The sequence below is a fragment of the Notechis scutatus genome, chromosome 1, assembly GCF_049901735.1.
Source record: "Notechis scutatus isolate UNSWTSFEM ecotype Mainland chromosome 1, rNotScu1.2, whole genome shotgun sequence".
Lineage (NCBI taxonomy): Eukaryota > Metazoa > Chordata > Lepidosauria > Squamata > Elapidae > Notechis > Notechis scutatus.
Window position 1 is genome coordinate 227687728 of NC_142009.1, and position 121896 is coordinate 227809623.

Consider the following 121896-nt stretch of genomic DNA (forward strand, 5'->3'; position numbering starts at 1 on the left):
GGGGCTTTTCTTTATTGGTTGTTAGGAGATCGTAAAAGGAAGTGTTTTTCTGGCATTCTTTTGTCTTTAAACAAATAAACTCTTTTTTTCAATAGATTTCTGTTCTTTCAAAACTAAAACATACATTTGAGGAATATGCAAATAAATTCCTTACATGAGTAATTTTTTCTCTGCCTTTCAAGAAACAGAATTTTAAACTTAAACATGTCCATTTTACTGTGTAAACTGTAAACTCTTTAGGCAATCATATTAATGGTCCACATGAGTTTTTCCATGTAGAGGCCTCTTCTATTCTTGCCACTATAATCAAATTAGGCACAATTTCCTGTTTTGCCTGTACATCCAAGAAGTAATCTTAATGGTACATTAGGGACAAAGTAGCATGCTGTGTCTGTATATATATTACAGTGTCAAGCACCTCCTTCCAATATGCTGGATTTTTTGTCATCCACCCATTACATCTGACAATCATCTATTCTTATCCCTATACATTACAAATGGAATTATTTTTTTCTCCTCATGGAGGTAATCAAAGATCCCTTTGCTCTCTTATATTCAGTTTGATATCGAACCCATTGGCCTGACTTAGGAGGTAAATCTGGGACCATCTAGGCTTGAAAGGGATGTAAAAACAGATTGTGGTTATATGTCTTTGTCTCCATCAGTATTACAAATGCTTTAAAAACTCATATTTATTGATGTGGTGCAATAACTTCATGAACTGTTAGTTACCCAATCAATTGGAGTAAGTCTTATATACTTCACATAAGCCAGTGTTTTCAAACTTGGTGACTTTAAGATATGCTAATTTCAACTCCATGAATTCCTCAGCCAGCATCGTGGCTGGGGAATTCTGGGAGTTGAAGTCTACATATCTTAAAGTCGCCAAGTATGAACAACAAGGACATAAGTTAATATATATTTGGTGTTTGAATTCTTGCAAGCATCTTGGAATATTAAACCAAGAAAAAAATTAGTCATAGCTGTAAATATTTCAAATTGTTTATTCCAAGTGTGTGTGTGAATGTGTGCCTTCAAGGCAGTCTTTACGCCTTGTGACTACATTAACAAGTCCTTGTAGTTTTCTTGGCAAGATTTCAGAAGTGGTTTGCTATTGCTTGCTTCTTAGACTGAGACAGAGTGTCTGGTACAAGGTCACGCAATTGGCTTCATGCCTAAAACTGGACTAGAACTCATGCTTTTCAGGAGAAAGATAAATGTTATAAAAGTAAACACTACATCAAAGGGCATATGTGTATAAGCATACAAACTAACATAAATACATATATTTTGGACAGATGTAAATATCTTTAAAGTATATATATATGTATCAGTTCTGCCATTCTTGGCTTGGTGCCTTGCTGGCATCCTACCATCAAAGGCTGGGGGGAGGGGGGCACAGAGTGGCAAATGGGCAATAAACATGTACGGGGATGTGAGGGGAAACAGGGAGGGGGGATGACAGCTTGATGAAGATCAGGGAAGCATGGAACTATTTTGCGCCAATACGCAAGGCCAATACCCACCCTGAGAATGGAATGTGGTTTGCCCCAAACACCTCAGCGATTCTCAAAACACCTATGCAGCTCTTCATTGGCTGAAGACGAACTGGTCATTGGGGAAGGGCTGGAATGAGGGGGAAATTTTGTAACGTTTCATGTGGGAAACTTAATTCAAGCCTGACTTTACAGGAACCTTGAGTAAAAGAACCTATTATTTCACACAAATGGAATTGAGGGTCTTTCTTTCCTAAGGGACCTGACTGGAGCAGATCTGACAATGTGTATGCATGCACGTATTTATTTATTTAACAATTTATATCTCATCTTTGAGAGGCGTGGTGGCCTAGAGGTGGAGCTCTCACCTCAGAAACAGGAGGCTGTGAGTTCAATCCTAGATAGATATTTCTCTTTCTGAGCACAAAGAGAAAATATCTGCTGCAAACTCCATGTAGGTGTCAGGATGGGTATCTGGCCAGTAAATGCTGAGGTCCATTCAGTCGCCTTGACTCCACCCTGATGCAAGGGATATAGGTTGATAAAAGAAGAAAAAAATCCCATCTTCCTTCATGAGCTCAAGGTACCATAAAAAGTGTTCCCTCCTCCTATTTTCCCCATAAGACTAACCTTGTGAGGTTGATTCAGCTGAGAGAGTGATTAGCTCTGACTTCCATTAGCTCTGAATAGAGTTGAACTGGATCTCTTCGCAGTATATGGATTGATAAAATTAAGAAATATTTCAGGACAAGAACCAACTACTAATTGTCTTGATTTAAATTACAGTTATCATATGATAATTAGAATTTTAACTTTCCTGAATTTTGGTTTTATCACTTGGCATTGATTTGATTTCTATTTCTCTGCAGAATTCAAATGATCAAATCCAAACCCATTAGGGATACAATATAAAAGATATTATGTGATTCCCTCTGACATTGTGGCAGAAGCTTGGTTCTTTTTTTAGTTATTACATTATTTCTAGCTTTATGTGCTGTGAAATAATTGCAACATACTCTGAAATAAGTATAATTCTGATTGTTGTTATTATTTGCAATATGAATAAGCCTCCAGTAGGCAAGTAGCCAGTAAATCATGTTTTTAATTCATTGTCTCATAAGTATATTTAATTCATTGTCTCATAAGTAATATTTTAGTATATTTTAGCTTATTTCCTATTAAACATTTAAACTACAGTATTTGAATTCTTGCTAAAACCATTTGAATTGTCTAAAACTGTAGAAAGGCAATATATTTAGTTATTTTGATTTCACAATTTCTTGTAGATATATTAGCAACATCTACAATTCCAGAATGACTACTGACATTGATATTTATTTTAGACAATCCTTAATCAACACTATTTTTCAATAGATGATTAAACAATATCATTTATTTGCAAAAATTTTGGAACAAATAATTGGAATATCCCACAGTAACATATCAATGCTTGAACATCTTAAAGCATATTACTGCGTTTCTTATGATTTTAAGATGAACATAACTGAACAGCAAAAATATGTTCATTGGACACTTCTCTGAGCAGTTAAAATGGCTGACAGTGAACTTCATGATGCTGGAAGCATGAAATAATGGGGATGGGACTGTGGGACGATAACTATGTACATTATATGAGAGATGCTTGCACCATAGCCATCTGAATTTTGTTTAAGTTTCCTAGTATTGTTTTGGGAAGAGATACAGTTTAGAGATGTGAATGGTTTTGAATCACTTACCAATTACATAGATGAAGAACTATGACTTTACTGAGAATGGGTGAACCAGAAGAGATGAAAAGACATTAAAGACCAGGATATACAGTCTCAGGTTGATATTTTTGCACTTGTGTCAGAAGCACCAAGACACTTCCAGGTTGAAAGGATAGCCAGTGACATCACCCTTGCTCAGTTGGAGGCTCCTTTCATGTCCCTGGCAAGAGCTGGAGGGAAGGATGAGAGCTCAACTCTGCCCCATAGCAGATCTTGGGTCTCAAACGCCGACTTACTAACCTCCTGTCCAGTGGTCCTAACCACTCAAGTTATCACACTCCTCTTGGCTTGATGACATATATTTACTCTCTACTTACAAATTGGCCCTTATTATCAAGGTAGAAAAAAGATGGATCAATGATCACTACTTTGTTTAATGTTTAATGCTTAGCTTTAAAACTTTTAATGTTTATATGTACTTTGTCTCTTTTTTTTCTTTTCCTTTATTCTGCGTAGCAGGAATCATGATAATAACAACAACAGCAACAAGTACTACTACTACCATACTACAACCACCAGGTCTGGATTGCAAAATAAAGACAGTCACTAAGTGACAGCAAAGTGTTAGGTCCTTATGTATCTGGGTACCATTTAATGGTCACCCTGATTTGTGCAGCTTATCTTTGGTAATTGTAAAGAATTTTTTTTGTAATGATGGGAGAGAGTGGGAGAGTTAAGGCTTTATTTATAAAACTATAGGTGAAAAAATAAACGGAACAAGAAAGAAAAGGGAAAAAAAGAAGGTCGTACAACACTACATATATACAAGTGTGTTTCTCATATACATACATACACACTCTATAATGAATTGAGTATAATTAGCTAGAAAAGTCCTTCATCCGGAGCTAGCCGCATCAAAGCAAAACCAATAAAATCATAAGACAATATCACAAAGCTGAGATGTATTTTCACTGCCATTGACAACATTTTCACTAATATTATTGATGAGTGGGCAACCACAGATTTTATTTGGGTTTTTTTCCCCTGCAAATGCTTCAGGGTGTTCTGAAATTGGTTGTTTCCTTAATGAATGCAGCCTGGGTTGAACAGAGAGAAACAGGCTGTACACTCCAGTCAAGGACCCATTATGACCAGTGGGATTTCTAGAGTTCATGTGAATTACTACCCCATGGACTGATCAAGTATTTGGTGGAAACTTATGTATGTTTGCTTTCTGTATATGTATCTGTTTGCTTGAGGAATAGAGTAGTTTATTATTGGCAAACAATTTCAAAACAATTTCCACAATGATGGTGTTCAGTGATATTTAGCAGTTGTGTTCCCAAAGTCAGGCATGTGTCTTTAATTCACAAAAGCAGAATCAGATACAGAAGAATTTAACAAAGTGTTATATATGCTATAGATTACATTTCTAGATCCTGAAATCCTGGATCATAACAGCTCTTTTAACCAGAATAATGTTTTAGAGATTACTAAAAAACATTTGCCTATATGACATAATGCCTAACATAGACATAGAGACATTTTAAATTAGTTTTTCATTGTTCACATTATGGCAGCGTACAAATTGGTTGACATGCAGTTCAGATGAGATTATTTCAAGGAGAAGTATACTGCAGCAAATAAATAAATTTTAGAAGTTGGGGGAGGGCGGTCATTGGAAGCAGAGAATATAGCTCTCAACCATATTTCTGGCCAGCAACTTCCATGACTTTAACAGCAAAATAATGCCCTAATTAACAGATAAGAGCAGAGGCAACTCTCAGCAAGGCAGGAGGCAAGAAAAGGTGTATCTTGTATTTCTTACAGCAGGCATCTATCCATCCCACTGGCACTCCAGTCATAAAGACAACCACTTCTCCAGACAATGCCCATGAGACAAATCCACTGGAGATTATACAGCAGATTCTTAGGAATCCAGGTTTGAGAGGACGATGAGGATGGGATACACAGGGAAGGGCCAGTTATCTGTGCCTATTATTATATAATCTGGTTTTTCACATTCAGTGAGCTTGGGCATCTTCCTCAAAGTACTCTAAGAAACATTGATCTTTTTCTATTTGTCTGGTGCAAATTATGTAGGACTGCACTAGCTGGGCTGTTAAATCTGGGTGACAAATAGACAGTAGCCCAGAGATACAGAAAACTCCAATTCTTTGCCATCTCATAAATTTTGCAGCTCAGGTGTGGCTACATTATAAACATAGCTGCCCAGCCCATACCTAACAAATACAGCATTCAAATGTTCTAAGTAGAGAGTACTGGACAGCCACAGCAATGACAGCCTTAGAGGATGTAGGTATTACAATTAACCTATTAAAGTGAATGCCTGCCCTGTTTAAAGTGAATGCCTGCCCTGTTATGTTAATGCCTGCAAAATGTCATAAGCTGTTTTCAAATTCTGGACTTTTAACTTTGTCCATCCTGCTCAGCCCCTTCTTTATGCATTTGTGCAGATACAGCACATTGGGTACTTATGTGTTTGCTCTACTATGATCTATCTCCTTTAATTCTGCATTGTTTTAATTCCAACTCTGTCATAAGACTTGAAGATCCCAGACCAGCCAGCCCAACCTTTAAGGAAATAAAAGACTTTAAAAGTTCAAATAGAAATGTAAATAAATTCAACAATGGCTAGTCCCTGGCATTGTCTCACAGTACACACACATACAAACTCCCTACTGTGTTTATTTCCCTCCTCATCTCCTCCTTCCCTATGGCCAGGAACTCACTGGCTTGAAAGCTGAGAGCCGTGGGACAGTCTGGCTCCAGATGGATCATTTGCTTAAGTTGACCATAAAATTGTCTCTGTTTCAAAGGACGCCATTGTGTCGCTGGAGGCAGCCGAGCCCATTCCAGCTGTTTGGCAAGGGGATGGAAAGGCCATGTGAGATGCCAAGGCAGACCTCCCCAGAGAGTAACCATGCTTCAAATTCCTCCTTGAAGCCTGTGGCATGGATATGCCCTCTGAAAAGAACAATTGGTATTACCGCAGGCTGAGAAAGAGCTCTTACTGCTTTGATAGGATAATCATTTGAATAATTCCTTCATTCCTGTAGCCGGCTTTGCTCTGCAAGGAAGGCTCTGGAAAGATGCTGAGGCCTCCCAGCTTCCTCGGTTGGTGGTTTGGGGCTCAGTCTGTCTGCAGCCAGCCCGGGCTCTGACCAGAAATGGCTTCCGCCATTTGAAGAGAAGGATAAAGGGTTATTATAGTCAGCACTGAGGTGGTCTAGGCTAAATAAGGTAGTGGATGATTCTGCCAGTTTGCTCTACTAAGAGAAAAGCAAACAAACCAAGACAGAGTTCCTACATAAAAGTTGCTGTGGTCTTGCATACTTCTTTTTATTTTCATCTATTATGTTCTTAAAGAACTTGGTTTTGCTTTCATAATAGGTTTGGAAATGGTAGGCTTATCCCATCTTTAGAGGCATTGTGGTTTTCTGCTACTCTGGTCCTGTCCTGCCTCCCAAGTAGATCCTGTCCTAGTGAAGTAAGCATAGCTCACACAGCTACTCTTTTTCTTGGCTACCTAGCCTTTCACAACTTTTTTTTAGGAGCAGTACTGAATTCTTCCTTGGTAGGATGCTGCCATCTGTTTACATTAGTAAGGTGAAGCAGGAAAACGTTTTTAAAAAATTGTATTCTTTTAAGTTTGTAGCTTATGGGAGCAAACCTTTCATGGAAATGGGGTGTACTGTGAATCACCTTTTTTATAAATAAAATGAGCTGAACAAAAACCATCATATAGATTTTTGATTTGGTTTATATAGATAAGACTATCTCTCTAGGGCAGTCTTTCCAAACTCTAGCAACAAGACTCTAGCAACTCTCATCTGGTATCCAGGGATTAAGCCTAAACAGCAGATTAATCCATACTTTAATTTCAACTATAATTTAACACTGCTCATAAACCTAAAATTTTTTTCTAGATGACTAGGAATTCTGCTACAATGGGTGGTACTCTTAAAATCTCTCGCAGTTCAGAGCTTTATTAACCTTCACACATACCTGCTACCAAATAAAAAATAGGTTATTTCAATGTCTATAGAGATGCTGAGTCATCCAGGTCATGGCTGTCCCAAAGGTACTTTTTCAGGAGGCAACTGGACTTTCTTGTTTTTTTCTTTTGAAGACATTTCGCTTCTCATCCAAGAAGCTCCTTCAGCTCTGGCAGGATAGTGGGTAATGGAAGGATTTATATTCCTTGCAGACAGCTAGACTTTTGCATCCTTTTAGAGAGTCATTGAAGCACTTGGAGGTTTATCTATGTCCTCCAAATAAATAAATAAAAAACCGGACAGAACTGGTAGAATCCCCCCTTGCCCCCCCACCCCAATTCCTTGAAGCAGGGCACCAGTTCTTAGTTCAGCTCTTCAGTCAAATCTGTGAAGGTACCTGCAGGAGCAAGATACTGATCTGGAAATCTTGCTTCATCTAAAGCTGTGTTCAGCAGAGCTATTGGGCATGTTAGGTTTAAATGTACAATTCTAAGAGAGGTCTTTCTTCAGTCTTTCCTCAAACACAACAGGAAAATTAAGCCTTACAATAAAAGTTAATAGATTGATATAGAATACAATATAAAATATATAACCATCGGATGAATGTATAAGATTAAATCATAATGAAATTTAGAATATTTTGTATAAAATGATGGAAAAATAGTTTAGTCAAATGAATGTTTAATAATTGATATTATATAAGCACAAGCTAGATTGATAAGGTGAGAATTTACATAACTTGTGAGTAATGGTTAAAAAAAGGATAGCACAAAAGATTGTAACCAACTGACACACTGTATGTATATAATTGAAAGAGGGTTTTATGTGTTTATGTTTTGTTTGTATGTTTGTTGTAAAAAATAAAAATTTTGTTAAAAAAAAAAACACAACAGGAAAATTGATTATTCAGCAACAAGGCTGATTACAGATGTGTTTGTTGACCAGTCCTGTCCCTTGGATAAGAAGCTTATGTTGGTGGTTATATATTAATAAAGCAGCAGGCACTTAAACTGAATACTATTCCTAGTATTGTGGGCACCCCCTTTACCTGGCAGAAAAGGCAAGCTAATGTTCATTCAATGACAATTTGCAGTGGTTTTGCTGCCTTTACTCCAATAGTAAGTCATTCCTTCTAGTGTCCATATTTAAGGCTAACAGCTAGGTTACAACAATTCTGACACAAAGTTATTTTCTATATGTCTTTGCTCTCATCAAGGGGCCTCTCTAGATTCTAAAACCCCAGATTTGTTAGACCTACCTAAAAGAATAGAAGAGGCATCTGACCAATAAAAACAGATGTTGAAATTGTGTGAGATTCTTGTATGGTTTGAATGAAATTATGCGAAATTTTTATATGGTTTTTATGATCATGTGCTAGTTAGTAATGGCATGTAGGATTTACCAACTTGGTCATCTCCAGAAAAAAAAAAATCCAAGGAAGGTTCTTGACTTAAACTCAAATCAGAGTACATAAATGGGCAGAAGCGATAAAAAAAACCAATCTGATTATCTTTTATGCTCCATCACTAGATGGCAGCAAGAGTACCATTTTCTGAAATAAAAACCAATATTTCTCATTCTGAGATACTAAAGTGGATTTGCCTGGTTTTCATAGTGTATGATGTGATTGTGATTGAAGATGGCGAATGTAGCAAACAGATGCCTTTGACTGCCTCTTCCAAAAGTTGTTTGCTTTATCATGTATTGAAGGAATTTTATTAATTTGGTACATTGACAGTTAAGTGTAGAGGAAAAATGACTGATGAACAATTAACTGCCTGCATTCTCAAATAATGGAAACCAAAATGTGTCTTGCTACCTTCCTCCCATCTGTTCAAATGTAATTTATTAGTGTTATTGTGAGTATTTATTGCTGCAACGTTTTATGGCTTTTAATGTTTGTAAGCTTCCAGAGATGCCTCGAGATGAGATGGGTGGCAAATAAGTCTAATGAATCAATAAATTGAAAATTTTACAGATAAAAGTTTGTCTATAGATCCACCTACCACCTTAATTACTTTCCCTATTTCTGGAGTCAACCATTCCGTCTTTCATGAACTCCATAGTCCTTGACTTTCTCTACATAATGATGGCCTGCTGGAACTGGCCTTCCAAGTAATACACTCAAGCTGAGGATTATTTTTCAATTGCATGACTTTTGAATAAAGCTGAGAGGCATCAGCTCCTGGAGTTCAAATGTAGCTAGGCGTAGTGTTTCTGTTTTTTCTTTTATCAATAAATGTTCAACTTCTATTGCCATTTGTCTGGAGAAAGTAAATTTTGCAAGAGGGGAGCTCAACATCACTAGCTATTTTATTCTTCCTGGCTCTCTTTCATGGTATAGGAGACCTCTTCTTATGATATCTAGCATGCTTATGCTAATTTGTTGCTGCTTCAGGTTGACAAGTTAACATGGACTATGTGTTGTGGTTTGCCGGCAGGCAGTGCGGACAGCAGAGGTATCGGACAGTGAGGATGAAAGGGAACCAGTCAGGGAGTCTGGCGAGGACGTGGACGAGGATCCTGCATCCGATGCAGGGATAGGGCCAGGACCATCTGGGAGTGGGGTGCTGCCTTTGGAGCCTTTGGAGTCTGCCAGCAGCGAAGCAGAGGACCCAGGGGAGCCTGTTCCCAGTATGTGTCTGCACAGAGCTGCTAGAAGGCGAGAGCAGCTGAAGCAGAAGGGGCGATTCGGGACTAAGGCTGGGAGGTGATTGCCCCTCCCATAAGGGATAAAAGTCAGACCTCAATGACGAACAGTTCAGTAATCTCTGAGTCCTTCGTGAAGCTCTGGTTAGTTTTTTTCTAGGTTTCTGGGTTGGTTTATGTTAGCCTTAATTGGACTTCTGTTTCTTGGCAGCATTTGACAGTACTGAAAAGCATGCTCTTATCTGGAAGAACTGTGTATAATGAGTTTTGGTTAGGAATGCAAGCAATTCCCAGCATCGCATTAAAAAGTTTTACTTTAAATTCAGTTTGTGTTTTATTAGGTTTGATGAACCCTGGGTCAGAACACTATAGCAGGTATTGTAGATACTTGTGGTAAATTGCTCTTGTTTTGTTTGGCTTTGTTCAGTCTCCAGAAGTACATGCAAGTCATCAACCTGGCTAACTTCTAAAATGAGAAGCAAATTCTTGGTTGGTACAATATTTCCTGTTTGTGTAAGAATGAAGCTTATCATTAACCAGTTTGAAGAGACGACATCCAACAACCTCTACACACAAAATAGACAGAAATTCTGATATTCTATACTGAAAACCAAATTCCCTTTAAGAATGAGAGTGCCTATATTAGCACACTTGTAGATTACTGTCAAACATTCCTTGTTGCATTTTCAGGTGTTGTGCAAGACATGGTTCCAACAGAAGCACTGAAATAAAAATTCAGAGAGGCACACTACTTCCCAGATGTTTCCCTATGACAAGTAACAAAAACCAAGTATTATGTCCCCACTTATGTTGAATTAGTCTAGTTTCACAAAGCTTTCGGAGATATTTCCCCATTGACAAAACTCGGGCCTGGATTTGTTTTTAATAAGCTAGTCATAATGTAGGAAGAAACCCAAATATATAGACATTTGATGATTCTTAGACATTGGGAATGACAGCACAATATTTGTTTATTTGTATCCTGCCTCCTTTGTTATTGTACAAATAACTCAAAGTGGTGAACATATCCAACACACCTTCCTCTTCCTATTTCCCCCACAATAATAACCCTGCGAGGTGGATTGGCTCGAGAGACAGTGACTGGCACAAAGTCGCCAGGCTGACTTTCGCGGCTAAGATGGAACTTGAACTCACACTCTCCCACTTTTTTTCTAGCCTGGTACCTTAACCAACAGACCAAACTGGCTCTCATAATAATTCTCACTAGGCAATCTTATTTCTTCCTCTAAGAGTGGCAGAATCCTAAAAGATGACTATGCTTGGCATGTGGAACTAATTAAAGGACATACTTTACACTATCCTACTAGTTAATTGTTGGAGCAGTAATTGCCGCAAGGAATCATTGGTCTAATTCTCAGCCTTTTGAATTTGGCAGAAGTGAAGATGATCACAGGACCACAAGCAGTGGTGGGGTGGAAGAGCTCTCTTTAAAATAAAAAAGTGGTTTAGGGCCAAAGTGCTGGATCCAAATATGGTGTAAAATTAATGCCGAGGGATATCGATGGGCTATGCACCATTTCAAGGCTGCAAGAATTTTATTTTAGAATGTAGTTATTCATTCATAGCTATTCCTGATTTTTGTGACCCTTTTCCAACTTAAACTTCAATATATCCTAACACAGTCCCTTAGATCTCTGTAAATGTAACTTCCAACCTCCCCATCTAATGAATCCTGAATGCTGCCCCTTGCTATTTCATGTGATTTGGAATTAAAAAAAGAATATACTTTGTCCAAGGCAAGAGATGAAATCCCTGGCCGCTTAAAAATTGCTTGGAGATTTTGTTGTCTGCCAGAACTCTAGCATACAAGGCAAAATCTTTAGCATGCAACTTTCTGGCTAGTGCCTGCATCACTGTTTTCATATGACCCTTTCCCCGGTATTCAGGAAGAGCGTAGCCATGGGTCAGACAACCAAGGGCATCACTTAGGCTCCAGGCAACCAGCTTCCCTTTATGACCTAGGAGGCAAGCATTTGGGAAGTCCTCAATCAGGCTCCTAAGGTAGTGCAAGCTCCGATCATTGCCTCCAAATTCATAGGTATCATTGAGTAGGGCTGCATGAGATGGGTTGAGCGTCCCCAAGTGGAAGGGGTCACTTCTGAGCCTGAAAGGAAAGAGCAGATGGTAGTGATGGTGGAACAAAAGGAGAGTATCCCACCATGTTTGAAAAATAAGCTTTGCTCACACCTAGCAAAGCTAAAAGCCTGGTAGGGAAAACCATCAAGGGAAACCATGATCTCAGAGTTACCCAGTCGTGGAAAAACACAAATCCCGGATAGTCTGAAATATCTCCTTAACACCCCTTTGAAACTGCTGAAATCAACTTTAGGATCTTTTTTGTGTGTTTTATTTTAAATCTCCTTAATATTCCCAAAGCCACTTTTTGCGGGGTGGGGGAAGCCAATGAAGCAGTTACGTTCAGGGAATTCTTTCAACTCCCTGTTAATGTTGTTCATCCCACACATCTTACAAGTTAGCAACAAAACAGGGACCTTATCTGTAAACCTGTCTCATTTTTACAACTAGGAGAAACAACATATTCCTAGTTTTCTACAGAGGATAGAGTTAGTTGTAGAAGAACTAGAGGCTCATTACTGAATTCCAGATAATTACATGGAATCAAATTAATAGATCGCCAAAACAGTTCTCTTAGAAAGAGAGTACCATCACTCACTCGTTCTGACATAGTGTGGCTGCATCTGGGTGCAGCACTGCCTGGTAGAAATGGGGTTCCATGTGGACACTTCTAGCCTCTGCCATGACTTTCACAGCCTGATAGAGCCCATCTTGGAGACCTACATAGAATGGAAGTGACACAAGAAAGAAGCCTGTGGTTTGAAGTGAAACCTTATCTTCTCTCTACTCCTAATACGCTGCAACTGAGTGGCACAGAGACATTCCCCAGCCACAGGGAAATGGTGGTGATGGCTGGAATGGAGTGTTGCATAAGCTTATAGATTTATCTTCCTTTGCTAGAGGCATATAGAATAGAATGGACACTGCTCTAGCACACCAGGATGAATGTCACCCATCATAACAAACACTGGGATTGAATTATCTGGCATAAAATAGCAGAGCACAAGGATTTTTCATGATACCAACTTCTCCTGAGTTTAAAGACCAAAATGGCAGTCATACTATATGTGGCAGCCAAAAGGTATCCAGGGTTACTAATTCTATGCATCATTTGATTTTCTCCTATATTATGTAGTTAGAAAAATATGACATTGGTGTAAAGAACACCAAGAATAGGTGTTATATTTCTCATGAGGCAATATGACTGCTGTTTTGATTGGTAGAATGCCTTTATATTGATTTTTGCAAAAATTAAGAAATTAGACAATTTCTAATCTGTTCAATTTCTCAACTGTTACTTGAGAAGATTGTCTAAAAATTCTGCTTGCACTGACACCATTATTCCCTAATTCCAGTAGGCAGTTTCAAGGTTTGATAGGATATAAACCAAAATGTAAAGAAGTCTGAATTTTTTTCTTGCGTGCCATGTTTACAGATTTATTGCAAAGTTAATCTCAATTTAGGATTGTTTTAAATAATAACAGGGTATTTCCTAAGCCATATATTTAATTGTTCATATTGTGTGTGTGTTACTCTATGTGTGCGTGCATGTATATGATTTTGTATAAAGAGAGAGAGAGAGAGAGCACAGAACACACCCCCAGCCAATCAGAACACAGCCAACCCCCCAACCAATCAGAACACAGCCAAACCCCCACCCATTGAGAACACACCCCCACCCAATCAGAACACAGCCAAGCCCCCACCCAATCAAGTCACACCCCCACTAGCAGTTAAAAGGAAGAAGCAGTTGCAAGCTCACATTACTCCGAGAAGCACAAAGCCGATGACACAAGCCTGAAGATGACGAATGAGATTTTGTCGAAACGTTGCCAAGATACTTCCAATTTTACGTGGGAGAAAACCCAAATAACCAAAGATCCACATACAAATACCCGTGAAAACCTCAGAAAACAAATATATATATTTCACAGGTATAGGTATGTAGGTCTTGGCATGTTTGGGTCTTTTCCCATGTAAGATTGCGAGCATCTTGGCAATGTTTCGATGAGGTCCCACTCGCCATCTTCAGGCTGGTGCTTTCGGCTTCATGCTTGTGTGAGCAAAATGTGATCGGAGCTGCCGTCTCACTATATATACTGGTGGGGAGGTTGGCTGTGTTGTCATTTCTTGATTGGTTTATGTCACAACAATAGAACTCAGAAGGTCATCACACAACCCATGACCCAGGTCATTACGACCCAGGAGATTACAGCACAAGACCCAGGATGTCAAAACATTAGAACTCAGAAGGTCATCACACAGCCCATTACCCAGGTCGTTACAACACAGGACACTGATAGACACCCGGCCAATACCTCAGCCACACATGTTCTTACGAAAAAGCCAGCCAATCTGCAAACATCAACTCCATCAACCAATCAAGAAATGACAACACAGCCCACCTCCCCACCAGTATTTTTGGGAGACGGCAGCTCTGATCATGCTTTGCTCACACAAGCACAAAGCCGAAAGCACCAGCCTGAAGATGGCGAGTGGGACCTCATCGAAACGTTGCCAAGATGCTCGCAATCTTACACGGGAAAAGACCCGAACACGCCAAGACCTACATATACATACACAATACAGAAACCTGATGGTGGCAGATGAGATTCTGCTGAAACGTTGCTACAACTTTAAAAGCACAACTATAATGACATGGGAAAATACCCGAACAAAGCATTCAGCTTTGTTCGGGTATTTTCAAATGTCATTATAGTTTACCCGAACAAAGCTGAATACCAGACATGTAAGTACCCGCGAAAACGTAAGAAAACATATATATATATATATATGTATGTATGTATATGTATATGTATATTTATATGTATTTGGAGACATTTATTTATTTATTTAAGCCAATGTTGAGACTGCCCAATTTCTTCACAAATCTGGATGGTTTACAAATAAATAAAGAAAAGAACACCTGAAAAACACTCCATCTTACACTCAACAAAACTAAGCTAACTTAAACCAGGGTCCACAACTACACTTTTCCTAACAGTTGGGGGAACAACCAGGTTTTTGGCACTTTCCAAAATCTCCTAAGGGTGGAAAAGAAATTGCTAGAGCCCAGGCCTTGCCTTGCAGCTGGAAGGCTTTGTCCCAGTCTATGGCATCTTTGTTTTCCAGGAGGGTTCTGCAGGCATCTTCCTCCCGATAGAAAGCAGCATGCAGGTTGGCATAATAATCCCTCTTGTCCTTCACCACCTGCAGGAAGTGGCAGCGGGAATAGAACAGATGGCTGAGACCATGCGGAAGAGCTGATGAGGCCAGGCTCACTTGGAAGAGGGATATAGAAACAGGAGGCAAGGAGAACTGCTATAGCATCTCCGAGGGCCTCCTGAATGGCTTTTGTGCCCCAGATACAGGTAGGTTTTTCCTTCCCATTTTTTGCCAGGGGGCTGTGGGGGAAACCCATCAATCTTCTGCTGTAATTTCCTACCTCCTTCCGTGGTCGGGTAAGAACAGCTTTAAATTCTGGCCAAGAGTCCACCACGACTTCATGTTGAGCTGGGTTTCCACGATTGATGTGCATCACTGCCCCACAGACCTTAAATTAAAAAGAGGGTCAGGCAGTCCTAGTGCAGGAGAGATTCTGCTTTTCCTCTCATGTCATTCATCAAAAGGTTGGGGGAGGGTGGGTCTGGGGCAGAAGTGAGCAATCTCTGATTGGCTGAATCAGAAGCCACCCAAAGTCTTCTGAGGGCAAACACTATGATGGGTGAGATGAAGGAATTTGCTCTGTCAGTGAAAGCCATCTCTGATTGGCTGATTCAGTCTGTTGAGAGCCAAATAGGTCAGTTGTAAGAATTCACTGTCTCATTGAAAGGCCAGGTGATTTTTGGATTTTCTCTGGCAGAAGAAATTCTCTTGCAAAGAAAGATTCTCTTGTTTGCTCTGTTTCAGGTTGGACATTATTGGCTTTTTGTTTGCATATGTAATGAAAGGAAAAGTAGACTTGAATGTGAAATGACTTCATGGCGGGCATCAAACATTATTATGGATTTAGAAATTTAACGGGTGCAGTTTTCTCCAAATTCTCAGTAAATGGGGAAGCACAAGCTTTACACAGAGAGAAGAGGAGCATTAATAAGTGATTACCAGCAGTGTTTCGGGGAGGCCCTTTCGCAACACACCCTCCAGCAGCTGCAGCTTGGAAGAGCAGGTCAGGATCAGCATGGCTGGCCAGGTCGAGGGTGCCCCGCAGGTCCCACCCAGGCGTCTTTTGGCGAGCAAACTGGAAGGGAGAAAAGAAGCAAAATTGCATCAATTTCTGATGAACCACCTTGCCTGCCTGCTGGAGAATCAAGTTGATGTCCTCAAATGGTCTCCGTCGGTGATACAGATTCTGAACTCTTTAAAAAAGCCTTCCTGATCAGCTATGGATTGAATGGATCCACAGTCATAGAATCATAGAGTGTGTGAGCTGGAAAGGACCCTGCCCAATCTTCAATCAAGTATGTGAGAGCCTTGGAGATATTTATAGCTTAGCTCCCTTAATCATTCCTCATAGGAAATGGTTTCCAGATCCCTCCCCAGCCTAGGAGTTCTCCTCTGAATCTGGTTCTTCCTCCTCCTCTTCAAAAAGATGCACAGAATCTGTCACGGAACTTCAGGGTAGGATATAATGGGACAATTCCCCTCCTCATTTGGCTTTTCTGGGTGCTGCATCTTAATCTTTGCTCAGATCCAGTCAGTTTTCTGTTTGAACTCCTAGATCCTTCTCATGAGCTCTGCTGTCATGCCAAGCTTCCCCAATCCTCTGCCAATTTATTTCAATTTTTCCCACCAGAAATGAGACTTTATATTTGTTTCTGATGGTAACCATCTTGTTAGATTTGGTTAGAATTAGATCAAGAAAAGAGACTAAGAGAGGGGGCAGAGGGAGGGAGAATAGATAGATACCATAGATAGATATAGACAGACAGGATATTTAAAAAATACCAACTAATACAAATTAATATAAAGTAAGAAATAGTAAAAAGATATCAAAGAGAAAGTTAAAAATGCAAGAAAGGGGAAAATACAGTAAAAGGAAATAGGAAAGGAAAAGAAAGGTAAGGAAAGGAAATACAAAAAATAGCTTCCAATTATTGTAATTTCTCTACTTGATGCAGTCAATTTGGTCATCTCAACAAATTCCATCAACTTCACCATCCATTCCTCCATTGTGGGTAAAGTTGAATCTTTTCAGCTTTGTGCATATAATAGTTTTAATGCATTTGAATATAAGTACAAAGTTCCATATTTTTTTCTAGCTGCATATCCATCAATTTCAAAATAAATGTCTCTGATTTCAATTGTAAATGAGTTTTTAACATCTTCTATATTATTGTATATAATTGAGTCCAAAATATTTTGGCTTTTTTAAAACTCAAAAAAAAAAATAGAGTGAAAAATAAGTAAAAAATCAGAAAGCAACAGAAGAGGGAAATGCAGAAGAGAGAATTAGAACTAGAGAGACAAGGGGTAAAAAGGGGAGGGAGAAGATGAGAGGAAAGAAAGAAAGGAAAAGAAGTTATAAAGGACAGAAGCAAAATATAGAGAAACAGGGCCTATTTAGAGATAATGGGTGAAAACTTAATGGAAAAAGGGATTCTGCAAAGGTACATAAGATAGTATGGTTATATTAGAAGCAGAAATAATTTTAGAAAATATGAAACAATGTATGATTAAAATGTCTGATAAAATAGCTATTGTAATTCAGTGGAATGCTTGTCAATAAATAAATGTAACAAAAGGTATATTTAATAATTTATAAAACATATGTGAAGAGAAATAAGGGAAAAATTAATTATGGAGATTATATATGTTTTTAAGGAAGTATGATACTTAATTGAAAAGAAGTGTTAAAGATGTTAAGATTTTAATGATTATTAATGATAGAACTGAACTGGAATGGAATGAGGGTTTATAATTACATATATTTACAATCTTTCTTTTTTTAAAAAAGAATATAGTGTGTATTACAAGAATGTACCAAGCAGAATTCGATTGAAAGTTATGTATTATGTATTATATTGAAGGTCATAAACTTAAGGTATATATTGAAGTTTAAATAAGAGTTGAATGGATGTAATTAAAAGATATAAAGGTGTCATACTCCAATTAGCAACTACAGGAGAAAATTTGTTTAATGAGAAAAGATAATATGAAATTGAAACAGAACAGACAAAAGTATAAATATAATGATTTGAATTGAGATGAGATAATCAAAATAAAATTGAGAAAATTAAAAGAGGGGAAAAACTATATAGAAAATGTAAAATAGTATAAGATATGGAATAGAATACAAAAAGGAGCATGAAATTGAGTTTTGTGTCTGTATAAAGAAGTTCAACCCGGGACCATGCTATTTTCAAAAAAGATGTTTTACTTGTACTTTGTATGTGTGAAAACCCAAATAAAACTTTATTTAAAAAAAACCAATATCTTGACTGTCACTTGTACATTTTTTCCCCTCACCATACAAATTTAGATAAGACTTTCTGCCATTTTGTAAAAGGTACATCATATGCAGAGGTGGTATTCAGCAGGTTCTGACCAGTTCTGGAAAATTGGTAGCAGAAATTTTGAGTAGTTTGGAGAAGTAGCAAATACCACCTCTGACTGGCCCCGCCCCATCTATTCTGTCTCCCAAGTCTCAGCTGATCGGCTGGGTCTTCTTTTGTTGCCCTGCACAGAAGAACGGAGCTGGGAAGCAGGTTAGTGGGGTGGGTGGGAATGGAGATTTTGCTGAAACCTTCCCCAAATAGGGTGGGAACGGAGATTTTACAGTATCTTTCCCCTGCCATGCCCATCAAGCCACACCCACAGAACCGATAGTAAAAAAAATTGAATTCCACCACTGATCATGTCAGAAGTGATATTATCTGAAATTAAAATAACATTCCAAGCAAGACGTGTTACAATCTGAACCAATGATCTCTCCATTAGTGGTTTGCACCCTTTTTGCAAAACCTGCGAGAAAGCCCCTATCAGCTTTGGATGTATATAGGGGAACAAAGTAAAATCCCCTTTAGTGAACAAACGATGGGGAGGAAGAAGTTGGAATCAGAGCTTCTGAAAAAACTTATGCTTGTGTTTCACTCATCCTCATCTGTACTCCTGCCTTGGCCTGGTGTGTCCATTTTTCCCCCAGGTTGATAGAGAATAAGATAGATGACAGAGATTGGGTGTTCGATAGACTGGAATTTTTATGCACAAACTGAATGTCTCATTTTTTTGTCATTATGTATGCACTATATTTCCCACTTTTCCCTTCCAAATTAATTGGGGATAAAATCTAACAGCTTTGTTGGACTATTGGCTGCATCTAAGTATCTGATCTAGTTATCTTCAGAAGTTGCTAGCTTCATCTAAGAGCAGAGGTGGTATTCAGCAGGTTCTGACCAGTTCTGGAGAACCAGAAATGGAAATTTTGAGTAGTTTGGAGAACCGGCAAATACCACCTCTGACTGGCCCCGCCCCCATCTATTCTCTGCCTCCCGAGTCCCAGCTGATCAGCTGGGTCTTCTTTTGTTGCCCTGCACAGGAGAATGGAGCTGGAAATCAGGTTAGTGAGGTGGGGTGGAAATGGAGATTTTACAGTATCCTTCCACGCCCACCAAGCCACAGCATGCCCACCAAGCTACGCACATAGCACTGGTAGTAAAAAAATTTGAATCCCACCACTGAGACAAATTGTTGTGGGGGGAAATTATGCCAACACATACATTTTTCCTACCAGCCATTTTTAGAAGCATTTGGAGAATGAATAGATATTAGAATGAATTCTGTGCAAGTGAAATAAATAAATTAGAATGCAGTGTTATTTCCCTACAATTAAATTACCATTTACTCTCTGCTACTCAACTTTTTTTTTAAGCACTCAAAAGGCAGATGAAACATTTCAGTTTAAATGTCTGTGAGGCAGGGGATCTTTTCAATTGTTTTTATTTTCAGGAGTTTCACAAAAGGAGGTCATAGTGATTCTAAGAGCAGTATGGTTTTTAAAAATATTTTAATGATAATTTTTTAATATAGCAACACAGTTAATACTGTTTTTGTCCCGTCCCGTCCCCCCCCCCCCACAATATTTTGTACCTGATCTCCCAGAATTGAAGAATTCCTGCATGCTCATTCAACCCGAGTAACGTTTAAAGTGATGGGCAAATGTATGCAAAATTCCAAACTGTTTAACTTCACTCAACGGGAATAAAACTTGCCATTAATCAGTTTATAGACATAGTAATTGCATCCTGCAGTATCCACACCACCCAAGATGAGACAGGATAATCAAAAATTTATTTAACATGAGATTACATGCTAGTACAGTTGTAGATTTTGATCAAACGTTGATAGTGCATTTTCAGATGGTGCAAGATGGTGGGAGCAGTAATTGCTTTAGAGTGTCACTGGCCAATTTCTCTGTCTTTGAAGCAAGCAGAAGTGAAGTTGGTTGTAGGGTAGGAGACTCAAAGCAGTGGTGGGGTGGAGGAGCTCTCTCACATATAAAAGAGAGCCTGATATGATGTAAAATGTATGCTAAGGTAAAGCAATGGGAAATGTATCATTTAAAGAAGTCATGGCAAATCTATGACACACTATTATGGGTGGCATGCATTCACCAACCTCTGACAACTATTCTTGAAAGTACGACCCATTCTTGTGCAATTTTGGGAAGCTGTGGACGCCGCATGAGAATGCGGTATGCTCTTGTGAGGCCTCCAAAAATTGAGTGAGAATGGTGTATACACTTTTACATGCTTTTCAAAGGCAGCAGGAGCCATGGAAGTGTATTCTCTGAAGCTTCTTCAAGAACTAAGGCCTCATATGACCCACAGCAGCCTCAGGGCCTGTTAAGAGAGCATCGCCTGAAGGTAAATGGCTGTCAGATGGTGCTCCATTCAAAATCCAAGAAAGACACTCTTAGACTCCATTGTTATAGAGAAAAGGAACTTTTACTGGAAATAAAGTGATAGCGTCAAAGGAATTCTAGATCTGAGGATTTACACACGAAAAACACATATACAAAGTGATGGCAACGTTTCCACACACCATAGTTCAAACGCCTCATCCAATCAAAGATGTGTATAATGTCATGTGGGACATCTTCAGGTGGTGATGCAGACATCTGGCCTAGTTTGATAAAGAGCTGCAGTTGCGCAGTAAGCCAGTAGGCATAAACAATAACGTTTATACAAGTTATACAGTTCATTCTCTAAAATCTTCAGCACATTTCCCACCCCCACAAAGCCCAATTATTTCACCCTCCCATTACTATGGCAGCCGAAAGAAGCGAGAGAAAGGAGTCTTGAAGGCTGACATTGGCATGTGGCAGATCCAGAAAAGTCCTGAGCCATTGGGGCCATTGCACTGTTCCCTAAGGCTTGTGAACTTTGGGGAATGATGTGAGGTGACGATTTTCGCTGGCAGGAGTGGTGCTAGGGTTGAGGTTGAGCTCAGGTCTCTACTTCTGGCCAGCGGCACTGCCAGTGAGTGCCGCTGTTCAGGGTCATGTAGATAGAGAAGAGAATAGAGAATTCTTCCTGTTTCTTTGTGGGGAGGTGACTCATCACCAGACTCAAGTGAGGCACTTTCTAAATGTTTGACGTACTCAGCTCAAAAGGTTTGCCATCACTGTTTCCAAGAGTTCTATTTTCATTCATTGAGAGCTATTCTTGGTTCTTGTGATTCTTTTCAGACTTAATCTTGAATATATCCAAAGAGGCAGTCCCTTAAATCCAGGGGTGGGCTGCTAGGGGTTCGCAGGGGTTCGGGAGAGCCCCTAGCTAAGGTTCTGTGCAGTTTGGAGAACCCCCAAATCCCACTCCTCGCTGGACCTGCCCCTCCCCTCCCAGGAGTCCCCATAGGGCCCGTTTTGGATGCAGGTAAGTGCAGGGCGTGCACAGAGGCTCGGGGAGGGTGAAAAATAGGCCCGTTTCTGGCTTCCAGAGAGCTTCCAGAGCCCAGGCAGGCCATTTTGGCCTCCGGAGCCAGGGAGGGCAAAAATGCCCCCCTCCCTGTGGTGCAGGAGGCCGACTAGGCCACACCCATATAGCAAACAGGCAGAGAACCCTTTGCTAAAACGTTTGAAGCCCACCACTGCTTAAATCCAAGGTTCAAATATAGTCCCAACCTCTCAGTCTAATGAAGACAGTACAGGTGCCACTGATTCTAGGAGGGAAAATACAGGAAGGCTATTTCAGGTGATTTGGAGTGAACAAAAACACATAATTTCTCAAAGACAAGAGATGGAAGCCCAGACTAATTAAAAGTTTCTTGGAGTTCTGGTTCTCTGGCAGAACTCCCCCATATGAGACAAAACCCTTAGTGTGCAACTTCCTGCCTAGAGCCTGCAACACTGTTTTCATATGACCCTTTCCCTGGTATTTAGGAAGAGCGTAGCCATGGATCATACGCCCAAGGGCATCACTTAGGGACCAGGCAACCAGCTGCCCTTTCTGATCTAGGAGGCAAGCATTTGGGAAGACCTCAATCAGGCTCCTGAGGTAGCGCAGGCTCCTATCATTGCTTGCAAAAGCCCAGGTGTCATTGACCAGAGGTGCATCAGATGGGCGGAGTGTCCCCAGGTGGAGGGGCTCACTTCTGAGCCTGAAAGAGAAAGCAAAAACCATACTGGAAAAATCTTAGCTCACACCCAGCAAAACAAACAGTCTAACTACAATAGATATTTCAAGAGAATCCATAATCTCAGAGTTATCCAGTATTTGAAATACACATATCTCATTTGTTCTGAAATTATCAATAGACTAATAGTCTCTTGAAAGTGCAGCAATCTATTTGGGATCCTGCTTTTTGTTTAAATCATCACATCCGTTACGTAATTGCTTTTGGAGAAACCAATGGAGCAGAAAGTTAACAAATAAATGAAATAAAACATATTCCTAGATTTCTACAGAGGATATGATTAGTTATAAAACTTTCAGAAGTCCTTAATTTCATTACTGAATTCCAGATAATTGCATGGAATTGAATCCACTTAATAGACCCCCCAAAACAGTTCCTTTAGAAAGAGAGTACGATCACTCACTGGTTCCGACAAAACATGGCTGCATCAGGGTGCAGCACTGCCTGGTAGAAATAGGGCTCCATGTGGACACGTCGAGCCTCTGCCATGTCTTTCACAGCCTGATAGAGCCCATCCTGGAGACCTGCATGGAATGGTAGTATCACAGGATACCAACCTGAGGTTCAGATTGAAACCTTATTTTGTCTCTGTGCCTAATACCCTGCAGTTGATGCCACGGAGAAATTCTCAGTCATGGGCAAATGGCGTTGATGACTGGAATTTCTCCTCTTTGCCTAGATTTATAGGGAATGAATGGCCACTACTCTAGGATACCAGGACAAATGTCATCCATCATGACAAAGCCTGGAATGAATTATCTGGCACAAATATAAAATAACAGAATGTAAGGATTTTTCAAGATACAGAACTTCTCCTGAGTTTAAAGGCCAAATGGCAGTTTTGCAGGTTCCTCTGAGGACTTCATGTATCAATTTTTTTGTGCTCCAATGAGGAAAAAAAAGACCAATAGAAAAGAACATGTGTAGCTTAGCATTCAGTTGTGTAGTCCTTGGTGCTCTCTGAGCTTGGTAGTTTTCTTGCAAAGGTTTCATTATGCACTGATGATATTTCTTAGCTTGGTAATGAAATGTCTGCAAGAAAACCATCAAACTCAGAGAACATCAAAGATGCCCCCCCCCAATTGATTAAAATGATTGGATCTTTCATAAAGCAATGTGACTGATTCTTCGATTAATACTTGAATGATTGTTCCATAGAAGTGGAGTTTATATTTATTTTTGCAAAAATAGTGATAAACTAATTAGAGAATTTGATTACTTTCTTAGTGATTTAATCTGTCCATGAACTATTAGTTGACAAGAATTATATACTGCAATGATACTGCTTGCATAGATAACATTAAGCTAATTGGATCTTACAATTCACAAGATTCCATGGCATGTTAATCAAACTATAAAGAATGTAGAACTTCTTCCTTTTGTGATTCTCCTATTTTAAACATTAATTGCAAAGTTAATCTCACTTTGTGTTTATTGTAAATTCCGGGCTATTTCCTAACACATATTTATTTTACTTTATATTTATTTTATTTTTGTGTGTTGAGTGTTGTGGAGTTTTGTGTGTCTGTGTGTCTGTGTTTACTTATTAATCAAATATATATAACCAACCCCAAAAATCACTCTGTGCACCCTACAAATACAAAAAAGGAAGAACAAACACCCCATCTTACCCTCAACAAAACTAAGCTAACTTAAACCAGGGTCCACAACTACACTTTTCCTAACAGTTGGGGGAACAACCAGGTTTTTGGCACTTTCCAAATTCTCCTCAGGGTGGAAAAGAAATTGCCAGAGCCCGGCCTTGCCTTGCAGCTGGAAGGCTTTGTCCCAGTCTATGGCATCTTTGTTTTCCAGGAGGGTTCTGCAGGCATCTTCCTCCCGATAGAAAGCAGCATGCAGGTTGGCATAATAATCCCTGTTGTCCTTCACCACCTGCAGGAAGTGGCAGCGGGAATAGAACAGATGGCTGAGACCATGCGGAAGAGCTGATGAGGCCAGGCTCACTTGGAAGAGGGATATAGAAACAGGAGGCAAGGAGAACTGCTATAGCATCTCCGAGGGCCTCCTGAATGGCTTCTGTGCCCCAGATACAGGTGGGTTTTTCCCTCCCATTTTTTGCCAGGGGGCTGTGGGGGAAACCCATCAATCTTCTGCTGTAATTTCCTACCTCATTCCGTGGTCGGGTAAGAACAGCTTTAAATTCTGGCCAAGAGTCCACCACGACTTCATGTTGAGCTGGGTTTCCACGATTGATGTGCATCACTGCCCCACAGACCTTAAATTAAAAAGAGGGTCAGGCAGTCCTAGTGCAGGAGAGATTCTGCTTTTCCTCTCATGTCATTCATCAAAAGGTTGGGGGAGGGTGGGTCTGGGGCAGAAGTGAGCAATCTCTGATTGGCTGAATCAGAAGCCACCCAAAGTCTTCTGAGGGCAAACACTACGATGGGTGAGATGAAGGAATTTGCTCCGTCAGTGAAAGCCATCTCTGATTGGCTGATTCAGTCTGTTGAGAGCCAAATAGGTCAGTTGTAAGAATTCACTGTCTCATTGAAAGGCCAGGTGATTTTTGGATTTTCTCTGGCAGAAGAAATTCTCTTGCAAAGAAAGATTCTCTTGTTTGCTCTGTTTCAGGTTGGACATTATTGGCTTTTTGTTTGCATATGTAATGAAAGGAAAAGTAGACTTGAATGTGAAATGACTTCATGGCGGGCATCAAACATTATTATGGATTTAGAAATTTAACGGGTGCAGTTTTCTCCAAATTCTCAGTAAATGGGGAAGCACAAGCTTTACACAGAGAGAAGAGGAGCATTAATAAGTGATTACCAGCAGTGTTTCGGGGAGGCCCTTTCGCAACACACCCTCCAGCAGCTGCAGCTTGGAAGAGCAGGTCAGGATCAGCATGGCTGGCCAGGTCGAGGGTGCCCCGCAGGTCCCACCCAGGCGTCTTTTGGCGAGCAAACTGGAAGGGAGAAAAGAAGCAAAATTGCATCAATTTCTGATGAACCACCTTCCCTGCCTGCTGGAGAATCAAGTTGATGTCCTCAAATGGTCTCCGTCGGTGATACAGATTCTGAACTCTTTAAAAAAGCTTTCCTGATCAGCTATGGATTGAATGGATGCACAGTCATAGAATCATACAGTGTGTGAGCTGGAAAGGACCCTGGCCAATCTTCAATCAAGTATGTGAGCACCTTGGAGATATTTATAGCTTAGCTCCCTTAATCATTCCTCATAGGAAATGGTTTCCAGATCCCTCCCCAGCCTAGGAGTTCTCCTCTGAACCTGGTTCTTCCTCCTCCTCTTCAAAACAATGCCCAGAATCTGTCATGGAACTTCAGGGTAGGATATAATGGGACAATTTCCCTCCTCTGGGCTGAATTGAGCTGCCCTGATCTGCCTGGGAGAGCCTGCAATGAGCAAGGCCTGAATGCTGGCTTAGCTACCTCCCACGTCACCCAGCCAGCTTGCCTGCCTTCCCCTCTGCCTCCCCGAGGCCCAGCCCCCTTGCCTGCCTTCCTTGCGGTCCCCGAGGCCCAGCCCCCTTGCCTGCTTTCCACGGTGGGTCCCCCCGAGACCCGGTCTCCTTGCCTGCCTGCCTTCTCCGCCGTCCCGAGGCCCAGTGCCCTTGGCCTGCCACCGCTGCCTCATTGCCTGCCCGATGGCAAGCAATGGATGCTTGCAGAGACAGATTTCCTACATACCCTTCCGAGCCTCCATCCCCGGGCTGACAAAATAGAAGCCCATCTAAACATCGCGACTGCCTTGGAAAAGCCTGCCCTCACAATTGCTGGGCTCGGAGCAGAAGCAGAAGCAGCAGCAGCGGTTTGGAGCTGGTTGAGAAGAACCGCTCCTCCACCCCAGCCAGGCGGATTTGTTGCAGTCTGGGCTTCTTGGAGCGAAAGGCATGCACCGTACTGCCCCGCTCCCGGCATTCCCTGAAGGAGCGCGAGAAATTTGGCCGATGATTGGCTGCAGCCAGATCCGGCCTTAGAAGAGCAGCAGACAGACTTCAGGGCAAACAATCTACTCCTCAAGCTCCCAATGCCTGAACCGTTGAGTAGGCTTTTTGCTTTCCCCCCCACTCCCGATCCCAATCCAGCGTGGTGCAGACAGCCCAATGGAGGCGGAAAACGGGGTGTTTCCATCAGCCCTTCTCTTCCCCCCCGCCCAGCCTCCTTTTGCATCCTTCGGCAAGCAGGCTCAGCAGGCAGCCGCGATCTTTAGATGGCTTTTTATTTGTTAGGAAATCGCCCTGTCTCTGCAGCGCCAGTCATGTGACTGAGTGGGCGTGGCCAACTCAACGTCACTCACAGCAAGGTGCCGCCCCACCTTGCCGTGAGGAACGTCAAGTTGGCCGCGCCCACTTAGTCACAGGACCACCCCTAGCCACGCCCACCCAACCAATCACGAAGACAGCCGGTTGTTCACACCGAGAGAAGAGGAGCACTAAACAAGGGATTACCAGCAGTGTTTATTTATTTTATTTATTTATTTATTTGATTTGCCAATTGTTTACAAGATAATAAGTATAAGTGTATACATAGTTGTGAATACATGAAATGGGTACATATAAGAAAAATAAAAGAATAAGAGAAACAATAGGACAGGGACGGTAGGCACGTTGATGCGCTTATGCACGCCCCTACAGACCTCTTAGGAAAGGGGTGAGGTCAATAGTAGACAGTCTAAGGTTAAAGTTTTTGGGGTTTGGGGAAGAAACTACAGAGTCGGGTAGAGTATTCCAAACATTGACCACTCTATTGCTGAAGTCGTATTTCCTGCAATCAAGTTTGGTGCGGTTTACTTTGAGTTTGTATCTATTATGTGCTCTTGTGTTGTTATGGTTGAAGCTGAAGTATTCATTGACAGGTAGGACATTGCAATGTATGATTTTAGATACCATGCTTAAATCAGACCGAAGACGGCGTAATTCAAGGTTTTCTAGTTCTAGAATTTCAAGTCTGGTGGCATAAGGTATTCTACAACGAGTAGAGGAGTGGAGAACTCTTCTTGTGAAATATTTCTGGACTTTCTCAATTGTGCTAATATCAGATACGTAATGTGGGTTCCAGACTGATGAACTGTATTTGAGTATTGGTCTAGCAAATGTTTTGTATGCTCTGGTTAGTAGTGTGATATTACCAGAGAAAAAGCTACGTAGGATTAGGTTAACAACTCTTAATGCCTTTTTGGCTATGTAGTTGCAGTGGGCTCTAGCACTTAGATCATTAGAGGTGAGTATTCCAAGGTCCTTTACAGAGCTTGGATCATCAACAAGTTCTTGACTATTCAGCTTGTATTTTATTTTCTGATTTTTTTTGCCAATATGTAAGACAGAGCATTTATTTGTTGAGATTTGAAGTTGCCATTTGTTTGACCATTCTGATACATAGTCAAGATCTTTTTTGTAGGGTAGCAGTATTGTCTGTGGTATTGAACAGCTTTACATCATCAGCGAAGAGAACGCAATTGCTCTTAATATGATCACAGAGGTCGTTTATGTAGAGTATGAAGAGAGTTGGTCCTAGAACACTGCCTTGGGGGACACCACTATTGACAGGTACTGGATTTGATAGGACGCTCCCGATTTTGACCATTTGTTGTCTGTTTGACAGGAATGCTTCTATACAGTTATTCTGTTGTCCAGAGATACCATAGGATTTTATTTTTAGGAGTAGTTTGTCGTGTACCACTGAATCAAAGGCTTTACAGAAGTCTATGTAGATTGCGTCTATTGCTTTGCCCTGGTCGAGTTGTGTCGTCCATATGTTTTTGCAGTGTAAGAGTTGTAGATTACAGGATAGTTTTTTCTGAAACCAAATTGTTTATTGGAGAGTAGGTTATTTGTCTCTAAGTGGAGGATGATGGATTGGTTAATAATTGATTCCATGACTTTACAGGTGACGCAGCATAAGGAGATTGGCCTGTAATTTTCAACTAGGCTTGGGTCTCCCTTTTTGAAGATGGGGATGACTGTGGCTTGTGACCATAGGTTAGGCAAGGAGCTGGTCCTGAAAGATTTTTCAAAGATTATGCTTAGAGGTTTGGCTATGGCAGTGGATAGCTTTCTTAAGAAGTAGGCACATATTCCATCCGGTCCAATAGATAGAGATGGTTTTAGATTGCGTAGTGATTTTTCAACATTGTCTTCTGTGAAATCGATATGTATTAGATCATTATTGTTATCTGTGGTACGGCTAGGAAATACTGGGCATGATCCATTGCTGTTTACAAATACTGAGCCGAAGAATGTGTTAAAGATGTTGGCTTTAATGGTGTCGTCGTTGCAGTCTTTACCATCAGGTCCTATCAAGGGAGGGATGGACCTTGAGTCTTTTAGTTTGTTTACAAAATTGTAAAAAGCACGGGTGGAATTGGTGCTTAGAAGGTTTTCCTCTTGTTTAATGTGATAATTGGTGCATTCGGTCTTTATCTGGTGGCATAAATTTTTGTATCGGTTTTTTAAATTGGCAACGTGACCAGATTTGTTTTTCCTCCAGAGTGATCTCTTTTTGGATTGAAGTTTCCTTATTGATATGGGTAATCTGCTTTTTTGTTTTGTTTTGGGAGTTGTTGTTGGTACATATAGTTTGATGACTCTTTTGACTTCAAGTAAAAATATGTTGTAATGATCTTCAACAGTATTGCATCCAGTGAATAGAGATTGCCAATCCAGGGATGAGAGATCGTTGTCTATAAGATCATAGTTGCCTTTTTTGAAGTTACAATTGGGGATTACATCATGTTTCAGGGAGGCCCTTCCGCAACACACTCTCCAGCAGCTGCAGTTTGGAAGAGCAGGTCAGGATCAGCATGGCTGGCCAGGTCGAGGGTGCCCCGCAGGTCCCACGAAGGCGTCTTTTGGCGAGCAAACTGGAAGGGAGAAAAGAAGCAAAATTGCATCAACTCTTGATGAACCACCTTCCCTGCCTGCTGGAGACCAAGTGGATGAAATGGTCTCTGTCAGTGACGCAAATTCTCACAAAAAGTCTTCGTGATCAACTATGAGTTGAATGCACTTAATCACGGAATTATGTACTGTGTGAACTGGAAAGGATTCTCACTTTGATTTTTTTTAAAAAGATCATACTGCATGTGAAAGCCTTCCAATATTTATTGCTTAATTCCTTAATCATTCCTCATAGGTAATGTTTTCCAGACTCCTTGCCAGCCTAAAAGTTGTCCTTTGAACTGTCTCCCATTTCTCTCTCCTCCTTTTAAAAAAACATCGAACAGAATCTCAAGTGCAGCCTTGTCCCTGCAGAATATACGGGACAATTTCCATCCTCTGGGTTGGGCACATTGGTTCCGTTCTTAGGCAGCCCCATCCTCCATTGGCTTTTCTGGGTGTTGCATCCCAGTGTTTGCTTGTGTCCAGCCAGTTGTCTGTTTGGTACCCTAGATCAGTGGCCCCCAACCTTTTTCGAACCAGGGACCGGTTTCACATTTATTCTTCCACGGACCGGTACCTGAGTAACGTGAGACTCCACCGCCATCAGGACAGCTCTTCATTAGACGACGCCCCCCCCTTCGACGAAACTAAGCCGCGAGCACCCAAACGCCGCTTTCCAACTGAAAAACCGGAAGCACTTTCCAACCAAAAACCCGGAAGCAACCGAAAACCCGGAAGCGCTGTCGAAACAAGATGGCAGCGCCCAAGCTTTGAGGCCCGGTAAAAAATGATCCATGGACCAGTACGGTCCGGGGACCGGTGGTTGGGGACCCCTGCCCTAGATCCTTCTCACGAGCTCTGCTTTCATGCCAGGCTTCCCCAATCCTCTGCCTATGCATTTCATTTTTCCCATCAGAGATAGGACCTTGCATTTGTCATTGATGAATAACAATCCGCTTAGATTTGACAGGGTTTCAGCTTTTTACCATGTAATATTGAATCATGGTGTTTGCCCTGTGATTAGCTATTAAACCACCTCCTTGTTCATGTCCTTAAAAAAATCTGACCAACATCTCCCTCCTTCCCTCCTCTTGCGCCTTCTCCGTGGTTGATCCATTTGTTAACTAGGGCTCTGTGAACCCATCTGAAATTTCCTTCAAAATGAATGCAGATCCTGGGATGTGGTTGCTGTTGCAGTTGCAGATCAAAAATAAAGGAGTTACTCTGGCACTCCTTGCTTTTGACAAATCTTTAGTGGTCTGTAAATTTCCTGACTCCTTTGTCTTTTGCTCCTTCAACACTAATTTAGCTATTCTAGCATCTTCCAAGTTTTCTGGTTTGCAGTTATGGGATTTCTTTGGTCAGCTCCTTTCAACCCTGGGATTTTAAGTCATAGTATGCTGTCCATTTTTAAAAGGCTCCATTCGCATTTACTTTCCTGAAGTCTAACATCAGTTTCTAGTCACTTATAAGGTAATTTGATTACATTATATGTTTTCATGTATTTTGTACTAAATAATTGGTGCAACAGTAGCTAAGAAGGTTTTCAGTATAAGATTTTTCTGAAGAAAAGGCTGCAACGAAACTTCAATGAAACTGTAATGCTTACTTGCAAAAGGACACACCTGGCTGAGAGGAGGAAGAAGAGGAAGGCAGAGGAGAAGGCAGACTTCAATTATGGAGGGATTCGGAGGGCACATGACTTGGTTATCCAGTCAATTAATCTTTTTATTCCTGAAAAATGAACCATTAACAGGATGGTACCTTTGTCCTCTGTGCTGGAGGCCCAGAAAAAAGAATAGGCACAATTGAGCTAGCAGATAGTTTTGCTTTGATTCAATCTGGTTAGAAACCAAAGAAAAATAGAGCTCAAACACGATAGCTTGTTTTTCTATGGCTGACATTCACCAGCCATCTTTTCACTTAGCTTGTACAGTAGTCCTCAACTTATGACCACAACTGAGTCCAAAATTTATGTTGCTATGTAAGACATTTGTTAAGTGAGTTTTGTCCTATTTTACAACATTTTTTGCCACAGTTGTTAAGCAAACCACTGCAGCTACTAAGTTAGTAAGATGGTTGTTAAGTGAATCTGGCTTCCCCATTGGCCTTGCTTAGGAGAAGGTCGCAAAAGGTGATCCCATAACCTGGCACACTGCAACTGTCATAAGTGGCAGTCAGTTGCCAAGTGTCTTAATTTTGATCCATGATTCTGGGATGCTGCAATGGTCGTAAGAGTGAAAAACAGTCATAAGCCAGTTTTTTTCTGTGCCATTGTAACTTTGAACGGTCACTAAATGAACTGTGGTAAGTCGAGGACTAATTATATTCCATTTTTTTTTAACTATAATGTTTTTCTCAAGTGAGGGTGGCTGAGACTGAATCGTAATTCAGAAAGACAGAAAGGCATTTTGAATAGCAATGTTTCATAATGAGTAATCATATCTGCTAATGAATTTGGCCCCAATCACTTCTTAGAATATGTGGCATCCAAGATGCACTCCTTGGTTCTCAGATATTCTTTTCATACAGAATACATTACGTTTAGGTTAGAGGTGATTCCTTTCACCATATTTTGGGGATCAGGAAAACCTCTTGGACCAGTTTTCTTTTTTCTTTTTCTTTTATTTTTAACAACAAACGTAAACAAACAAAAACACAAAACAACAAAATCTTCTTTCAGTTGTACAGTCTGTTGGTACATATTTCTTGTGTACAATATCAATAGTCTTTCCCTTTTAGATTTATATTCATATTAATCAGCTTTCTATGTCATGTTATATTCTTATTACATCATCATTAGACTTTAATTGCAAATTCACATTATCCTTTTTGAGCAAATCTCAATTTTTACAAGTTCTAATTCATATTATAATTCCTTCCATAATAGTCAATTATAACATATCATTACCATTGTATTATATTTACTATTGTATTATATTTCTATTATAATATATTTCATTTTCCTATTTTTCTATCTAACCATTGATAAAATCAATCCCATATTTTATAATATTCTTTTTCTTCTTGCTCTCTAATTGCCAATGTCAATCTACTCATCTCTGCACATTCCATTATTTTCTTTATCACCTCCTCTTCTATCGGAATTTTTTTCATTTTTCCAGTTTTGGGCAAATACAATTCTAGCTGCTGTTAAAACATTAATAATCAAATATATCAATTCTCTACTGTATCCTTCAGGTAAGATACCCAATAAAAATATCTCTAGTTTCAAGTCTTGTATGCCGTTTTGTCATTTTTTCAAGCCATGTATGAATTTTAGTTCAGTATCTTTTCTTCCACACATATTGGACCAGTTTTCAAGGTAAAAAAAAAAAACAGCACACCTTTAGAACAAATGTGATTGAGTGGATCATTTCTTGTGATAATGTTAATTTTTCGACTAGAGAAGGGTGACTTAAGCATATTCCCTCAATGCATGTACATTGCCTGGTATGGTAGGGGATTTTGGTCTATGGCAGTGATGGCTAACCTTTTCAGCACAGAGTGCCAAAAGTGCACATGCGTGCACGTCCCCAAAGTTCAATGCACATGCACACATGGACCTCATCCCCAGTGCATCTGCTCTGGCCCTGTGCATACACGTGTGTCCCCGCACATGCACCCTGCGCATGTGCCCCTCTGACGCATGCACAGCAGACCTGAAGAATAGCTGGTGGCAAAGCTGAGCTGGGGTGACGGCTTGCATGCCCACAGAGAGAATTCTGCATGCCACCTGTGGCACACGTGCCATAAGTTTGCCATCATGGATCTAGGGTCATAAAATGTAGTATTTTCTCCATTCATAGTATTACAAAGAAATATTGTATTAGTTAAATTTGTAACCTGCAGAGGAAGCAATTTGAAAGCAATAACTCTTGTCATCATTCTAGCCATCGGTCCACCTGCCATCAGTTCTTGCTATGTGACCAGCTCTCATGTATGTATGTATGTATGTATGTATGTATGTATGGTATTCAGCTTTGTTTGGGTATTTTCCCACGTCATTATAGTTGTGCTTTTAAAGATTATATATATATATATGTATATGTATAGGTATAGGTATAGGTATAGGTATAGGTATATTTGTTTTCTTACGTTTTCATGGGTATTTATATGTATGGTATTCAGCCTTGTTCGGGTATTTTCCCACGTCATTGTAGTTGTGCTTTTAAAGTTGTAGTGACGTTTCGGCAGAATCTCATCTGCCATCATCAGGCTTCTGTATTGTGTTCGTCTGTGAGTCAGGCTTTCACAGCCGTTTCTGAAAGTCTGACTCACAGATGAACACAATACAGAAGCCTGATGATGGCAGATGAGATTCTGCCAAACGTCACTACAACTTTAAAAGCACAACTATAATGACGTGGGAAAATACTTCCTAACAAAGCTGAATACCATCCATACATACATACATACATACATACATACATACATACATATTTATATATATATATCTTGTCTTGTGATGCCAAGCATGTATCATTCTATGGCTCTCTGTGCCAGTCATAGCTTTTGTATTGATTGTGAGGTTAGTGTCCATATTTTCCTGGCATATATCAGAACAAGTAGCACACACTAATCAAAAACTTTTCAAAAAGTTTGCCACTCCTGCTCTGGGCATTACTTCAAGGTAGTGCCTATGGGAGTCAATAAGAGAGGAAGCCACTGTAGCCAGACTGGATCGTATCTTCTTTGTTGCTGAAGTGTTATTATGCAACAAGAACCCTGTGGCAGGCTGACCTGACCTGATGAGCATGGAACAATGTCATTAATCCCAAAGTTAAAGGGTTTTGTCTATTTTCCAGAACTATGCAAGGTGCCTTGGTCTCGTATATCCATCTTTTCTCACGTTGATAGAGAATAAGGTATATGATCTTGATAGAGATCAGGTGTTTTGTAGACTGGAATTTCTATGTCTAAACTAGCCATGTTTGGTAGGGTTTTTTTTTTTTTTTGTCAATTTATCTGTGCTGTATTTTCCTCTGTCCTTTTTTCTAAGTTACTTGGGCATAAAATGTGCAGTTTTTGTTAGGCTATTGAATGCATCTGGTCTAAGTGTCTTCAGGAATTGCTATCTTCATCTAAGAATCTAATGTTATTTTTATCGGAGAGGTGTAATTTTGCCCATGCTAAGCTTAATTTTCAAGCATATTTATTTACTTTGTATTCATGTATTATTTTTATAATGCTTTTCTAAAACAAATAATTAAATTTATTATATGTAAATATCACACATTTCCATTACAGAGGGGCCCTGAGTGATGATAATGAACTAACTATCAACCTTATGCAAAAGAAATCAAAGCAAAAAGTATATGTAGGTGCACAAGCAACCTACACACTTATATAATAAAAGTAATACTTCTAATTCTGTTTTCGAAAAGAAGAGCCTGCTCTGTATATCTTAATAACAAAGTCCAAAGTCATCTTCCCTACCAAAAGGCAGACAGATAAAGACCAGGGTTTGGAACTGAGTTCTGAAGCATTGCATTTTTAAAATATGAAGCCCCGACTTTATATTGCTCCAAAACAGCTCTTGCACTCTCTCTCTCTCTCTCTCTTTTTTTTGCCAGAATTTTATTTTGATTCACTTTCTTTATGCAGTGTTATAACCAAATATAACGCATCAAATTATTGCCTGCCTGCTCAAAGAGGAAGAGAGCTGAATCTGGCCAGCAGCTGATACTTCCGAAAGACCTCCAGCAGATATAGAAAGCCTGTGGAGAACTTGGGGATGAGGTAGAATTCAAATCCTAAATATTATCTTGTCAACGAATGAGACATTGAAGAATAAGCCTAGCCATCAAACAAACGAACATTGGTGGAAGACAATCAAAGAAATTTCAGAGAAATATTCTTCATAAGCCTGATCCAACCTGGCATCTGGGAGGTGTCCTATAGCTATCAAATAGGTAGTGCATAAGTACTGTATCTCAGCGTTCACAGAGCAGGTGACAAAAATCTGGTTAAATCAAGGAAAACACGGAACCTCTATCCTCGCTCTGTACTGCTAAGCACAAGTAGCTCAGCTCAGGTACTTTCTGATACCCTCCCTTTTCCAACGCTCTCTGCATATGGATATTTTTTAGTGCAACAAAGCCATATACAGAATATCCAGCATTATAGGCTTGCATACAAAGTGCCTTAGCGGTTATAGCTAAATATCCCTTCCCACGGAATGATGGGAGGGTATACCCATGTGCTTGGGTGCCAAAAAGATCCATCAACGTCCAGCTGATAAGGTGTCCCTCCTGGTTCAGAATCCCACTGCTAGGGAAATGCTGTATCATTTTGGCCAGATACCTGCGGCTTTGTTGATTGCGCCCGTAGGCCCAGTTTTCATTCAGTAGATCAACGCTGGAACTATTCAAGGAGGAAAGTCTGAAGCCGGGCTCAAGCCTGGAAAAGGTGAAAGGCAAAAAGAACAAAATCAAAGAGATGAGAACAGAAAATTAAATGGCTAGTTTATCTAGTTAGTCCAATAGGAATCCTATTGATTTTGGGCCCCGACTGACCCATAAACAATGTGAGTACGGATTTCAAAGACAGCTGCCATTACTGTGGGAGCCTGATTGTGACAAAACCTTCAGAATGCCTTAACAATTTTGCCTCAGGCCTCAACGTTATAACAGTGGTGATGGCCAACAGGATGGTCACTCACCTACCAGTCTGAAATTTATTTGGATCTGAAAGCACATACAGGAAGTAAGGAATTACAGATAACTTTGTTTGTTTAGCAGCTGCTGCATCCTGGGTAGCTTCGGGTATCCCTTCTTGAGTCCCTGGAAAAAAACAATAAAAAACTCATTGACCAAGAAAAGGCTGTGTGCACAAGCTGAAAGTACAAACAGGCAAGATATCGGAGATCTACATGACCCCCGGACACTGCAACTGTCATAAATATGAGTCAGTTGCCAAGCAGTTGAATTTTGATCACATGACCATGGGGATTCTGCAATGGTTGTAAGGGTTAAACTTTCACACAAGGCTTCTGTATTTGGCTTTCTTTTTGTAAAATAAATGATGACATGGTATAACATCTTACGTGTTGTTGTTCATCTGAGCTTGTACTTTTAAGAACTTCTAAGGACCTGATTAGTTTTACTATGTTCTGATACGTAAAACCATAGGACTCTAAAAGGGTGTACTTTCTTTTTCTCATGATTTTAGTCTGGATCAGTCCAAATCACCATTCCTGCAGTTTTATCTAAATGTGGGTCATGTTTAATTTGATAGTCATACAACCTTTATGGCTTAATAAGAAGCTGACGGAACATAAAAAGATTCAGGTCTATAGAGTCTGTGTCTTGAGCACACTCTTATACTGCAGTGAGTTTTGGGCCCTTTATGCATGGCAGGATGGAAAGTTGAACACCCTTCACATACACTGTCTTCGGTGTATTCTTGGCATCAGCTGGCATGACAAAGTTCCAAATAGTGCAGTCTTGGAATGTGTTGGGATTTCTAGCATGTATATACTATTGAAAAAGCGAAGTCTACGCTGGCTTCGGCATGTCATGAGGATGTCTGATGGTCGTATTCCAAAAGACTTCCTGTATGGAGAATTAGTGCAGGGAAAGCACCCTAGGGGGAAATCACAGCTGCGATATAAGAATATCTGCAAGAGGGATCAAAAGGCCTTGGAAATGGACATCAACAGCTGGGAAACCTTGACCTCTGGTCATTCAGCTTGGAGGCTAAAGACACAGCATGGGTGCCTTCAATTTGAAGAGACACTTGTTCGGCAGGCTGAGGCAAAGAGGCAGTCCCAGAACCAGCGAAATCCTGGGGGGCTGGACAGGAGACAGACTGTCCTTGATGTGGAAGGGATTGCCACTCTCAAATTGGCCTTTTTAGCCACACTAGATGCTGTTTTAGGACCTCTTTTCAGAGCACGATACCATAGTCTCTTGAGACTGAAGGATGCCAATTCATACAACCTGCTGAGATGGACTCAATTCACATTGGGAGCGGAATAGGCAAATAATTAAAACAACATAACAAAAATATTGTCGGAAGGTGACAACATCATTGTATAGTTAGTGGTTGGCATCACGTGAAAAGGGAGGATGCAATTACTATCTTCTTTGGGACAGGGCTTTAGTGGTTATTACTCAAGAATGTTTGAGCCATTTTCATTCTGATGTCACAGCCTATATATTGTAATAGAAAAAATCCTATGTGAGAATACAATGCCTTTTCTTCAGTCCTTCAAAAAGGATCATTACCAAAGAGACGGAAGGTGTGGGCCCAGTTCACAGCATCTGTATCCTTTACAAGCCTCCGATACGCATCAAGATCCTGATAAAATGCTGCATACACATTGGCATACCCATCTGAGGGATCTGTGACAATCTAGAAGAAAGGCATGGAACTCATATACTACAGTATAATCTCCTGATTCACCACCTCTTCATATCTCTCACCTAATGTGGAGATAAAATGATAGAAATAGCCATCAGTGCGATGCCTTCTTTTTTTGGAAAGGCCAAAGGTGGCCTCTTCTAAAAAACCAGCAGTAGCTTAGATTGTCCCTCGGGTTGGCTAAATATCCCTTCCTCCCTTCTTCTCTCCCTCCCTCTCTCAGAATCACCAAGGCTGTTTATTACCTCTTTGCATGGTCTGGTGAGGACAACTTTGAACTCTGGCCATGAATCCACAATCACCTCATGATGAATTGGATTCCCCCGATTTATGTTCATGACTGCTCCGTGCACCTGTCAAGAGTCAAGTGTCAGTGCAGTTATGGGAATCAGTCTGAGATCAATGTTTAGAGAAAAGGAGAGTGGCCTTAATTTAGATTTGCTGCAAGAACTTCCACCTAGTGTTCTATCACTCCCCCTTCCCCATGTGTTGAATGTTGATGATATTCCAGAATTATGTCTTTGTTTTTTTAAAATTTGATTTGGCAATGGCTTACAAGATAATAAAGATAAGAATAAACATAAGTATAAATACAGGAAATAAGTACGAATAATTGGGGACAATAGGACAAGGACGGTAGGCATGATTGTGCGCTTATGCACATCCCTTACATACCTTTTAGGAATGGGGTGAGGTCAATAGTGGTTTGAGAGAAAAGGAGTCGGGGTTAAAGGATGTATAAGATAAATTGTTGATGAATAAGATGAAGGCATTTCATCAGTTATGCAGAAAATTAGCAATTTGCCCTTCAACTCTCCAGTCACCAGGGATCTATGCCCATTAGGCATAGTATACTTACATAGTATACATAATATACTTTATTAATCCTGAGTGCCAAATGTTAAGTTCTAGAAAATGAAGTTATTGTCAAGACCCTACCTCAGTGTTCTAGTAAATGTTTCAAACCTACCACAATTGCCTGAGGGAGACTCTTCCTCAGCATTCCCTCCAACAAGTGGAGTTTGTAAGGACAGGAGAGGACCAGCATGGTTTTGGGGCTTGAAGCTGATGGGTAGAACAAAGACATAGAAATACCCTGAATGGGAGACCACTTCTCCATTCTTTCCTGTCACTCCCAAATGGGGACGCCCTCTATCTCACCAAAACAACAAATTTATCCAAAATCCTTGCCAAGGGAAAGCACAAACCAATGCAGCTTCTCTGCTTCCCACTGTAACTTTCCTTCCCTTTCAGGTCACATTTGAACATAACCCAGGATTTTCCCTTAGGCAGCACCAGTATTCTGTCGCAAGTGTCTCCTGCTCACCTTCAGCGAGCCAGGTCTTTGTCAGGATAGCTCCACAATTTCTCCTCCCTTCTTATGTCTGTCTTCTGTCCAGTCCAGTCTCTTTAATACTTGCTTTGATATGGAGATCAGATTTATACTACAGCAGATTAACTATTAACAGATCCCGTGTGGATGTAGAGGTTCCTTGATGAAGAGGGTGTTAAAGAGTTTTGGTAATAATTGGCCAAGTCCCTGAACCCCAGGACAGGTTTCTTCAAGTTCAAGTTTCCAGAAATATGCATGTCTCAACGTTCATATGAGAAACAGTTACAATGATTCTTCAATAAAAATAAGAAAAAGGACACGTAATTTTAAACCCAGGATAATCCATTGAAGGTCAACAGAGGGACATGCAGTTTCGGTAAAAAGAAGGTTGTTTTTACTGGTTGTCACAGAGGATGTTCCAATAGCTATTGTTTAAAGTGATTAGTTAATTGTGTTTAAGTGATTTTTATCGTCTATATATGCATTTATTTGGATACATTTTAGGGTTGTGCAAGTCCTTAGAAAGAGGTGCTTTTGAACAACCAGGAGGCCCAAAGCATTCCTTTTTTTTATTATAGAAGCTTATTTCTTTCAAGCTTGCCTGTCGATGCTACTCCTTGCCAACTTTGGTAGTGTATCTGATCACTGTATGCTTATGCAAAGAAAACAGGGAGCAGCTTCTAAAGCAGCCAAATGAAGCACACCATGACAGTTCCATGCATTACTTCCCTCTATGAATGATCTCCTGGGCACCAGATTTTATTTCATCTCTTCTGTACCACTGGAATAAGCACAATCTTGAATGTTATAATGCCTTTCTAGAGAGGGACCTGCTTTGAGATGAAGTTTAATGAGGAACAGGGATGTGAAAAATGGATTCTGGTAGAGATCTAGTTCATTTGGAAAGCTCTAATAAGAAGGATCTTGCCATAGAAAACCTGTGATCCCTTTCAGAGATGTTTCCTTAATTAACTAAAGAAGCAGAATGACCACAGGAGAACAAAAAAGCAGTGGGTGCGGGAGCAACTTCTGACTTCCTGCCAGCTTCCCCATTGACTTTGTGGGAAACTGTCAGGGAGTGTCAGAAATCATGATCATAATTCAGGTCAGGACATGTTGCAAAGCTGCTGATAACTCCCAGAAAAAGAAGCTACATCATCAGGAGATATCAAATCTTATCCATGAGGAATGCCAAAATACTGGCCAACTGAACTCCCTTTGCATTTTAGAAGGAACAAAGACCACGACTGAAAAGCAGTTCAGTGCTGGGGATAAGGCAGAAAAGTCAGAAAGTCATTCAAAAGAAGGAAGTGGGATATGGATGGATAATTGTCAGTAATTTTCACATAGTCTGTATGCCAAACAAGGACATCATGTTATATTACCCAGTATATTTGGAGATGGTCTAGCGCATGGTCTAGTACTGGGAGTTGAAGTCCACAAGTCTTGAAGTTGCCAAGGTTAGAGACCTCTGGTCTAGTGGCAAAACCTCTAAAACTAAGCATGACCGGGTCTGTTCAGAAAACTCCAGGAAATGTTAATGGTGCTAGAAAGACATGTGACATGACATTACCAGGCTCAAATTTGTATTTCTCAGCCTGGACTATAAAACCTGCAGGGGTGTAGGCTTGGTCCAGCTAGTTTTAGGCAGAGAAACCCCATTTTGTTGAAAAACCTTCATATTGCTCCTACATGTTTTTCTTCTGGGGGCCTCTCATTCTTGGGCCTCATATCATTGCCTAAAATTCATGGAAAGCTAGTGATATCCTTTATCAAGGAACTGGAAGCAGGCCAACAGAGGCCTGCCTTCCCCTTCCCTCCAAGGCAAAGCGAAAGCAGCTCCGCCATTGGCTGAGCCACAGGGACAACAACTACACTCCACACGGGCTATTCCGGGTTGTGGGGCGACGAACTTCGCAGCTGGGCCGCCGTCTCCGCTTCTGCGTTCGCACGAGACGTTCCGGGCGCTGCTTGGAGGCCTCGGCGACTCGTGAGGACGCCGCCCGCCGCATTTTTCCTGGGTTTGGCTTCTCTTTCTCTTCCTTCATAGGAGGAAGCACCCCGGGGCTCAAAGCGGGGAGGGGGAATCTTCTTTCTTCTCGAGATTCTCAGCCATCCAGGTCCGGGGTTGTCCCAAAGTGGCTTTTTTCCCCTTTTTCCAGAGGCAGCTGGACTTTCTGGGTTGTTTTTTTCTTTGAAGACGTTTCGCTCCCCATCCAAGAAGCTTCTTCTGTTCTGACTGGATAGTGGGAGAGTGGAAGCCCCTCAGAGCCGAAGCAGCTTCTTGGATGAGGAGCAAGTCCAGTTCCCTCTTGGACAAAAAAAGCCCCTTTGGGTTCGCGACGTTGCTTTTCTCTCCCTCGAGGAAGGGAGCGAGCGAGAGGTTGGCTGGATCGGGTCCCCTGGGAATAAAACCTGGGCGCGGCTGTTGGCGAAGGAAAGCCTTCCTCGGGGCTGGGGGGGCAGAGCAGCTGACGGGGACCAGAGATGAAGGTCGGGAGGATCGGTCCCTCTGCTTTTCCCATCCTTCGCGGGTGATGAGGATGCTTGGGGACTGAGGGGCGTCCCGCTCGCAGGTGGGAACGGGACGCGGGAATCCTCTGCTCGAAAGCGGGCAGCTGGGGGTGAAGCGCAGCGGCTTCCGGAGGGAGGTTCAGGAACTGGAGCCGGGGCCGCCGGTCTAAGCCTCTCTGCTTCTCCTTCCCCTTCACTGGGAGCAGCCGGGGGAGACGCTATGAGCAGGAAACGACTCATCACCGATTCTTTCCAAGTGGTGAAAAAGGAAGGAGGCAGGGAAGAAAGAAAAGCGGCTCAGGCTCCGAGCCCACCGCAGGGTAAGCACTTCTGTGGGCTCCTTCCCCTGCTTTGGCCATTGGAATGGCTTGGTGGGGTGGATGGATTCCTCCGCTTCTTTACTCTTTCCACCCATGGCAGAAAACAAGCACTAGTCTCCGCCTCAGCGGGTTCAATGGGTGGATTTGCAAGCAGGCTAGAGCTCACAGAGCTGGAAAGAACCATAGAGGTCATCTAAGATCATTTTAGAGATCATTGTTTTGTGCCTGACATCCTGGCAGATGCTTCACCTGGGTAGATTTATTCAATTTCTATAGCTGCCCTTCCCAAACAATGGACTCTGCACAGTGAACGATAATAATTAGGTCCTTGGCCACCTCTTGGATAGCACCCCCAAATGCTACAGATACATAGTGGGGCAAGAAGAGTTCATGCAGTTTTTGAGACCATATTTATCTGATTCTCTGTTTTTGGTGGCCTGAAAAATGTCTTGGATGCTGCTTTGAGGTAAGTTTTTGTAAACTAGCTTGTAAATAGAAACAGATACATAAATAAATAAAATCTGGAAAGTTATGAAGTTCCATCTCCCACCTGCTTTAGGAATGCCTAATAGGGATCCCCCATGATTACCAATAGTTTAATGATACTAATGCAATTGAGATCTTATTTGGGAATTCCCCCCTTGCCCTAAATGAAAGTTGGAAAATTCTGGGAATTGACAACCATACATCTTAAAGTTGCCAAATTTGAGAAACACCGGTATAGATGGAAAGCTGCAAATATCATGGCTGTTACCATTTAGATTTTGGAATTGGCTACAGAGGAGATGGTAACACAATTGGTTAAGTGCCACCCTAAGCCCTCTATGCAAGGAAAAATACCAGCACTCCACCTATTTACACTAATGGGTTGGTTGCTTCTTAGATTCTGCTTAGTTCCTGCAGAATCTCATCTACAAGATATTGCACAACCTGATCAGCTGGAAATACTGAAGCAGTTTGATCTCAACTGGCAATATGGTCTGTGCAGTGGTAAGCATGTCTAGTTATCTATTGAAACCAAGTCCAAATACATATTGTGAAAGAAGTAAATGTTTGCCTTTTCTTTGCTGTTGTTTCCTTCCTGCCAAATTTTGAAGTATAATCTCATTTTAACAGATACTTACATAAATGGTGTATATCATATTGTGTTGCAGATGCATTGGATATTTGCAATAGATCAGCAATTATTTTTCCCAGTTATTTCTTGATCCAGTACAACATTGATTTAATAGTTATTGGGGAGTGAAGTAAGTCAACTAAAACTAAATAGCGATTCATTCCAAATATACATATTTTATTAACTCCCCAAACCAAATAGTTTTGTTAATAAAGTGTTATTATACAAATGCACTTGAATTGATGCAAATGATGTCTTTATGTTAGTTGTCCGGACTGCTATAGAAACAACAGACTAATATTTGGGGGTGAACAGCAACTAGAATTCTGTTGCATGCAAAATTTGCTGAATGGCGTTTTGTAAAATTGAGGCTTTAATGTAGCAGCAACAAAAATAACTACCCACTAAATTTACACTGTATAAATTAAGTGTTGTTGGGAGAGAAAGATTGGATATTTATCAGAAAGAATTGTATATACTCCAGAAAACAATGTCTTCTGTACTTAGCTTTGAATGATGGATTCAAGTACTAAATAGAGCTGAAGTATATACACTTCTACTGTAAAATAACATGCATGATGATAATGCCAGACAAACAATAGTAACATAGAAAAAAGGAACTCATAAACCATCCTCAGGCTCTCATAACCACAGTTGTCTCAGATAAACTGATTAGGAAGCTTCCTGCAGATACTACATTCTTGGATCACTTTCTTCTGCTGACAGGAATTACCCGTATGCAGCGCTGGGAACGAGCCAAATTCTTAGGACTCAATCCCCCTACAACTGTGCAGGATTTCTCCTGAAGTATAATAAGGACCCTTTTGTTATATATAGGTCAGTATATTTTATGTTTATACACTTTTCAGTCCATTGGTTTTTTGTTTTTTTTAAACAATCCATCAGGAAGAACAAAATTTTGAAAAATAGCATGGATTATTGAGTTAAATTCTGGTGTTACATTTTTTGTGAATAGGCCATAACTACCTCTCTAAAGAAAAGACTCAGATTCTAGAAAAGTGAGAGATATAAGGTAAACCAGAAGAAAATTTCCAGCCATTCACTTTGAGAATATAGAATTTATGCAGGAACAAGGCTATGATTCTTTCCTTGAAGCTCAAGTATCCGTGGCTTGTATTATACTAGAGTTGTTAGTAACAAAGACATATGCTGACTTCATGAGAAAAACATCAGTTAGGATCAGCAAGGATAGGAGTCAGAACAAAGACTGCAATTCGGGTATGTCTTTTCTTCAAGACAACATCTACCACAAGCAATGTGAAATGTATTCAAGCAAGGAAGCTTAATTCCTTCCGTATTTATAGCCTTCACATTTATAGTCATGTATTTAGAGCAGTGAAGTAACCTATGACACCCATATCAGAGGTGACATGCCAACAACAAACCAGCATCGCCAACAACTGTTCTTGAAAGCATGCTCCATTCTGACACAATTTTTGGAGCTTGAGGAGGCTGCATGAGAATCAATGTATTCTCACACAGCTGCCAAACCATCCGAAAATGAGTTTTTTTCATTTTTTTGTAATTATTTAATGTTTCTTTGTATAATATATAGTCCCACATGAATGGGCTGTATTTTTAATAAACAAACAAATAAATAATATAAAGAAGTGTTTCTCTTTTGTTTGAGGGGCAATGACCTACCAGCAGAGTCAAAGTTATTTTCCAAATTTTTGATACACTGAGCCCAAAACGATCACCACCGCTGCTTTAGAGCTATATGTAACCTTTACAAAGCTAAAAAGAGATTAAAAATGGACCCTTCCATCCAAGTACTGATTGCCTCCTAACTTTCTTGGCTGCTTCAGTGCTATAGGATTAAATGCACTATCAGGACCCAACACTAAGATGGTGATGAGAATTTCAAGAGGTCCCAGATATGGTCTCCCTCCTCCTCTGCTTTGGCCAAGAACATGCTAGCTTTGAAAGTTGAGAGCTGTGGGACAAGAGCTGACTCCACATGGAAAATTGGCTTTAAGTTGACCATAAAATTGTGTCTGCCACAAAGGATGCTGTTGTGTCACAGAAGACAGCCAAGCCCATTCCAGCTGCTTGGCAAGGGGATGGAGTGGCCATGTGAAAAGTCAACCCTGACAGTAACCATGCTCCAAATTTCTTTCTTGTAGCTTGTGGCATGAATATACCCTCTGAAAAGAACAACTGTTGCTACCTGAAACATCCATACCATTTGGATGTTTCCATCATTCCTGTAGAGAATGCTGCTTTGCAGTGGTGGTAAGGGTCTTATAGGCATGAGAATGCCTAAAAAGAACTTGATTAAAGTAATAAATAAGCCAATGGTAGACATACCTGGTAAGATAAATGAAGACAGGAGTTGAAAATTACAGAAACTATGATAAAATCATGACAAGACATTAATTAAAAACTTTAATAAAATCATAAGACATCTGCAGTTGTTCATGAAAGCTTTGTAAAATTGAAGAAATCTTCAACTTATAGATAGCTTCCCCAGTCTTTTATCTGTGTGTTTCATTTTTTCTCACAAGAGATGGGACCTTACATTTTTCACAGATGAATAACCATCCTCTTAGTTTTCGCAAGGTTAGATTTAGAGAGAGAGAGCATTTGAGAGAGAGAGACAGAGGTGATAGAGATAGAATGGAAGATAGATGATAGATAGATAAGATAGACAGACAGACAGACAGACAGACAGATAGATAGATATTGATATAGACAAATAGGATGTTAAGAAAATACAAATTAATGTGACATAAGAAAAAGAGAAATTAAAAATGTAAGAAAGGGAAAAATAAAAGAACGTAGTAAAGAAAAAAGACACAAATATGTAGCTTCCAATTAATACCATTTCTCTAGTTAACATAGTCAATTTGGCCATTTCAGCAGATTCCATCAGCTTCACCATCCATTCCTCCATTGTGGGTAAAGTTGAAATTTTTCACCTTTGTGCATATGATAGTCTTAATGCAGTCATATGTAAAAACGAAGCTCCATATTTTTTTCCTAGCTTCATATCCATCAATTTCAAAAGAAAAGTCTCTGGTTTCAATTGTAGATGCATTTTTAAAATCTTGTTTTATTATATGCATTGAGTGCAAAATTTTCTGGCTTTTTTACATGACCATCAAGCATGAAAAAATGTCTCTTGTTGTTTACATTTCCAGTGTATGTTTAAAGAACTAGCCAATTTTTCTGGTGATATGTACCAAAAAATATAACATGATACTTTGTTCTTATAAAAAAATATTTTTAAGACTATAGAAATAATAAATTTCAATACTTTCAATCCATATTGTTGGGGGAAAATAGTGCTAAGACATACATTTTTCTTACCAGCCACTTTTGGAACGATTTGGGGGAATGGTTAGATATTAGAATTATGTGCAAGTAAAATGAATAATTAAATTGGAATGTGATGTTGCTTCCCTGCAATAAAATCACTAATAATCAATGTTTACTCACCACTAACTCAATTTTTTAAGCACTCAAAAAGGCAGACGAAACCTTTCAGTTTAAATGCCCAAGTTCAAATTATGATATTAAAAAAAAAAAATCAGAAGGAGATTCACAAAATGAGATCATGGTGATTCTAGGAACAGTATTATTATTTTTTTACCAAGGTGACTTTAAAAAATATTTTAATGATCATTTTTCAATCAAGCAAAATTGTTATACCATTTTTGTTTTGTTTTGCCTTCATGATATTTTGTACCTGTTCTCCCAGAATTCAAGAATTCCTATTCAACCTGAGTAACATTTAAAACAAAGGTCTTCAAACTCAACAGCTTTAAGACTTGTGGACTTCAACTCCCAGAATTCCTGAGCTAACATGATTGGAGGAAGAATTCTGGGAGTTGAAGTCCACAAGTCTTAAAGCTGTTGAGTTTGAAGAGCCCTGATTTAAAATGATGGGCAAATTTATGGAAAATTCCAAACAATTGGTTGAATTTCATTCAGTGGAAATAAAACTTGCTTTAACCAGTTTATAGATACTATAGTTACATCCTGCACCATGAGATGAGACACGATAACAAAATCTTTACTTAATATGAGACAATGTCCTAGTAGAATTGTCAATTTCAGTCAACACCGATAGTTGCATTTTCAGAAGCCGGTGGGAGCAGTAATTGCTTTAGACAAATTTTCCCAATCTTTCCGCCTTTGCAGACCAGCCCCTGGGGGGGGAGGGGATGATTCTGGGCTAGTGGCGAGCAAACATGGATGGGTGTGTGCAGCTCCATTTGAGTGAGCAGCGTTGAAGGTGTGCCCATCGCTCGGGCAAATGGAGGGTGCACACATGCATTTGCCTGCTGCCCGCGCAAGTGGAACATACACAAATGCACTTGTTCGCTACACGTGCTGAAACCATTATACAAAGATCCCAATCTGGATGTCGACCGTGGAAGCTATGGTATACCCGAATGTCTTAGATCTGGATAAGATAGTGAGCTATAAAGAGCTATTGATGAACAAGGGAAATTAAAATCTAAGCAGGAGCTGGTGTCACAAGGAATACAAGTAGATTGGTGGCCGTATCTACAGATACAAACTAGATATAAGAAAGACATAGAACAGTGTGGGATATATTTGGACCAACAAGAATTGGATAAAATTCTACAGGGGCCAGAGAGAAAAATGATCACCAAAATGTATAAGTATTTGTTAAGATACAAATTTGAAGAAGAAACTGTGAAGGAAACAACGATAACCTGCGCCAAAAACTTTGGATATAGTATTAACTTGGAAGATTGGGAAAACCTATGAAAAATAAACTATAAATTAACTCTATCAGCAACCTATAAGGAGAACTTATATAAAGTGTTTTATCGCTCGCCAGCAAGACTTGCAAAAATGTTTCCCAATAATTCAGCAAGCTGTTGGAAATGCGGCTATGAGCAGGGAACCTACTGTCATATGTGGTGAACCTGCCCAATAGCAAAAGTATATTGGTGGAAAATTACAAATTCGCTAAAAGAAATTACAAAAGTTAAAACTGAACTGAAACCAGAGATATTTTTATTAGGAATTCTAAAACAAAAAATTAGTAAAAAAATCATTATATATTATACTTCATAGTATATTAACAGCAGGAAAGCTTGCCTTTGCCCAAAATTGGAAATGTGAAAATACTCCCCCTGACTTTATGATTATAAAGAAAACTTCGGAATGGACAGGTTGTCATTGGAACTTAAAAACAAAGAGGAGTCAAGAGTACTATGAAATCTGGAATTTATGGTACAGTTGGTTGGAAGGTAGACATGAAATGAACAAAACAAAGTCAAATAAAAAGGTATGATGGAAATTAGTAACATTATATGCAATTATGTTTGTGGTATACAATTAGATGAAACCCTGTGATATATATTAATGTAATAAGTGTGAATGATTATTCTACATAAGTTGAGAGATGTCAGATGGAGTGAACACTGTCTTGCTCATGTTGCAATGAGTGGAATGTTTGGTTTTATTGTATTTGTATAAATTTGTTTAATAAAGCATTTTTCTAAAAATAAAAAATAAAGGCAAATGGCATTGGCATTGCCACTGAAAATGGTTGCCTTGAACCATTCCCCAAAGCGTGCGAAGCCTTAAGGAATAGATAGGATTGCCCCAGTGGCCCAGGACTTCCCTGGGCCACTGGGGCAATCGTATCCATTCCCTAAGGCTTCGCACGCTTTGGGGAATGGCGTGAGGTGACCATTTTTAATGGCAGCAGCTGTGCTAGGGTTGAGGTTAAGGCTCAGGCCTCTAATCTCTGGCTAGGTTTGACATTGCCATTCTTTGTGGGGAGGTGACTCATCACCAGACTCAAGTGAGGCATTTTCTAAATGTTTGACATATTCAGCTCAAAAGGTTTGCCATCACTGTTTCCAAGAGTTCTATTTTCATTCATTGAGAGCTATTCTTGGTTCTTGTGATTCTTTTCAGACTTAATTTTGAATATATCCAAAGCAGTCCCTTAAATCCAAGGTTCAAATTTACTCCTAACCTCTCAGTCTAATGAAGCCAATATTGGTGCCACTGATTTTAGAAGGGAAAATGCAGTAGGCTATTTCAGGTGATCTGGAGTGAACAAAAACACATAGTTTGTCAAAGACAAGAGATGGAAGCCCTGACTAATTAAAAGTTTCTTCTGGTTCTGGTTCTCTGGCAGAACTGACCCATATAAGGCAAAATCTTTAGCCTGCAACTTCCTGCCTAGAGCCTGCACCACTCTTTTCATATGACCTTTTCCCTGGTATTCAGGAAGAGTGTAGGCATGGGTCATACACCCAATGGCATCACTTAGGCACCAGGCAACCGGCTGCCCTTTCTGATCTAGGAGGCAAGCATTTGGGAAGACCTCAATCAGGCTCCTGAGGTAGCGCAGGCTCCGATCATTGCTTGCAAAAGCCCAGGTGTCATTGACCAGAGGTGCATCAGATGGGCTGAGTGTCCCCAGGTGGAGGGGCTCACTTCTGAGCCTGAAAGGAAAGAAAAAGCAATTGTCATGCCCCAATTAGCATCTGATTCCGAGGGAGAGGTGGAACAGCTGACGGGGAGTGGGAGTGTGGCTCCGGTGGTTGTGGAGGAAACTGGGGAAGGGCACAGGCCAGCTGGGCATTCAGGGGAAGACCCAGGCCCACCCCCTCTTCATCCTAGGGCACACAGGGAAGAATGGATAAGGGAGCAATGTGGTTTACGGGGGGGGAGGAAAGGGCCCTGATCCCCTTCATGGGCTGCAGCTGGGAAGACTGTTTAAAAGGCAAAGTTGCTGGAAGCAAAGCGTGCATTATCTTTGTCGAGACTTATGTGGGTTTTGGCATCCTCCCAACTGTGTATCCCTCATTATCTTTTGGTAGTCTGCAAGTTATCCTGGTTTGTTGTGTTAATTACTTCAGCTTAGTGTGTGTTGTTGTTTTTATTTCTACTTTATCTGTATTTTGGGTTTGGGCTGCTTTTCTTTCCTTTGTAGAATGTTTTTGGAAGAGTTTGATCTCCCGCCAAGGATAATTGAACCTTGGGGGCCAAGTTGGAGGCATTAAAGGGAATTTATCTACTTTGGTGACTTTGTTATTTTTGTGCCACGCCCCGGGTCATCACAGCAGTAGTGAAGGTGGAACAGAAAGAGAGCATCCCACCCATTGGGAAAAAATATTTGCTCACACCCAGCAAAACAAAAGAGAAATTATAGTCTCAGAATTTTCCAGTATTTGAAATACACATATCTCAGTTATTCTGAAATATCCCCCTAACAGTCTCTTGAAAGTGCAAGGATACTTTTTCTGTTTAAAACATCATATCTTTTACATAATTGCTTTCGGAGAAACCAGTGGAGCAGTAATCAGTGGTGGGATTCCAAAATTTTTACTACCAGTTCTGTGGGCATGGCTTGGTGGGTGTGGCAGGGAAAGGATACTGTAAAATCTCCAGTCAGAGGTGGTATTTGCTGGTTCTCTGAACTACTCAAAATTTCTGCTACCGGTTTTCCAGAACTGGTCAGAACCTGCTGAATATCACCTGTGGAGCAGTTGTATTCAGTGAATTTTTCCAAGTCTAATCCTGGCTCTCTATTACATATTGTTCATTCCACACCTTCCAAGTTGGCAGAGAATGAGAAATTCTCCACTATCACCACTGGGGCTCTCTCTCTATATAGCCTCAGTGGTTTTGTATATATATATGTATTCCAGTGGTGATAGTGGAGAAATATATATATACACTGCTCAAAAAAAATAAAGGGAACACTTAAACAACACAATCCAAGTCAATCACACTTCTGTGAAATCAAACTGTCCACTTAGGTAGAAACACTGATTGACAATCAATTTCACATGCTGTTGTGCAAATGGAATAGACAACAGGTGGAAAGCAGAGGCAGTTAGCAAGACATCCCCAATAAAGGAGTGGTTCTGCAGGTGGTGACCACAGACCACTTCTCAGTTCCTATGCTTTCTGGCCGATGGTTTGGTCACTTTTGAATGCTGGCGGTGCTTTCACTCTAGTGGTAGCATGAGACGGAGTCTACAACCCACACAAGTGGCTCAGGTAGTGCAGCTCATCCAGGATGGCACATCAATGCGAGCTGTGGCAAGAAGGTTTGCTGTATCTGTCAGTGTAGTGTCCAGAGCATGGAGGCGCTACCAGGAGACAGGCCAGTACATCAGGAGATGTGGAGGAGACCGTAAGAGGGCAACAACCCAGCATCAGGACCGCTACCTCCGCCTTTGTGCAAGGAGGGACAGGAGGAGCACTGCCAGAGCCCTGCAAAATGACCTCCAGCAGGCCACAAATGTGCATGTGGCTGCTCAAACGGTCAGAAACAGACTACATGAGGGTGGTATGAGGGCCCAACGTCCACAGGTGGGGGTTGTGCTTACAGCCCAACATCATGCAGGATGTTTGGCATTTGCCAGAGAACACCAAGATTGGCAAATTCGACACTGGCGCCCTGTGCTCTTCACAGATGAAAGCAGGTTCATACTGAGCACATGTAACAGACGTGACAGAGTCTGGAGACGCTGTGGAGAACGTTCTGCTGCCTGCAACATCCTCCAGCATGACCAGTTTGGCAGTGGGTCAGTAATGGTGTGGGGTGGCATTTCTTTAGGGGGCCGCACAGTCCTCCATGTGCTCGCCAGAGGTAGCCTGACTGCCATTAGGTACTGAGATGAGATCCTCAGACCCCTTGTGAGACCATATGCTGGTGCGGTTGGCCCTGGGTTCCTCCTAATGCACAACAATGCTAGACCTCATGTGGCTGGAGTGAAGGCAAGATGAAGGCATTGATGCTATGGACTGGCCCGCCCGTTCCCCAGAGCTGAATCCAATTGAGCACATCTGGGACATCATGTCTCGCTCCATCCACCAACGCCACGTTGCACCACGGACTGTCCAGGAGTTGGGGGATGCTTTAGTCCAGGTGTGGGAGGAGATCCCTCAGGAGACCATCTGCCACCTCATCAGGAGCATGCCCAGACGTTGTAGGGAGGTCATACAGGCACATGGAGGCCACACACACTACTGAGCCTCATTTTGACTTGTTTTAAGGACATTACATCAAAGTTGGATCAGCCTGTAGTGTTTTTTATCACTTTAATTTTGAGTGTAACTCCAAATCCAGACCTCCATGGGTTGCTAAATTTGATTTCCATTGATAATTTTTGTGTGATTTTGTTGTCAACACATTCAACTATGTAATGAACAAAGTATTTAATAAGAATATTTCATTCATTCAGATCTAGGATGTCTTATTTTTGTGTTTCCTTTATTTATTTATATTTATATTATTTATATTTATATTTATATTAATATTATTTATATTATTTATATTTATATTTATATTATTTATATTTATATTATTTATATTTATATTATTTATATTTATATTTATATTTATATTTATATTTATATTTATATTTATATATATATATATATATATATATATATATATATATATATATATATATATATATATTCACTCTGAGAAGCACAGACCTGAAGACACAAGCCTGAAGATGATGAATGAGACTTCATCGAAACGTTGCCTAGATACCTCCAATCTTACGCGGGAGAAAACCCGAATAACCAAAGATCCAGCTTTGTTCGGGTATTTTCCCACGTCATAGTAGTGGTGCTGAAACATAATAGAGACCCAGAAGATGAACAGACCTATGGAACAGCTGTCCTGCCCTACATAAGAGGTACTACAGACAAAATTAGTAAGGTACTACACAGACATCACATCAAGACTGCCTTCAAAACAGACAGAAAAATAGCAGCCATCCTTAGCAACCCAAAAGATAAAATTGACCTGGAAAACCAAGGCATATACTGAAGTCCCCTGTGCGTCATGCCCAGCCACATACATTGGACAGACCAATAGAAGAATAAGTACCCGCCTGGATGAACACAAAAATGCAGTCAAAAAGCTGGAACACACTTCCTCACTAGTCCAACACATGGAAGCCACAGGTCATAGCATCAACTTCAATGGCACCAAAACCCTAGCCACTATAGAAAACCCTAGCCACAGAATCATCAGAGAAGCCATAGAGATTGAAAAAAAGACCAGAAAGCATGAATAGAAGAGATGATTCCACCAGGCTGTCAATCATTTGGAAGCCTGCACTCACAAACAAAAAAATCTCCACACCACAAGCCAGGCAAACACCTGGGCACAAACAGATCCCCCCCTGATACCTCCAGCTCAAACACATCCCAACCAGGCACCCAGATGAAACCCAGCTTCCTAACTAATGATAGCCGTCCATTTACCCGAAGCCAAGCTGCACTAAAGGCCTCCAATAAAGTAACACAATGCTGCCAGCTAATCAAGATACAAAAAGAGCCAAAAAACAGACAGAAGATATTAGAGACACTAATCAAGCAGAACACAGCAAACTCCGAGACCAATAAACACAGACCAAGACTCCCAACCAATCAGGATGAAGAAAAAACCATTCTGGCACAGCAATAGGCTGCCCCAAATTTAAATCTGAAACCACTGTAAAAGTCTGACTCACAGACGGACACAATACAGAAGCCTGATGATGGCAGATGAGATTCTGCTGAAACGTTGCTACAACTTTAAAAGCACCACTACTATGATGTGGGAAAATACCCGAACAAAGCTGAATGCCATACATGTAAGTACCCGCAAAAACTATTCAGCTTTATTCGGGTATTTTCCCACGTCATTATAGTTGTGCTTTTAAAGTTGTGCTTTTAAAGAACAAAGCTGAATACCATACATGTAAGTACCGGAGAAAACTTAACATTTATATATATATACTCTTAAGATTAAGAGATACTCTTAATCTTACACGGGAAAAGACCCGAACACACCTAGACCTGCGTGTGTGTGTGTGTATCTATCTATATCTCTATATCTCTCTCTATATATATCTATATATTAAACAAATAAATGAAATACCCCTAGTTTTCTACAGAGGATATGATTAGTAATGAAACTGCCAGAAATCCTTAGTTTCATTACAGAATTCCATATAATCGCATGGAATCAAATCCCCTTAGACCCCGGACCAAACGGTTCCCTTAGAAAGAGAGTACGATCACTCACTGGTTCTGACATAACATGGCTGCATCTGGGTGCAGCGCTGCTTGGTAGAAGTAGGGCTCTGTGTGGACACGTCTAACCTCTGCTATGTCTTTCACAGCCTGATAGAGCCCATCCTGGAGACCTGCGTAGAATGGAAACATCACAGGATACCAAACTGAGGTTCAGATTGAAACTTTATCTTCTCTCTGTTCCTGATTCTCTGCAACTGGGTGGCACAGAAACATTTCCCAGCCAGTGGTGGGATTCAGCCTGTTCGGACCAGTTCGGGCAAACCGCTATTTACGATTTTGTACCACCAGACTTGAAATTCTAGAACTAGAAAACCTTGAATTACGCCGTCTTCGGTCTGACTTAAGCATGGTATATAAAATCATACATTGCAATGTCCTACCTGTCAGTGAATACTTCAGCTTCAACCATAACAACACAAGAGCACACAATAGATACAAACTCAAAGTAAACCGCACCAAACTTGATTGCAGGAAATACGACTTCAGCAATAGAGTGGTCAATGTCTGGAATACTCTACCCGACTCTATAGTCTCTTCCCCAAACCCCAAAAACTTTAACCTTAGACTGTCTACTATTGACCTCACCCCTTTCCTAAGAGGTCTGTAGGGGCGTGCATAAGCGCACCAACGTGCCTACCGTCCCTGTCCTATTGTTTCTCCTATTCTTTTATTTTTCATATATGTACCCATTTCATGTATTCACAACTATGTATACTCTTATACTTATTATCTTGTAAACAATTGGCAAATCAAATAAATAAATAAATAAATAAATAAACCGGCAAATCTCACCATTCGCTTCACCCCACCCAATCACTCCTCATCCCATCCCATCTGCTCGCCTGGCATAGCTGCTGCTGCTCTTGGTCTGACTCCCTCTCTTGTCTAGACTACACAGTCTCTGAGGGACAAACAGCTTGCCTGCCTTCGGCTGCATCCCTCAGTGCTCTCCACACAGCCCAGCTGAGCTGCTCTGATCTGCCTGGGTGAGTGACTGCAAGCAGCGAGGCCCAAATCCCGGCCAAACTGCCTCCCACATGGCCCAGCCAGCTTGACTGGTTTCCACGCTCACACAGCACTCTCTGCACAACCCAGCTGAGCGCCCAGATCACCCTGGGAGAGCCTGCAAGCAGCAAGGCCTGAATCCTGGCTTAGCTGCCTCCCACAACACCCAGCCGGCTTGCTTGCCTTCCCCTCCGTCCCCGAGGCCCAGTCCACTTGCCTGCTTTCCCTGCTGCCTTCCCCACAGTCTCCGAGGCCCAGTGCCCTTGCCTGGCAAGCAATGGATGCTGCAGAGACAGATATCCTACATACCATTCCAAGCCCCTCCCCCCCTTGGGCTGACAAAATAAAAGGGTGGGGCTATGTAAGAAATAGCCCTGTCCCTGCAGCATCAGTCATGTGACTGAGTGGGCGTGGCCAACTCAACGTCATTCAATGTCACTCAGCAAGGTGCCGCCCCGCCTTGCCATGAGAGACATCGAGTTGGCCATGCCCATTCAGTTACATGACCCCCCCCGCAATGACCATGCCCATTCAGTTGATGCTCACCCAACCAATCACTAGGAGAACCAGTTGTTAAATTACTTGAATCCCATCACTGATTCCCAGCCACAAGGAAATGGTGGTGATGACAGAAATGGGGAGTGACATAAGCTTATAGATTTTTCCTCTTTGGCTACCATGTGGTAGATTCGAGGGAACAACCAGGTTTTTGGCACTTTCCAAAATCTCCTAAGGTTGGAAAAGAAATTGCTAGAGCCCAGGCCTTGCCTTGCAGCTGGAAGGCTTTGTCCCAGTCTACGGCATCTTTGTTTTCCAGGAGGGTTCTGCAGGCATCTTCCTCCCGATAGAAAGCAGCATGCAGGTTGGCATAATAATCCCTGTTGTCCTTCACCACCTGCAAGAAGTGGGACAAAGACCAGGATTAGAGCACGTGGCAGACACCATGTGGAGGAATTGGTGAGTTGGTGAGGTCAGGCCAACTTGGAAGAGGGATATAAAAAAAACAAGGCAAAGGAAAAGTGCTACAGCACCCCCTGAATGTATTTTGTGCCCTAGATGCCTATGTTTCTTGTGGGGTTCCCCCCCCCCCTGTCCCCATTTTGCTGTAATTTCCTACCTCCTTCCGTGGTCGGGTAAGAACAGCTTTAAATTCTGGCCAAGAGTCCACCACGACTTCATGTTGAGCTGGGTTTCCACGATTGATGTGCATCACTGCCCCACAGACCTTAAATTAAAAAGAGGGTCAGGCAGTCCTAGTGCAGGAGAGATTGTGCTTTTCCTCTCATGTCATTCATCAAAAGGTTGGGGGAGGGTGGGTCTGGGGCAGAAGTGAGCAATCTCTGATTGGCTGAATCAGAAGCCACCCAAAGTCTGTTAAGGGCCAAATACTAAGATGGGTGAGTTGTAGGAATTCACTGTCTCATTGAAAGGTCAGTTGGTTTTTCGATTTTCTGTAGCAGGGGAAGTCAGCAAAAAGAGATTCTTTTGTTTATGCTGCTGCAAGTACACTTATTTTTGAACTTTATGGGTTTTGCACAGCAGTGGGATCCTACCTGTTCCACTACCGGGTCGGTGATTGCGTGTGCGTGCACACACACACCTAACACGTGCACAGCTTTCCACACACCAGCTGAGCGGCAATCAGCTGAGAGGATGAAGTGCAGGGGTAGGTGAGAGGGCCTTTCCCCCCTCTCAGCTTATCATGGGAGGCTTTTTTTTAAAAAAACTATTGGTTCGGCTGAACTGGGCTGAACCAGTAACATACCACCACTGATTTTGCATTTGCAGATGTGGTTAAAGGAAAAGTAGACTTGAATGTGAAATGACTTCATGGCTGGCACCAGATTTAATTATTCATTTAGAAATATAATAGGTGCAGTTTTCTCCAAATTCCCAGTAAATAGGGAAACACCAGCTCTTATATTCACACGGAGACAGGAGAAGCATTAAACAAGGGATTACCAGCAGTGTTTCGGGGAGGCCCTTCCGCAACACACCCTCCAGCAGCTGCAGCTTGGAAGAGCAGGTCAGGATCAGCATGGCTGGCCAGGTCGAGGGTGCCCCGCAGGTCCCACCCAGGCGTCTTTTGGCGAGCAAACTGGAAGGGAGAAAAGAAGCAAAATGGCATCAACTCTTGATGAACCACCTTCCCTGCCTGCTGGAGACCAAGTGGATGAAATGGTCTCTGTCAGTGACGCAAATTCTCACAAAAAGTTTTCCTGATCAACTATAGGTTGAATGCACTTAATCACAGAATTATGTACTGTGTGAACTGGAAAGGATTCTCACTTTGATTTTTTTTAAAAAGATCATACTGCATGTGAAAGTCTTCCAATATTTATAGCTTAATTCCTTTAATCATTCCTCATAGGTAATGTTTTCCAGACTCCTTGCCAGCCTAAAAGTTGTCCTTTGAACTATCTCCCATTTCTCTCTCCTCCTTTTAAAAAAACATCGAACAGAATCTCAAGTGCAGCCTTGTCCCTGCAGAATATACGGGACAATTTCCTTCCTGTGGGTTGGGCACATTGGTTCCTTTCTTAGGCAGCCGCATCCTCTGTTGGCTTTCCTGGGTGTTGCATCCCAGTGTTTGCTTGTGTCCAGCCAGTTGTCTGTCTGGTACCCTAGATCCTTCTCACGAGCTCTGCTGTCATGCCAGGGTTCCCAAATCCTCTGCCTATGCATTTCATTTTTCCCATCAGAGATAGGACCTTGCATTTGTCATTGATGAATAACAATCCGCTTAGATTTGACAGGGTTTCAGCTTTTTACCATGTAATATTGAATTATGGTGTTTGCCCTGTGATTAGCTATTAAACCCCCTCCTTGTTCATGTCCTTAAAAAAATCCGACGAACATCTCCCTCCTTCCCTCCTCTTGCACCTTCTCCGTGGTTGATCCATTTGTTAACTAGGGCTCTGTGAACCCATCTGAAATTTCCTTCAAAATGAATGCAGATCCTGGGATGTGATTGCTGTTGCTGTTGCAGATCAAAAATAAAGGAGTTACTCTGGCACTCCTTGCTTTTGACAAATCTTTAGTGGTCTGTAAATTTCCTGACTCCTCTGTCTTTTGCTCCTTCAACACTAATTTAGCTATTCTAGCATCTTCCAAGTTTTTTGGTTTGCAGTTGTGGGATTTCTTTGGTCAGCTCCTTTCAACCCTGGGATAATTCACCTGCCCCTAAAGATTTAATTTCAGGTAGCATTTGGGGATCATATTATATCTTTATCAGCCCTTAACTGTATTCCCTATGTTTCTTCAATCAGGTTAGGAAGAGCATTATTTTTCTAGCTGTTACTATTCTTCCATTTTCTATAGACAACACCCCCAAACTTGCCTTGACTCTGCATTTTTAATATCAGTGCACTAAATTACACTCTTTCAGTTTCAATAACACCATTGCAGTTGGCGTTTCTGTCCACCACTTTCTACTCTTTGTTTCTTTTTTTCTGGCTATCTCCTTTTCACTTCTCATTCTATGGGTACACAGTTCAGCCATTGTTTACAATTTCATATGTTCTCTTCCAACATTCTTAAAAAGCAAAATTCCCCCTATGATTGACAATCGGAGTGCAACATCTTTAAGTCTTATTGTTATTATCATATGAAATCTCATTAAACATTAAATTTGTGCATTCTAAAATTATAACATTCAAATTTCTAGTATCTATTTTATATCATGTAAATCTCATCATTCAGACTCTGCTTGGTACTTCCCCTTGAAAATGTAAAAAGAAGAATTCTAAAAACATAGCAAAAACAATATATATATAAAAACATTAGTAAACAAAATAGTTATTCAAATTCATTCTAGTACTGGTATGAGCCTTGTAAATCTTTATTTTCAATATTTATCAATTTTTGAGTACAATTGAAATGTTTCCCTCCCTTCTTCATTATTACATTAATTGTTAATAAGCATACCATTGGATAGTCATACAGTTTTATCTTATAAATTATTTACTATTAATAAGCAAAATAATTATTCAAATTCATTCTAGTAACTGGTATAAATTTCCTTATAAATCTTTCACATTCCTTTTCAATATTTTATCAATCTTTAGAAACAATTACAATGTTTCCCTCTCTTCTTTATTATTGCATTAATTATTAATAAACATACCATTACACAACAATACCATTTTATCTCATAGATTATTTACTTATTTCATTTCTAACTCATTACAGTATTCTACTGTCACAACACTATCTTTTGTACCTTTGCAGAATCCTCACTTTTTACTTAATTTAGCCATTGTCTGTGTTTTCTAGCTGAGCAAATACCTTTAATTCTAGTACGTTTCCCCTTTTTCTTTATTTCCTGCTTTTGTCCCTCATAAGTTCTTCCCCTTCAGGTGGCACTCCATTTTTTCATTATTCCAAGTCTCACCCTTTTGCCTCCACTCTTCTCCTTTTTAGGGCTTTAAAATGACCAAAAAAATATATATCTTTATTCTCCTTTTAACACTTAGATTTCAGCTTAAAGTTGCCTATTAGTGTCAAAATAGATTAACATAGATTTCTTTCCATACCATTTGTAATTGTCAATATGAAGGTAAAAAAAGGGTTTTTAACCTCCTTTTCTCTCTCCTTCATCACTTACAAATCTTCTTTCAGAAGTATCCCTCTAAGTACTTTTAGATTCAGGGTACCTTGCTTAGGTGTTCTCTGTTGTTTAGCCAGGTCTGTCCTGCTTTCCTCTTTGTCTTCCTCCTGCACAATCTTATCCAGTCGGGTTCTTCTTTGAGGTGGCCATTTCTGACCACTGCTGCAACCGCCTTCGGGAAAGGGAGTTTAGACCAGCCAAGGAGGAGAGATGTGGCTCCCCTCCATTCGGCTAGCAATCTCCCCACTCTTCACCACCTTTACAAGGGGTGGCTTCATCCCCAAATCAAAAGGATCGGGGCGCTCCAGTGGCGAGCACAGATCGAAACCATGCATGGTTGCAGATTTCGGTCTATCGCTGAAGAAACCCAAACTGGAAGTCCTAGATTTTGTTTTTTATCCCCAAAGGCAATCTCTCTGAAGCGTTTTTTCATCCTTTAGGGTTTTAAGTGATAGTATGCTGTCCATTTTTAAAAGGCTCCATTCACATTTACTTTCCTGAAGTCTAACATCGGTTTCCAGTCACTTATAAGGTAATTTGATTACATTATCTATACGTTTTCATGTATTTTGTACTAAATAATTGGTGCAACAGTAGCTAAGAAGGTTTTCAGTATAAGATTTTTCTGAAGAAAAGGCTGCAATGAAACTTCTATGAAACTGTAATGCTTACTTGCAAAAGGACACACCTGGCTGAGAGGAGGAAGAAGAAGGAGGCAGAAGAGAAGGCAGAATTCAATTATGGAGGGATTCGAAGGGCACATGACACCATCCTTGCTTGGTTATCCAGTCAATCTTTTTATTCCTGAAAAATGAACCATTAACAGGATGGTACTTTGTCCTTTGAGGTCAAACACGATAGCTTGTTTTTCTATGACTGACATTCACCAGCCATCTTTTCACTTAGCTTGTACAGTAGTCCTCAACTTATGACCACAACTGAGCCCATAATTTATGTTGCTATGTAAGACATATGTTAAGTGAGTTTTGCCCTATTTTACAACCTTTTTTGCCACAGTTGTTAAGCAAATCACTGCAGCTACTAAGTTAGTAAGATGGTTGTTAAGTGAATCTGGCTTCCCCATTGGCTTTGCTTAGGAGAAGGTCGCAAAAGGTGATCCCATAACCCGGCACACTGCAACTGTCATAAGTAGCAGTCAGTTGCCAAGCATCTTAATTTTGATCCATGACTCTGGGATGCTGCAATGGTCGTAAGTGTGAAAAACACTCATAAGCCAGTTTTTTTCTGTCCTGTTGTAACTTTGAATGGTCACTAAATGAACTGTGGTAAGTCGAGGACTAATTATATTCCATTTTTATTTTACTATAATGTTTTTCTCAAGTGAGGGTGGCTGAGACTGAATCGTAATTCAGAAAGACAGAAAGGCATTTTGAATAGCAAAGTTTCATAATGAGTAATCATATCTGCTAATGAATTTGGCCCCAATCACTTCTTAGAATATGTGGCATCCTAGATGCACTCCTTGGTTCTCAGATGTTCTTTTCATACAGAATACATTACGTTTAGTTTAGAGGTGATTCCTTTCACCATATTTTGGGGATCAGGAAAACCTCTTGGACCAGTTTTCAAGGTAAAAACAACAACACACCTTTATTTAGAACAAATGTGATTGAGTGGAACATTTATTGTGATAATGTTAATTTTTCGACTAGAGAAGGGTGACTTAAGCATATTCCCTCAATGCATGTACATTGCCTGGTATGGTAGGGGATTTTGGTCCATGGCAGTGATGGCTAACCTTTTCGGCACAGAGTGCCAAAAGCGCACATGCGCGCACATCCCCAAAGTTCAATGCACATGCACCCCCACACACATGGACCCCATCCCCAGTGCATTTGCTCTGGCCCTGTGCATACACGTGTGTCCCCGCACATGCACCCTGCGCATGTGCCCCTCTGACGCATGCACAGCAGACCTGAAGAATAGCTGGTGGCAAAGCTGAGCTGGGGTGACGGCTTGCATGCCCACAGAGAGAATTCTGCATGCCACCTGTGGCACATGTGCCATAGGTTTGCCATCATGGGTCTAGGGCAGTGGTTCCCAAAGTGGGCGGTACCTCCCCTGGGGGGGCGGTGAGGTGCCTTAGGGGGGCGCTAAGAGGCGGCAGGGGGGCGCTGGAGGTGGCCCCCTCGCAGGGCGTAATTCAGGGGTGGGATTTTGCAGGTAGCTTGGCCGAACTCCCCCTGGGAGTCAAAGCGCTGAAGCGTGAGCGGCGTGGGAAACTTTGGCCGGGGTCTCAAGATGAGAGCAACTCTGGCCGTTTCTTTCCGCTAACAGGCGGCCAAGTTATCTGCAAACTGTCAAGCGCTCCTCAAGAGAGACGATTTTGCAGATAGCTGGCCGAACTCCTGTGCAAAGGGGAGCACAACGTTGTTGCACCTCACTAACACGGGGGTGGAGAAGGGGGAGGTGGCTCATCCCCGAAGCGCCAGCATTGCTCCAGCAACGCAGCCCCGAGGACGCTACCTTTCCCTGCACCCGTCACTAAAGTGCGGCAGCCAGAGAAGCGCTCCATTCAGAAGCGCTGAACTTCCAATCGGTGCTGGAGGCAGCGCTGGAAGGGAAGAGGCGGCTCCAGAAGGGGCTTCCACAGAGGGGGAAGAAAACCCTCCCTCTGCCGCCGCCCCTGCTTTCGCCCCTCTCATAAACCCTGCCAGCTCCCGGGTGTCCTGTTTGCAGTCCCGCCCGAGGACGTGCCCCCTGCCCGCCCCGTGTCTATTAGGAGCACCCGAGCCTGGCTTCTGGAGTCCTTCGGGGCACCGGGTGTAAAACCGCATCCAGCCGGCCACTCCTTTGTTTGAAGGGGAGATTTCTGTTTCCTTGTGTTGCCGTGTTTTGTTTTTTTCTCCCGTGGACGGTGGAGGAATCGAGTTTCACGTATTTGTGGCATATTTGTCCCTGTCACAAAATCGGAGCCTTTTGGCAAGGCTTCTTGTATTTTATGTTACTGGCCCATTGCAGAGAGTTTGTTGAGAGAAAGAGAAATTGTAATATTATGGCAAAATAGTCCCATTTTATTATACTGGTTGGAGATAATCTGATAATCATGAAATGCAAAACAGTAAATGTTTCCCCCTCCCAATCAAGGGGACAGTATTTAATACCTGAGACAATAAGCAGTAGAAATTCAACAATACAGAATGAACCATTTTATGTGACACCTCACTGTTGATACTTAGAGACAGTTTTGCCTGTTAGCAGAGAGAAGCAGCCGGAGTCGCTCTCATCTCCTGAGAGCCCGGCCAAAGTTTCCTGTGCCACCATCAGTCAAAATTCAAATTAGTGGTCCACAGGATTTAAAATTATGAGTTTGGTGGTCCCTGAGGTCCAAAAGGTTGGTGACCCCTGGATTAGGCCACACCTGGCTGGGCAGAAAATAGGTAGATAGGTTAAGGAAGGGATAGAGAGAGAGGGAAAGAGAGAGAGGGAACAAGAGAAAGAGAGGGAATGAGAGAGAAAAGGAAAGAGAGAGGGAGGGAAGAGAAGGTGAATGGATAGGGAGGGAGGGAGGGAGAGAGAAAGAGAGGGAAAGAGAGAAAGAGAAGGAAGAGACAAGAAAGAACAGAAAGAGAAAAGGGAAAGAAAAAGGGAGAAAGGAAGAAAAAGGATAGACAAAGAAAGAGGGGAGAATGGAAGGAAGGGACAGAAAGAAAGAGAAAGAAAAAAAGAAGAAAGAAAGAAAGGGAGGGAGGAGAAAGTGAATGAGATATCTAGTCCCCACCACCTGCTCCAGCAGGGTTAGAAGTGTGTGTGTGTGTGTGTGTGTGTGTGTGCATGGCTGTCAAAACTCCAAAAACAGGTCAAGTAGCTCTGGGGAGGTCAGTCATAAATTACAACACTTACTAAGCAACCAGCCATTAAACGAGGACCACTTGTATTTGGTTTGCCAGTCACATGGCCACCTGGCCACGCCCACCCAGTCACATGACCACCAAACCATGCCCAGCCAGCAAGCCACGCCTAGCCAGTCTCACGCCCACAAATTAAGCCACGCCCACAGAACCAGTTGTTAAGAAATTTGGGTGGGGGGCACTGAGGATGAGTTTGTAGCACCAAGGGGGCAGTGGACTGAAAAAGTTTGGGAACCACTGGTCTAGGGTCATAAAATGTAGTAGTTTCTCCATTCATAGTGTTACAAAGAAATATTAGTTAAATTTGTAACCTGCAGAGGAAGCAATTTGAAAGCAACAACTCTTGTCATCATTCTAGCCATCGGTCCACCTGCCATCAGTTCTACTTGCTATGTGACTAGCTCATTTCCATTTCAATTCTTTCACTCTTTTTATGATATTATATATATATATTTATTTTCTAATCCATGTGTTTTTTTATCTTGTCTTCTATCTTGTACACTGAGAGCATTTGCACCAAGACAAGTTCCTTGTGTGTCCAATCACACTTGGCCAATAAATAATTCTATTCTATTCTGATGCCAAACATATATCATTCCATGGCTCTCTGTGCCAGTCATAGCTTTTGTATTGATTGTGAGATTAGTATCCATGTTTTGCTGGCATATATCAGAACAAGTAGCACACACTAATAGAAAACTTTTCAAAAAGTTTGCCACTTCTGCTCTGGGCACTACTTCAAGGTAGTGCCTATGGAAGTCAATAAGAGAGGAAGCCACTGTAGCCAGACTGGATCGTATCTTCTTTGTTGCTGAAGTATTATTATGCAACAAGAACCCTGTGGCAGGCTGACCTGACCTGATGAGCATGGAACAATGTCATTAATCCCAAATTGGCAATGTCACTAATCCCAAAGTTAAAGGGTTTTGTCTATTTTCCAGAACTATGCAAGGTGCCTTGGTCTCATATATCCATCTTTTCTCACGTTGATAGAGCATAAGGTATATGATCTTGATAGAGATCAGGTGTTTTGTAGACTGGAATTTCTATGCCCAAACTAGCCATGTTTGGTAGGGTTTTTTTTGTCAATTTATCTGTGCTGTATTTTCCTCTTTCCTTTTTTCTAAGTTACTTGGGCATAAAATGTGCAGTTTTTGTTAGGCTATTGAATGCATCTGGTCTAAGTGTCTTCAGGAATTGCAATCTTCATCTAAGAATCTAATGTTATAATTTTGTCCATGCTAAGCTTAATTTTTAAGCATATTTATTTACTTTGTATTCATGTATTCTTTTTATAATGCTTTTCTAAAACAAGTAATTTAATTTATTATATTTAAATATCATCACATCTCCATCACAGAGGGATCCTGAGTGGTGATAATGAGCAAACCATCAAGCTTATGAAAAAGAAATCAAAGCAAAAAGTAGATGCAGGTGCACACACAACCTACACACTTATATAATAAAAGTAATACTTCTAATTCTGTTTGGGGAAAAGAAATGTTTGGCCATTGGTGAAGAGGGATGAGCCAGTCAGAAAGGCAACCCACTCCTGAGGAATGGCAGTGGCAGTGCACATTCTGGGGGTTGGAGCTGAGGGAGCCAACAGATAACCACAACAGTTGGGTATCAGATCTGGGTACAAACTCTGGATGACTCCTGGGAACAGCAAAGGACTCTTTGGTATTGGTTTGCACCATGCTCCATGCTCCAAATACTGTCTGGTATGTTCATCCACCACCTAATTTGGCTGCCACTCTAGGCAAATGTTTAGGTTCCTCAATCGTATGCCCTTTATCAGGCCTTTATCAGGGATGGCCTTTTGAAAAAAATATCGGTCTGATTTTGTTCCTCATACTCATAGGTACCAAGTGGTAGCAACCCCTACTTTATGGTATTTAGCTACCAAAAGATAGTTAAAATATCTCTGATTGGCTGAGAAGATAGTTCTCTTTTAAATGAAAGCACTTTTTAGGAGCTGTGGTGGTGCAGTGATTAAAATGCAGTATTGCAGGCTAACTATTCATTGCCAGGAGTTGGATTCTGACCGGCTCAAGGTTGATTCAGCCTTCCATCCTTCTGAGGTTGGTTAAATGAGGACCCAGATTGTTGGGGGCAATATGTTGACACTGTAAACCTTTTAGAGAGGGCTGTAAAGTACCATGGAGCAGTATGAAAATCTAAATGCTGTTGCTATTTGTCAGATCTGAATATATTTAGGCAGAGCCTGCTCTGTAGATCTTAATAACAAAGTCCAGTGTCTTCTTCCCTACCAAAAGACAAGCAGATGAAGACAGGGTTTGGAACCCGAGTCCTTGAAGCATTGCATTTTTAAAATATGACAGTGGGAATATCATTGGCCATGTCAAGGGAGTTTCTTAACGAACAGCCCCATTAGAGCCTCTTGCAGGAGTTAACATCTTATGAAAGGCCCTACATAGCTAAGGACAAATAGAGTTCATTCGGAAAAGGTAGAAGCTGTTGCACCGAATGAATTTGTATAAGTCATAACATGAAATCCCAGAGAGCAAATAAAGTCAGAGAATATTCCTAGGTCATGATCCTACTCTTTGCATGGAATGCAATCTCTTATGAAACATAGGGATAAATATGAAACCCAAAGCCCCAACTTTATATTTTATTTATTTATTTGATTTGTCAATTGCTTACAAGATAATAGGTATAAGTATATACATAGTTATGAATACATGAAATGGGTACATATAAGAAAAATAAAAGAAACAATAGGACAGGGACGGTAGGCACGTTGGTGCGCTTATGCACAGACCTCTTAGGAAAGGTGTGAGGTCAATAGTAGACAGTCTAAGGTTAAAGTTTTTGGGGTTTGGGGAAGAAACTACAGAGTCAGGTAAAGTATTCCAGACATTGACCAGTCTGTTGCTGAAGTCGTATTTCCTGCAATCAAGTTTGGTGCGGTTAACCTTGAGTTTGTATCTATTGTGTGCTCTTGTGTTGTTATGGTTGAAGCTGAAGTATTCATTGATAGGTAGGACATTGCAATGTATGATTTTATATACCATACTTAGATCAGACTGAAGATGGCGTAATTCAAGGTTTTCTAGGTCTAGAATTTCAAGTCTGGTGGCATAAGGTATTCTACAACGAGTAGAGGAGTGGAGAACTCTTCTTGTGAAATATTTCTGGACTTTCTCAACTGTGCTAATATCAGATACGTAATGTGGGTTCCAGACTGATAAGCTGTATTCGAGTATTGGTCTAGCAAATGTTTTGTATTTGTAGTTAGTAGTGTGATATTACCAGAGAAAAAGCTATGTAGGATTAGGTTAACAACTCTTAATGCCTTTTTGGCTATGTAGTTACAGTGGGCTCTAGCACTTAGATCATTAGAGATGAGTATTCCAAGGTCCTTTACAGAGCTTGGATCATCAACAAGATCTTGACTACTCAGCTTGTATTTTATTTTCTGATTTTTTTTTGCCAATATGTAAGACAGAGCATTTATTTGTTGAGATTTGAAGTTGCCATTTGTTTAACCATTCTGATACATAGTCAAGATCTTTTTGAAGGGTAGCAGTATTGTCTGTGGTATTGAACAGCTTTACATCATCAGCGAAAAGAACGCAGTTTCTCTTAATATGATCACAGAGGTCATTTATGTAGAGTATGAAGAGAGTTGGTCCTAGAACACTGCCTTGGGGGACACCACTATTGACAGGTACAGAATTTGATAGGACACTCCCAATTTTGACCATTTGTTGTCTGTTTGACAGGAATGCCTCTATCCAGTTATGCAGGTGTCCAGAGATACCATAAGATTTTAGTTTTAGGAGTAGTTTGTCATGTACCACTGAATAAAAGGCTTTACAGAAGTCTATGTAGATTGCATCTATTGCTTTGCCCTGATTGAGTTGTGTAGTCCATATGTTTTTGCAGTGTAAGAGTTGCAGATTACAGGATAGTTTTTTCCTGAAACCAAATTGTTTATTGGAGTGTAGGTTGTTTGTCTCTAAGTGGAGGATAATGGATTGGTTAATAATTGATTCCATGACTTTACAGGTGACGCAGCATAAGGAGATTGGTCTGTAATTTTCAACTAAGCTGGGGTCTCCCTTTTTGAAGATGGGGATGACCGTGGCTTGTGACCATAGGTTAGGCAAGGAGCTGGTCCTGAAAGATTTTTCAAAGATTATGCTTAGAGGTTTGGCTATGGCAGTGGATAGCTTTTTTAAGAAGTAGGCACATATTCTGTCCGGTCCAATAGATAGAGATGGTTTTAGAGTGCGTAGTGCTTTTTCAATATTGTCTTCTGTAAAATCGATATGTATTAGACCATTGTAGTTTTCTGTGGTTTGGCTAGGAAATACTGGGCATGATCCATTGCTGTTTACAAATACTGAGCTGAAGAATGTGTTAAAGATGTTGGCTTTAATGGTGTTGTCGTTGCAGTCTTATTCCTTCAAAACAGCACTTTTTTTTGCCAGAAATTTATTTTGGTTCGCTTTCTTTATGTAGAGTGTTATAACCAATATAGCACATCAAGCCAAAGAGGAAGAGAACTGAATCTGGCCAGCAGTTGACACCTTCCAAAAGGGCCTCCAGCGGATATAGGAAGCCTGTGGAGAACTTGGGGATGAGGTAGAATTCAAATCCTAAATATTATTTTAAGTCAACGAATGAGACATTTAAGAATAGGCCCAGCCATCAAACTAACATTGGTGGAAGACAATCAAAGAAATTTCAGAGAAATATTCTTCATAAGCCTGATCCAACTTGGCACCTGGGAGGTGTCCTATAGCTATCAGATAGGTAGTGCATAAGTATCTCTCAGTGTTCACGGAACAGGTGAAAAAAATCTGGTTAAATCAAGGAAAATATGGTAGCTTCTATCCTCACTCTGTACTGCTAAGTGGTGTCATGAAAGCACAAGTAGCTCAGCTCAGATACTTTCTGATACCCTCCCTTTTCCAACAATCTCTGCATATGGTTATTTTTTAGTGCAACAAAGCCATATACAGAATATCCAGCATTATAGGCCTGCATACAAAGTGCCTTAGCGGTTATAGCTAAATATCCCTTCCCACAGAATGATGGGAGGGTATACCCATGTGCTTGGGTGCCAAAAAGATCCATCAACATCCAGCTGATAAGGTGTCCCTCCTGGTTCAGAATCCCACTGCTAGGGAAATGCTGTATCATTTTGGCCAGATACCTGCGGCTTTGTTGATTGCGCCCGTAGGCCCAGTTTTCATTCAGTAGATCAACGCTGGAACTATTCAAGGAGGAAAGTCTGAAGCCGGGCTCTAGCCTGGAAAAGGTGAAAGGCAAAAAGAACAAAATCAAAGAGATGAGAACAGAAAATTAAACGGTTAGTTCATCTATTTAGTCCAAGGGTTCTGGGAATTGAAGTCCACAGGTCATAAAGAAGACATCATTCCCCACCTCTGATTTAGTCCAATACTGGCCAGCCAGACAGGGTAAGCTGTTCCTGGAAAGGGCAGCTGATTATCCAGGGCATGATTTATGATCCTTCTATTTCTGTAAAAGTGCAGAATCATGAATTGATTCCATTTTCCTCCATCAAAAGTACAGAATTCTGTTTTCGGTTTCCATGCCACCCATGATTATCGGAAGGAATGCATTTCCAGTGTCTCATATATTATAAAGCAATAAAGAATAAGATGCAAATATTCCATTTTTATGAGATGGGAGTTTCAGGTAGTCTTCCCCACCCCCCAGGCCAGACCAACTGAGCTTTGGACAAGCCAAAAAAAGAAAAAAGAAATGAAATGAGGAGATGTGATCCTGTATCACAGTCTTTGCTAATGGATGATCTTTCAGTTTGTGAATTTGCAATCAAACCTACTGATGTTGTACTACAGTGCTTGAAACTGCCAATCAGATTTGTTTTAGCATTACTGTACTCCACATCCCATTTGCTCTAATATCCTGCCTTCAGAAAGCCAAGCATTCAGGAAAGCCTCAAAGCTTACCACTTTTAACAATTAATCACTTTTCCAAGGACCATCATCATGCCTGTTATAGTTTTTTTCCTAACTTTTTTAGGCATGCTTTCTGTTATACCTTTCCTCCTGTGTGACTCTGCCTCTCTGTCCCTGGAGGAATCAATGTATCCTATAGGAATCCTGTTGATTTTGGCACTCGACTGACCCATAAACAATGTGAGTGCAAATTTCAAAGACAGCCGCCATTACTGTGGGAGCCTGATTGTAACAAAACCTTCAGAATGCCTTAACAATTTTGCCTCAGGCCTCAACGTTATAACAGTGGTGATGGCCAACAGGATGGTCACTCACCTACCAGTCTGAAATTTATTTGGATCTGAAAGCACATACAGGAAGTAAGGAATTACAGATAACTTTGTTTGTTTAGCAGCTGCTGCATCCTGGGTAGCTTCGGGTATCCCTTCTTGAGTCCCTGGAAAAAAATAATAAAAAACTCATTGACCAAGAAAAGGCTGTGTGCACAAGCTGAAAGTACAAACAGGCAAGATATCGGAGATCTACATGACCCCCGGACACTGCAACTGTCATAAATATGAGTGAGTTGCCAAGCAGTTGAATTTTGATCACATGACCATGGGGATTCTGCAATGGTTATAAGGGTGAAAAGTGTACTTAGATTTTCACACAAGGCTTCTGTATTTGGCTTTCTTTTTGTAAAATAAATGATGACATGGTGTAACATCTTATGTGTTGTTGTTCATCTGAGCTTGTACTTTTAAGGACTTCTAAGGACCTGATTAGTTTTACTATGTTCCGATACGTAAAACCATAGGACTCTAAGAGGTGTACTTTCTTTTTCTCATGACTTTGGTCTGGATCAATCCAAATCACCATTCCTGCAGTTTGATCTAGATGTGGGTCATGTTTAATTTGATAGTCATACAACCTTAATGGCTTAATAAGAAGCTGACAGGACATTAAAAGATTCAGGTCTATAGAGCCTGTGTCTTGAGCACACTCTTATACTGCAGCGAGTTTTGCACCATTTATGCATGGCAGGAGAGAAAGTTGAACACCCTTCATATGTGTTGTCTTCGGTGTATTCTTGGCATCAGCTGGCATGACAAAGTTCCAAATAGTGCAGTCTTGGAACGTGTTGTAATTTCTAGCATGTATATACTATTGAAACAGCGAAGTCTACGCTGGCTTCAGCATGTCATGAGGATGTCTGATGGTCGGATTCCAAAAGACTTCCTGTATGGAGAATTAGTGCAGGGAAAGCACCCTAGGGGGAAATCACAGCTGCAATATAAGAATATCTGCAAGAGGGATCAAAAGGCCTTGGAAATGGACATCAACAGCTGGGAAACCTTGACCTCTGGTCATTCAGCTTGGAGGCTAAAGACACAGCATGGGTGCCTTCAATTAGAAGAGACACTCGTTCGGCAGGCTGAGGCAAAGAGGCAGTCCCAGAACCAGCGAAATCCGGGGGGGGCTGGACAGGAGACAGACTGTCCTTGATGTGGAAGGGATTGCCACTCTCAAATTGGCCTTTTTAGCCACACTAGATGCTGTTTTAGAACCTCTTTTCAGAGCACGATACCATAGTCTCTTGAGACTGAAGGATGCCAATTCATACAACCTGCTGAGATGGACTCAGTTCACATTGGGAAAGACATGTGACATGACATTACCAGGCTCGAATTTGTATTTCTCAGCCTGGACTATAAAACCTGCAGGAGTGTAGGCTTGGTCCAGCTAGTTTTAGGCAGAGAAACCCCATTTTGTTGAAAAACCTTCATATTGCTCCTACATGTTTTTCTTCTGGGGGCCTCTCATTCTTGGGCCTCATATCCTTGCCTAAAATTCATGGAAAGCTAGTGATATCCTTTATCAAGGAACTGGAAGCAGGCCAACAGAGCCTTCCCCTTCGCTCCAAGGCAAAGCGAAAGCAGCTCCGCCATTGGCTGAGCCACAGCGACAACAACTAGACGCCACACGGGCTATTCCGGGCTGTGGGGCGACGAACTTCGCAGCTGGGCCGCTGTCTCCGCTCCTGCGTTCGCACGAGACCTTCCGGGCGCTGCTTGGAGGCCTCGGCGACTGGTGAGGACGCCGCCCGCCGCATTTTTCCTGGGTTTGCCTTCTCTTTCTCTTCCTTCATAGGAGGAAGCACCCCGGGGCCCAAAGCGGGGAGGGGGAATCTTCTTTCTTCTCGATGTTGCTAAATGCCTGTGGAGATTCTCAGCCATCCAGGTCCGGGGTTGTCCCAAAGGGGCTTTTTTCCCCTTTCATAACAACTTTCTGGGTTGTTGTTTTTTCCTTTGAAGACGTTTCGCTCCCCATCCAAGAAGCTTCTTCTGTTCTGACTGGATGGTGGGAGAGTGGAAGCCCCTCAGAGCCGAAGCAGCTTCTTGGATGAGGAGCGAAAATGTCTTCAAAGAAAAAAAACCGGCAAGTCCAGTTCCCTCTTGGACAAAAAAAGCCCCTTTGGGTTCGCGACGTTGCTTTTCTCTCCCTCGAGGAAGGGAGCGAGCGAGAGGTTGGCTGGATCGGGTCCCCTGGGAATAAAACCTGGGCGCGGCTGTTGGCGAAGGAAAGCCTTCCTCGGGGCTGGGGGGGCAGAGCAACTGACGGGGAGCAGAGATGAAGGTCGGGAGGATCGGTCCCTCTGCTTTTCCCATCCTTCGCGAGGGATGGGGATGCTTGGGGACTGAGGGGCGTCCCGCTCGCAGGTGGGAACGGGACGCGGGAATCCTCTGCTCGAAAGCGGGCAGCTGGGGGTGAAGCGCAGCGGCTTCCGGAGGTTCAGGAACTGGAGCCGGGGCCGCCGGTCTAAGCCTCTCTGCTTCTGCTTCTCCTTCCCCTTCACTGGGAGCAGCCGGGGGAGACGCTATGAGCAGGAAACGACTCATCACCGATTCTTTCCAAGTGGTGAAAAAGGAAGGAGGCAGGGAAGAAAGAAAAGCGGCTCAGGCTCCGAGCCCACCGCAGGGTAAGCACTTCTGTGGGCTCCTTCCCCTGCTTTGGCCATTGGAATGGCTTGGTGGGGTGGATGGATTCCTCCACTTCTTTACTCTTTCCACCCATGGCAGAAAACAAGCACTAGTCTCCTCCTCAGCGGGTTCAATGGGTGGATTTGCAAGCAGGGCTAGAGCTCATAGAGCTGGAAAGTGCCTTAGAGGTCATCAAGACAACCCTTGCTCATTGTGAGCAAATCAATGGTTAGTAGGACTCCTCCATCCAACTCCCCAGTTCTTTCTACTTTCTTGATGTCACTGTAGGCAGAAGGGGAAACTGGCAATGCTTCTAACCCCAGCCTTTGCCAAGAGCCCAAAGAGATGTCTTCTAGCATTTGGCTTTCCCAACCCCATTTGGAGAGCTTCAACAAATCAGCCATGTTGCGGAATTCCAGTCCCAAAGTGGGAAGCCTGTCTGTCCTAGTTCATTTTTCTGTTCTTTTGTGCTGGACTCTGCTGGACAATGGACTCTGCATAGTGAACAATAATAATTAAAAGCACTTATATAATACAAAATTAAATATATATGGCAGCTGAGAAAATATATCATAGATGTCCATACAATCAGAAAACGGGCCACTTCGCACACTGGCCCAAGTATACATCCAGGTCTTTGGAGCCTTACTACAGGCCAACGGTGTCAGGCTCATCCTCAACTCTTAAGGAGAGACTATTCTGGAGGACAGGGACTTTGGCAGAGGAGGGAACATCTCCTAGTCCCCACCAACTGACATTCCTTGGCTGAAAGGGCCTGTAGCAAATTACAACTCCAAGCTAGTTCCGTTATTAAAAATAGAACTGGAGAACAATGAGAAAGGGAGGAGATGATGAGAGACAGAAAGGAACATTCTTTTCATTAGAAAAAGAGAGCAAGGATCTTCTCCTGCAGTTACTCCAACATTCCCAGCAGCTTCTGTGGAAACCTAAATTCTTCTAGAATGTAGAGAGGATTAGGTCCTTGGCCACCTCTTGGATAGCTCCCCCCTCCCGAAAAAAATTGCCACGGGTACATAGTGGGGCAAGAAGAGTTCATGCCATTTTTGAAAACATATTTACCTGATTCTCTATTTTTGGTGGCCAAAAAAATGTCCTGGATGCTGCTTTGAGGGAAGTAAACCAGCTTAGATACGGATACATAAATAAAATCTGGAAAGTTATGAAGTTCCATCTCCCACCTGCTTTAGGAATGCCTAATAGGGACCCCCCATGATTACTAATAGTTTAATGTTACTAATGCAATTGAGATCTTATTTGGGAATTCTCCCCTTGCCCTATATGAAAGTTGGAAAATTCTGGGAATTGACAACCACACATCTTAAAGTTGCCAAATTTGAGAAACACCGATATAGATGGAAAGCTGCAAATAGCATGGCTGTTGCCATTTAGATTTTGGAATTAGCTACAGAGGAGATGGTAACACAATTGGTTAAGTGCCACCCTAAGCCCTCTATGCAAGGAAAAATACCAGCACTCCACCTATTTACACTAATGGGTTGGTTGCTTCTCAGACTTAGTTCAAGCAGAATCTCACTTACAAGATACTGCACAACCTGATCAGCTGGAAATACTGAAGCAGTTTGATCTCAACTGGCAATATGGTCCCTGCAGTGGTAAGCATGTCTATTGAAACCAAGTCCAAGTACATATCGTGAAAGAAGTAAATTTTCTTTTCTTTGCTGTTGTTTCCTTCCTGCCATATTTTGAAATATAACCTCATTTTAACAGAAACTTACATAAATGGTGTATATCATATTATGTTGCAGATGCATTGGATATTTTCAATAGATCAGCAATTATAATTCCCAGTTATTTATTGACACAGTACAATGTTGATTTAATAGTTATTTGGGGGGGGGGGGGTAAGTCAACTAAAACTAAATAGTGATTCACTCCAAATTTATATATTTTATTATCTCCCCAAACCAAATAATTTTGTTAATAAAGTGTTATTATACAAATGCACTTGAATTGATGCAAATAATGTCTTTATGTTAGTTGTCCGGACTGCTATAGAAACAACAGACTAATATTTGGGGGTGAACAGCAACTAGAATTCTGTTGCATGCAAAATTTGCTGAATGGCGTTTTGTAAAATTGAGGCTTTAATGTAGCAGCAACAAAAATAACTACCCACTAAATTTACACTGTATAAATTAAGTGTGGTTGGGAGAAAAAGATTGGATATTTATCAGAAAAAATTGTATATATATTCCATTGTAGCTCAGAAAACAATGTCTTCTGTACTTAGCTTCTACACTTCTACTGTAAAATAACATGCATGATGATAATGCCAGAGAAACAATAGCAACATAGAAAAAAGGAACACATAAATCATCCTCAGGCTCTCATAATCACAGTTGTCTCAGATAAACTGATTAGGAAGCTTCCTGCAGATACTACATTCTTGGATCACTTTCTTCTGCTGACAGGAATTACCCGTATGCAGCGCTGGGAACGAGCCAAATTTTTAGGACTCAATCCCCCTACAACTGTGCAGGATTTGCTCCTGAAGTATAATAAGGACCCTTTTGTTATATATAGGTCAGTATATTTTATGTTTATACACTTTTCAGTCCATTGGTGTTTTTTTTTTAAACAATCCATCAGGAAGAACAAGATTTTGAAAAATAGCATGGATTATTGAGTTAAATTCTGGTGTTACATTTTTTGTGAATAGGCCGTAACTACCTCTCTAAAGAAAAGACTCAGATTCTAGAAAAGTGAGAGGTATAAGGTAAACCAGAAGAAAATTTCCAGCCATTCACTTTGAGAATATAGAATTTATGCAGGAATAAGGCCACGATTCTTTCCTTGAAGCTCAAGTATCCGTGGCTTGTATTATACTAGAGTTGTTAGTAACAAAGACATATGCTGACTTCATGAGAAAAACATCAGTTAGGATCAGCAAGGATAGAAGTCAGAACAAAAGCATTCAGAATGTTCAGGTGTGTCTTTTCTTCAAGACAACATCTACCACAAGCAATGTGAAATGTATTCAAGCACGGAAGCTTAATTTCTTCCGTATTTATAGCCTTAACATTAATATTTAGAGTATTTAGAGCAGTGAAACAAACCCATGACACACGTGTCAAAGGTGACATGATGCATTTTGGCTGACAAACCAGCATCACCAACAACTGTTCTTGAAAGCATGCTCCATTCTGACACAATTTTAGGAGCTTGTGGAGGCTGCATGAGAATCAATGTGCTCTCACACAGCTGCCGAACGCTTAAAAAATGACTGTTGTATTTCAGTTTTTGTAATTATTTAATGTTTCTTTGTATAATATATAGTCCCACATGAATGGACTATATTTTAATAAATAAATAAATAATATAAAGAAGTGTTTCTCTTTTGTTTGAGGAGCAATGACCTACCAGCAGAGTCAAAGTTATTTTCCAAATTTTTGATACAGAGAGCCCAAAAAGATCACCAGTGCTGCTTTAGAGCTATAAGTAACCTTTACAAAGCTAGAGATTAAAAATGGAGCCTTCCATCCAGGTACTGTTTGGCTCCTAAATTTTCTTAGCTGCTTCAGTGCTAAAGGAGTAAGTGTAATATCACTACCCAACACTAAGGTGGTGATGAGAATTTCAAGAGGTCCCAGATATGGTCTCCCTCCTCCTCTGCTTTGGCCAAGAACATGCTAGCTTTGAAAGTTGAGAGCTGTGGGACAAGAGCTGAGTCCACATGGAAAATCTGCTTTAAGTTGACCATAAAATTGTGTCTGCCACAAAGGATGCTGTTGTGTCACAGAAGACAGCCAAGCCCATTCCAGCTGCTTGGCAAGGGGATGGAGTGGCCATGTGAAAAGTCAACCCTGACAGTAACCATGCTCCAAATTTCTTTCTTGTAGCTTGTGGCATGAATATACCCTCTGAAAAGAACAACTGTTGCTACCTGAGGCTGAGAAATAGCTCCTGCCATTATATCACCATAATCATTTGGATGTTTCTGTAGAGAATACTGCTTTGCAGTGGTGGTAAGGGTCTTATAGGGGTGAGAATGCCTTCTAGTTGATCTTCACTTGTGACTTTGGCCTGAGCTTTTAGAAATCATTAAGAAGAACTAGATCAAAGCTGATACATACCAATAAACACAGCAAGCCAAATTCAATATGGAATTGCAATCTGCTTTGTATATTGTTCATTCAACTTTGAGCCTGGTTTCATTTGGATAAGTGCTTGTATACTTTAAGAGGTGCTGAAAGGCATAATTATGTCATCAGCATTTTCGTCTATGCATTATGAGCCACTTTTCTAAAAGAATTTCATGCTGTCTTTAGTAAAATTGCATCCTAAGCAAGAGCTTTGTATTGGTTCCATAGTTTTAGGTTGTTGAGGACATATTCAGTCAACATGTGCTGTAGTTAGAGCTATTGAACTAAAGCTACAGTGAACTGAAGATTCAGCTGGGTCAGCATTGCCAAAATAAAGCTAAGATTTGATTATTTGTTCAGATTTTTTTCTTAATTTTTAATAATTCTGCTTTTGGTTTAATGTTGCCTTTTATCATATTGATTGGATTTATTGATTGTATATATCATGATATTTATATATGTATAGCAAATATTCCAAAAGTAATAAAATGCTCTGTCTTGTACAATTTTTCACTCTTCTTCCTGGGAGTGAGGAATGGAAAAATTTCAGCACCACAGCTTTGAGGGAATATTAAATACTGAATAGACAAGACCATGCCGCCTGTAGCATGAACTGTCAAACAATGGCATTTAATCTGAATCTGCAAAAGCACCAATGGACTGATGTTAAAATCAATTTCCTAAAATACTCTATTCTACCTAAATGTATAAAAATAACTTGATTAAAGTAATGAATAGGCCAATGGAAGACATACCTGGTAAGATAAATGAAGACAGGAGCTGAAAATAATAGAAACTATGTTTGATAAAATCATGACAAGACATTAATTAAAAACCTGTGATACAAGTGATAATTTAAAAATGCCTTTAATAATATATAACAATTTGATGCTGCTTGTGTAGGTGTGTGTATGTATTTATATGGAAATAACAGTAGCAAAATATCAGGAAAATCACAAAAGGGAAAACTAAAAATATAAATTCAGCATCAAAGAAAAATAAGTTGCATCTGAGATGTAACTGAGAAAAACAAAGATAGCCTCTATAATTACAAAATAAAATGCAATCGTAAGACTTCTGCAGTTGTTCATGAAAGTTTTGTAAAATTGAAATCTTCAACTAGGGAAATCCCAGGGGACTGGAAAAAATTAAAAACTTGTTTGTAAGGCAAGTAGGCAACAATCCGCCTGCCTGCCTATTTATCATTTGGCAAGAGTTCAGAAGTGGTTTCCCACTTCCTAGGGCTGAGAGAGAGTGGACTGGCCCAAGGTCATCCGATTGGCTTCAGATTTAATGTAGAACTAGAACTTGGCTCTCCCAGTTTCTAGGCTGACGCCTCAACCACTACACCAAACTGGCTCTCTGCTAATATACATTAGCATTTTATTAATATAATTTGTTGGTGGTAACTTTAGGTAAAAGTTCTTCCTCCATACATGAATGAAGAAGGACACTAAAGGGCTACAGATTAAATGATAACACATATTAAAAAAGAAAGGATATTCCAATTTGTAATGAATTTTGTATATTCTTATCTTCCAAGAAAATGTTCGACAGTGGAATGTTATATTTTGTCACAAAATCTCTAAAGCAATGGCTATCTTTTTAAAACCAGTTTTCATTTATTTTAGACCTGCCATGATCATTGCTTTGAGTTGGTGATAGATGTCCTAATACCTGTAAGCACCACATTGCCAATGCCTGCCCCATGCAATAGACAGGGTCTATTGTTCAGAGTTTTCACTCTATCAGTATCGGAATGCTTGCTTAAAGGCAAGAACAATTATAAGGACATAAGACTAATTTTTTTGCTATCAGATAGATTAAATGCCAACAGAATCTGAATACTTTGCTATGCAATGTCCCAATATTTGCTCTCTACAATATCTTTATACTAAGATATAACTCCTGAGTGAGAAATACTTTAATTAAATGAGTACGTCCCTTAAAGAAAGTTGTCTCCCATTTGATAATTTCACATAGAGGCAGCAGTGTTGTGAAAAGTGGTTACTGGTAATGGATTCGGTATACCACTATGAATTTGATAGCCAATGTTTGAGAACATTTATTATAGAAACATTTATAAAAAGAAGCTGTGCTACAAGACAGTATTTTAGAAAAATTCCCTACACTTCCAGTGCATTTGAACTGCTATATGGAAAGCATTAGTTGTAGTATGCAAAAATAATTAGGCAGAAATTATATTCTCAGAACTAAACAAAACTTTCCTTTGAACAGAGGGCATAGGATTGCACTGAAAATAACTCCATCAAGTCATTGCTTTATAAGAACCTGCTCATGTTCTTCAGTTTAAATATTTAGTTTTTCTCTAAATATCAACATATGATCTTTGGAAGTACAAAACCCCAAAGTAAACATCTGTGCTGGAAACCAGGTTCCGCCCTCATGTAGAAATTTAGGGCATGTCCAGAAAATGGGCAGCTCTGCATAAGATTTCTGATCAGGAATGAAAGAGAGATATAAGGCAAATTGTGTGTCTGCAACCATCCATGTGTGAAGCCTGTAACACACAGTTGGGACACACAGTTTTTCAAGCATGAGCAGACCAATATGCAGTACATGTAGTCCTCGACTTACGACCACAATTGAGCCCAAAATTTCCATTGCTAAGTGAGACAATTGTTAAGTGAGTTTTGCCCCTTTTTATGGCCTTTCTTGGCAGTTAAATGGATCACTGTAATTGTTACATTGGCAGTGCGGTTCTTAAGTGAAGCTGACTTCCCCATTGAATTTGGTTGTCAGAAGGTTGCAAAAGGCGACCGCATGATCCTGGGACACTGTAACCGTTATAAATATGAGCCAGTTGCCAAGTGGCTGAATTCTGTTCACGTGACCATGGGGATGCTGCAATGGCCATGTGAAAAATGATCATAAATTTCACTATTGTTGCAACTTCGTGGGGGTCACTAAATGAATGATTGTAAATTAAGGACTACCTATAATTATGCACTCGCACTAGGGACTGCTAGCCATAAGTTTTCACATTCTGTGAGAAACTGAATCATGCTAAGTATCTTTACTGACCTCTGGTGGGAAAACTGTGGAAATGAAGACCCACACTCTTCCCAGTTCTATAAAAAAAATCTAAAGCACGGGTGTCAAACTCATGGCGTCACACTGCTGTCACATGACATTTCCCGATGTTTTTTCCCTTTGTGGAGCTGGGGTGGGCGTGGCCTGCATGTGACACATCCAGCCCGCAGGCTGCCAGTTTGACACCCCTGATGACTTCTTTCTACAATCTAAGAGGTACTCCAATTCCATACCTTGTCCTGTTCTCTCTACTCTTCCACTGTTCTGCCGTGATGACCAGCACCAAAGGTAGCCCCCAGAAAGTCCCTGCTGTGGAATACCTAGCACCAATATTGTTACAATGTCCTTATTTGCATGATAAAGGGATTTCCTGAGTTAGAAGTTCTTATGGATTCCTAGCAACATCTGGGGGAAGGAAGACAGATTTTCATCCTAGTTGTTGCTCTTGCACTGTGGAGAAGATACTGCTCGTAGAGCTTGTCCAGGCAGATGGCTTGGCTGAGTCAATATTGACGTGATTTTGCTCAGCTGCAGAAGAGAGCCAGAGATAGCTACAAAAAAACAACAACAAAAAAAAAAACCCACACACAAAACCCCTATTAATAATAAATTAAATATATGATCCCTAGAAATGCAATCCTTGTGAACAACAGCCATAACTACATATACTTTTCTTGCATAGCCAATATCTTGTGATAATTCCTGCCTTTCCTCTGCTCCAAATCAAGACATGGTTGTGCAGTTTTCATTCTATTTCACACTTACATTTTGAGTTACATATTATGGTAGCAAAATCACAATAGGCAGGCAAATTATAGAATTAAGATAAATCTTCCAATTCCTCCTTTCATTTTTCTCATATAGAACTTATGACTGCCTATCTCACATAATGACCTTAGCTGATTCATAACCACCAATAAAAACAATTGGCTGAAATAAAAGCAGAACAAACTTCCCACTAGGAGCCAGAACAAACAAATATTTGACTGCCTGACTCAACCCCATCCCAGCCCAATGTTTGGGAAAAGAACCATATCTTCATAGCCTTCTGAAGGCTAAAAGGGCAGGAGTAGTTTCCCAGTACTTCAGATGCTATGTTTATTTCATGCTCTGAAGCAAAGGTACTCTGTTTTAGATCAAGTCCCAGATAGGATCTTGGAATGCTTTCAAGGTATTCATTTGAAAAAAATCTGTCTAGAGTTTTCAGATTTCTTTGCTATTCTAATTTGTCCTACCAAAGTGCAAAACCATACCAGGCCGCAAGATGGGTAATGTGCAGTGTTGCTCCAACCAGTTCATCACCGATTGGCAGAAATCCTTGATGTTGCCTGTGTTCACCGTTGTAGTATAGCTCTCAAACAGTGGTTTAATTATAACACTGAACTGCAAGTTGAAAGGAGTTAAGGATTCATTACAATCAACTTTTCCCATTTAAAATTTTGCTGTGGCAAAATTTATCAGACTTTATGCCCCCAATTTGTTCCTCTGCAGTAACCAAATAAATCCCGCTTTGTTAGTTCTTGATGGATACAATCCAAAAACGCCAGTCCTCTAATGTGCGCTGACGTACATATTCTTCATAGAATTCAGAAGCCTGATTTGATTGTGGAGGTAATACAGGAGCTCCATTAGGTGGAAGTTGGCGCTGGAATTTACTGCAGAAAAACAAACAACCCTCAACCATATAAACGTCCTTTACTCAGATCAAGTGACAGCTCAACCATTCAAATCTACTATTCAACTTACTCAATGGCAGTGCTCAACTCTTCAATTTCTCCACGCAGTCTTTCTGCCATTTCCTGATTTTGTCGGCGTTCTTGCTGAAGTCTTCCTACATATGCTACACTCTTCTGCAAGAGTAGCGCTTTGCTGAGCTGAGAGCATACAAGATGGAACAGAAGAAGGGAAGGCAAACAGTTCCAAGAGGATCAGAGGAGCAATGGGAAAGACGAGATAAATACTAACCTTCTTTCTTACAGGGAAAAGATATGTACCTTAGTGCTGATTTGGTCAGATCCTGATAGTACTAGACTGGCAAGAGTGTTAAAGCCCGAGCTGATGATCATACGACGGGCACAGTCAGCAGAAGTAAAATTTGATCGGCAGCTTCCCTGCAAGGGACAATTGTATTCTGACAATTCTCAGCTTTGCAGTTCATTCAATTGGGCTACACAAGATAAGGCATTGTTTTTGATCTGCAGAAGACATATGGCATGAGAGGGTGGGGTACGTGGGTGTAGTCAGGTGAGATTAATATATTTATTTAATCAAAAAGAAGATCACTCTGAATTTAAGAAAACTAACTTCACCCCAGGTGTTATAAACATAAATAATATTGCCACCTCTACTACCATATTCTGATTCTGATACTCTTCAGATTTAAAAACAACAGGAGAAACATGATCTCCCTTTCAAATAGTGATCTTCTCACCTGAATAGGATTATGTTTGTACTTTTCCTGGTGACTACACAGATTCTTCTCCTTGGCTAACGTCTGGGCTGAGGAACCTGGAACAATTTCCAAAATATAGGGGTTAAATGGGCTTGTATCCTGTTTTCACCTAAATGTGATATATATATAGACTAAATAAAGTAAAGGAATAGATGAAACAGGACATGTGAAACGATTCCAAACCATGCCTAGCATGTTTACCAGTATCAAGCAAGGCAGCAGCTGAGACAGGAACTGGTGAAAGCTCCTTTGTAATGGAGACTGACCTCAATAGGACATCAGCAGGGAACTTGGAGGTGCCACAAATCTGCTGGATAATTAAAAAAAAAGTTATCAGCTAGGGATCAAAATGAATTATGAAGGATAAACTGTGCCTATCAATCCAAGAAGACCTAAATATTTATTGAAAGGCCTTCCGCACAGAAGGTGGCAAAATCGGAGCTGCTCATCTTTACCCTTTTCAGAAGATAGCAAAAGAGAACATCTTTACCTGAGCAGATTTCGTAGCTGAAGTGAAGGGCAGTGGGACAAGACCTAGAAATGAAAGAAAGAGGATTTTTTTTTTCTGTTTCCAGCCTCTATGGGCCCCCAGTCATTAGAAATCTTGGCTGGTTAATGATCCCTACCAGGAAAAGAACACAAAATTTGGCAATTCTCCAGTAAACTACATTAGTTAGTTAGAGAGCCAGCCTTCTGAAATAAATCCCACTTACTTTATCTAGAAATTAAAGCCACCAGTTGTTACTTAAAATGATGGGCATCTCACTCAGCATGTCAACTAATATAAAAAAAATCCAAGTAAACCTGGCCACCTCACAATCATTGTTTTCATCTAAAATTTTGGCATGTAGTACTCAGCTTGAAAACTACTCAGAATTTATTAATAGTTGCCTATACAAAGAGTAGAAAAGGAATTCTGGAGTTTAATTTTGCCCTTGTTATTTTTAAATTAAGAATATGCACTCTGAATATGAGTATGAGCTTTGCATTTCAATTAGTGCATTTCAATATTATTTCAATTTGGGAATTAAGGAAATCTTTCAATAAAGTGGTTATGTAGATCTTAAAATTTGTACATGGACTTTAAATGGTCCAAGGAAAAATACATTGGAAAAATATAACCAAGAAAAGCAAGTGTTGGACAGCATGCAGCTGTCATGCTTTTACATAAGTAACTCCTAAAACTGTAATTGAAAACAATAATCTGCTATTTCCTTTATACATTTAAATTTACCGTATTTGCCGGCGTATAAGACGACTGGGCGTATAAGACGAGCCCCCAACATTTCCACTCAAAATATAGTTTTTGTTATATACTCGCAGTATAAGACGACCCCCCACTTGGAGGCATGCTTTTCAAGGCAAAAAGTCGTCTCATACACCGGCAAATACGGTAAGTTGTAACACTTGGGGTATTCTGGATATAATTCTTGATTGACACCCCCAACCCCTTTCCCCCAAACTTACAAAGCCACCAAAATGCTTTAGACAGGCAGCTTCGCCTTTCTCAGGCTGGCACTCAATTCCTCTCCCTTTCTTTGTGACAGCCCCGCGTGCGTGCCATCGGGACTCCAAGGGTGGGGGATGGACAGCTGCCAACTCTCTCTCTCTCTCTCTCTCTCTGTGTGTGTGTGTGTGTGTGTGTGTGTGTGGTGGGAGGGTAATTCCGGCTATCTCTGGCCTCCGCTCGGTTTTAAAGTCGCTTGGCCGGTTCCCAAGTCGCAGCGCGCGCTGGCCGGGAGACGCGGCGCCGGGTGAAAGCTCGGTGCAGGGAGGCAGATCTTTCTCTCTTAAGCGAGGAGGGAGGAGGGGACAAGAGGAGGGACGGGATGGGACAGGGGGCGGGAGGAGGGCGCCGCCTTCTTCACCGCCCACCGGACCCTTTTCTTCCCAAGGGGACCCTGGAAAGCAGCTCGGGAGCCGGGTGGCCCTGCCCAGCGGGGTCCCATCAGGAACTTCCTGAGGACACCCCCCCGCCCCAAGCACAGCCCTCCCGGTCTTTCAAAGAGGGAGGGAGAAGCGGGAGGAGCAAATTGCCGCCCCCGCCCGCTGCCCAGAAGGAGGGGCGCCACAGTCCACCCCCACCACCTTCTCCCCCACTCCCGGGCCATTACGCGGCTCGGGGCTGGCTGGGCGAAGCGGCCCGCCAGAGACCCTCCCGCTCCACCCCCACCCCACCTCCAGATTGGCCTCGCAGCGCCCGAGCCGGGCGGAGGGTGGGTGGGTGGGAGGGAGGAGGAGGAAGAGACTTCGGCTGGGCTTGAAGGGGCTTCGCAAGTTGCGGAGCTCCGCCCCGTCGCTCTTGCACCGGTGACAATGTATTTACCGCGTATAAGACGACCCCCCACTTGGAGGCATGTTTTTAGGGCAAAAAAGTCGTCTTATACGCCGGCAAATACGGTATATGTATACTGTGTTCTTAAATTTACAGACTAACATCCTAAATCTACTGGTCACTGTTACATAATTTTCAACTGATGACAGTCTGAAAATCAAATGTCTACCCAGGTGTAGACACATTTTGACATGTATATCAAAAAAGGCAAGATGGTAACCATGTCCTTGTGATTGAAGCTCTATTATTTTACATGCGTACATGCGTTGACCTGTTTAAAAAGGGGGCAGGGCACCAACTGAATGGTTGTAGCCAGATTATTTATTTATTATTATTATTATTATTAAGTATTATTATTATTAATTATTATTATTATTAATTATTATTATTATTAATTATTAATTATTATTAATTATTATTATTATTATTATTATTATTATTATTATTATTATTATTATTATTATTATTATTATTATTATTATTATTATTATTTTGCTGTTTCCCCCCCACCTCAATACCTGGTGACTGTTGTAAAACTAGCTCGGATAAGTGCACAAATCCCCAGTATTACTTAAAAACCAAAAAGCAAAAGTCCAAAGAAAGCTGAACTAGTGCTAAGCCCCATTTCTCCTCTCTACGGAGCCCTGCTTAGCAGTACGTACCAGCTGTAGGTAGTGGTGTGAAGGAGGCCTGGGGTGTTACTGGCTGATGATGAGTAGGAGAAGGTGCTGGAGCAATCCGCTGAAACTGCCTGACCCCGCGACCCTTGGATGTGGAACCACAGTTTGGCATAACAAAAGATCCCGCAGGAGGGGATGGCAGGGTCTTTTCCAATCCAGTGTTACTGACGACAGAAAAGACAAATGCGGTTTGTGGCTGAAGGTGCAAGATGGGAGGGGCAGGTGGAGGGCTGATCCTTGGAGGAGAGGTAGGGAAGAATGGCAAGAAGATCTGCTGTCCAGTCAGAGGTGTAGGCAGCTCCACATCCAGAAGTGGGTCTCCCAATGGTGAGAGCTCCTTAGCGTGAGGGGCAACTGGAGGCAAATCTGAGGTGTCTTGGTGTAAGGCCGTAGCATCTGGCAGAGGTGCAGGAACCTAGGAAAGGCTAAGGAAATGTCAGCTCTTATACAGAATTTGTTTTAATTCTGTCAGCACTTTCTTACTGTTGCATAAGGAAGGGTGGGAGGAAAAGATTAATTACAGATGGACCTTGCTTAATGACCATTCAAATTAACAACAGTCACCAGGAAAAAATGCTTTACAACCTGAAAAGCACTTCTGGAACCCCCCACACACACTCCCCACTCCCCACGGTCATGTGATGCCGTTCTGGGTGCTTGGCCAACCTATTCATACTTATCACTAGTTACCCAGTGTCTGCAATCAGAAAATCAATGGGAAAGCCAGCAGGGAAAGTTGCAAGCTGCTGTTGCTACCTGTTGAGAGGACTTAAGTGAGATGTCACATGATTGCTTTGCTCAATGAACATGATCCCAATATTCCCAGTTGCAATGGTTACGTGATCGCCAAAGGGAGAGGCAAGGATTTTAGTACGTAAAGCCTCTCGGTGCATGGATTTTAACATGCTAAAATCCTTGTTTCCCTAACCTCTCTCTTCGGAGATCATTTATGATTGCAACTGGGAGTGTTGGGATCATGGTCATTGAGCGAAGCAGCCATGTGACATCTCACTTAATGATCTCTTCGCTCCTTGTCTGAGTTTCCATTCCCAACTGTGCTCCTTAAGCAATGACTGCCTTTAATTTCTGGTTTAAATTCATAACCAGGTACAACACACAATTTGTAGTAAAAGTAGTAGCTATAAAAGTAGTAATAAATTATATAGTTCTTTATGTATGGTTTAGTTCACCTTATATAGGAATATACCAGGAAAATATAATCCAGAAAATAAAATAATGGATTGAAATAATTATCTGGGTTGGTTGGGCTACACTTTTCAAACTGTAGTTTTCATTCCCTGTAGGAAAACTTCTAATAGAAAATAATAATCCTCACTTTATACATATGAAACTAAGTGCTAACCTTATTGTGGCTATTGTAATAGATGACTGGATATACTGCTTCTCCTTACCTGGAATATAGGCTGAGAACGACAAGAAGTAATAAATTCTGTGAAAAGAAAAAGGTAGGGTAGATGATTAGGATGAGTCAATGAGTAATAAAAGTGAGGATTGTCTGATAAGCTCAATCAATTAAGCAGATAAGGATTTTTCTCTGTTAGTGGTATTTAAAAAAATTCATAAACAAGAACATGGACAATATGGGGCTGGAACCTGAGGAAAGAAAAAGCAACTTATATATTTTGCCTGACTATATCATATAATAGTTGTCATGGATAGAGAGAAATTAAGTCTCTCTCTCTGTGTGTGTGTGTGTCCCCGCACACATATGCAGGGACTACAATGCAAGTTGTATTAATCTTCTTCCAAGTATATTTGATAGTAACCATATTAATATTAGTCACAATCTTTAAATTTTTAGTAAGAAGAATGGCCCAATTTTCATAATTAAATTTTTATATCTTAATCTGATTCCTTGCAAATCTCCATAAAGGAGACAATAGTAATGTGCATTAGATTTTAAATTATTGGCAAAAGGTTCTGAATTGTAGATGGAAACAACTCTATTCAGATTTATGTTTAGGAGATAGGATCTCCTTTTTGAGCAGGGTCTAGAATACCTCCAAGGTCAATTCCAGCTCTCTTCTGTTCTGTTTTGTTCTATTCTATTTCAATCCTTGTGTGTTAAATCAGAAATCAGATTACCTTTTCTGATACTGTTCGATGAGATAGATAAAATGTAAAGTCATCCTCATATTGAGCTTGATTCTGGATGCCTACACAGAGAGGTCTACCTTGTTTATTTGGTTGCAATATGGAAATGGTTTCCAGGATGTTTTTAAACCTTCCAGTCTACTCTACAGCTCCAATATTCCTTAGTGGTCTCCCATCAAAATACCAATCAAAAACCAGAATAGAAATGGAAGAACGCATGATTGAATTGACTATAGATCATGAACGATGAAAGGAGATGATGGCCAGGCAGCCTTTTAAACAGTCTTGACAAAGGTAAGGAAACAAATGAAAGATAAATGTGATGACCCAGGGTGGGATACAAAAGCAACAAAGTCACAAAAACAGGTGAAGTCCCTTTAATTCCTTCACCTTGGCTGCAAAGATCCAATTATCATTGACTGGAGAAAAAACTCCCCCACAAACAGTCGCGAAAAGGAAGAACTTCCATTCAAACTCAAAATACATATAAATTATAAATAGAAAAAAAACAACGCAAACTACACTGAAGCAATTAATGAGACAAGGCAGGATAAGGGCTTGAAGATGTCCACAGATATCGAAATAGACACACTGGGAAGGATGCCAGAACTCAGATAAGAACTGACAGACTAGAAATATTTTCACGCTTTGCTTCCAGGACTGGCCCATGTGCAGTTTGTCCTTTTAAACAGTCCTCACAGCTGCAGCCCATGAAGGGGATCAAGGCCCTTTCCTCCCCGTAGACCACGCCATTCACGTTTCTCCCTTATCTGCTCCTCCCTGCGTGCCCTAGGATGAAGAGGGGATGGGCCTGGATCTTTCTCTGAATGCCCAGCCAGCCTGTGCCCTTCCCCAGTTTCCTCCACAACCTCCGGAGCCACACTCCCACTCCCCTGTGGCTGTTCCTCCTCTCCCTCTGAGTCAGATTCTAACAGGGGCATGACAATAAAGAAAGACAGAATGAAAGACCAATTTAGGTTCCAGGACCATAGTATGGGAATACCGTGCAGCATGTTCACCAGAGAAATAGTGTTGATCAATGGTTAGAGCAAGATGGAGCATGTATATTAACTAAATCAAAAGCTATTATCCGGGATTCAACTAGTGAATATCCAGTGCCTCTTTCTTTTGTGCTTTTTTAACTTTTCAGTTTGAGTTGGCAATTGAATGATTTTGGTGAATTACAGAAATTACTAATTAATTCCTCTATTGATTTATTAAGCCTGCTATGAAATAGATGGATCAAGTGGGATTAGATTCAAGTGCTACAATATAAAATATACTCATCTGGGATTCAAACTAGACAATGGTGCTGTTTTGTTGCACAACCTTTTCAATTTCTATTCTGCCTCTTTCTGCCTACTCACTCAATCAAGAAACCTTTTATTTTTTTATTCTGCAAAATATAGTGTTTTTGTCAAGTCTGTTGATCCTTTAGCCTTGAGCATAAATGTTACATTAAAAAATAACATCAGCACTATGAGAATTACATTACTATTATTACCGGTATATAAATGCTAAAAAATATTATTTTCATTTATTCACTTTTACAATCACTGATTTGCACACTTGTAGACTTGTAGAATCTTAGAAGACAGGATTTTGCCAGAGCAAAACTCTGCTCTTATTTCCTGTGACTTAGGCTGTCTTTGTTCCCTAGCTATACCTCTGAGCCAATGTAAGTAATCAAGGACTCTAATACTATTTATTGTTGAGGTCAGAAACCAACCTTTCATAATCTGGGGATTAATTTGAGGCTTTTGAAAATAAGTCAGTAATCTCATTTTCTCCCAAAGCATGAGATTTAGATACTTTGCATTTTGAGATTGTGAAAACATTTTCCCACTAAACATACACTAAATAATGGAAACAGATATAGGGAGTCCAGCAATACATTCCCATGCTGTACACTTTTCACATATGTGAAATTTTTTAAAACAATAGCCTTGATTTGACCCTAAGAAACTATGCAAAGGTCATTTAAAAATATAAATCTTTTGTCTACATGGAATGTTCCACCAGATCACATAATTCAACAGTTATATAAAATTGGGGATTTTTTGTTACCGTGAATAGGGTCCAAAGTATTCACAAATTCTTCTCCAAAATTGGGGTGAAGTTGGGTCAGAGTAGGCTGGATCATGTCAGCATTACCCTGGTGAGCTGAAGACATAAAATAAGGGGACACTGGGTAGCTTATAGCATTAAAAATCCACAATGTAAAACTCTTAAAATGCCACCTTCTCTGCTGCTGCAATTACTCTACCCTCTTGACAATCAATACAATTAGTCTAGTCCAGGGGTATCAAACTCGATTTCATTGACGGCTGTATCAGGGTTGTGTTTGACCTCGGGGTGTGTGTGTGGCCAGGGTGGCCATGGCCAGTTTGACATCACTCGTGTTGAGGGCGCCTGTGGTGGCCCAAGTGCTCTGCCAGTGAAAATGGGCTCCTGAGCTTCGTTTTCAGCCGCACTGGCCTCCTGCAACCCTCTGCCAGTGAAAACGGAGCTCAGGAGGGTCTCTGTTATCGCTGGCAGAGGAACCACAGGCCAGTCCTTCTCAATTTTTAGAGCAGCCGCACAGGCCAGATCTAAGCGCTCCGCAGGCCAGATCCAGCCCATGGGCCTTGAGTTTGACACCCCTGGTCTAGTCACTAGCCACTCCATAGTTTGGGTCCCCCACGTTCTTGTCTTCAGGGTCTTCTAGAAAAGTACCGAGGGGGGGGGGCGTATTTTATATCTGAGGGAATGCTCTTCCATAGGGAGGGGGGCACAATTGAGTCAACCCTTTTTCTTGGTTCTACCTAATGTACTTTCCTAATAAATGGGGCCCATAACATATCCTGCTTCCTGTTCTGGTAGACCAGGAAGATGTAATTGGAGAGATGCAGTCTTTCAAATAAATTGGCCCCAAGCCCTGCATGGTTTTAAAGGTTATAAGCAGTACCTTGAATTGAACCCAGAAGCAAATTGGCAACCAATGCAGAACCTACAAAGGACATGATACATGCATGAACCTAGGCTTTTGTAACACTGTATGAGTTGCTACATTTTGAACCAACTGAAGCTTCTGGATACTCTTCAAGAGCAACTCCATGTAGACTGCATTACAATAGTCCAAATAGGACTTGGGTGACTTTGAGAAGGGCATGTTGGTCCTGGAATGGGCGTAACTGGTGCACAACAAGGAGCAAGTCCTCCTGGCCACGATTGCCACCCTCTCCTCAAGCAGGGGTCACAAGTCCAGGAGAACTCCAGACTATGCACCAGGTCTGTTTGGGGCAGTGCCAACTTCATCCCTGACCACAGATAATTCTCCAAAACCCAAGGAGACCCAAACCCATGACATCTTGCCAAAGTTCAATTTTGGCCTGTTGCCTCAGTAGCTTCCAGGGACCAGGAAAGGGCACTTGAACATTGCTTAACTCAACAAAGGCAGAGATGTACAACTGAGTATTATCATATTGATAATATCTTTCCCCATGGTGATGATCTCGCTCAATATTTTCATGTGGATGTTAAACAGGAGCAGAGAGTACCATCCCATCCTGTTCCTGCCAGATAATCAATGGCATTTGTGTCCCATATCTGGGCCTGAATCCTTATTGAAGGGGATCCAGATACTGTTTCATTCTGGCTCTTCTGGAGATGCCACTTGATCACCTTCTCAACAACTTTCCCCCAAAAGGGAAGATTGGAGACAGGACAAAAATTTATAGCTAAATTTACAGCTTTCATAGTTAAATAGCATGCGTCATACACGGTCTTTACAAGTCGGCAACTAACTCCTATATGGAAGCCCTTGGAAAGCTTTCTGCACTTGGGCATAAAGGAAAAAGTTTCACTATAAAACCATTGTATAAAGGGCATAAAGTGACTTCTCACCAAGACCACGTAAGTTGGGACCACCATAAGGGTTGCGGCTGGAGACCATGGTGTCCAGAAGTACATCCAGATCATGTAAGGGATCAAGCTCCATTGGACCCCCAGTTGCTGTTTCAGTGTTGAGTTCTACCTCTGAAATTGCATCAGACGCCTCCTGCACAAAATAGAGAGGGGGAGCAGAACACATAAGTTCCAGCAAAGGATTGGGGAAGTAAAAGCCTGGAATGCTCAATGATTGTTATTCAAAGTATTCCAGCTTTAGACTCTGCCACAGGGGGGAAGGAAATAGGGAAAGGGAACTTTTGAATATTAAAATAGCACCTGACTAGGATCGCAGATTGGTTTGTCAAACTTCTTCTGCTCCTAAAACAAAAAGACAGGGTGGTTTGGATTAGAATACATTTCTGAGAGAATAATTAGCAAAGGAAATTTTAATTTATTCAATTAAAGATACCACAAAGCAGTAGAGAACTCTTATAAGCAACTGTAAATATTAATAAATGATTAGTGTATATCTTATACAAATGGCAAAAAATCAAAATTATGAATTAACTATAGATGGAGAAAAGGTCTGAAGTACTGATACATAAAAGAGCCCCACTCTGAGGAAGATGGATAGCTTAGAAATATGAAATATAAACAAACATAAAAATAAAAAGGATAAACACCTGGTAAATCTAATACTAGGTCCCATGATTGGGAACTGCTATAATAAAAATTTTCAGTTATAAAAGGCTACTAAAATGCTAGTCAAACACATTTTACAAAATGCCTACAAATGTTGGTGAAAATGTGCAGAAATTCTGTAGAGGTACTTTCATAGTGCCCTTTTTATCCTCATCATGTTTTAAATCTTGTAAATGCAGGCTGAATATGTAGAGTTAAATTATTTTAGGATAGAATTAGATTCTTGGCTGCCACTGCAACAACACAGACAACAAAGAATATCATCTGGGGATGGAAAATTTCAATATAGTGCTACATTCCAGCTATTTTATCACATTGGTATCATGTGTTATCCAAAAAGCTTTACTTGCTTGAGAAGAAACTTACCTGAATATGGAAAAATGTCCTCCATTTGTGATATTCTCTAATAACAACCCCAACCTGGCGTTTCCAATATTTTCCTTCCATGATGACAGCCTAACAAATAAATAAAGGTACAGAAGTTAAATAAAGGTAAAGAAATAGAATCTGGTATTTATAGAAGAGATTTTGAAATGGAGGGTCTTTGGTGCTCTCTGAGCTTGGTGGTTTCCTTGCAGATATCTCATTACCAAACTAGGTAACATCATCATTGTACTCAGAGAGCATTACACTCTGGTAACTCTTTGTGCTATAAAATCCTTGCTCACCTCAGGCTTGCGATGCTGCTCTATGTCACTGCATTCTAGGGGAGTCACAAAACTGCACACAGGATTCTGCCTCTTCTCCACATCTGTGTCCAAAATGAAACAGAAACAGAACTCTAAATGCCATTGCCACTTTTAGAGACAGACAAATGTACTTTTTGACTGACTGAAAGCTCCCCCAAATTGTACATTCACAAACAGGAAGACAATGTTCATGGGTTTTACAAGCAAAGAAAACAATGATAATGTGATGTTCAGAAGTACATGTTATTGCTTGCACCTCATAATAGTGAATAGAAAATAGTCCTTGATTATAGAATTCATCAAGAACATGGTGTAAGCACCGGACTTTCCCCCTTCAACCGAAAAGAATGAACTTCTGAAAGCTAGGTACTTCAAAAGGAATTCTTTATTGAAAGGAAGTGATCCTGGTACTAGTCAAAGCAGATTCTAAGATGCTTCCAGGCATACAGTAATGGATAAAGGGAGTTAGAACCCCTCCCCTTATTCTGATGTGGATTTAGTCAAACAAAGAACCAACATGTTAATTCCCCCCCCCCTGTTTTTTTCCTGCATCTTAGAAGAGTATCTTAGAAGAGTTTCCCAGGAAGTATCTTTCAGAGCTGGAATTCTTATGGTCCTTTCTCCTCTTGCTATCTCTCCAAGAGGTGACAAGTTTCTAGACATCTGGCTCCAGTCCTCCAGTTGTATATCATGTGCAAGTTATACAGATTCAATATAAGGTTTAAGATATTCAGGTTACATCAAAAAGGATTACTTGTATCAACTCCCCCCCCCCCCCTTCTTCCACTGAAGAATGGCAGATACACGGATCTGACATATGGACTCCTTATGAAAAGAAGGTACCTTGAGAATAAACTTCTGAATTTACCCTGTTCCCATTACTCACACTGTAAGAACCATGCCCTCCAAATAGCATTATTGAGTCGAATCTTGTCACGCTGCAGCAATTTCAGCCCTTTGAAAGTTTTCCATTTGGGAGATACAATTTTCCCACTAAAAATAAAAAAGAACCCAAAGAAACTTCTGTAATATCTGGTATATCTGGATTAAGGAATCAATAAGTCAAGCCAAAAATGATTAAGAAAGCAAAATGAATAGCAATACTACCTCAAAGACTTGACACTATAGATACAAATATCCCTACACTGTTCCAATAAAAGAAGAAAATAAGAAAATTCAAATAGAGTAATAAAACACATGCAATTATTTATCTTTTTGAAAGACTGAGTAATGTGCAAGGTTTCTTTGAAAGTTAGTATCTCATCTCTGGTTTCCCTTCCCCATTGGATTTTATGGCAAAAGGAGATGGATGAACAGGTACACAACAGCAGATCATGCAGAAAACATCTGGAGACTATTAACTATAAATAATATGCTGGTCTCAAGATCAACTGTAACTACTAAATTAGAATGTATTTTTGTTTTTCAACATTTTTTGGTAACAAGTATGAAATGTCAGGGAGACGGGAGATTTAAAAGTGGAAGAGGCTACTGCTTCTCCTTTCCCTATAAAACATTACGAAAAGAGACAAAAATGAATGCACAATAGAGGCCTTGTGCCGAAGCATTCAGAATTCCCTTTTCTCCTTTGTTCCCCAACAACTCTTTGAACCAAGTCTCCTCTAAGAATGTAGAACTCTGGTCTAAGGCTCATATGGCAGATTAATCATGAATAGCTTTCCAGTAAACAATACTCTGTTATAAAGGGCAACTATAAAAGATACAGGCAGCCCTCGACTTAACCACAGTTCATTTAGTGACATTTCAAATTACAACGGCACTGAAAAAAGTGACTTATGACCATTTTTCACACTTATGACCATTGCAACATCCCCATGCTCACGTGATTTACATTTGGATGTTTGACAATTGGTTCATATTTATGACGGTTGCAGTGTCCCAGAGTTATGTGATTACCTTTTGCAACCTTCTGGCAAGCAAAGTCAATGTGGGAAGCCAGATTCACTTAACAACATGTTAGTAACTTAACTGCAGTGGTTGATTTACCAAATGTGGTAAGAAATGTTGTAAAATGGGGCAAAACTCAATAAATTTCTAATTTAGCAAGAGATTTTGGGCTCAATTGTGGTTGTAAGTTGAGGACATTATCAAATGGGTATATATAGGCTCATACTACCAGTTTTACCCAGCAAGTGCAGGCACATAACAAATCAAGCTTTCAACAAAGCTAGTGACATATAAATAAGTTTCTTCTTTTGAACATTTACATACTTTTTGCCCTCAAGTTTAATTCAAATGGCACATTAGAAAATCACTTTTCTACTTCTCGTAATTTTTGAGGCAATCCATAATAGGTTACACCCTTTACTCTTAAAATTGCTTCCAAGAGCCTTTATTTCTACTTGTGAAATGTCTGCTTGGTTCTGAAGTACTCTACACTCACAGGATATTAACAGAGACTTTGAGCCTCTCTGTTTGTGCTCAGGTTCTAGTATGAGGAAGAAACAACAAAAAAGTCTCATTTGAGTAGAGGGTTTTAACTTAATAACATTGCCCAGAAGAGGATAGCACATTTAGAACATTGTTTAGAACTCATGTTTGGGCAAGGCCCATTGTTAACTAGGGTGCAGAATCTAAGGCACAGGTGTCAAACATGCGGTGTCACGTTGCCTCACTTGACATTTTGCGATGCTTTTCCTATTTGTGGAGCTGGGATGGATGTGGCTTGCTCGTGACACATCTGGCCCACGGGCCACCAGTTTGACACTCCTGATCTAAGACAACCTGGAAGGAAGGTATGTTGTCAAATACAGGTAGCTCTTGACTTACGACGATAACTGAGCCCAAAATTTCTGTTGCTAAGTGAAACATTTGTTAAGTGAATTTTGTCCCATTTTATGACCTTTCCAGCCAAAGATGTTAAGTGAATCACTGCAGTTAACTTAGTCTCCCAGTTGTTAAGTGAAACTGGCTTCTCCATTGACTTTGCTTGTCAGAGGATCGCAAAAGGTGATCTCATGATCCTGGGACATCGCAATCGATGGAATAGGAATAGAATAGAATAACGTTATTGTCACTTCAAACGTACACTAATAGGCATACATTAAAAATGAAATTTTGTTGTATAAAAGCTCTCAAAGTTGAACCGGTTGCCAAACATCTAAATTTTTGTCACATGACCATAGAGATGCTGCAAAGGTTTGTAACTCTGAAAATTGGTCCCAAGTCACTTTTTTTCACTGCTGTTGTAACTTTGAACAGTGACTAAATGAGCTGTTATAAGTCGAGGACTACCTGCACAGCTTCAAAGGAAGATTCAAGATTTTGATTTCTGGAAGCTTTGGATCCAATCTACATTGCCTGGGCCGGTCTTCCTGGCCCTTCTCCCTCTTGCGGGTCTTTTATGCGTCAGGAAGTACCAAGCGGGGCCCGCCTCCCTTCGCCACCCCAGCGACCAGGGCCCCCGGCCCTCCTCACCTGTAGGCCAGGGTCATGCATTCGAACAGCTTCGTGAGGGAGGCGTCGATATTGAGCGCGCCGCTGCTGCGCGGCCCGTAGCGGTAGGTCTGACAGGTGCCTTGGTTCACCGTGTCGATGTCGTAGGGAGCCCCGAAACCCTGCTGGGTCGCACTTTCAGCCTTCCCAGCCGCAGTCTCCCCTAACGCTCCGGCCCCTCTGACTCGCTCGGCCGCGCAGCTTTTTTGTAGACCTAAACGAACCGCTGGATCGGCCGAGCTTATGGCCTCTTCGGAACCGAGGTCTGGATCGGGGTCCGACTCGGCGTGGGGTTCCGAGACCATGAAGTGGCCACTGTGGATGATTTGGGAACGGGACATCGCTGCTGCTCCGGCTGCCCTCCTCCGTGTCCGGCTCCACTGAGAACATCGCTAGCATGCCCGGAGCAACGATACTATCGTCACCATGACAACAAAGGATTTCTCCCCCACCCCCGAACTGGAACTTGTAACTTCGGCTGCCAAGGACGCGGGGGAACGAAAGGAGAGGGGGACCCTACCGGACAATCGCCCGAAGTCCGGCCCTACCGCAAGCTCCCATAGCAACAAGGAAAAGGCATTCTGCGCATGTATCCCTCCTCAGTCGCAGAGCATGACGGTTATTGTAGTTGTTTCGACTTTTCTCCGGAGGGCATACATACCACGCGGAACGGTAACTTTAAACTTTTCAAGTTTATTAAACTTGTTATGCCTCAACTATCAAAATCTCTTCGGATTTGGATAATTTGATAAAAAATATACCTGCATTTTTAAGAGGAACTGGATTTATTGATACACCGCTTGTACCCGAAATTAATAAAACACAGAAAACCGGCTGGATAACTTTGGGCCAGTCAATTTCAGCCCAATCCACCTCACAGGGCTGTTGTAGGGGAAATAGGTGTATTAGATATGTTTGCTGCCTAAATTCATACACACAATAACACTACTGCATCATTCTAGGCAAACAGTGGAGAAATGGAAATAGCCTTAATGATATTTTATCAGGCCAATCATTGGAATTGAAAATTGCCTCTACTTCACTGTAATATGAATGGCAAATTACACAATAAACCACAGGCTGTTAAATGCAAACCATTTTCATAAGGTTTTCCAATTATGTGACTATGGAATAACATTTTGAAGCATTTGAAAATTATTAAATGTGAGATACACACATACTAGTGTGTTTATGTTTGTTCTCTCTCTCTCTCTCTCTCTCTTTTCTTAAGTTTTCGTGGGTACTTACATGTATTCAGCTTTGTTCAGGTATTTTCCCACGTCATTATAGTTGTGCTTTTAAAGTTGTAGAAATGTTTCGGCAGAATCTCATCTGCCATCATCAGACGAACACAGTACAGAAGCCTGATGATGGCAGATGAGATTCTGCCGAAACTTTAAAAGCACAACTATAATGACGTGGGAAAATACCCGAACAAAGCCGAATACCATATATATAGATATAGATATATAGATATAGATATAGATTATAGATAGATAGATAGATAGATAGAGATATAGATAGATAGATAGATAGATAGATATAGATATAGATAGATAGATAGATAGATAGATAGATAGATAGATAGATAGATAGATAGATAGATAGATAGACAGACAGACAGACAGACAGACAGACAGACAGACAGACAGACACCATACACTTCATTGCTGGAGTGGGAACTTCCTGGCAGAAGTCAGAAGCAAAACACCCAAGTAGAAGCATTAGTTGCCCACAGAAAGCAGGGGAGGCATGGTGGTAGGGCAATATTGGGAGAGTTTTGCTTCTGACTTCTACCAGGCCATTCCCACTCCAGCAATGCAGTTGATTATTGTATGTCTGTACTTATCAGTAGGCATAAGGGCACAACCCAACAGGACTACAAATTCCAAAGAAAGTTGCAACAATGGAAAACAGGTATCAAAATATTTACTTTTTTTCTTCCACAGATGTTTTACTTCATGTTCATTATAGATACAATGAATCCAGTTCTTTCTTGAACTTCTCACAACTAATAATGAGTGAGGTATTAATGTATTAACAGGTCCAGTTATTATTAACTTTGATCAGAACCAGGCTTGAACAGCTTTGCTTCACTAATAAGCCTGGACAAGTGTAATCTCATAAACGGCCGTGAAGAACCCAATATTTGCTTCACATTCTGTTAATTGTGGGTTGCTTTTGTTGCTGTTTGTCCCATGGGTTGTGTTTTCACTTACAGACTAAATTCACTTACAGGCTGCTCACCAATGGTTTGTTTTAACCATGTTTTCTTGAACAAACCATAGTTGTAGGATTGGAGGTCACATAGCACGTGAAGCCTAGCCAGACAAAGTGTGGTCCAGCATGAAGTATCCAGCCCCATCAGGAAAATAATGAAAGCAACCCAGCATTATCTTAAGGAAGAAAAACTATTCTCTTTCCCTGTTACTTTGGTTAGGGTTTGGTTAGGATTAGGAACAGAGATATGCTTCAAAAGAAGAAACAAAACCTGAGATGTCCAAGTGGAAAACGAATGAACTTTATTTTCAGGCTGTGTGAAGCTGGCAATGGCACAGTAACTGTAGTTACACAAAAATAAAGAGTAGTTCATTCCCCACTTGGATCACAGTGAGAGGATTCAGTCTTAAACCTTTTCTGTAAAACAACCTTTGGCCCATTTGGAGGCCTCATGTCTGACTACAATTTCCACTATTGTGCTGGGTGAAGATGACCAGAATTCTAGTCCATAAAACCGGAAAATACCAGATTGGGGAAGAACAGAATATGAAGGCAGTCAAAGCAAATTAAAAGACAAACAGCCCTGCCATATGAAACTTAAAACTGTGACATCATCAGGGCCCTTAGAAGGTCAGTAACACATAAATGGATTAACCCAAAAGCAACACTGGTCTTTTCCACACCCCATGCTGCCATTTCCCATAGAAAGGAGAAAAAATGCACTTGGAAAGCAGCTGTGGTTTCCTTTAGGAGTAAAGAAGTTCTCTCCTCCTAGGCAGTGTACAGAAAATGTATTCCCTCAGGCTAAGTATCACAAATGTGCCTTCAGTCTTGGGATTCCATGAAAACTTTTTGTTTACTGGCAGTAGAAAGGGGGAAAGGCAGAGAAAAGGTCTTCAGACCGAACTAGGGTCCATGTCAACACTGGCCTGGCGCACAACCTGTCGAGACCTGGAACAAGGCAAGGAAGATGGCAATTGGAGCTTCTTGGGAATTTCAGGATTTATCTGTCCCTCAAATTCCTTGGTCCGACTCACCACCAGGGCAGCATCAGCCAGTTGAGCCACTGAGAGGCGGTGCTGCAAGGGGGCCTTGCGCCCACATGAGCCAGACCCTTCCATGTGCCGAACAGCTTTATGCACCTTGCCTGGTGCCGGGTGGTACGAGAGCTGTTTGCAAGGCTGAGCATGGACTCTGGAACCTCTGCTACGTCCCCTTCGCCCTGGCCTGCGTCCATATGCCTGCTGCTCTCCTGGAAGAGACGATTTTGCTGTAACTGGCTTTTCATTTTCTTCACTTTGGGATGATAGTTCACAGGTCTTCCTTTCAGCATGAAGAAATACCTGCTGAGAGAGGAAGAGCTCATTGAATTGCACATCACCAACTACATTGGATGCTCTTTGATTTATCTTGTCTTTACTTTGGCCATGTCATGCACATTCATTGGAGAGGTCAGTGCTAGGAATGGTTAGTGGATCAAGAAGAAGGGGCAAGTGAAGAACACCCTGGCTTGATACCATCAAAGCTGATACAAAGATGAACATCCAACAACTAAAAGAAGCTGTGCTTGACAGGGTAGCATGAAGAGCACTTGCCTATAGTCACCAAGAGTTGACATGATTAAATGGTTAAAACCAGCGGTCCCCAATCTTTGTGGCTTGGTGGTCTGGCTGGGGGGGAACTGGCCATGTGAAAGGCAGGCTGGTGGGCATGCTCGCATGCAGCCTTTGCACAAGTGGCACAAGTAATGTGCAAAGCTCAACTTGCACGAGTGGCAGGCTGGGGTGCACATCAAGTGCCTGCCAGTCCATTGCTTGCGCAAGTTCAGCTGCATGTGCATGTGTGCAACAACTCACACAGCCCAATTCTGAATAGGCCATAGCCCGGTAGTGGGGGTTGGGGATCCCTGGTTAAAACTACTACTTCCTCTGTCACTTTAGCTTCCACATTCCATTGCTCTTGGTTAACATTTCTATGCAACTGGCTTGGAACAGTTTCATTTTAGAAACAAAACACTGGGCAGCGACTGCTAGGGCTTGCATGCTTTTATTCTCTCGTAGAAGCATCTAGTTCAGCGGTGGCAAACTCACAGCATCACGGCGCTGTCACGTGACATATCAGAACTTTTTCCCCCTTCGTTAAACTGGCCGTGGGCATGGCCAGCACGTGACGCATCTGGCCCGTGGGCTAGGAGTTTGACAGCCCTGATCTATTTGAATGATTTTACACTTAAGCTGTTTTAAGTCTGACTCCATCTCCATTCATTTTACTCTAATCCTTTCCCTGACCTGACATATTAGAGTAATGCAACTCTCTGCTCCAGAAATGCCACCTATCTTCATTTATGCATTGATTTGGGACTTTTGGGAATCTGGCGCAGCAAATCATCATACACAATCTTAATAGGAGAGGGTCTTAGAGCCTTCTAGAGTATAATCAATCAGATTCATTACTTAGATTCTAGTTCTGACAGTCCAATCTGTAGCAGGACCTAGGTCCTTTATTTCGGATTTTGGAAGATTAGTTTAATTTTAACTCTTGATAAGGTGCTTGCTCAGGTGAGGTCATGTTCATGTTTGCTTTGAATTGTGTCTCACGTTTTACTATTTTTAATACAAAAAGAAAGCACATATTCTTCTTTTAGGAGGAGTGGTTGTTAGGCACAATTCATGGAATTGCCTTTTGAAATCTCCAGCCAGCTTCCCTATTGACTTTTGCTTGTTGGAAGCCAGCAGTGAAGGGCACAAATGGCAATCACAGGCTTGTAGGGATGCTGTGATGGCCACAGTTTTGAGGATCAGCTGTCAGTCTCCTCAGTCAGCTTTGTAACTTAGAATGATTGTTGAACAAATGGTCATTAACTAAAGAATATCATCTTCTTAACGGTATGCTTTTATTTATTGGTTTGCCCTATTTTTTATATAATTGTATTTTTAATTGTAAACCACTTCAAGATTTATTTTACTGGAAGCCATTATGTTTTAAATAAATAAATATCCGATGTCAGTTTTACTCCCTTCTTGTATTCTAGGTTGTAAACAGTGTCGGGCTCTGAGTTCACCCAGAGCCCGTCAGCTCCGAATATACTTCGCAGCAAGTCTGGCCATGTCACCTTATCTCTGCTGCTGCCGGATCTGTATTTCTGCTTGTGTGCTGGCCGATGGCTTTGGAATGAGGATGGATTCTGCAACAACTGCAGGGCTGCAGGATGGATTCTGCAACAACTGTGGGGCTGCTGGAACTGGCTCTTTATTGATGTTGTGCATATTGTTAAAGTGGGTTGGGGCACATATAGGTGGTAATTAGGACTTAGGTTAAAACATGGTGAAGGTGGCACCAGGTGGGGATCAGTTAGTGAGGGTCAGAATAGGGTAGGGATGTAGATGTTATAGGGTTAATAGCATTTAGGGATAATGGGTTAGGCGTGGCCAGAATTAGAACTGCGTATAGGCCTGGGTGTGGTGGGGTGTGTCTCGTGATAATGGTGATAAAAGGGATCAAACTCAAACCCAACTCTAATCTTACCTGTTTTTTAGCCATTCTTGCCTGATTAGAGTATTTGTTGTTTGATGCTATATTGAATAAAAACCATAATTGTCCTAAAGAGGAGCTGGAGTTTAGATTCATTTAAAGGCAAAACTTCAATACTCAAGGACTGGCTGAAATTGGGTTTGCGTTTGGTCCCTTTCCTTTTATCACCATTATCATGAGACACACCCCATCTCTTTTCTGCTCCCCATTCACTCCTGCGCAGGTACCTTTGCATGATTCCATACCTCTTCCTCAGGTGTGCCCTCTGTCACGGAGGTGTGTTCTGGGCTATCCATCTCACTGATGCTGCGCATAATTGCATAAAGATTAATGCGTTCCCGTCGGAGTATGGGTGGCTTCTCAGGTACTTTCATGGTAGCCAGGTGTCTCCGCACCTCCTCAGCTCCTGAATCATCTGATGCCCCAGGTTCTTCTATTGCCTGAAGACTGAGCATGGGGCTGCCTGCGAGAGGCGAGGGATAACCGGGATTCTCAGAAGGCTCATGTAAAGGACGAAAACAATACTGGGGAGTCGTTACTGGCACTTCTGGTTCTTCATCTGAGCTGCTCAGAGTCTCGTACTCCAGGCTTCCAGAATGATCACTGCTGGCATCACTTATATCAGAAGATCCTCCTGAGGGGGCATCTCCCGCCTTTTGTTCCCACAGGCTGCTGTGACGGCTGCATAGAAACATGAGAAGGGTCTGACATTCTGGGATGTAAAGAGGAACAGGATTTCTTCCTGCATGTAGCAGATTGACAATGGCAGGTGAGTAAGGAATCCTTTACTATTTTTCATAAAGAGCTAAATAATATATGGACCTATAATGAAGTCACAGGAGATAACTGTAAAATAAATTTGCCACTGCTTGATCGTTCCTTCCAAAAGTGCCTTTTTGAGCTGCTTCCCACTGATATTTCCACAAAATCCACACAAATGGAAGGGAACATAATAATTAGAACCCTATTTATATAGCCCTATTCAGGCAAATTTTCCATTTCCAAAGGCTACCATTGTGCAGATTTGCCTGTAAAATGGTATAGGACAGGAGAACTGATTTTAGTAGAAAGGTTGGATCAAGCAACTGGATATCGTTCCACATCCTTTGTCCTTTACATATGTATCAGCCCAACAATAATGTCCTCTTCCCTTCCAATTACCTGGCATCCAGCATGCCCTGGTAAAGTTCCAGCTGTCTCATGAAGCCTGGATTGGGGTGAACAATTGGTCGCCGTTCTCGCACATGACCAAGAGCCCGTTCCAGCGACCAACCATACTCCTTCATAGCATAGGCAATCACCGTGGAGCCCGAACGGCTCACTCCCATTTTGCAGTGCACCAATACCCGAGAGCCTTGGGTCCTGTGAGGGAGAATCATGGTCATAAACAAGACTACCACAATAGCCAGAACAGAAAGGACTTCCAGGTTCTTGGTTGACTTTCTTAAGCACAGATTGTTATGTTATGATAAGAAGTGAGCAATGCTGAGTACGGCTTTGGAAAGAAATCTGGTTATTCCAGAGATTGTTCCTACCAAGGATGGAGTCAGGGATAGATAGCTTTCTTGTTTTTTTAAACAAGTGGCTGTGACAAATTAGGCAAGGATTATCTATCCCTTGTTCCCATACATAATTCCTTGTGGTTTGTGTCAAAAACTGTTTCTGCAAAACTGAACTCAGAGATCCACAAGTAGCTCTTTGCCTGCATCAGTTCTGAATAAAATATGGAGATATGCTCAGCCTATGCTGAAAAGAAGAGTGAATAAAGAGGCAAAAGGAAAAACTTTTTCCAGTTTTGCAGATCCTCTTAAATAGCTATTGAAATGTGATATATGCATACATAACATTTCACAGGCAATTATGTTTCTTATAAAACTCTTTCTTAATTGAATTATTCCACACAAACACTAAAGCTTGCTCCAGTGCACAGAGTACTATTAACTGCATTAGGGAAAAATTAAACTAAACTCTTTACAATACATGGCAGTTCAATCATGTTTGTGTATGGCAATCATCTTGCTGCCCAATTCTCACCGAACATCTGAAATGAAGTTGTGGGTCTCCTTCCAGTATGGCAGTAGTTGTGAGGCTTCTTCATCATAGATACGGACATTCATGTAAGTGAAATGCTCTGGGAAGAAGTTGTCAATCTCACGAGTCACATTGAGGATATGGCTGACTCTAAAGATAGGCAAGAAATCAAGTGAGCTTTCCCAATCCACTCTCATAAGGAGACTGTCTATCACTGCTATCCACCTAATTTTAGCAGTTTCTTCTATCCCAATTTACCTAGCCTTACCCTGTCTCCTAAATTTTCCTCCAAAATTACTTGGCGTCTCAGGATGGAACTTAAACCAAGGGTTGAAAGTACTTCCAACAAGTCTGACTTGAACGGCATGGTAAATAGCTATCTCAAAGTCCAAGGATGAACTTCTAGCATTCTGAGCAACATCTTAAAAAGATTACAAACCTGTTCTTTTGGAGCTCCTCAAGGTTGGCTGCATTCCATTCAGAGCCCTGGAAGAACAATATGAGGCACACATTCATCCTCATGTTGTGTAAGCTATTAACAAATTCATGTGCATTATGAACTTCTTATAGCGGTACATTCAGAACCTAACTATACTTTAAGCAAAGTCAGTGGTACAAGCCCTCCTGCTCTGTACATTTCAGAGCAGAAGAAAGTAGAAAGTACTTTTTCATACTATCCCATATGAGAAAATATAGGTAAAAAAAAACGTCACAAAGCCCCCTTAAGTTCTATTTAAAGAAAATGTGCAGGGAATAATTTGCTAACAAGTATAAACACTGCATCTTGATCACTTATTCACCAATCATCCACCTAAAATATGTGGATGCCGTTTGTAATTGCCATTTTGTTGAGAGACAAAGAGTGTGTGTTCGTGCACATTTGAAAATGGTTCTGAAAGCACGTTTTAAAAGCAGAGATAACTTTTTTCAGATTCCGTACAAGCCTGAAAACTTGTTATTTGTTTAAAAAAATATACTAAAGGCGCAGTTGATACACCATTTTTATGTGTATTTTGCATTTCTTTCGGGTTAATGTAGAAATCTGAAAGATACAACTCCTTTAAAATGATTCTGCACAGTACTCCCACATGTTCCAAAGTAACTACTGGTCATTTCTGAAGCATGCACAGGCTTCATCCATATGTTGTATAATGAAATAATTATAGCATCTACCAATGCAATCCTAAGTATATATTCTCAAAAGTGAGCCCCATTGAGTTAATTGGGATGTATACCCAGGGTATGCAGAGTAAAATAATCATACCCAGCTTTTTCCTAAATGAAGCAGTTTCCAATTTCCCCAGAGGCAATTCCATTGTAGATCAAACAAATCCCAATTTTTCCCTTTCACTGTCAAATCTTTGGCAGCCTACTCAATAGAATACAGTATTATATCTGAGCTTCATTTAATGACATTTATTAGAAAATAGGACAAAGTTAAACAAGTCTCAGAAACGAGATAGCTTTATTTTTTCATTTTTAGAACCCAGTTGACCCCTCAGCTAATTAAAGTAGAGATTTGTTCAGTCCTTCAAGGCTGTTCCCTATTCCCTCTACATCACCAATCAAGAGGCACCAATTGTAATCCTTAACCATTGGAAGGTTGACATCAGGGTTCTCCCTCTTGTATTTTCTTACCAAATAGAGGTAGTCAAAGATCTTAGAAGGCCGATCCATCTGTGCCATGATAAGCAACATTTCGTTGTCAATAAACTCCTTGTAATCTTTCAGACTACAGCCAACCCGCTGCTCCAGTTCTGTACGAATCTGCAGAAGATGACTGATGTTATCTTCCACATGGGTTTTTTTCGTAATCACACATTCCTACTCACTATCCTGCCATATAGATTCTGACTTCCCAGATATTTGCCAATCTTCCCCAATCCTTTTTCTTCCTATTAAGAATTGTCATGTTTCTTGTGCTCATAGTCCCATCTATTCACACACTTTGCCATTTCCGTTTTCCCCCACACTCCCATCACCTCCTATTCCAAGGTCCTCTGGTCCCAACATCCCACCTCCTTGGAGGTGATGCTCTCCAGGTCAGTGGTGCCCATCACTTCACGCAGCTTGGCTCGGATCGTCCGCTCTGTCACGTCCTGTGCTGTCCGCCTGAGGCACAAAGATGGAGGGTCGGCAAAGCTGTCTAGATTCTGTCCCCAACACCATCACCTCAGGTTTCCCACACAGACACCCATCCCCGTCCTCCCCAGCTGCAGGGGTATAAATCTAATATTATCCTGAACCTTAACATTTCCTTACAGCAATTTATTCCTTTAGGCCTAAAAAAAGCCACAGGTTTAATAATGGGATTTGAATAGCATCTCCCACCCCCACTGAAATTTTTCAGTCTAGGTTATTGGGCTGGACTTTAGAGGCAAGACTCAAAAATGGGGCATGGCATGCACTAGACTGACTGGGATGTTTCTCCAAAGGTTGCCTGGGTTTGGGATTAGTGTACTGTGTAAAATCCTTCTAGGAACCCTCACAGGCCTACAATTAGCTCCAGGGAGAAAGGGGGCATCACTGACTGGTCTGAGAAGATAGAGGGAGACGTGGGCCGCACAGATTCCAGGTCAGACATGGCCAGCCACTCATTAATGCAGCTCTGGTCAGAATTCACAGCCTTCTGATACCACTCGGTCCAGTTCAATGCACCCCCTCCAGGAAAGTAGTTGTTGGAGACTGCTTCGTTGCATGCTTTGTGCAGCACTTGCAGTGCTGACCTGAGAGCAGAGAAAGCAATTAGATCCTGAGAATATGAAGTCATACTTAAAAGTGTTCAGAGCAGGAGATATCACATCCAACAGCTACCGTAACCTATGGCAGTTAGCCCCATCCTTTCATTTTTCAGATACAGTTATTGAGTACAGGACAATTAAATATATTTGCAATACTTTGTAAGTATCATAAAATATAAACCTTTATTTTTTTTAAAAAAATTAAATAAATATGATTGACAGCTAAAGAACTCCAAATTTTGCTTTGACATTTTAAACCCTTTGGAAGCTATTGCTGTCATTAGAAAAAAGTAAAAAATCTTTTTTTCTTCACAGCATGAGGGACATCAATAATAGTTTGTGTCTTTCCTGATATTCATTTATCGCCCCCTATGGATATCTTAAACATTTGTTCATCTAATCAAGAACCTTGCTCACCACATTGTCTGGACAGAGATGGGCTTAAAGATCCGTGTTTGTCCCCCAGATGTCACACTGAAGCCCCTAAAAAAGAATAGGAGAGTCAACTCTTAAGTAACTTTGTACTCCAGGAAGAAGGCAGATATCTGGAATGTTGTAAAGAAAAATGTAACAGTTTGGACAGTTGTGTAACTGGTGTGAAATATCCCAAAATACTAGATTCCATTTTAGCTGGGGGGAAAAGGACATTCTCCCTCAACACACAGAAAATTAAACTAGGCTGTGTCTGCCTTTTGGAATGACAACAGAATTAATCCATGATTTCTAAAAAATAGATTTTACCACTTAAAAGTTATTATGTCAATCCTACCTCCCCTGCTCTCTAAATTGTGTAGTTGTTCTAAGGGCCAGTCTGGGAAAATCTGGTTTTGAACAGCGGCACATGAATGCTAAGGATAAATAAATCAAAAATAATCCTAGAACATCTTGGTTTTTATATATAAACTCTTTTTAACTATAAAGGATTTTATAGAAGCAAGCGACCAAGATAAAATTAATGGAATTAATGGCAAGAACAGGTGAATACACAATGTCTTTGGGCATAAAGGGAGAGGGCTCAATCACAAAGCAACTCCAATGAGGGAGGAAAATATCGAAAGCACCCTCTTCACAAAGTGCCTTTACTGTGTCTTAGCAGTAAGGCTGCTTCCTGGACGCAGCTGAATGTGGGAAAGTTTTGGGAAATTCCCTGCTGTTCAGTTCTCCCCCTTCTTTGCATTGCCACCAATCACTTCTCTGAATGTTAGAGAGGGGCAGCTTTCTAAAAAAATCCTGAACAGGCCAATATTTCTGGTCCTAGAATTTTGAAAAAAAAAAATCTATGATTTCAAGCTCTCCTACCTACAACATGAATGGTATGACCATTTCTCCTAGTTATATCAACGTGTCCCATTAGATCTGGCAAGAGAAGCATTAAAAAGTTCTACCTAATCAGACCCTGGAAGTGTAACAGTATGAGTGAATGACCTTGGGAGACAGGAGAGAAAACCATAAACTGGGAAACCAGCATGTAAAAGATATCTCAGTCCACAGGATTGGAGGGGGCATAGGAAACATTTCAGGACGGACCCCCCCTAGTTTTCTGGAGAGTAAAAGAAAAAGAAGAGAGGAAATACTTTCAGTTTTGCAAGGTTCTGTTAATAAAACCTTACAATGAAGATAGAGCTAGTAGTTCTGATTGTATTTCTTGTCTATCTTGCAAGACTTACAGAACGAGAGCCTTTTCTGTTGTGGGGCCTGACTGCTGGAACATCATCCCCCTAGAACCAGATTCACCTGACCCCTACTAGCCTTTTGCCATTCTCCGACAGTGTGGGTGAGTCATTTCTTGATTGTGTTAATTATTATAATTATTTGTGGTAGTGTGGTTTTTTTTCTTGATTGCCATTTATGTTATTTATTTCATTATATCATTGTTATTGTTTTTATATATTGTTAGCTGCCCAGAATCATGTACTTGAGCTGAGCGGCCATGTAAAACAATTAAAGAAATCTGCTTTTAATCCTGCCACACTAACACGTATTTTACCTCCACTTATGCTTATTGTGGTTTATATACAGGGGTTACTACTGTACTGAATTTTAAACTGTAAATCCATTTGGGGATTTTTTTTTAATTTTTTTTTGAGTGATTGTGATATATTGCTGTTTTGAGAATGGCAACAAATATAATAAAATGCAGGTATAGCAGAAGGAGCTTCTGGAAAGATACAGATGTCGGGGGCCCCGAGAAAATGAGATAACTTGCACTGTAATATTAAAAGCTACGTAACTTATATACTTGCTTCCCATGTTCTTGATGTAAGAACAAAAGGCCATTGCATTATAACATCACATTTCATCAGGTTTTTTTGGAGGGGGGGGTGCTATTGTGACTTGCAGCAGAATGGAAGGATCTTTAAAAAAGGAACAGACGGAAAAAAATACAGTACTGGTAAAGTAAATGGTCAGTTCCATCAGATAAAGTAAATGGTCAGTTCCATCAGATAAAAAGTGATAGGATCTAACCCAGAAACAAATGAAATCTCTTCGTGGTTTAGAATATACTTTATGTCACTTCTATTTGTGCAATAGAAGTAGAGAAGACATCGCCTGTTTATTCCATATGAACACTTGTGGCATAAAAAAAAACCCCAAATACACCTAGTATGACCTTTCATTATCCCAGTCTATTTATGTATGCAAAGCAAGCTCCTAATAGAAACTTAAAATAAACAAAAAAATTGCAATTATATAGAATAATATAAAGCAGGAGTGTCAAACTTGTGTTGTCATGGCAGCGTCACACGATTTTTCCCCCTTCACTAAACCGGATGTATGACACATCTGGCCCGCAAGTTTGACACCCCTGATATAAAGGAATAGTTCTCTTACCCATCGCCATCAAGGAAAACCTGTGTGTCACTCCAAAGTGGAAGCACCATACCCAGTGTGCAGGTAGCCAAGCTGTTTGAGAAAGAGAGAAAAAAGGAATTAGAGAGCCTCTAAAACTAGCATTATACAGCATGTTTACTTTGGAGAATGGTTTCTTTGGCCCTTATCTGTATCGTTTCCTAAACTTATAATCATTTGATAAATACTGTAAAATTAAATATTATCACCAAGTTTTCAGTCAAACAGATGTTTCATAGCAAAGAGACTATATTATGCAGGCAGGAAGTATTTGTGGTGGCTAAGAAGAAAACACAAAACATTTTTATTTTTCTTCTTGATTTGAAATTCTGCTGTAGCAAACTTTACTAGCTTCTAGCTGAACTCATAAATGAAAGAACTTACTTTGGAAAAACAGTAGAGAGAAAGAGAGAGAAAAAAATCTCCATGAACTGCCAAACTGGTTTGACCAGGGAATAAAATACACATAGTAGGCTATAAATGCATGAGGCAAGGAACAACTGCAAAGCTAAGGTAGATCTAATGAAGATTTTTCTATGTAACTACTTTTATGAAGAGAACAAAGGTATTGGAGCACTTTGGACCACAGATGCATTTGTTTACTTCTAATAATAGCACCAAATTCCAAGTATGACTCCTAGCTATTTACTCAAAACAGTAAAACACAAAATCAATAAAAGAATTAAACTGCATTACAATAATTATCCCCTGGCACCCCTTCACAATGGTGATAATTATAATTACCTATTGAAGTCTCTGTGGAATGGTAATGTTTCTAAATTACATCACGTGGCTGCCAATTGAACCTCTAGGGGAGGGTACTCCAGAAGGAAGGGTCTGCAACAGAGAAACTTTACCTCCAGGCTTCCCCTCAACAACCTCCTGTACACAGGAGGCCTTGAATATCCTTCCTTGGGATGTGCAGTCAGGCTAGGTCAGTTGCAGATTGAAGACCTAATTCTAGAGATATCTAGAAGTCAAGCCATATAGACCTTTAGAAAAGTACCATGGTGTTCTATGGCCACAATGGCTTTCACTTCCCAGCACACAGGCCACGCTTTATATCAATTGCATTTTAGTTTCTGCATAGTTTTCAGAGGCAGGCAGCCCTAAGTATATTGCAACCATTTAGTTCATGTTCCATTTATTAATCCACATTGTTAAATTTGGCTTTTGAATGTGATTTAAAGTAAACACTTAAGAATATCCTCTCTTTTTCTTCCATTTTTCCACAGATCATTATTTAGAAAGTGGAATTATGTGGCATGACATGCTAACAGGCTAAATTGGAATCAATGGGTTGATTTGCAATAGACAGGCAAGGGCATCTGACTCCCAGTTCACCCTAACAAATCAAAAAGTTAACCTCCAGAGTAATTTAGGTAAGCAGGTATGGTTAATAGGGCCAAATAGATTTTGCTTTCGAGGACATTTTCTGTCATTATCAGCTATTACTGAAAAACTTATAAAAGGACCTCAGATTAGTAAGAGATCAACCAATGGAATTCCCAGGGCAGATAAAACTGCAGCCTCAGTTGTAGGTAGAGCCAAGTTAATCCACTGCATTTGGTTCCCTGAGAAAACCAGAATGGATGAAAGCCTAGAATTAAGATTTATAAACCAAGGCTCATCCACGTGATGAGACAAAACTAAAGTGTGTTTGTGTGATGTGTGAAACCTGGCCATTCTATCTATTTCTCAGTATAATACTTCTCGTTTTCCTGATGCCACCATACCCTTGCCACCTCACCTTTCATCAGGGAAGTCCACTCCCAAAAGCACCATCTCGTTCTTGCTCTCCCTCTCTGTTGCTGAAACCACCAACAAGTATCGTATTCTATGAGCTCGTGCTGACTCCAGTCTCACAGCCTGCAAGGAAGAAAACATACTAGTCTTGCATGTTTCACTGACATATGTATACCAATACAATCTCCATCATGAAAATGTGTGGTGGTACTGCCCACAGATCCAGGAGAAGGATTTTGTTCAGAAGCAAATGGAAGCCGTTAGGAGCCCTGAGTCTTGACCTCACTTCATGTTTATGCTTACATGAAAACTAACGTGATTTATGCTAAATCATGGTTAACAACACATATGTACAGAATCTAGCTAGTCCTAGAAGAAAAGAAGAACCTCATTCCTTCTTGGTAGCTTGGGCTCAAGTTCCAACAGTGGAACCAGAGCAGTGGTTTGAGAACTTTTTTTAAAAAAATATTTATCTAGAAAAAGAAGCATGTTTGCAAGTAATCTGAAGTGTGCTTTGCATTGCATTTGGTGTTTATAAACTAATTTTCAAAAAGTATAAATCATATCAGTAAAATCATGCTGCATCAAGATTTAAATTAAAAAAGTCAGACTATGGTACAGAACTATAGAAGTTTGTAATTCATTTTAGTTTTCATCCTTAAGAACTTTTGTTTTTTCCTAAGTTAAGATGCCTGGAATTTTACAGTACATTCACACAATGTACTACACCAATTGTATATTCACAGACTAGTTTTTACATTTTACCCCCATTTCAAGGGATTCCTTAACAGCCTTCTGTGGCTAAGCTTCTAAATGATGAATATCTGCAAGACATTTAATAGTACGGCAGTGGCGTATTTTAATTGTTAATTGCGGATAGACAAGGAAAGGTGAATTCCTCTATCAACTCCTTATAAGTATTATTTAACTTTTAAATAATATTTATTACTGTATTTTATACTTTTCTCTCCAGTCTGGCTATTAATATCTTGTGTGAATAATGATAAACATTTATTAGTACGGCAGTGGCGTATTTTAATTGTTAATTGCGGATAGACAAGGAAAGGTGAATTCCTCTATCAACTCCTTATAAGTATTATTTAACTTTTAAATAATATTTATTACTGTATTTTATACTTTTCTCTCCAGTCTGGCTATTAATATCTTGTGTGAATAATGATAATCAGGAAAAAATCACACTCTGCAATTGCTCCTGGCCATACTTCAAAAACGGAGAGGGCCAAGGTCTATTTTGGGATGGTATCAGAAGTCTTAGGGGATGAAATGGGCTCTTTAAGTAGCTGCATCTTCAGAAAACAAGCACAAAATGAATATTCCTCCTTTGGGGAATCATTACCAACTTAGTATGAAGTGTGATTCCAGCCTAGGTTTTACAAATCCTTTGGTGACGGGTTCTACGCTAGCAGCTGACATGGAAAACCAGCAGCTTTGCAAAGGTTCTTAAACTAGATGTGGAAGCGCCGGACAAAATCCTTGGGGCTCCTGAACTGAGAGGACCCCCCAACAGATGTTCATTCATATTTTGATTCATTTTTCACTTGGCAAGGAGAAGATCCACAATAGAGAACCAACTGATGTTCAGAGTAGTCATGTGTCCACTATAATTTTTCCCCCCTAACTGAACAACCCTGGCAAGCTTCCAAAAGGAGTCGGGGTCTATCAGAACACAACTTAATAGCCACTGCCTGAAAGAAATTGTTCCTGATGCTTGGAAGCTGCTATGACTCACTCTCTAGGAAGAAGACGGAAAAAAGGAAAACAAAAGTTATTTAAGCCCATCTGGAAATCTCCCAGCAGAGGCCTCAGAGACAAAACTTGGATCAGGCTCAGCAGAGACGCCAGCTCTGGCTGCCCGCCCAAGAGACGATGAGCCCCACAGGCCATAAATGGGGAACTGGCTGAGCTCCTGGCTGAATGTCTGACATCCAAATTCCAAACGGGGAGGAATTCTTCCCCACCCCACCCGAAGGACAACGAGCGCCCGAAGAGAGAGTCCCAGAAGGTGGACAGGGCTGAGTTTATTTCTCACAAGACTGCCAAGTAGCATCAGTTCTGGTTTTGCATCACAACAGGAGATAGGAAAAAGCAGGCTATTTCAGGTCATGAACAAGTAGTAATATGAAAAAGGAAGCAACTTGGAAAGTCTGAATCAGCCTGGGAAGCAATCTGGGTTCTCCAGAATTTTTCATTTTTCTTGAGGGAATAAACTTGTGTCTCCTGCAATTTGCAGAAGGCAACTTGCATGATGGAATGTGTGTGTGTGTGGGGGGGGAGAGCACAAAAGAGAACATGAGGACAAAACTCTTCTGTATTTTTAAATGGAGTTAATTCCAGCCATCCTGGAGATGCATTTAGCTATGGTATATGAAACCTCACCTGCAATTTGAATGATTGGTTCAGACGCAGGTTTTACTGCATTACGGAAAAGCAGGTAACCACTAGTCTCTTATAAAAAAAACAAAAAATGTGTCTACAGTGCAAAGCCGCTCCTTTCACTACTAATTGCTGTATTAGCCAACATTAAGTTAAAGATCAGGGAAATGTTCCTTGCTATGTCACAGAGAAAAGCAGAGCATCCTGGAATATTGAAGGGTGCTCAGCAGGAAAGGAATCTCTTTGTTCCTTAAACAAGATAGGTCAGGGAAGACCTTATTGGCTTCCTAGTTTAGTTTGATTGGCAAAGTGAGCTGGTCTGCCAGAAATGCCAAATCTTAAGTAATCAGACAGCAAAATGGGGTATTGAAATCAGAAACATCACTGGAGTATGAAGTTGTAGAAAGAAATGTGGGAAGACATTACTGCCTAGATTTCTGGCTTCCTGAGACTCAAGTAGCAATGCTTTTCCAGTCTCTACATTTACACTGTTGTTTGCATCAGAGGTGGTATTCAGCCATTTCTGTCAGGATCTGGAGAACCGGTAACATAAATTTTGAGTAGTTGGGAGAACCGGTAAGTACCACTTCTGGTTGGCCCCACCCCATCTATTCTCTGCCTCCCGAGTCCCAGCTGATTGGTTGGGTCTTCTTTTGTTGCCCTGCACAAGAGAACGGAGCTGGTAAGCAGGTTAGTGGGGTGGGGAGGGAATGGGGATTTTGCACTATCCTTCCCCTGGAGTGGGGTGGAAGTGGAGCTTTTACAGTATCCTTCCCCTATCATGTCCACCAAGCCACACCCACAGAACTGGTAGTAAAACAATTTGAATACCACCACTAGTTTGCATCCCTTCTTCCTGTCATTAACAATCTTACCAGCTGGATGGCGTCTTCTGGCCGCAGCAGCCCCACCATTTGCTGTAAGTGCAGTTCTTGCTGCCCAGCAATAGCATCTTCACTTTTAGGTGTTTGGTCTAGGGGGGTTGCTGGACCCTCCTGGACGGCCTCCAACTTGTCTTCTTCCGGCAGGAGTAAAGCAGCTCCTTTGACCATGACAAAACTGTGGCTGAAGAAGAACAGGTGATTAAAAAAAAAAGACTCATGTTGAAAGACCTGCTTAAGCCATGCGCTAGTTGGAGAATAGGGAGAATGGCTGCTTTCAGGGAGAGGGAAAGTTTAGAAATGTGAAAAACAAGGAAGGGGAGGGGGACAACTGCTTCGTATCATGTCATTGGAACTTCTTGGGTGTTTGGTATTTCCCTAGCATGGCACCATTTTGCTGCACTGTGAAGGCTTCCCAGGCATTTGGTGCTGGATCCGGTGGGAGGCTGCTTTTCAGGTGTTCAACCTGAGGTGTAGCACCTTTTCACGGTGCTGCTGTACCAGGCTGTAGCACTGAGGCTTCCAGAGGTGGCTATGGCTTCTTTCCCTGTCCTCCTTGCACTTGCACCACACAGCAGCACCTCCAATTCATGCACGGCCTTTGTTTGACCTCCCAAGGCCTCCCCCATGCACCTCTGGGACACCCCTGCGCTCCTTACCTGGGGTTCCATCTGTTTAACAACTTGCAATTCTCACTTAACAATGGCAGCCAGGAATGGCAGGATTTTGGTCACTAAGCAAAGTAATTACATGATGCCTCATTTAATGACTGCTGCATTTAGCAACCAAAATATTTGCGCCTATTATAAGCATAAGTCAAGGGCTGCCTGTAATCAGTCAGCTATTGTGTACAATGGAAAATAAATAAAAACTCTGCTGGCTTGACGCATTAACCTCCATAATCAAGAATTTAAAAGAATAGTTGTTTTTGAAAATAAAATAAAGCCAAAACAAAAACAAATAGTTTTTCCTATAAGGAATATATTAAAAAGTCCAAACTTAATTAATAATGAAGACTGAAGGAATCATATTAAATATCTATGTATTGTTTAGTTTTAGGTTTTATTGTTTGACATTTCTTAAAGTTATCCAAGGGGTTATGGTACAAACCACCCTCACTTTGAGGCACTTATATTTCTATAAAAGTATGTGGGGAAAGACAAATAAGGGAAAAGAACTAAAGGGCTTCCTACAGTGATACACAGGAACGTGGGCAACTATGCCTCTACATCTTTTTAAAAGCAGAGCTATTTGGAAACGAAGATTTAAAATAAAGAAGCAACATTCGTCTAATGGTTTCATTTTTTCACTGATCAACACCTACCAGAAAAATAGTCTATTTGAAAAATAGTAAATATTGCTTTAGAGGGGGAGAGAGAACTCCATTCTGTTTTGATTAGGGACCTTTCTGATACTGTTAGAAATGGAATATAAATATATTTCCATATATATAAATTGGGAGGATATGTTATCCTATTTTCTATACTTGTCTCTTAAGAATTTTCTTTCATAGCATATGTTTCAGTAATCAATATGAAACTATCACACTTCTGCATTGCAGAGTGAAGAATTTTCCCTATGAGAGAGATCTTTAACATTGATCTTATGAAAATCAACCTTCCTATAAAACCCCTTTTTGGCCACATCTTGGATATAATTTTTTTAAGACCTAGTTTTATTACAAAGAAGAAAGGCAAGGGAGCATGCATGCTACATTCAAGGCACTAATCTCCACCCATTATCTTGATATCAAAAAGTTTCTTGGCTCCATAAATACTTTAGAAAAACGTGGGTGACTGGTGCACAGTCTCTCTTTGGCAGTGTGTTATTTACCCTGAAAAAGAGACAGCTAGTATGGAAAGGTATAGAGTATTAGGGGAGTAAGATATAGAGATGGCACACAGAGTTTTGATAAATTAGTGCTTTGATTAATCAACCAACCAATCAATAAATATGGTTTATGGTTATGTACTCATGGCAGCCATTTTATGAATAGGCAAGCATGTCCCTAGCAGCCATTTTGTCACAGTGTCCATTATATGCTCTCAAATATTCAACTGATCATCAGTCCAAAACAGAAAGGGGAGGCCTGTTATAATATTGTATTCTTGATTGGAAAAAAATATGATTCTGGCTCCAATATGCTTATGATCAGTATTTGGACTTTTAATTCCCTGAATGCTATTTGTCTTTAGCAAATTGGATATATCCTTTCCATAGCAATTTGAAACAATCTGTTCTATTTTTAAAAAAATCTCAGATGGTTGCACATTTTTCCAATCTTGCTTTTTTTAGTGCTGGTATATTCCTGACAAAGAATAGCAAAATTACTCAGTTCGTAAACAAGCATTTCAGGAACATTCATACAGTATGTGCATATTTCTTCATTTCTTCACCGTGCAACTTAAGAATTAAAATAATTTCTTTAGTTTCAAAAAGGACCCATCTATCTCCATACTCTGAGGGTATGTGGTGTATTTGTTTTTTATAGCACATTCAACAGTTGCTCATTGGAGGCATCACAGTTAAATTTTTATGATGAATAAAAAGTGTGAAAATTTTCAAAGGCAGGGCCTGGAAAACCTATAGCTTACTATAGAACCTTTCAAAAATATTATATAAAGAATTATTAAAAACGATGACTACTTACCGTCGCTGCAACTGTCGTCTTCTGGGAATATCTTCATCCTGCAAGGGATTTCCAGGTTGATTACCATTTCTCTCCAGATTACAATGTTTGCCGTTAAAAGAAGTGCTTGCTTGTCACACCTAACATCAATATCCCTCACTTGGTCTCTTAAGCAGAAGCTCTGAATTCTAATTCAACAACCACAGGAAACACAAGAGGTTGCCTTTCACTTAAAACTTAGTAAGTCTCTTGATCTACAATGCAGGACATGACTTAAATCCTAACATAAACTAACACAAAACAAATCAACATGGCTCATTAAACAATTAACTGTGCAGTCTCATAATTTAAACAAGCCATTCCTCAAACATAATTGGAATGGTAAGCTCACATTTCCCACAATCAAAGGCTATTCTACACTGTTAGGTGCTTAAATCAAGGGTCAATACCGAATAGGCATAACTGATAGGATCTATCCCTAGTAGTGGTCTGAGAATTTCCTTTGTACCAAGAAAACAATGTCTAATCCAAACATGTGGAGTCATCAAGCAACTATTTCTGCCATTGGCTTTGGCATGAGAAAACTTGGCATGACATAATGCTCCTATTCCTAATACCTCTGTGGCAAAAGCAGACACTTCGGGGGACTGCTTTGTTCATCTAGAATCCTGAACATTCACAGGACTTCCATTGCAGAACTCTGGGCCCCCAATCTATAGGCTGTTTCTTAGATGATTTGCTGTGCTTGTTCAGCTAGACATGGAGGAAGGAAGGAGGCAAGGAAGGAGGCATGTTGTCTATGGCAGCAATAAATGCCACCCCCTGGGAAATCTTACTAAGCACCCGTGTTTCTACTATTTCATAGCAACACTAGCAGGTTCCCAATTTAAGCTGACATGAAAAGAGCTTGAAACTTACTTTACAAAAACAACAACAAACTTTAAATCCAAATGTCTCACTTTCCAATCAGTTCTACACTTTCATGATACAGGTCCAGGTCCATGGGATATTTCCAAGCTTTCTTAATTAAAGAAATATTAAACATTTAAAGTATCTATTTGTATATGGGATGCTACAAATCCAGCTCATTTTATGATAAACCAATATGAGAAAACAACTATGCATTGGAAGTAAAAATATATTTCTTTGAAGGACAGCACACATTTTTAAAGTAAATATAAGAAGACATTTCAATGGATTGTTTTGCTATCTTGAAATTTTGTCTCCATCATTAAAAGGAAGAATGATGATTAGATTTCAATTCAGAGCACAAGACTGCTGTATTAATTTTTGCTTTGGATCCAAATAAGGGCTTGTTTTATAGAAAAGTGACTGTCTTCATAGTTTTGCTAATTCTTAATCTGTATCAATGGCTGAAATACATGCTTTTTCATGAAATCGTGGCCAAGGTGCCCCCATTCCAGTAATGAGACCTATTTGTGAAGTTGCATGATGTAACAGACATTAGTTTAGAATTCTACTAACACTTTCTTCAAATTGAAAGTATTGCATATTTATTATTTTTGCAATGTCTTCAACAGCCCTATATACGATTATTGCAGATGGTGAGGTTGAGGCTGAATGGCTTGTCCATTTTAAATGCCCAAGGCTGGACAATAAGATCCCATCTATGTGACATGACTGGTACAAAAAACTTTCTGGCTCATGTCCTGATGCTATTCTAGTTCTCATTATTCTCTACCAGCAAAAAATATTGTTGCTCTGTGAAGTCAAATGCTTCTAATTAAGGGGTGGGATTCTACCAGTTTGGACCAGTTCTATAGAACAGGTTGTTCCGATTCTGCACAGCTCGGAGAACTGGCAAATCACACCACTGGCTTCCCTGAGGCCCAGTCAAGGGTGGTATTCAGGGGGTTGGGGGAGGGAGAAGTGGCCTGAGAGTAGAGCTGAACCTTCCTTAGGATTGAAGCTTCTATTTTTTCAGTGCAGACTCAGGCAGCAGATTGCAGAAAGGTAGATCTGGGAGTGAAGCTGTGATTCTGCAAGCAGCTCAATCTGTCTGCCTGCTTTGCCTGATTTTGGGTAAAAGTTGCTCTTTTTTAAAATAAAAAAATTCAATCTTTACATATATATTTACAATATTTACATACAAGCCACGTCCATCCAGTCACATGACCACCAAGCCACACCCACAAATTAGGCCATGCCCACAGAACCAGTTGTTAAGAAATTTGAATCCCACCCCAGTTCCAATTAGACAGTGTTAGACTCACATTTAACAATTTTCCTTGTTTGTAAGTAGCAAAAGCAAATCAAGTACTAAGTATGCCCCAATATCTGGCTGATGCTTTATAATTGCCCTAGCAGGCCCCAAGTTGTATACTCTTTTTCTGTGCCATAGCTTCACAAAAACAGGAATTCTTCCAAAGGTTTGGAAACAGATATTCAGAGGCCAGCTAGGTGCTGTTACCTTGCTTGTCTCTTATCTCCTTTTCAGGATTCCTAGATTGGCCTTGAATTCCAGCTCTTGCATAATCTTATCTACGTGCTTCCTATTTTGTTGGCAATTTCCTGTGACATTTCTAAGCACCAGGGAAAAATAGCAAACAAACAGCATTTGTGCCACTTCTTAATTGCCAGTTCTTTGCACAATGTCTAATTATACTCGAAACTCAAGATCATCCCACAGACTGTCAGGCTTGAGATGTAAGCTCAACCACAGGTGCTCTCGTGCAAAAAGCCCAAAGCTCTATCCCAACATTGGTATAATGGACTCGAAAGTCTTTCTCTTTAAGGACATTATGCAACAGATATTTCTGCAGTACTCCTTGGTCTCTGACGTTGCAGTCTGTCAGGAGCTGACAGGAAGTAGTATATTGTGAAACTTACTGACAAGCAGCTTTTAGTGCCTACTTCTCCCACAGAAACTTGGGCTGTTGAAAACTGATTAGAGAAAATAGTATATTAATGGGAATGCAAGGAAAGGCCACAATTTGACAAGTATCCTAAACTGCTTCCATACAAGGACAGGCTAGAAATGCAGCAGTCTAGGAAGAAGAGAAGGGAAGCACCTCTCAACAAACCACTATAATCTGTTGGAAAAGACATCTATGGACACATTATAAATTGTATTTTTGCAGCTAAATCACTTCCTTGTTTTTGTTTTGACCCTTGCAGTCAAGAGGACTGGTGCTCAAACCAATTGGCTTCCAGCAGCTGGATTGCTCAGGAGGCTTCTCATCTTCTAAGCACCCAGTGCAAGGCAGAAGCCAAGGCTACTCCTCCAGCACATGTCCACACAGTGCCCCTGTGCATCTGATCACCCAGAATAACTTCCAGATGTCTATCCTGTATTCTATACTATAGACATGGATGACACAGATATTTTCCAGTGTTATTTTTATATTTTAAATGGCATTTTAATGTTAAAGAAATTGAAGCTGTAGCCAATATATATATATATATATTAAATAAATCTCCCTTTTGACACTTTTTGGCAATTGTAAAGCAAAATGGATGATTGCATCTATCTTCCATACTGCAAGTGGGAGAGTGGATCCACAGGGAGCCAGGAGAAAAGACTTTGCCTAGAGTGTGGCAAAGCTCCCCCTCTCCTCTCTCCATCCACCAGCCCGGCTGCTTCTCTACATGCAGAGTACCAGAGAAAAAAAGAGAAACCTGCTAAAATCGGATAATCTCTCCTCTGACCCTTCAGATTTTGTTTTCCCTGCCTTTCTTCCTAGAACTGCCCCTTAAGGGAACTGCAAGTACACGTTTTTTTCACGAACAAGATGGTGAACTCTGAAGCCACTCTCTGCAAAACCCTGCTCACAGTTTGCAGTGACCAGTAAGACAGATGGAAGCCAAATACATTCAGGGAAGGGGCCCAGGTAGGACAGGCGCCCAAACATCCTCGGTCGCCAGTCCCAGAAAGGAAGGACGGGGACAGGAGGACCGTCAACGTCCTCAGTGGAAAGAGCGTCTGAAAGGAGGGTCGGCGGCGGGATCAGAACGGAATGTAGGACTGTACCATCTTGGAGAGTCCTGTCCAACGTGAAAGGCACGGGGAGATTTTTTTTGGGGGCTCACCTTGTAGCCGGTGGGGGTCGAGTGGCCACTCCCCGATGGGGATCGACAGACGGTAACCAGCGCCATGCGCGGACGAACTCCTGCGCCTTTCCTCCGCTCCGGGGGAGACTGAGACGGTGCCACTCGGAGCCAGCGCAACGCCGCCGCAAACCGTCTGCAGGGGGCGGGAGTAGCGGGCCACTCATTCACTCATCCCGGGGTGGGAGCCTGCCAACCGCAAGCTTTCTGCTCCTTCGTCCAGCCACTCCGACGAACAAGCGCACGGATATAGTCTGCAAAGCAACACCGAGTACGTCCTTTCGGGGGTGGCTCTTAAAGGAACAGGCCCGAGTGGCGAAAGACCAGCGGCGGGGGGGAGGAGGAGGCGGAGGAGGTGCCAATCCGTGGCAACTACGGGAAGGCGCTTCCCAAGGGAATTCCCACTCCCCGCTGTCCCGTTCTCCTAATCTTGGGCCAGGGCTCAGTCCCGCTTCTTTTACAGAAAGCCGGACCCTTCATACTGTGGAAGAACTGCAACTGCAAGGCTGGAGAGTCTTTCAGGCTGCCCTGTGCCTGGAATGAGCTTACCTTTCCCCCATATACCTGAAGTTAGCCACAGGGCTCACTTGAAACGATCTCCCGTAAGGGGCGGCGGGGTTTCCTATAAGTTCACCAGAACCACTATACGATAGTGGACAAAATTTGGAGCTGAAATAGAGCAATCTTGTGACAGGGTCTAATTATTACAGGTCGTT

General features: G+C 41.0%; 6 protein-coding genes and 1 long non-coding RNA gene across 15 annotated transcripts; 2 read left to right on the top strand and 5 right to left on the bottom strand.

Annotated features, from left to right (window-relative positions):
* Positions 1-10821: 10821 nt before the first annotated feature.
* Positions 10822-16561, bottom strand: LOC113410675 (glycine N-acyltransferase-like protein 3). Of its 2 annotated transcripts, none has more exons than XM_087950476.1 (5): positions 16075-16561; positions 15416-15523; positions 15054-15180; positions 12569-12689; positions 10822-11998 (listed from the first exon to the last, which is right to left on the bottom strand). In XM_087950476.1, exons 1-5 carry the CDS (start codon positions 16150-16152, stop codon positions 11584-11586), a joined length of 849 nt encoding a protein of 282 aa, XP_087806602.1. In that variant the 5' UTR covers positions 16153-16561; the 3' UTR covers positions 10822-11583. The 2 variants fall into 2 exon arrangements, with proteins under 2 accessions (XP_087806602.1, XP_026521120.1); XM_026665335.2 differs by having other exon boundaries at positions 16110-16559.
* A 5057-nt stretch (positions 16562-21618) lies between these two features.
* LOC113410707 (glycine N-acyltransferase-like protein 3) lies at positions 21619-38876 on the bottom strand. Its single transcript, XM_087956337.1, has 11 exons — positions 38799-38876; positions 38074-38181; positions 37693-37819; positions 36126-36246; positions 35768-35863; positions 26352-26555; positions 25393-25552; positions 24734-24841; positions 24372-24498; positions 23009-23129; positions 21619-22569 (listed from the first exon to the last, which is right to left on the bottom strand). The coding sequence occupies exons 1-11, from the start codon at positions 38874-38876 to the stop codon at positions 22155-22157; spliced, it is 1665 nt and encodes a 554-aa protein (XP_087812463.1). The 3' UTR covers positions 21619-22154.
* A 2125-nt stretch (positions 38877-41001) lies between these two features.
* On the top strand, positions 41002-46370 carry LOC148133214 (uncharacterized). Of its 2 annotated transcripts, XR_015746601.1 has the most exons (4): positions 41002-41182; positions 41882-41995; positions 43839-43949; positions 45260-46370. It is a non-coding gene; the product is annotated as an uncharacterized LOC148133214 (long non-coding RNA). The 2 variants fall into 2 exon arrangements; XR_015746600.1 differs by having other exon boundaries at positions 41006-41182; positions 43839-46370.
* A 1954-nt stretch (positions 46371-48324) lies between these two features.
* Positions 48325-57398, bottom strand: LOC148133215 (glycine N-acyltransferase-like protein 3). 2 transcript variants are annotated; one of them, XM_087950478.1, is made up of 5 exons: positions 57188-57398; positions 56308-56415; positions 55959-56085; positions 54175-54295; positions 48325-49576 (listed from the first exon to the last, which is right to left on the bottom strand). In XM_087950478.1, exons 2-5 carry the CDS (start codon positions 56398-56400, stop codon positions 49162-49164), a joined length of 756 nt encoding a protein of 251 aa, XP_087806604.1. In that variant the 5' UTR covers positions 56401-56415; positions 57188-57398; the 3' UTR covers positions 48325-49161. The 2 variants fall into 2 exon arrangements, with proteins under 2 accessions (XP_087806604.1, XP_087806603.1); XM_087950477.1 differs by having other exon boundaries at positions 57153-57398.
* A 14187-nt stretch (positions 57399-71585) lies between these two features.
* POLD4 (DNA polymerase delta 4, accessory subunit) lies at positions 71586-77242 on the top strand. 3 transcript variants are annotated; one of them, XM_087950480.1, is made up of 5 exons: positions 71586-71722; positions 72498-72611; positions 74145-74246; positions 75066-75177; positions 76494-77242. In XM_087950480.1, the coding sequence occupies exons 2-5, from the start codon at positions 72512-72514 to the stop codon at positions 76516-76518; spliced, it is 339 nt and encodes a 112-aa protein (XP_087806606.1). In that variant the 5' UTR covers positions 71586-71722; positions 72498-72511; the 3' UTR covers positions 76519-77242. The 3 variants fall into 3 exon arrangements, with proteins under 3 accessions (XP_087806606.1, XP_026547010.1, XP_087806607.1); XM_026691225.2 differs by having other exon boundaries at positions 71605-71753; XM_087950481.1 differs by lacking the exon at positions 71586-71722 and adding an exon at positions 72093-72351.
* A 345-nt stretch (positions 77243-77587) lies between these two features.
* Positions 77588-96430, bottom strand: LOC113424746 (MLX-interacting protein-like). 2 transcript variants are annotated; one of them, XM_026686597.2, is made up of 17 exons: positions 96072-96430; positions 93520-93626; positions 92613-92695; positions 92311-92400; positions 91579-91620; positions 91258-91411; positions 89440-89535; positions 86670-86707; positions 85240-85672; positions 82733-82776; positions 82444-82549; positions 82222-82298; positions 81785-81901; positions 81537-81664; positions 81322-81445; positions 81044-81173; positions 77588-80341 (listed from the first exon to the last, which is right to left on the bottom strand). In XM_026686597.2, exons 1-17 carry the CDS (start codon positions 96428-96430, stop codon positions 80223-80225), a joined length of 2247 nt encoding a protein of 748 aa, XP_026542382.2. In that variant the 3' UTR covers positions 77588-80222. The 2 variants fall into 2 exon arrangements, with proteins under 2 accessions (XP_026542382.2, XP_087806601.1); XM_087950475.1 differs by having other exon boundaries at positions 82222-82304.
* A 2158-nt stretch (positions 96431-98588) lies between these two features.
* On the bottom strand, positions 98589-121470 carry SSH3 (slingshot protein phosphatase 3). Of its 3 annotated transcripts, none has more exons than XM_026686596.2 (14): positions 121163-121470; positions 117134-117171; positions 114478-114667; positions 111213-111331; positions 109445-109516; positions 107030-107095; positions 106403-106597; positions 105890-105983; positions 105510-105638; positions 104311-104357; positions 103875-104021; positions 103002-103202; positions 102086-102521; positions 98589-99652 (listed from the first exon to the last, which is right to left on the bottom strand). In XM_026686596.2, the coding sequence occupies exons 1-14, from the start codon at positions 121226-121228 to the stop codon at positions 99206-99208; spliced, it is 2247 nt and encodes a 748-aa protein (XP_026542381.1). In that variant the 5' UTR covers positions 121229-121470; the 3' UTR covers positions 98589-99205. The 3 variants fall into 3 exon arrangements, with proteins under 3 accessions (XP_026542381.1, XP_026542380.1, XP_087806608.1); XM_026686595.2 differs by having other exon boundaries at positions 98589-99655; positions 121163-121460; XM_087950482.1 differs by lacking the exons at positions 111213-111331; positions 114478-114667; positions 117134-117171; positions 121163-121470 and adding an exon at positions 110207-110320 and having other exon boundaries at positions 98589-99655.
* Between the last annotated feature and the right edge of the window lie 426 nt (positions 121471-121896).

Coding starts and splice junctions, on each gene's coding strand:
- LOC113410675 (XM_087950476.1), bottom strand. CDS start 16,152: ATGCTGATCCTGACCTGCTCTTCCAAGCTGCAGCTGCTGGAGGGTGTG. Junction 15,181..15,415: donor TTACCCGACCACGGAAGGAG/GTAGGAAATTAC, acceptor CACTTCCTGCAG/GTGGTGAAGGACAAGAGGGA. Junction 11,999..12,568: donor GCCACACTATGTCAGAACGA/GTGAGTGATGGT, acceptor CTTTCCTTTCAG/GCTCAGAAGTGACCCCTTCC.
- LOC113410707 (XM_087956337.1), bottom strand. CDS start 38,876: ATGCTGGTCCTCTCCTGTCCTTACAAACTCCACTTGTTGGAGGGAATG. Junction 24,842..25,392: donor GCCTCCCCGAAACACTGCTG/GTAATCACTTAT, acceptor TTTTAATTTAAG/GTCTGTGGGGCAGTGATGCA. Junction 23,130..24,371: donor CAAAGCCTTCCAGCTGCAAG/GCAAGGCCGGGC, acceptor CATTCCATGCAG/GTCTCCAGGATGGGCTCTAT.
- LOC148133215 (XM_087950477.1), bottom strand. CDS start 57,230: ATGCTGATCCTGACCTGCTCTTCCAAGCTGCAGCTGCTGGAGGGTGTG. Junction 56,416..57,152: donor GCCTCCCCGAAACACTGCTG/GTAATCCCTTGT, acceptor TTTTAATTTAAG/GTCTGTGGGGCAGTGATGCA. Junction 56,086..56,307: donor TTACCCGACCACGGAAGGAG/GTAGGAAATTAC, acceptor CACTTCTTGCAG/GTGGTGAAGGACAACAGGGA.
- POLD4 (XM_087950480.1), top strand. CDS start 72,512: ATGAGCAGGAAACGACTCATCACCGATTCTTTCCAAGTGGTGAAAAAG. Junction 72,612..74,144: donor GGCTCCGAGCCCACCGCAGG/GTAAGCACTTCT, acceptor GTTGCTTCTCAG/ACTTAGTTCAAGCAGAATCT. Junction 74,247..75,065: donor GCAATATGGTCCCTGCAGTG/GTAAGCATGTCT, acceptor TTCTGCTGACAG/GAATTACCCGTATGCAGCGC.
- LOC113424746 (XM_087950475.1), bottom strand. CDS start 96,430: ATGTCCCGTTCCCAAATCATCCACAGTGGCCACTTCATGGTCTCGGAA. Junction 93,627..96,071: donor TGCATGACCCTGGCCTACAG/GTGAGGAGGGCC, acceptor TTTTATTTTTAG/TGGGAAAATTGTATCTCCCA. Junction 91,412..91,578: donor CAATCTGCGATCCTAGTCAG/GTGCTATTTTAA, acceptor TATTTTGTGCAG/GAGGCGTCTGATGCAATTTC.
- SSH3 (XM_026686595.2), bottom strand. CDS start 121,228: ATGGCGCTGGTTACCGTCTGTCGATCCCCATCGGGGAGTGGCCACTCG. Junction 109,517..111,212: donor GTGGACTTCCCTGATGAAAG/GTGAGGTGGCAA, acceptor TTTCTCAAACAG/CTTGGCTACCTGCACACTGG. Junction 104,022..104,310: donor GAGGAGCTCCAAAAGAACAG/GTTTGTAATCTT, acceptor GCCTATCTTTAG/AGTCAGCCATATCCTCAATG.